General features: G+C 31.8%; 8 protein-coding genes, 7 long non-coding RNA genes and 1 pseudogene across 21 annotated transcripts; 8 read left to right on the plus strand and 8 right to left on the minus strand.

The window, feature by feature from the left end:
• Positions 1–1,766: 1,766 nt before the first annotated feature.
• On the minus strand, positions 1,767–8,588 carry LOC133034659 (uncharacterized). The gene is made up of 3 exons (XR_009686063.1): positions 3,910–8,588; positions 3,227–3,290; positions 1,767–2,860 (listed from the first exon to the last, which is right to left on the minus strand). It is a non-coding gene; the product is annotated as an uncharacterized LOC133034659 (long non-coding RNA).
• A 1,104-nt stretch (positions 8,589–9,692) lies between these two features.
• LOC115718872 (uncharacterized) lies at positions 9,693–13,626 on the minus strand. 3 transcript variants are annotated; one of them, XR_004012073.2, is made up of 7 exons: positions 13,244–13,625; positions 12,851–12,984; positions 12,621–12,698; positions 12,366–12,512; positions 12,145–12,213; positions 10,528–10,604; positions 9,693–10,089 (listed from the first exon to the last, which is right to left on the minus strand). It is a non-coding gene; the product is annotated as an uncharacterized LOC115718872 (long non-coding RNA). The 3 variants fall into 3 exon arrangements; XR_009686064.1 differs by lacking the exon at positions 9,693–10,089 and adding an exon at positions 10,150–10,386 and having other exon boundaries at positions 13,244–13,626; XR_004012075.2 differs by lacking the exon at positions 12,851–12,984 and having other exon boundaries at positions 13,244–13,624.
• Positions 13,627–18,644: 5,018 nt separating this feature from the next.
• LOC115718875 (uncharacterized) lies at positions 18,645–20,748 on the plus strand. Its single transcript, XR_009686065.1, has 2 exons — positions 18,645–18,983; positions 19,275–20,748. It is a non-coding gene; the product is annotated as an uncharacterized LOC115718875 (long non-coding RNA).
• A 1,112-nt stretch (positions 20,749–21,860) lies between these two features.
• LOC115718874 (uncharacterized) lies at positions 21,861–23,882 on the plus strand. Its single transcript, XR_004012077.2, has 2 exons — positions 21,861–22,234; positions 22,522–23,882. It is a non-coding gene; the product is annotated as an uncharacterized LOC115718874 (long non-coding RNA).
• A 14,577-nt stretch (positions 23,883–38,459) lies between these two features.
• LOC115719799 (uncharacterized) lies at positions 38,460–45,990 on the minus strand. Of its 3 annotated transcripts, none has more exons than XM_061109932.1 (12): positions 45,747–45,990; positions 41,662–41,913; positions 41,353–41,571; positions 41,185–41,277; positions 40,995–41,105; positions 40,804–40,916; positions 40,056–40,716; positions 39,656–39,975; positions 39,231–39,404; positions 39,053–39,154; positions 38,786–38,957; positions 38,460–38,700 (listed from the first exon to the last, which is right to left on the minus strand). In XM_061109932.1, the coding sequence occupies exons 2-12, from the start codon at positions 41,911–41,913 to the stop codon at positions 38,605–38,607; spliced, it is 2,313 nt and encodes a 770-aa protein (XP_060965915.1). In that variant the 5' UTR covers positions 45,747–45,990; the 3' UTR covers positions 38,460–38,604. The 3 variants fall into 3 exon arrangements, with proteins under 3 accessions (XP_060965915.1, XP_060965914.1, XP_060965916.1); XM_061109931.1 differs by lacking the exon at positions 45,747–45,990 and adding an exon at positions 42,029–42,149; XM_061109933.1 differs by lacking the exons at positions 38,460–38,700; positions 45,747–45,990 and having other exon boundaries at positions 38,817–38,957; positions 39,314–39,404.
• On the minus strand, positions 42,033–43,867 carry LOC133034660 (uncharacterized). Its single transcript, XM_061109934.1, has 2 exons — positions 42,908–43,867; positions 42,033–42,819 (listed from the first exon to the last, which is right to left on the minus strand). Exons 1-2 carry the CDS (start codon positions 43,777–43,779, stop codon positions 42,033–42,035), a joined length of 1,659 nt encoding a protein of 552 aa, XP_060965917.1. The 5' UTR covers positions 43,780–43,867.
• Positions 44,118–45,359, minus strand: LOC133034066 (uncharacterized). The gene has a single exon (XM_061109082.1). It carries the CDS (start codon positions 45,357–45,359, stop codon positions 44,118–44,120), a length of 1,242 nt encoding a protein of 413 aa, XP_060965065.1.
• A 1,179-nt stretch (positions 45,991–47,169) lies between the features above and the next one.
• On the minus strand, positions 47,170–47,683 carry LOC133034067 (pyruvate decarboxylase 1-like; annotated as a pseudogene).
• An 8,751-nt stretch (positions 47,684–56,434) lies between these two features.
• LOC133034662 (uncharacterized) lies at positions 56,435–57,137 on the minus strand. The gene is made up of 3 exons (XM_061109938.1): positions 57,043–57,137; positions 56,776–56,947; positions 56,435–56,690 (listed from the first exon to the last, which is right to left on the minus strand). Exons 1-3 carry the CDS (start codon positions 57,132–57,134, stop codon positions 56,595–56,597), a joined length of 360 nt encoding a protein of 119 aa, XP_060965921.1. The 5' UTR covers positions 57,135–57,137; the 3' UTR covers positions 56,435–56,594.
• A 34-nt stretch (positions 57,138–57,171) lies between these two features.
• LOC115717171 (uncharacterized) lies at positions 57,172–63,943 on the minus strand. 3 transcript variants are annotated; one of them, XM_061109937.1, is made up of 9 exons: positions 63,740–63,943; positions 59,653–59,904; positions 59,344–59,562; positions 59,176–59,268; positions 58,986–59,096; positions 58,795–58,907; positions 58,046–58,706; positions 57,646–57,965; positions 57,172–57,394 (listed from the first exon to the last, which is right to left on the minus strand). In XM_061109937.1, exons 2-9 carry the CDS (start codon positions 59,902–59,904, stop codon positions 57,217–57,219), a joined length of 1,947 nt encoding a protein of 648 aa, XP_060965920.1. In that variant the 5' UTR covers positions 63,740–63,943; the 3' UTR covers positions 57,172–57,216. The 3 variants fall into 3 exon arrangements, with proteins under 3 accessions (XP_060965920.1, XP_060965919.1, XP_060965918.1); XM_061109936.1 differs by lacking the exon at positions 63,740–63,943 and adding an exon at positions 60,020–60,140; XM_061109935.1 differs by lacking the exons at positions 57,172–57,394; positions 57,646–57,965; positions 58,046–58,706; ... (3 more) ...; positions 59,344–59,562; positions 63,740–63,943 and adding exons at positions 60,020–60,810; positions 60,899–63,611 and having other exon boundaries at positions 59,768–59,904.
• Positions 63,944–75,630: 11,687 nt separating this feature from the next.
• LOC133034663 (uncharacterized) lies at positions 75,631–76,208 on the plus strand. Its single transcript, XR_009686066.1, has 2 exons — positions 75,631–75,717; positions 75,810–76,208. It is a non-coding gene; the product is annotated as an uncharacterized LOC133034663 (long non-coding RNA).
• Positions 76,209–78,033: 1,825 nt separating this feature from the next.
• On the plus strand, positions 78,034–80,318 carry LOC133033905 (uncharacterized). Its single transcript, XR_009685930.1, has 3 exons — positions 78,034–79,039; positions 79,138–79,208; positions 80,098–80,318. It is a non-coding gene; the product is annotated as an uncharacterized LOC133033905 (long non-coding RNA).
• A 16,053-nt stretch (positions 80,319–96,371) lies between these two features.
• Positions 96,372–97,313, plus strand: LOC133033906 (uncharacterized). Its single transcript, XR_009685931.1, has 2 exons — positions 96,372–97,142; positions 97,221–97,313. It is a non-coding gene; the product is annotated as an uncharacterized LOC133033906 (long non-coding RNA).
• A 98-nt stretch (positions 97,314–97,411) lies between these two features.
• Positions 97,412–99,812, plus strand: LOC115718749 (uncharacterized). Its single transcript, XM_061109939.1, has 5 exons — positions 97,412–97,506; positions 97,597–97,709; positions 97,787–98,318; positions 98,585–98,892; positions 98,973–99,812. Exons 3-5 carry the CDS (start codon positions 98,196–98,198, stop codon positions 99,163–99,165), a joined length of 624 nt encoding a protein of 207 aa, XP_060965922.1. The 5' UTR covers positions 97,412–97,506; positions 97,597–97,709; positions 97,787–98,195; the 3' UTR covers positions 99,166–99,812.
• Positions 99,813–122,810: 22,998 nt separating this feature from the next.
• Positions 122,811–126,858, plus strand: LOC115718532 (coniferyl alcohol acyltransferase). Its single transcript, XM_030647333.2, has 2 exons — positions 122,811–123,492; positions 125,673–126,858. The coding sequence occupies exons 1-2, from the start codon at positions 123,025–123,027 to the stop codon at positions 126,675–126,677; spliced, it is 1,473 nt and encodes a 490-aa protein (XP_030503193.2). The 5' UTR covers positions 122,811–123,024; the 3' UTR covers positions 126,678–126,858.
• Positions 126,859–139,760: 12,902 nt separating this feature from the next.
• LOC115721427 (coniferyl alcohol acyltransferase) lies at positions 139,761–142,785 on the plus strand. The gene is made up of 2 exons (XM_030650721.2): positions 139,761–140,277; positions 141,652–142,785. Exons 1-2 carry the CDS (start codon positions 139,828–139,830, stop codon positions 142,702–142,704), a joined length of 1,503 nt encoding a protein of 500 aa, XP_030506581.2. The 5' UTR covers positions 139,761–139,827; the 3' UTR covers positions 142,705–142,785.
• Positions 142,786–144,179: the final 1,394 nt, after the last annotated feature.

A 144,179-nucleotide genomic window follows, 5' to 3' on the forward strand; every position in this document is an offset into this window, starting at 1 on the left:
AAAAAAAAAATATATTTCTATTATTGTTAATTTTTTTAAAACAATAAAATAGAAAATATGTTTCTTATTTTCATGAATGGTTCAGAATATTACAAAGATTTTCATCTTTTGACCCTTGGGGACGGGGTTACTTTGATGGTTTATACAAGTATTTTTGGTTTACTAATCACTACTATTACAGATACGTCATGGTACGGAATTATTTGGACTACAAGATCAAATTAGTGTTTATGTTTTTTAAAGAAGCACTATTATGGTGCAAGTACCTATTACATTTACCAAAAAAATATCATTTTATTTTTATTTTTTTTAAAAAAAACTAGAAAATGTGTATGATATTTCTAGAAAAATAAAAGGTTTATAAAATAAAAAAGTATTATGATTAAACTAAAATTATAGTTAACAATAAATTTTGAGAATTATTATATTTTCTTCTTATAAATAGCACTAATTAAATTAAATATTTTTCAATAAAAATGATGTTGTTTATTGTATAACATCCATAAAAAAATAATAATATTTAAACAACTAAAAATATATATAACCAAAATAAAAACTAAGAATATTATAACTAAGTATATGTATATTGTACATAATATTAACCTATAGAGGGGTAAAAATTTCAAATTGTTATGCCTTTTTCCTTAACAAAATGTTAACTATAATATTTCTAAAATATAATTAAATTGAGCTCTCTTTTTTTTTTTTAAAAAAAAATATTTTTTAAATAGTGGCAAAATAAAATTGAAAATTGTAATATTATTCTTTTATGAAAAAAAAATAAAAATTTTTTGTAATGAAATTTTTGTGCCACGGTAAGGATCTTAAACGAGAGCCTAACCTGCCTCTACCCTTAGGCCGACCCTTGGTATCATTTTTTGAAGTAATTGTACGAATGACTACTAGGTGTGTATGAATGTTGAGGAAGTAATTATAGATATTTATAAAATATATGATTAATTAATCTAAATTTTATGTTTAGCGAACAAGTTAGTAATTATAAGAAAAATAATACTGTTTAACAAAAAAATTATTTAAAATGGTAATATTTCTTAATATCATACACAAATCTCTGAGAAATTATCAAGAAAGTGTAACATTTTAAATATATGGTTACAGTGTAATTATTTGGTTAAACAAACAAGTCAAACACATTAGTTATTTTGAATTATGCTCAACCTAATTAATAACAAACTTAATTGAAACTCTTAAGGTTGTGTTGGAATAATTTATGAGGGAGGGACCAAGTGAAATGGGCCTAACTACGTAATTTGATGATTGACATGTATGTCTCCTACTTAGAGCCGGAATGTATAGGCTTTCTCAATTATCTTTATTTTTAGGAGATTTTACAAAAATATTAGATTTTTAGTAAATATTTACATTTATATTGCTACACGGCAAAAATTATTTTCTACTGCCTTCACCATATTTTTTTTTCTTTTATACTGTAAACTCCAAAAATAAAAAATGAGGCATCTATCTTCCACACCCACGGACAGAACCACCACAGCACAATGCCAGAAAACAACTATTAATTTCGGCGAGATGAAGCATAAACATTTACTACTACAAAATTGGGCTTTAGAGGCAGTTTTTAAGAGTTTTTAGCATCGGTTTTCACAAAATTCGCTACAGACGTTGTTCTAGGTGACACTGTAGGGTAAATAACAACCAACGGTATAAGGACCCTATGACATCGGTTGTTATGAAAAAATTGACTCCAAAGGGACTCTATGGCGTCGCCTGTTATGAAAAAACTGACGTCGTAGGGTCTTGGTTTTTTTTTTTCAGCTTTACAATTTTATAATTTTTATATATATATATTATTTTATTATTAATATAATTAAATTAAGTATAAATTATATATAATAAGCATAAATAAAAATTAAATTGAAAAGTTAAATAAATACACATTTACATTAATCTAAGTGTTTGTATATTAGCTATCTTTTTATTAATATTTTATATTTTACATTATGTGTTTGTATTTTTATACTATATTAGTATCATTTTTATAATTTTTAAGTTGTGTTTTGTATAATAATTAGTATATTAATGTAATACTTTAATTTTTATGTAATTTTATATTTTTATACATTTAAATTTTTCATGACCAATAAAATGAAACAATAATTTAAGGACCAGAATAAATGGAAAAAATTAGAGAAAGGGCTAAACTTTGCATGAAATTTTTTGAAAACTTTGAACATTAATAACTTTTGATTCGATTGTCTGTTTGGAGCGATGCCTTTCTTTTTGAACTTGGATATTTTTTCGCGTTCTACGCATCCCAAACGCCTGCGGCAGTTTGACCAACTATTTTGTCCAAAAAACGCTCTTTTGTATACTAAAATCATGTTATGCACCCCTTTCACCCAATTTTTTGTGTTTTATTTTGCTATTTTACTTAAAATAAACTAATAAAATTCTAATGTTAAGTATTAGAATCAATGTTTATGATGTATTTGTTAATTCTACTACAATGAAATGTGCAATACTAATTTCTTTTTATAACTCTTCTAATATTTAAATAAAATCATATATAGTAGCTAATTTATATAAAGATTGTGTTTTGGTATATTGGTAAAGACTTATCAATCTATCCTTTTGGTCACAAGTTCAAATCCCAATAGACCATTTTTTGTATTTCTTTTTTTTTTAGCCTACTATATCTATCCTTAGCACTCAACAATATCTATCATATGTATTACATCAATATTATTCTAAAATTACTCTAAGTATTTAAGGATTATCTAAATATATAAAAAAATATTTTTATAAAAGTAAGTTAAAGAAAGCATACCTTGTACCAAAAATTATGTACTTGACTTCCGACAAAGTCACTTCCGATAAAATCCTAACAACCAAGTTTAAGAGAAACTAAAATCATATATTATCCTAATTCTACCGAAATTTCAGCAGCATAGCGGCTATAATTGAACGTTTCCAAAAAATTCAAACCTTTTAATAACAACAAAACACAATTCAAAACAATAAAAATTTACCACCCATCCGACTGCAGTACATGTATTCACAGAACCTACTTCACTACGGATGAATAATTAAGATATTCAAACTCATCTAATATGCATATCTTCCACCCATTGATCTGACACAGTACAATATATTACAGAATCTACTTCATTACAGATGAATATTTAAGATATTCAAACTCTACTAAGCATTCATAATTAATTTATAATAAAAGTTAGTAAATGTATACCTCGAGCTACTTAAAAACCGATCAACACCAAATAAGTCAAATCCTTGCAAATTGACCTCACAATCTACAACATAAAGAAATATTACAAAATTACCAATTTCTTTATTTAGCTACTTACTACTTATATAATTTATGAGTAACTATAGTTACTAACTAGTTAGTAATAAAAATACATGAATATGAATTAAAATTAGTAACTTGCTAAGAAGTTGTAACTAACTATTTACTAGCTACTAAACAAATAAAAATACATGAATAAAATTGAAATAGAAAAAAAAATTGATACAAAATAGAGTTAATTTCTAAATTTTTGTTTCTATAAACTAATTTTTTAGAAATTAATTTTTAAACTTTTATTTTAATACTCTCCTATCTCATTCTCATTCACAATATTTAACAAAACTATTAGTTTAAAATACTCAATATATACATATACAATATATAAAATACTCTCCTATATCACATTTCTCATTCACAATATGTACACGTATTCAATACAACACAAAATACACATATATATTCTCTTATATCACATTATTTCTCATTCACAATATATATACACACAATACATATTCAATACAACACAATACATATTTAATAATATAGAAAAACCTTAAAAAAATTTATAAAATAAAAAATAAAGCAATGTACATTACTAAAATTAGTAGAAATTAGATTTATACCTTAATAGACGTTGAGATACAATATTTTCTCCACTAAAAACGGTGGCCGGAGGTATAACCACCACAACCACTACCTCTACCTTCGGTTTACCCTAAAAAATGAGGAAAAATATGATCTTTTCAGGTATATAGTTTTAGGTATGAAAAATAGAAGATTTAGAAACAAAAATGAGCTAAAATGGTGAAAAAAATGGTGAAATGGGGGTGATTTTTTATGGTGGTTGACGGAGAGGGTTTGGGGTTTCTCTGGTTTGGGGGTTTCTGGGTTGGCTGATGGAATGAGGAGGACGAAGGGCTGGGCTAGGGTTATAAACCCTTTCGGCGTCGGTTATTTGGAAATAACTGACGGCATAGGGGGCACACCCTATGGCGTGGCATAAAATTCTCTTCTACAAATTTTCAACCCTATGTCGTCGGTTATTTATTATTATGTTGAAAAAAGCGCCTCTAAAGGCTTGTTTTGTAGTAGTGATTAAAATCATTAATACTAGGTTGTCATGGTTTTTCTAATGTTGTTTTTGGGTTATTCCACTTTTGTCTCGTATGTTTAACAAATGTTGGTTTTAAATTACACAGGTTAAGCCAACCACTGAATATTTGTTTAAGCTAATTAGAATGAAATAATCTTGGACAATAGACCTCAAAGAGAGAACACACACGTGCAACCTGTTACTACACAAGCTCTGTTCAGATTACTACACCAAGAAAAATTGGCTAGCAACTTATTAAGGAACAGTGTACGGACACTAAAATGAGTAGGATGTAGCACAAAATGTGAAAGATGTAATAGTCTTACCTCCCCTTGAATGATTAAAATTTGGCCGAAGACCAAACAAAAAAAAAAGAGGATCAAAGCTGGCTGAAAAAAGAAACAACATAACAAATACAACAAATGTGGGAGCTGAGACACAATAAGAGAACATGCAAGAGAAGGCGTCAAAAATAAAAAGAATCAGAACAACTAAAAAATAACAGTGGAACAATGGAGGAAAACTGAACATATATTGGAGCATAGGATACTGAAGAAAATAGCTTGCATACAAATTTCATTATTTTTCTATTTCTATTAAAAATAGAGCACTACAATAATATTTAGAAAATGTGATAAATAAATGAAATAAAACAACCTTAAAACAATAACAAAACAAACCAGTAACATAAATATATATATTTAATCCTAAATAATTCAACAGAAACGACATGAAGAACTAAAGAACATGAATATAGGAAAACTACATATTGCCGAGAATGATGTGTGTGTGTGTGTGTGATAGAGAGAGAGAGAGAGAGAGAGAGAGAGAGAGAGAGAGAGAGAGAGAGAGAAGAAAAGGGGAAGGATGATGAGAGAGAGAAGAGAGAAAAGGGTATTGAGAGAGAAGAGTAGATAGAGCTGAAATTGTTGAATTTTAGAGAGTAAGTTGGAGGGAGAACAAAATTCTTATCTTTCCCAATTCTATTCTTCTTCTTCTTCTTCTTCCTCCTTCACATACTCATATTTTTATTTTTTCGATGCCTATTACAAAAGAAGAGGGGTATTGAGAGAGAAGAGAAACTTTTATTTGAAAAAAATGTGTAGGAGAAATTTTTTTAAGAATTTCATCATTAGTTTTAATAAAAAAAATTGTCACAAGTGACAAGACAATCCATCACTTTCATTTCATCATTAGTTTAATAAAAAAAAATTGTCACAAGAGACAAGACAACCTATCACTTTCATCATTAGTTTTTATAAAAAAAAAAATTATATCAGAAACGCTAGCATGTGACTATATTTTAAAGATGAAGAAGATAAATGGATTTGGCATGGGGTAACGTGAATTTAGCTTAGAAAAAAAAAAGACTCAATGTCACTGATGTGATTACTGAAGATAGTAAAAAATTAAAGTTTTCAAATAAATACAAGAAAAATAATATAAAACATATATAGTATAAAAGTTAATTGTACCGTGTAATAGTATAAAAAGAAATAAATTGATAATTACAATATAGGGTGTAAATTTCCCTTATTTTTATCTAATTTATCTTTATATATATATAATATAGGGTGACTACTCAATGGTTACATTTTTATTATAATGGTTATATTTTTTTTTACCTGTAATAGTAGGTTGTCAATAGGTAAAGATTATTTTTTAGAATTAAACTAATTACAATTAATTAACTATTTTCTTAAAACAACTAATTTTTAATTTAAATATTTAGCAAGACGTTTTTTTAGAAATTAATATTTATACATCTTGTGGGGGTTCATACTCAGTGAGTCAGCTCGTTCGATCCCGTTCAAGATTTGAGGTCGTGGTGCCAAGACATGCAGTTGTTCGGGCTGGTGTGTTTTAGACTAAACCCTAATCCGGATGATAATTCAGCTGGTTATATCGAGTTGTTGAACCGAAGGCTTCTACATTGGGTAAACTCGTCTGGAAAGATTTATGTGTCGCATACTATAGTGGGTGGGATATATGTGTTGAGATTTTCTGTGGGAATGGAACCACTCTTACGGAAGAGTGACATGTCATTACCGCCTGGGAGTTGATCAAGGAGGGACCCAATAAACTACTTAAAAACACAAAATTATACAGGCTTATTATATGAACAGAATTTTTATTAAACATTTTAAGCTACCCAATACTTTATTGATGTACCATGTTGTGAGTAGTTAGCAGTGTTGCTTCGTACCTTAGAGTGTCCCTTAATTAATTAGCATTTCTATAATGATGGATTATTAATTAACTTGTTTGTTTTATTGCCGAGTAAATGTGTCTTTTGTACACCTTAAATGTGGCCTTATTTGTTTTAGTGTTTATCAATATTGCTGATTTGGATGTACGATCAATATGTTATGAGTTTGTTGCCTTCCTAAAACTATGCATGCTTGATTGTTATTATATTCTACCCTCTTAAACATTAGACAAATATGTTAATTACATCTATTTTTTAGTATAATATTTACCTCTTCAAATAATAAAATTAAACCCCTTCTCCTATCTTTCCTCTCTCTCTCTACAGAGTCACACACACACACCCTTGCCAGATCGAATTTCGGAGCACTCTATGCTGAAGTCCATCAATTTTACTTGACAACCAAGTGTGTAAGAGCAACCCAAACTCTCTTACCAACATAATTTTTGAAAAAAATAATAGACATGTAATTTATTTGGTAATTATTATTAGATTTAGTTGTATTTATTTGTATTTAGGTTGATATGAATAGATCTACACATGTCATTTTTTTTATTTTAGTTGTTTTGTTGCTGAAATTTAAACTACTCGGTTTCTACATTTTTTAGTTTTTTTTTTCAAGTTTTTGCCATTTTCAGCGACGTCATTATCGATATATAGCGATATTAGTTGGTAGTGAAGGTTAGGAATGACTTTTAACGTCATGTAGTGACATGTTGCGATGAAACTTACAACACTAGGAAAGATTGTTACCCATTTACAATTTTTGCAATGTCTCGTGATATTGTTCATAATATGTGATGATAGTTTTAGAAATAGTGTTTGGTGAAGGAGAGAATGAAATTTTACAACTACTAGCGATTCGTAGCGATGCCTTTCGATACTAGAAAAATGGGTTTCAGTGATACACATTGAGTGACTCTAAAATTATTTAGTGACACTTCACCACGCGTCACTAATGTGAGTGACTGGAAAAGACAATTTTTAGTGACACTTCACGCGTGTCACTTAACCCTTTTACAGTCACTCACTGCGTGTCACTATAGGCATTTAAAGTCAAATTTTGTCAGACTGAAAAAGTAACAGCTACATACAAAAAGTGTCACTATATCTTTTTTTTTATTCTTTATTATTATTTTTAGAGGTATAGTGACAAACAAAAAGTGCCATATTAAATATCTTTCTAAAAAAAATAATATAATTTTCTCAAAATAACTTTTATAATTTTATTTTTAGAAAAAATACATACACAAAAATTAATAATTTATTTAGGTACCTCAAACCATTTTGTAAAATTATAATTAAAACAACAATAAAAAAAATATATAGATACATAATCAAAATAGAAAAACAAATACTTAAATTTCCATAGAATTTTTAGATCAGCTCAAGGCGCTTCTTCACAGAAGCAATCGGGCGTGCACACGCAGCTCTAGTGCACTTCTTTACGGAGGTGGAACAATGGTGGTGGCTTCGTGGCTCAAGGGTATTGGCCTTCAGAACTCGACGAGACCCACCCACAACTTCCATTTTTGCCTACAGTGACCGGAGTAGCACTGTCGTGCATTGCAGAGAGAGAACAGGAGAAAGAGTTGGTTAATTTCATCATTTATTGATATCTGTAATAGTGAGATTAAAATTTGCAGGTCAGTGTTACCAAGAGAAAGATGACTAGAAGGAGTTGTTGAGACTGTGAAAGAGAGAGAGAGAGGTCGAGAGATGGTTTGATGCGGCCGCTGTGAGGCTGAGAGAATGACTGTCGCTGGTCGTTGAAGATCCCGGTGATGCGATTGTTGTGAGGATGGGAGACGAAAGAGCCCAAAACTTGGGCAATAGGGTGGAGAGGGAGCAGCGAGGTTTCATGGGGTTCGTCGTCGGTCTGGTGAAAGGTTGGACAGTGAAGGGTTGTCGTCAGTCTGGAGGAGCGCAGAGATATTCTTTTTTTTTTTGAAAGGACGCAGAGAGATATGAGGGAAAAGGTTGAGTTTGGGGCTTTAGGGTTTCATAATGTCCATTTTATACCTCATTTTATTTATTTATTTTTTTGAAAAAAAAAACAGATTTGATATTTATTTACTTAAATAAAAAAAATTAATAAATTAAAAAGTATTTTTTTTATTAACATATAGTGACGCGTGAGGCATGACTGGATACACGTGTCCCAACTCGTTTAGCGCGTCACTATATCATAATATTAAATTTATTTAAAAATAATTAAATATAAGACTATGATATAGTGACGCGCTACGTAAGTCGGGACACACTTTTGCAGTCTTTTATGGCATGACTATAGGTCAATATTTTTTTTAAAAAAAAAAAATGATAAAGTAATGAGTATTACTCTTTAGTGACACTACATATTTTTAGTGACACACATTATAAGAGACTAACAACGAATATTGTTCAGAGTCTCATTATGCGTGTCACTAAAAATCACTCCTAGCTCTTTAGTGACTCGCACTTTTACGTGGGTCACTAAAGAGTGTCACTAAAACTAAATTGTAGTAGTGTTTATCGACATTGTTTACAACACGTATTGACTTCTTTTGCGATATGAGCAAGATGAACACAAGTGAATGTCGATAGCAAAGTATAAACCAATTTATAGAAATTAAGGAAAATTAACGATGATCACTACAAAAAAAACTCATTTTCGCCGACTAGTTTTTTGGTCATTAAAACTCATTAATTAGTCACCCAAAATTTTTTACGACTAATTATTTTTAGTCACCATTTAGTCGCTGAAAGTCAGTCGTAGAAGAGATTTAGTGACTAATATATTTAGTCACGAATAATGTTATTTTCAATGACTAAAATTTAGTTACAAAATATATTAAAATTAGTCACAATAAGATTGATATATTGGTCACATAAATACCAATATGCACTTTCAACAACTAAAAAAGTAAAATTTAACAACTAAAATTTAGTCATAAAAAGGGCTAATATTTTGTGACTAAATAGTTTAGTTGGTAATAATAAATAAAAAATTACATAAATTAATTATTCAATGACTAATATTTAGTCATAAAAACTAATTTATAATTTTTTTAATATAGAGTATATTCATTCAAATTATATAATAAAAATAGATTATTCAAAGCTATATTTAAATATTATTATACAGATTTATTCATTACATAAAAAATTACAATGTCAATCATAAAAATTTCAATTACAATATAATCCTTGAATTGTACTTTGCCCATAAACACTAAAACAGCAAACTCAATGAATCAGAGTTACCAACAAGAAAAATAAAATAAGCTACCCAGTACAAACTAAATTAAATGAACAACAAAGAAACTAGCAATACAATAACCAAACAAAAAAAATGTGAAGGCACCTGCCCTCAAACTGTTAAAACATTCTGTGAGGATCTGTAGGCATGATTTGTGATGCTAGTATTGCTTGAAGTGCTTATTGGGAGTCACATTGAAAGATGATGTCTAAGCACCACAAGTCCACAATCATATTGTATTTCTATTGTCAAAGTCAACACTGAAATTTTGAAAAAGTTAAATATATATATATATATATAAATCTGTTAGTAAATATCTATAATAGAAAATAATTATTTTTATAATCATTAAGATACTTACATTGCTTACTAAAAAAATATTACACATCCAAAAAATTTGTCAAGGGCGTACATACAAACATCTCTGTAAGCTTTATCCCCATAATTGAAATACTAGAAAAATACATGAGGGTGTTCTAATAAATTATTCTATAAACTTTTTCTTCAATATGGCTATTGTGCTTATTGGATGAGAATCAACACAATAAAGTTTTGATCTGTCAAAATGAATTAGTCTAGTAGGTTATATCACATACACTTTGCATTTATACAAGGGTAGAATGTGTTTTGATTTGCAATACACATATATCATAAATATAAATATTGATAAAGAAAAATAGTCAGTTTACTAATATTACCTTGTATTGAGCAGATTTAGAGGACTCGTTTCTGATTTGCCACTTCTTGTTCCTTTTAGATCAGATTCACTTTCCACCTTATGCACGATAGAAAAAAAATCAAATAAGTAATTAGTACAATGAAAAGTTTGTTTTTTGAAAATATATAGTTTAGGAAACAAGTTAATTATATATGTATATATTGCCTTCTCGTTTGATGCCATATCCTATTAAGTACTAAATTACAGCAAAAGGATAAAAAAAAAAAAAACAGAAACAAATAAGACAATTAATAATTAGAATCATTCAATTAATACCAAAACTTGTAAATAAGACAATAACATGAAATTTCCTTAACTCGATCAATATGTGTAAGTATGAAACAACATAGAGCAAGTAGAGTTGAGGAAAAATTTGATAAATTTTCTGAAATTTTATTGGCAATGTAACTCAATATGTGTGTATTGGACATTATTTGCTATTATTTTTTGTAAAATAATAGCAATTTTTTTTGTACAGTAGTAAAAGAAGCAAAGCAAACTACAAAAATCCAACATTATAAATATTATTATGTAAATTCCTTCATAACCAGTCTTGAAAATTTTTTCATTCTATATTTTTTAAATAAAAAATATGTTACTAAAGTGAAGAGTGAACTTAGGCTAGCAAAGTCAGATAAGCATAAAGAAAGTCCTTGATTCAAAATACTGAGTAGCTCAATCAACAAAACTCAAAGGCTTTCTCAACGAATTTTAAATTTCATTTGCATTGTGGAGAAAAAATTTGAAGAGAAAGGAACGACAACCCCAAAATTAAGAACAATAAATACACTATCTAGCATGAGCAGTCAAGGCAGTACACAGAAAAAGAGAAACCTGCAAATATGCACCATTTACGACCCTAATAACTCATTTATTAATTTTAGAATCTCCATATTGATACCTCAATTGCCTTAGGAAAGGATTCAAAAACTCACATCAAAATAATTGCATTTTAGCTCAATTGCCTATTATTATTATTATTATTATTATTATTATTATTATTATTATTATTATTATTATTATAAGTAGTATTTTTAGTGAGACTTGAGATAGAACTATCCAATTCTTAATCCCAGAAAAATAAACAACTAAAGTATATGATAAAATATTTGAATTCTAGCTTTTGGGAGACAAATCAGACCTTGTCACATAGAGAGCTAAATAAATGATTGAGCAAATACAAAACAAACACAAAGAAAGATTGATAAAAGTGTTGATAAACAATAAAGACTATAAGATTCTCGCCTAATTTATGTAAGTCTCAACACTTAATTAGACTATAAACAATCAACACCCTTGTCGGTAAAATAAAAAATAGAAGAACAAAAAATAAATCAAGTTCACAAGTTTTTTATTTTAATTTGGTCACATATACATATATAATCACTATAAACTAAACATGGATTTATAACTCAAACTTTATCCTCTCATTCTAATTTATTTAATAGTTATAAATCACTAGTTAATCTTATATTTAGTAAATTTGGAATCTTAATATATTTTCACAATAAATCTAAGCAAATATTGGTAACTCAAAATTCTTTCCTGTAAAACATACTATAGCAGCATACAATGTTAATAGAATACGGCTACATACATTTAAGCTGCTGATATCTTTTGTCACCAGGCTGTGGACTCTCTTTAACATGCTTAAATCTCTCTCTCTCTACAAAGAAGCAATGCACTTTAAATTCAAAATACATCTAAAATTTTACAAATTAAAGATAAATGGTAGTTGTAGTCATACCCAAATAAACTTTCTTGAAAAGAAAATTGCATATTTATTCAGAAAAAAATACTCTGAATTTCATATAGTACCTGCTGCACTTGTCCTCCCAATTTGATGCAAAGAGTTAGCAAGAGCTGATTTACCAACACTAAGAATCCCAACCAATAACAATATTGTCTAAAAGAATTATCTTTCTTCCTCAATTCTCTAACTCGAGCTTGTAAGAAGTTCAAAAACTATAAAAAATGAACACAAAAAAAATTAAAAAAAAAATAACAATTTTTGAATTTAACAGACCATTTTTCATAGACATGATTCGTCTTAAGAAGCTATGAATCACATACCTGCCTGAGGCTATCCTTATTATGAGCATTAACTCCATAACAAATACAGTTGTTCTGCTCAAAATACCTCAATCATTCCTAAAAATTAAACAAAGTACTCCTTTAAATGATAAGATATATAAGACAAGAAGATGAACTACAAAACCTCTTAAAATAAAATAAGAGGTTCACTAAATTAGTTCATGATTTGGTTAAGATGACAGAAAAAGAAAACCAAGAATTTGGGTTACCCTTGGTGCCCTGAAGGCGTCGCAGCCACCACCATCGGTTATGAAACTGAAGCACTTACTGAATCTTGAACCCAATAAAGCATCGAACAGGGGTCATTTACTACTGAGGTGATCTGGAGGAATTTAACCTCAATCTGACAGCATAACACAGATTGAGCACTCAACAAACCTGGCACTCTTGGCCCTATACTAAACTAGGTCTTAGTCTACCGATTTAATCTTTTGTAAAGTTTACCATAATTGTCCACAAACACATTGATCATTGCCCTTCTAATAAATAAACTGTTGGTATCTTACATTGTTATAATGACCCGTATATTAGTAACCACAACTGAGTTACAGATTTAATCAACCAAATGACTAAAACGCATACAGTATAAAAGAAAGAAGTACCTTCAAAACAAGAAACAATTATTGTACTCGCATCAGCAGGGCTAAGAGACGGCGCACACGGGCTGGGTGCAAAATTGATCTAAGAGGGCCAGAGATGGTGCGAAATGGCTGTGAGAAAATGAACCTCTTTGGTTCGTTTAGGATTTGAATGGGGTTGGAGTCACCGATAGAGGTAGGAGTTGGGGTTGGGCCACCGTCGCCGTTGGCTGTGAATCAGAGGTTAGGGTTGGGTTTAGTCTGTCAGGGTGAGGATAGGGAGAGTCGGTGAGCTGAGGTTGTGAGAGAAAGCTGATAGAGAGTTTGATTTGGGGAAGAAGACAGAGAGATATGTAATTATGCGATAGAAGGCTCAACTGAATATAGAGGGAAAATTTTGGATTTTACCGCAAAAGTAAAAATTTTAGAAAATAAATATTGTATACCAAGTTTAAGTTTATTTTTATGATATTTTGTTCGTAAAAATAATTTTTTTTAACTATATATTTGCTATTAATTCAATAACTATATATATTTTTTAAAAAAATAATTTATGTTAATCACATTTTTTTCAGGATTAAATTAATAGTTAATGTTAACTCAAAAAAAAAAATTAATAATTAATGTACATTCAATATAGTAATAATTAATCTTATGTTTTAAGGTAACTAAATAATTACTTGGTACATATAAATTATTAATAATTGTAAAAATAAATTATTTTAAAATTAATATTTTAGTTGTAAAAGATCATTAACTTTTACTGACTAACTATTTCGTCACAAATTTCTAATTTTTAGTGACTAAATAATTTTAGTCACCAAAAATAATTAGTCTCGACACTATTATAATTTGGCGTCACAGTTTTAGTGACTAAATATTATTTTAGTCACTAAATATAACAAATAATGACTAAAAAATTGGTCATTGATTTTTTTTGTTCTAAATAAAACATTGTCTCATGACTAAAAATATTTCCGACTAAAAATTAGTCGCAAAATCTAACTATTAGTGACTAAGTTGATTTAGTCACAAAAAATCTAGTCGCTGAAAACTTATTTTCTTGTAGTCGATGAATACAATGTTTTTATAGTGGTTCAACCTCTTTTAGCGGTAATAAACTAGCCCACTTAGAGTTTTATTGATCTTAATGTTTGAAACGAGTTTTCGCGAGAGTTATATTCTCCAGGAGTTCAGTGCTCAAGCAAGTTTTTGAAATAAGAGCGTAAGAGAGCCCCCTTACAATTGACTTCATAACATTATATAGGTTTACATTATATAAGCTAGAGTTTCTTAACTTGGTTATATCTTTTCTTAATCCAAGTTATTATAAGTTACATTTCAAATATAAAAATAATAATAAAATTATTATTCAAAAACTAGATATCTTTTCAACTTATAATTTTTTGACTATATCTTAAGATCGTAGATCCAATAGCACGTGCCCTTTACACGAGCAGACCTGATCAGACATGGGTACACGTGGGGTGGGGAGCTGATCGGGTCCCAGTGGTTTGTGCTCATTCTTTGGTGGCTTGGTAGCTAGGGAGCCCCTTGCATCTTTGTATTTGGTGGAGAAAGGAGTTCGGCATGCACATGACACTATAAAAAATCTTACTTTTAGTCAAAATAAAATTTATACCTAAAAATAAGAAAGTTGTGACTAATTATAAACTTTTCTTCCTACGTTGTACTTAAAAATCCGTGGCTAAAAATATTAGTCACAAAAATTACAATTTATTGTGACTAAATGTGATTTTAGTTATAATACTTGTTGTGATTAAAATTAAACTAGTGACAACTTGTAACTAAATATTTTGTTTAGTCACAAGTATCTTTTTTATTGTGACTAAAAGTCACATTTAGTCAAAAAAAAAAATTGTTGTGACTAAAAGTTTATCGCTAAAAAATAGTCTTTTTTTGTAGTGTGGGTTCTCTTGGTATGAGCCAGAGCATTGGGCTCCCTTAGCTCTTCAATATGTTGAACGAAAATCCATGCACACATTTATATTGATTTTTTTGAAGAATAATATATGGCAATAATTCATGACAAAAAAAATGAAAAATAACTTCTATATGCTATTAAAAAAAAAAAAGCACAGGGAAATTATTCATATATATTTTTTTTTCATGCATAATCATTCTACTCAAGAGCCTATAATCTTGAGGGGTTGGCCGTTCTATTATTTTGTAGAAAAAGTAATAGCCCACATATGCTACTATATTTATTTCTCGTACAAAATTTCTACTATGTATTTCAAACACAATGTCACCCTCGAAAAAAATAATATAATGTGTATATATATAATTAAATAGATGCTCTGAAATTTAAATTTTTATAATCAACATCACGTACTTATGGCTATTATATACTATTGAAGCTACGTACCTAGCTATAATAATGACGTTTGGCCAGCCAAATTCGAGATATTATCTGTAAAATAATAAATAATTTATTTTTATGTATATATATATATCCAGTTTTAATATATAATAAATACATTTTTGATGATTGATCAAGAAAGTCTGATTTTGGTGAATTATTTTCAGAATATATAAATATATAATTGAAGCATTAATTATGGTAGATGAAAATATAGTACCATATGTTCGTTATATATATGATAGTATTAACCAACCATGTATGTCTTCATAATTTAGTCTCTACAAAATAACTTCGACGTAGAAAAATTAGAGATCATCACTAAACAACAAAGAGAAAAATGGCTTTAGAAGATGAAAAAGCTAAACCATTCGAATTCATTAATTGTGTCAATAATGAACAAAGAGGTGGTGGTACCACTATATGCTCTTCGCCACTAAACCAAGAACGTTACTTTTCCCTACAAAATGTTTTAGGGGCGACATATGTCGCCTCTAAAGGTCTCCAGATTTTAAAAAAAATATATATAAAAAAAAAACCTCTTTCTTTAGGGGCGATCATGATTTGTCGCCTCTAATAGTCTTACTATTAGGCGATTTTTTGTCGCCTCAAAATTGTTGCCCCTAAAAATTAAATTTGTTGTAGCAATGTCCAACTTTTTGATCTTCTCATGATACCAGAAACCAACTACGTGAGTATCTTATGCTACAAAAATCCCACCATGCATGAAGGGCTCCCCACCGAGTTCTAGTAGTGCCGTGCGATTTTATTGGTAGTTTGAAGAAGAGCATGGCTCAAGTGTTGGTTCTGTTCTATCCATTAGCGGGTGAAGTGGTGTACAACACCGTCGGTGAGCCGGAGATTTTGTGCAACAACCGTGGTGTTGATTTTATTGAAGCCTGCGCAGATGCTGAACTTGAAAAGCTCAATTTGTACAACTTTGACGTGAGCTTTGTTGTAGGAAAGTTGGTGCCGGCCCGAGAAGAAATGTGGTATTTTGACTGTCCAATTATAGCTCTACAAAATTTAGTATCACTTGGACCCAAGATTGTTCCAGCTTCATTATGTGAAACTTAAGAAGCATGTAGATAAATGAATATTGTTTATTGATGAAGCAGAGGATGGTATTCAATGGCCAATTCTAAGTGGAAAAAGTCAATGTCCAGAACATTATTTCTTTCAAGGTCTGCTGCTAATTGCTATAGGTGATCGAGATAGTGACACGATCAAGTGACATGAATCTGTGCAATTAGTAATTGATGATAAATGTTACAAATAGATTTTTATTAGACTTATTAGACATTTATGAGCTTTTATCATGTTATTTTATACTTGGAACAAATTTTATTTTTGATACATGAATTGAATATTTTGATGATATAAGAAATATTTTTTTAGATTTTATCATGTTATTTCGTACTTGTGTTATTATTGAGAAATTATAGCAATATTAAAATGTAATATTTCTTAATATATAACATAATAATAATGTAATGAAAAATTATATGATTACATTTTTAAAATGTTATTAAATGAATATAACATAAGAGGAATGATAACATTAAAAAATAATTGTTATTAAGAAATTATAACAATATTAAAATATAATATTTCTTTATATATAACATAATAATAATGTAATTAAAACTTATATGATTACATTTTGAAAGTATTATTAATAAATGTAACATAATGAACCATAACACTAAATTAATGATAACTATTTATAATATATAACACTAAAATAATGTTATAATATACTATTTAATAACATGTAAAAATGTAATTAAATGTCAATTTTTGATTACATGGGCTGTCTTAACAGTTGTTAAATTGTTATAAAATACATTTAATACACTTTTTCAGTGTTATGATAAATGTTTTTTTTCTTGTAGTGCAAGTAAGTATTGTGTTTGTGTGTTATATTTATTTCGGCTATGGTTAGAAACAAAATTTCTCACTAGTTTTAGCTGTACATGTACAGTAAAATTTCTATTTAAGAATACACTTAGTAACTAAGTAAAGTATATTTTAATTGAGAGATTATAGCTAATAATATTAAATAGAAATATATTAGATTTTATGTTTTGCAAAAGTTACTGATTATTGGGCTTCTGTTTTGTAAAATAACACATTAGACTCTGTATTTATTTCTAAAATGATACAAAATAGAGTATCCAAAACTAATTTTTTGTCAAAATAAAATTTAATAATAATCCGATCGAAAGTTGTTATGACAAAACTAGGTATATATCTGCATTTGTTCGTAAGTTAATTATATTAAAAAATATAAAGTAATTTGCGGCATAAATACCTAAGTTTAACTCCCAGTTGCAAATAAATACCTAAGTTTAATTTTTGGCGGTAATAATACCTAAGCTGTATTTTTGGAACTCTATAGGTACCTAACCGTTAAATATTAAGTCATTATCCACTTTTTTTATTGGTATGATTAAATTAATTTTTTTTTAAAAAAAAATAAATTTGATGACTTGGACCCAATCAAGAATTATTACGTGACAATTTACTTAACACTTAACAGGTACAAAAGTTTCAGAATTATAACTTAGGTATTATTACCGCCAAAAATTAAACTTACATATTTATTTACAACTACTTAATTATTTATATCGCAAATTACTCAAAAATATATAGAAAAATGAGCTCATAGTATATATGGTTATACATATAAAGAGAGAAAGATCTCATTATTTATTATCCTTAATTACAGTTAACAAAGCTGAATTGTGGAAGTGTGGTGGTGGTGTGCCTATTTGATCATCTATTCATTGATATGGATACTCAGCAAACATGTTCTTAGTGTCAAGAAAGAATTTAAGAGAAAGTTTTTCTGGACAACTGGCTTCCACCCTATCAATCGCACTGCCTTCAAAAAAAATTCGTAATTTCTAAAGACCTTTATGCTTCTTGTCATTGACATATCCTATATTTTTTCTCTTTCTTCAACACTCTTACTGAGATTCTTTCCCACCAAGGCTATTGAGAGGCATCATCAGCAACTGGTAAATTTACCTATTCCTTTTGCACGATCGAGCTGTACATTTGAGAAATTGTGGTCTGCTCGAGAAAGACCAATCTACTATGGATGAGTTCAGGAAGTACGTAATCTGGGATTCGGTGCCCATTCCCCCGAGGAAGAGGAGCACGACTATGTTGCTCGAGCTATATATATTCGCAATACAATAACCTGGGAAGCCGCTAAAACCCCCGAAGGGACTCCCCAAGTTAAAGTCAATCATTTTTACGGATAGTCACCTACCGTCCTTAGTGCAGAACCAACTTGTCTCGTCAAGTTTAAGGATAACCAAAATAACTTTTATGTTTGGAATTGTGTTGATCTTATCGCTCATAGATTTGACAGTTAGTACCCCAAATTCCATGTCTAATTAATTAATAAGTAGTAGCTCATATTATTATGACATCGTTGACCAGTATAGCTCAAACATCCCTATGGCTGCAACTTGGGATCTACCTCCACTTAACACCTTAGATCTTTAGAAAATTAGTGGTTCTAGAGAGTTTTTTTATACTCAAGCCAATTCTTCCTCATATAAGTTTCCTAAGTGTAGTTTAGGCGGGAGTTTATCTTCATAATTATATCCTTGTTTTGCTTATCAAATTTTGTCTTACTTGGGCCTTTTTCCTTTGCAGATGTGGACCTCGAGATGGATTTTAAAGAAGCACTTAACATTTTCACTCTTCCAGTGAAAAAGGGAAGGAAGCAAGTTGCTGCAAATGCAGAATGTTCCTTGAAACAGCCCAAGGCTCTAAGAAAAATGAAAAGCAAGGATAAAGAAAAATCTCTGACTCTTCCAACTTCTTTTATTGTCAAGATATTTCGTGAATAAGATTCAAGGTACTAGAATGTATAAAGTCTGTTCTAAACTTTGCACAGTTACATTTGTTTTAAGGATTCTTAATAAGGAAAGTTTCGAGGATGTTGGAGTACAAGAGAAAAAGGCTTTAATTGCTTTGTATGAAGCTCAAGGGGCTGCTAACAAGAACCCCACAAACTTAGACTTAATTGATGCTGAAATTCAGACAAGAAGAAATTATTTGAGGGTGCACAAGACTTATCTATCATTCCTTAATCCTTAGACAAAAAAAAAAAAAAAAAAAACTAAGAATGATTGGATAAAGGATGGTGATTCTAATTCTAAGCTATTCCACATTAGCTTAAGAACTAGAAGAAACCAAAATGTAGTGCCATTATTACTAATGCATAAGGAATTTGGGTGGATAATCTAGTTGAGGTAAAGGATGCTTTTATTTCTTATTTTTACAACAACTCTGGGATCCAAAATGGAAAATAGAAGGCATGTGTTGAGAAAAATAGTTAAAAATGATCCTTGTATTACTGAAAAAATTCAGCATATACTAAAGAGGAGGTTAAAGAGGCATTATTTTCTATTTCTGAATCTAAAGCCCCAGGCCCTGATGGTTTCAAAAATTATTTATTTATGCATCCTTGGGACATTATTGGAGAGGATTTCACCAAATCTATCATTTTGGTGCTTAATTCAGGGAAGCTTCTTAAGAAAATTAATGCAACCACACTCACTCTCATTCCTAAGAGCAAGTGTCCAAGTCAAGTTAGTGACTACAGTTGATTGCGCGTAGCAATGTTGTGTATAAAACAATGACAATTGTGATTTGTGGGAGATTGAAGAATATCCTTACAACTATTATTGCTCAAAATCATAAGGGATTTGTGCATGGTAGATACTTCGCCCATAATATTATGGGTTGTCAAGATCGATTTTATAAATGAGTATCTACATAATTAAGATGTAGATCTTCCAGATCGATTTTATTGTACCGTCCAGATCGATTCTAAGTCGAATTGATGAAAGCCTGGTCCTTTAGTGACTATCGTCCGAATAGGTCCCCATAGCTCATGGCATGCCGAATAGACATGTAGGTCAAGCAGTGCCATTTGCCGACCAGAATTACACGCTAAGCGAAGATATTCTAAGATATTTTTTTAACTGCTTCCCCAATTATAACTCAACTAAATCCCTATTTTTGTTGGATTTGATTATGTAGTAGAGAAATGCATTGGATTTTATATTTGAATTCCCATGCCACTTTATTTCTTTTATATCGAGATTCACATTTATCGTTACCGATGATTTATCAAATAATGCATTTGTATTTTCCTATAAATAGTGAAGTCATCTCACTAAATTGGGCCTTCTTTTTGCATTGTAAAAGGGCAGACACTTTGCATAAATAATTGTATACTTTTTGAGAATTATTAAGAAACTCATCTGGTCGGACCTTATGATCTTGATAGTTCGTTATAATCAATACAACTAAAAGAGGAGTAAGCTATTACAGTTATAAGGGGATAAACCTCTATAAATATTGTGTGTTGTTTATAATTTTTTTTCATCATTAACTTCTTTACAATTACTATATTTTTATAGACTCAATGTCCTTGGCTAAAAGGGAAGTCAACACATATTTATTGGGCACCTATTCTCATTCTGCATCCAAAATATATTCTTTCAAAGATAGAAAGCATTTGACCTGCTTTTTCGTGGAAAGGCAAAGCAGAAACAATGAACTCGGGTAATATTGCTTGGGCTCCGGTTCCTCTATGTAAATCCAAGGCTTATGGAGGCCTTGGTTCTAGAAATATTCAGCAATATAATATAGCTGCTTTGGGAAGATATGTGTGAGATATTGCTCTGAAAAAAAAAAAAAAGATAATCTTAGTGTGGTGGATACATTTGGTGTATATTAAAGAAAAAAGATTGGCAGAGCTATGAGGCTCCACAAGAGGGAAGTTGGTATTGGATAGTGTTATGGTAAAAAACCTTAGTTAGGAACAAAAGTAGTCCATTTATCTTATATATGGTACTATTTTTTCACTAATTAATAATCACTACAAAAACTTGATGCTTTTAGTGGCACTCTTTTTGGTGTTATACCGTTATTGGTGTAATTAAGTATCGGGTCACATATAACTTAAAAAAGAAAATTGCTAATAGGCATCACTGTATCATACCGTTATTGGTGTAATTAAGTATCATGTCTCATATAACTTAATAAAATAACTTTTACAGAATACCGCTAACCAATCATGGAGCACTTATAGAAAGGTGTTGGGCACCACTGGTGCCGAATAGCAATGCTCGTTAAGAAAATAGCTTTTAGGGAATATTGCTGACCAATCATGAGACGCCACCTATAGAAGGTGTTGGGCCCAAAATCAATGCTCAAAACATAAATATCCATCAGCAACTGGTAAATTTACCCTATTCCTTTTGCACGATCGAGCTGTACACTCGAGAAATTGTGGTCTGCTCGAGAAAGACCAATCTACTATGGATGAGTTGAGGAAGTACGTAATCTGGGATTCGGTGCCCATTCCCCCGAGGAAGAGGAGCACGACTATGTTGCTCGAGCTATATATATTCACAATACAATAACCTGGGAAGCCGCTAAAACCACCGAAGGGACTCCCCAAGTTAAAGCCAATCATTTTTACGGATAGTCACCTACCGTCCTTAGTGCAATACCAACTTGTCTCGTCAAGTTTAAGGATAACCAAAATAACTTTTATGTTTGGAATTGTGTTGATCTTATCGCTCATAGATTTGACAGTTAGTACCCCAAATTCCACGTCTAATTAATTAATAAGTAGTAGCTCATATTATTATGACATCGTTGACCAGTATAGCTCAAACATCCCTACGGCTGCAACTTAGGATCTATCTCCACTTAACACCTTAGATCTTTAGAAAATTAGTGGTTCTAGGGAGTTTTTTTATACTCAAGCCAATTCTTCCTCATATAAGTTTCCTAAGTGTAGTTTAGGTGGGAGTTTATCTTCATAATTATATCCTTGTTTTTCTTGTCAAATTTTGTCTTACTTGGGCCTTTTTTGCAGATTTGGACCTCGAGATGGATTTTAAAGAAGCACTTAACATTTTCACTCTTCCAGTGAAAAAGGGAAGGAAGCAAGTTGCTGCAAATGCAGAATGTTCCTTGAAACAGCCCAAGGCTCTAAGAAAAATTAAAAGCAAGGATAAAGAAAAATCTCAGACTCTTCCAACTTCTTTTATTGTCAAGAAATTTCGTGAATAAGATTCAAGGTACTAGAATGTATAAAGTCTGTTCTAAACTTTGCACAGTTACATTTGTTTTAAGGATTCTTAATAAGGAAAGTTTCGAGGATGTTGGAGTACAAGAGAAAAAGGCTTTAATTGCTTTGTATGAAGCTCAAGGGGCTGCTAACAAGAACTCCACAAACTTAGACTTAATTGATGCTGAAATTCAGACAAGAAGAAATTATTTGAGGGTGCACAAGACTTATCTATCATTCCTTAGACAAAAAAAAAAACTAAGAATGATTGGATAAAGGATGTGATTCTAATTCTAAGCTATTCCACATTAGCTTAAGAACTAGAAGAAACCAAAATGTAGTGCCATTATTACTAATGCATAAGGAATTTGGGTGGATAATCTAGTTGAGGTAAATATTGCTTTTATTTCTTATTTTTACAACAACTGGGATCCAAAATGGAAAATAGAAGGCATGTGTTGAGAAAAATAGTTAAAAATGATCCTTGTATTACTGAAGAAATTCAGCATATACTAAAGAGGAGGTTAAAGAGGCATTATTTTCTATTTCTGAATCCAAAACCCCAGGCCCTGATGGTTTCAAAAATTATTTATTTATGCATCCTTGGGACATTATTGGAGAGGATTTCACCAAATCTATCATTTTGGTGCTTAATTCAGGGAAGCTTCTTAAGAAAATTATATGCAACCATGATTTGTGGGAGATTGAAGAATATTCTTACAACTATTATTGCTCAAAATCATGAGGGATTTATGCATGGTAGATACTTCGCCCATAATATTATGGGTTGTCAAGATCGATTTTATAAATGAGTATCTACATAATTAAGATGTAGATCTTCCAGATCGATTTTATTGTACCGTCCAGATCGATTCTAAGTCGAATTGATGAAAGCCTGGTCCTTTAGTGACTATCGTCCGAATGGGTCCCCATAGCTCATGGCATGCCGAATAGACATGTAGGTCAAGCAGTGCCATTTGCCGACCAGAATTACACGCTAAGCGAAGATATTCTAAGATATTTTTTTAACTGCTTCCTCAATTATAACTCAACTAAATCTCTATTTTTGTTGGATTTGATTATGTAGTAGAGAAATTCATGGGATTTTATATTTGAATTCCCATGCCACTTTATTTCTTTTATATCGAGATTCACATTTATTGTTACCGATGATTTAGCAAATAATGCATTTGTATTTTCCTATAAATAGTGAAGTCATCTCACTATTTAGGGGACCTTCTTTTCACATTCTAAAAGGGCAGACACTTTGCATAAATAATTGTACACTTTTTGAGAATTATTAATTAACTCACCTGGTCGGACCTTATGATCTTGATAGTTCGTCATAATCAATACAACTAAAAGAGGAGTAAGCTATTACAGTTATAAGGGGATAAACCTCTATAAATATTGTGTGTTGTTTATAATTTTTTTTCATCATTAACTTCTTTACAATTACTATATTTTTATAGACTCAATGTCCTTGGATGAAAGGGAAGTCAACACATATTTATTGGGCACCTATTCTCATTCTGCATCCAAAATATATTCTTTCAAAGGTAGAAAGCATTTGACCTGCTTTTTCGTGGAAAGGCAAAGCAGAAACAATGAACTCGGGTAATATTGCTTGGGCTCCGGTTCCTCTATGTAAATCCAAGGCTTATGGAGGCCTTGGTTCTAGAAATATTCAGCAATGGAATATAGCTGCTTTGGGAAGATATGTGTGAGATATTGCTCTGAAAAAAAAAAAAAAAAAAAAAAGATAATCTTAGTGTGGTGGGTACATTTGGTGTATACTAAAGAAAAAAGATTGGCAGAGCTATGAGGCTCCACAAGAGGGAAGTTGGTATTGGAAAAAAATAGTGTTATGGTAAAAAAACTTAGTTAGGAACAAAAGTAGTCCATTTATCTTATATATGGTACTATTTTTTCACTAATTAATAATCACTACAAAAACCTGATACTTTTAGTGGCACCCTTTTTAGTGTAATTAAGTATCGGGTCACATATAACTTAAAAAAGAAAATTGCTAATAGGCATCACTGCGTCATACCGTTATTGGTGTAATTAAGTATCATGTCTCATATAACTTAATAAAATAACTTTTGGAGAATACCGCTAACCAAACGTGGAGCACTTATAGAAAGGTGTTGGGCACCACTGGTATCCAATAGCAATGCTCGTTAAGAAAATAGCTTTTAGGGAATATTGCTGACCAATCATGAGACGCCACCTATAGGAGGTGTTGGGCCCAATAACAATGCTCAAAACATAGATATCCATTTGAATAAAAGACTAGCTAGATACCAAATCATAACTTACCCTTAATTTCAATACTATTAATGAAACATCAAATATAGTTAATGCCTCAAAAAAGTTTCATAACAAATTTAAATGGGATGACTAGTGCTGGTTCATTTTATTAACTAGTTATATACGCTTTTTTATGATCTAAAGCAGATAGATTGAATCGCACGAGGTTTGGGAAAAGGTCTTGTACCATTGAAATAGGGTCCATGTAGTAGTCTTATGCGTTGAACCGGGTCTCCTTTTGTCTGATTGCGACGATGAAATGGTAAAGAGATGTCGAAATGGTGAGAAAGCTCACAATCCATAAGTTTGCCCGTTTGGAGATGTTGAACTATCGTTAGTACAATTGCGTAGACTTTCGTCGCTTTGTTCCTGCCTGGCTCACTAGTCAGACCCCCAAAGGGATATGTGCGTCTTGTTCGGATGGGTAAGTTTGAGCTTTTATGAATTGAGTCTTGGTCTCTGGGCTCCGAGTACTTTGTGATATGGTATTTGCTAAACAATCTAGTTCTAGAACCTCCTTTCTGCTCCCATTGGCGGCTCAACTTCGCTTTTGTCCAATGATTCCTTCTAACATAACAGGGCATTCGTGAACAAGTCTTCAAACCTCACAGCGGATTCTGGGCATTCATCTGTAGCTGTTACTTTTACAACGGTTATTTTATTCACCGGATATTCACTAAAAGAAAGAGCTTTTTCTTGAACAAGATACACCCGGCTAACTATCCATTTTTCATATTAATAAGATAAGAGAAATGGGATCCTCGCGTAGAAAAGAGATCAAAGGAAGAGAGCGGGCATGAGCAATAGTAGTAAATAACTAGAGATGGTACTACTGACTTTACTGTTGATGACGAAAAAGAGGTTGTTTATGAAACGTGTCCGATTTGAATGTGTGTCTATGAAGGCTTTTTAAAATCCCGATAAAACGCTCAAATGGCACATTTCGATGTCTCGTAGGCGATCTATGCCAAACAAAATTACCGGGAAAATGAAAGTGTCGATTTCACTTCCCTCGAATGGCATGTAATAATAGCTTTTCGTCACTTATCTTATTATAATAGTGGATGTCAGAGAAGAAGTTCCTGGTTTGGTTGAATTCAATCAAAAGTACCACTTTCCATTGAATCAGGAATCTCTTTTTCTATCAGTTTCCTAAGAAAAGATAGATAGGATTGCAGGCTAGATTCGAGGTATGCCCAAACAAAGGTATGCCAGTTGATTGATTTCACTCTATTTTCAAGATTGGGTGGGTGTTCGGTGTACCCTACCGTATCGAAAAGCGCGGTATCTATTGGTACTTAATTACGAGAGAGCCATTCGGACTTGATGCAATGGTGGCGGGGATCAAGATCACTAAGCCAGTTCTTTGCCTTGCTCTACGCAAAGCCCCACCCAATCAGGCTGCCATGCTGAACAAGCCTGGTATGAAGCTAACTGCAGGCAAATTTGGCAATCTGCCACGTGACTTCACGTACGATGTCTCAAAGGCCGATGAGATCTATGATTGCTTGGAAAAAGTAGGGTCCCCAGAGCATCAAGTCCAGTTAGACACACTAAAGGGAGAGAACCCCGTATGCAAGTTTCATGCCAGTAATAGTCACGCCACAGCTGACTGCGTAGCCTTCTGCCACGCAATACAGGACAAGAGGAGGCTTGCTGAAGTTTCCCGAAAAGGGAAAACAGATGTTGATTGACAAGCAACCATTTCCCAAGACCGCTCAAGCGGCGCCGGTGTATATTCATTACCACTACGGCGTAAACCCCGAATCAGAAGGTGAACCTACGGTTACACCGTAGACTTCTAAGTTGCCCAAGAAGTATTTGATCGATTCGGGGAAATGGGTGTGCTGAGACCAGTCACACAAGAACCATCTTCCGCAGTCATTGAAGAGATTGTCGATCACCAGACCGACTATTAAAATGTAAACATGGTTACGATCCTGCGAAGGCCGGGCCAACCCCGGCTAAAAATTGATCTACAAGGGGGCCTTCTAGGATCTATAATCCCTGTCAGTAAGTGTGCCGTTGTAATCGGCCAAGAGGCTACTCAAATACTTCGCTGATGCTATATTACAAAGCTTCGAGCTGTCAAGCCTAAGGTCGACCCACCTAACCTAATAGGCGGATGGAAGCAAGAAAATGGCTGGCTAGCTCGTGCAATCAATATCTCGTCACCCCCATGCATATAATAGCTACGAGCTGCTGTAAGCGCTGTTGCACGATGTATCACAAGTACACTAACAAGAGAGGAACTACGAGCAGAAATCAGTAGTCACTCTACTACTTATACTTATAATTTCGTATAAATAAACGAGAGATAGTCAGTCTCTTGACTCTTGAGCGGCCGAGAATGTTATGTCAGAAGGACCAACGACGATCCTATCTTGAAGGAGTAGGAGGAGTAGGAGGAGTCAGCCAAAAACAAAGACCACCAAAAGTAACGACCACCAAGATACGCATAGTGATTCGATCTTTTGATCACCCATTTTTTGAAAACCATTTTGGGGGGCTTCCGCCTTACACACGGAAGATTGGATTGCCTGAATCACGAGTCTTATATACTGTGTTACGATCACCTCATATTGATAAAAAGTCCAGAGAACAATTTGAAATGGAAATCAAGAAACAATTTCTGGTCATAAAAACAGAAAGGCATGAATTGCGCAAGAAGTTCTTTCGGTTAAAACGCCGTGCGACTTGGAGGACATAAGACTTCTTGGTCAAAAAGATTGCCGACAGAATGCTCCTACCCCACCATGCCTGGCCCTTTACCTTACCTTAAGAAGAAATAGGGGGTATGAAGCGTGGGAAACAATGCAAGAAGTGTATGATACAACGGGTAACCTTAAGGAGTGGCGGAAAAGCTCTTGATTGATCAACGCGAGTGAACTGTGCTTAGACGCTTCGTAACACCGCACTGATCTACGAGATGAGCTGATGGATGAGTAGGCTTCCCCTTTCGATTCACGGAATGTGATCTGGGACACGATGGGAGTTTGCGTGCCTCAGAAGGAAAGAGATCACCGGAGTATAGCACAAGATCGCCTTTTCTTGCTGCCATGGGGTCGACCTGTAAACAAGGTAAACCCAATGAGAACCAAAAAACGGGAGGGTACCGCATTGGGCAGAAGACGATCCAAAAAGCGAAGGCTCACCCAGCTGAAGGAGGGTCGCGTTAGCGCCTGACCTTATTATTAGAGAAAGGGGCAACCTATCTTACTAATAATAAGAAAGGGGGTGAGATAGGCGATAGGTAGCTTGATTCCAAGCCGGCCCGGCCGCGAGGAATCAAGAGATCTTTGCCGGTCCTGACTTGGATCTCGGGTGACGGAATAAGGCGGCCAGAAGCGACGAGCATTCGTTGTCGAAGCTTGGCTCTAGCCTATCGGCTAGCAGTAAGCTTGGCTACAGCGAAGCGCTTACCAAGCGCGAAGGAAAGGGCCTTCGCCACTTGAGCCCGGGAGATAGTTTGACTTTTGGTCCTTGGAAACAACTATCTTCCAGAAAGCCAAGAGCCCTTCTTTACTTACCGAACTCGATCGATATAACTCACTGGCCTTGGCTACTTCGTCTTAGCCTCGGTGGATCCTGTTTCCAGAGCGGAGGCTCTGTCTTTTCTTTTTTTTTGCCATTTTTGGAAAAAGAGGAACTGTATCATCCAACTTTTAAAAGAAGTGCAGGTCTCTCGAGCCTTCTTTCTCAACTTGAAAGCTCTTTCTCCATCTGCTGTCTCGTAAGAATAGTCGCCCCCCGCCGGATACAGATGTTGATCCGTGCTATTCGTCAGACTTGGGGACAAAAATGAAACTCTCAGTCTCCTATCTTAGTGGGCTATTGATTATGGGACTATTCTATACTTATATAGGAGGGGTGGTACCTAAGAGATATGCATGTGTCCATTAATTATGTTAATTAATATATAGATTATGTTAAAGAAATTAATATACCTGACTGGTAAGGAGAATGGAAGTGGGTTTCGAAGAAAGGAAGGATGAGATAATCCAGGCAGATTGCAACTTATGCTAATGTACACAGGTTTGCTATGCTCTAATGCTGCAGCTATGGCCCCATCAATTTGCTCTTGTGCATTATCCAAGTTATTCACAACCACTTACAATATAATTATAATTAATTCAAAATACTAATTATTAATAATTCATTTCAATATATGATGTTAAGTTATTTTATTAAAAACCTGTTGACAAGTGATTTGTTGGAAGCATTTGAGCTCTTGACTAAAATCAGCTAACCCAATAGAATGGTGAAGAATACTGTTATTAGCTCCATAATCATTTGAGTTAGGGCCCCCAACTATACAAATGACCGGAAGATCCTCACTGTACGCACCGGCTATAGCGTTCATAACGCTAAGACCGCCGACAGTGAAGGTCACCACGCAGGCTCCAACACCGCGTGACCGAGCATAGCCATCGGCTGCATACCCAGCATTCAACTCGTTGCAACAACCAATTAGGTTGAGTTGCGGCGGCTACAAGATCGTCAAGAAGTACGAGGTTGAAGTTGCCGGGCACGGAAAACGTCGACACGCCAATCTGAACGAGCCGTTGGGCAAGGTGTCCACCAAGAGAGTTATAATTTTGGTGCATGGATGTTTTAGTGATGGCCAAATTTGTAGGTTGGTTTAGGTGAGACCTTGCAGTAGTTCTCATCTTTTGCTTAAATTTGAAGATTGGCAAGTAATTATTATGGTTGCATGTCTCTAGTACGTTTGATAATTTCATTATGGAATTGGAAAATATAATGCGAATATAAGAAATATACTAATGCCAATGAACTATAAATACATGTTATATATCAATATTAGATATGTATATAACCTATAGGTTAATTAATATTACAGCAACTATATATACTAATCAATTACTTCTTAGTATTTATTTTGGTTAGATATATTTTTAGTTATATACATATAATTAGTTTATATATATATATATACTAGATGAAAATTACGTGGCGAGCCACGTAAATATTAGTTTTATTTAAGTTCTAGTGGTTTTTTTAAGAATTCGGTAACTAATTGTAGATTATTTTATAAACAATATGCTTTATGAAAGTAAACTTGTTAAAAATGTCATCATTGTGTATATGAACCTATAATATATACATTGTTATTCAAATGTTATAATTGGGATTTCAACACATCCCGCTATACATCTCTCAAATGTTATTGTGTTTGTAAAGATGTCAGAGACAAAGTTCACTTACACTGAAAGAACAGGAATGTCTGATGTTCCCCATCGCATTCATAAAAGAAAAAAAAAAGTAAATAAACGTGTCAGTATCCATTTAGGCATTTTGCTAAAACAAACAGCATGATCATCATAAAGAGAAAAAGAATTTATACATAAGTATATAGATATACTGATACATGTTAAACTGTATAAGAGCTTCATGATCTTTTTTGGTATAATTTAACAAGAGTAATTAGATTTTGAATATAATTTTTACAATATTTGAATTTTATTGTCACAACAATTATGTTTCCAACAGACCAAATAATCATATGGATATTACTGATATTGAATGACTAATTTAAATTTTAGATGGCAAGCTTTCTTCAAATTTAGGTTCCTACCTACATCAACATATATTCTTGCGCAACCAATAAAAGAAAGTTGAGTTTGCATCAGCATTCCCCTATCTCTAACAGTCTAATTTGTTTAGAGAAGGCAATATTTTTAACACATACCCATAAAATTGAACAAGTGAAATGGTGACAACTCAAATTTGATTTTCGGTATTTGAACAAAAGCCCATGAAACAGCTCCTACGAATGGTTCAGTTGGTATCAATCGCAATTTGACCCAAAGCTCTCCATCAATGTCAAAGTCTCAAACACCAACCGGTACTTTAATTGGTAGAATCCCAAATTTTAATGAGAGCATCAGCAACATACGTGCACCGCCTGTATAACGGAGGCCTATTTGATACCTGGAGTAAGGAAAATATTAGCAGACGAAGATATCATTCAAAAGTTCAAACTAAGAATCTAGACTGTTTTACTTCTAACTGGAATCCCTACCTAACTAAATTATAGCAATTGCTATGTAGGTATGCAAGAGGGACTCAAAAATCAGAGGGACATGCTTAACCAAGAATCTAAAACCTTTCTCATGTCTCTTTACTTTTGAATTGTGAATCCAAATGGTTATAAACAATAAACATCGTACATTATAAACTGGTAACAATAAGTAACAATAAGTACGGTTACAAACCTTGCATTTTTTTTAAATAATATAAAATAACTGAAGACCATCCATCTCCTCTGATTTTGATAGAAAACAATCAGAGTAAAATAATTATATCTTAAAGAATAATCACAGAGATTTGAAGGAAGAAATTGCCCAAAAGCCATTTGAATATTATAATGACTATTTACCTTCAAATAGTATATTAAATCCTCATTATCATCTAATGAGAGTGTCAAGCTTTCTAGAATCATACTGATAAAGTACATTATTTTCTGCAGAATATATAAATAAAATATGATTGAGAAGATAAATCTTTAGTGCAAAATATAAATCATGCATCAATCAAATTTACAGTAATTACCTTAGGTCCAACAATATTTAGTTATTCGTATCTCCTTTCAATAGAGTTCTAATAGCCAAATCAAGAGCAATGAAAACAAATTAAATATAAATTCTAAAAGCCAAGCTGAGTTGAGCAAATCAAGAAGACCTAAAAATAAATTCTCAATTATCATCAAAAGTTAATTAAAAAAATAAATTAAATATATATATATTTATTGAGATTAGACCCTCAATATCTCTGTCTTCAAGAACTGAACAATAACATTGTAAATTCACTTGATAGATCCAATCGAAAAAAAAGGGGTCTAGGAACTTATATATATCATGGTACTGCATTTTCCATTAGAGCAATCATCATGCAATTAAATACAAAATACTAACCATCCAATCTAAACTGAGATGTTGAGTAAACAACACCTTCCATGGTATTTTGAAGTGTAATATGATCTCTTGCACTAACGTGATGATCAACATAGTTACTGCAAGAACGTCACTTGTCAGTAATTTAGGTTGTTTCGCATGAGTGTAATGAGCTAAACTGACACTTTATTATTAATTTCAGATAAGAAAGAACTAACCCCCCCTGAAATTCATTATCTGGGAGCTCAAAATCATCAAGATCAAAAGTCTCGGGCAAGATGATGTAATGATATGGTGCAGTGGATTCTTCTGGAGGCAAATCAACAACTGTGGAACAAAAAGCTTGCTTTACCTTAAACAAAGTCTCACTGCAATCATCGAAAAGGTAATTCACCTTTAAAATAGGGTAATATATACATTCTTTCATATGTATATTGATATTATATATATATAATACCTGGACTCTTCCACGAAAAAAGTATGCCCAAGTACTTGAAAGCATTGGCTCTTTCTAGGTAGATACTCACCACCATAGTCCCAAAATGAAGGCCAAGAACTGAGGAGCTGCCAAAGGCATTTCTACAATAAACATGACAAACTAAAACCAGTCTTCATACCACAATATGACTTTTAAAAGTATTAAAAAATGTAATTCCTTTCATTCAGATTTGAACATTGCAACACATGTTATGTCAACTTTCACAAACATGATCAAAACAATTGCAGCTATGTATGAATACAACCATAAATTGTAAACACATATAAACATATAAACAAAGAGTTTAACAGAGTAAATTCACCTCAAAGAGCTTCTTATAGATACGTTTAAGCTTGCTTTACCTTAAACAAAATCTCACTGCAATCATCGAAAAGGTAATTCACCTTTAAAATAGGGTAATATATACATTCTTTCATATGCATATTGATATTATATATATATATAATACCTGGACTCTTCCACGAAAAAAGTATGCCCAAGTACTTGAAAGCATTGGCTCTTTCTAGGTAGATACTCACCACCATAGTCCCAAAAAGAAGGCCAAGAACTGAGGAGCTGCCAAAGGCATTTCTGCAATAAACATGAGAAACTAATAAACCAGTCTTGATCATACCACAATATGACTTTTAAAAGTATTAAAAAATGTAATTCCTTTCATTCAGATTTGAACATTGCAACACATGTCATGTCAACTTTCACAAACATGATCAAAACAATTGCAGCTATGTATGAATACAACCATAAATTGTAAATACATATAAACAAAGAGTTTAACAGAGTAAATTCACCTCAAAGAGCTTCTTATAGATACGTTTGAGAGTTGACTCTTCCTTACAAAAGTACTACTGTGCAACAGTCCCATTAATCACAAACACATGAGCTTCAACCAATGCAGCCAAGGACCACAACATTGTTAGAATCGCTAAAGCATAGTAAGCAGGAACCCAACCATCTTGCTTCCACACACAAGTGTATTCCCCATTCAATTCCCTTGGTGTAATTTTCCCATTCAGCCTTGCAAGCACCAAGAAAACTACAATAAGAACATAGTAAATCACCAATCCTAATGTCATAGAAAACTATAGTTGTGTTCTGCATGTGCAAGGATACAATCCTATGATAAAGGTTCTAGAATGAATGACATGAAAAGAAGAAATATTTTACTAAAGAAATCAAGCTACATGAAAACAGATACTGAGTTGCAAAGTCAAACAAGTAAAATTAGAAGTGGAAGACTATTGTACCTGATAAGCTTGGACAATCCAATTGAGATAATGTCACTGTAAAAACAATTTCAACACTAAAATTAGAAATAAACTCAAAAGAAGAAAAAGGAGTTTATAAAAAAAGTTGCAAAGTTTATATCAAAGAAAATTTGAACTAAAAAGATATGCCATTTGCAACTGATGAGCTATAGTTCATACAAATTCAAAATAAAGTAGCAGCAACCGTCGAGGTGACTACTTGCTCCGTTACAGCCGAAGTCGAAGAAAGTACAGTCGCGATTGGCTCCGATTCACCTCGAACAATTTGGTTCCATGCCGAACCTCCAGCAGCACTCGGGGCGCGGCGCGATTGAGGACTACCGACACCTTCGCTGGCGTGACGTGGCGATTTCACCGCCGTCATCAGAGCAATCGCCGCTGCCGTAACTGAGGAATTGCTATTAGCAACAGTCGTATTAATCACAGCCATAGAAAGCACCAAACACAAACGAAAACAATTAGGGTTAGGGAATTAAAAAATGATCAAATATACTAATTAACAGTGTTAATTTTAAAAATGTATTTTGGTTCTTCTCCGTTAAAGTTAACAGAATATTCTTTTATTTTTAAAGTATATTCTGTTAAACCAAGAATTGCCGTTAGATAGGCACTTTTAATATATAAAGATATATTATTCAATAAATAACGTTATTTTTAATTTAAGTGATATTTACGAAGAAAAGTAAAATAATATTCAAAAAAATTATTAATTATAATTTTAATTTAATCGTAATACTTTAATTTTATAATACTCTTTATTTTTATAGAAATATTTTATTTATATATTTTTATTTAGGTAATAGTTATTACAACAATGATTTTTTAAGAAATATAAATATTTTTTCTATTTTATTGTTTAAAAAAAATAATAGTAGAAAGATATTTTTTTAATATATGTGGATTGGGTAAAAAAAATTAATAGAAATATATATTTTAGATATGTGCAATAAGTTTATATTTGAAATGCACTATTAAAAAAATACTTTATGTTATATATATAGTCACATTTAATATTTAATATAAGATAGATATGTGTAGTTTAAATTTGAATTGTAATGTTTTAAAAAGAAACAACAATCTTTGTTATATAGCCACATTTAATATAATACACAAAAATAATAAGGTAGTGAGATGTTGTCACAACATTAATTTTATTTGACTAAAATGTTGTTATATTTCATAGAAGATAAGTTTAGTTAACTTCTTTTCTATAGTGGTGATAAAGTTTATTTTGAAATTGAAACATTTTTTAGTAGTCACTAAAGAAGTAATGTATTTGTATTTAAATATTATTATTTAGTAGGGTCACTACAAAAAACTGTTACTTTTAGTGATAATTTTTTAGTTACAATATAATCTTTTTGTGACTAATTGTGACTTTTAGTCACAACAAAATGTTACTTGTAACTAAAACATAATATTTAGTTATAGGTTATCACTAATTTAGTTTTAGTGACTAAAAATATATTTAGTCGATCACAACAAATAGTAATTTTTGTGACTAATACTTTTAGTCACGGACCTTTTAGTCACAACATAGAAATCATAATTTATAATTAGTCACAATTCTGTTACATTCATTCGCAAATTTTGTTGTGACTAAAAGTAAAAAATTTTGTAGTGTGTGCACAAAATATAGGCCAAGTTATTCAACCTGGCGAACTCAACTTATTTTTTGCAGGTTATGTTAAGAATAGGTCATGATTAATTGGGTTGAAAAGTGATAGACCATATAATCATAGGCTGGGCACACTTTAACTCTATATAATCTAACCTAACTCATTTTTTAAGAGACGTTTTAAATTTAAGACAACTTTCATACATAAAATATATTTTTACATTCAAAAAGTATATACAAATATATATTTTATATTTTTCATAAATAAATTATATCATAATAACCTTAGAAAGTGAATTAACCAAAACACATAAGTAGTTCATAGTCACCCTACTAACAAGTATAATATATGAGAATCAATATTATTTGTATACATATATATATATAATACCGCTACCACCTTAGCCTTTTTTTTAAAACCCTATATTTACATGCACACATATATATATATATTTATATGTATAATTTTTTTTGTATGTACTAGGCTAAATAATTTTATTATGTTTGTAACATAAATATTAAAGCCTAAGATATTCATCTCAATCCAATGAACCCAACCTACCCACTCCCTATATTATTGTTAGGAGTGTACATCGGTCGGTTTGGTCGGGTTATAGTGTATTTTTACCAACCCAATATAAATGTCGGGTTGCAAATATTTAATTGTAACCCATCCAATGAAAAAATAAAAAAAGTGCAACCCGCCCAATGATTTTCGTCGGTTTGGTCGGGTTAACCCGTTTAAACTGATTTTTATTTTTTATTCTTTTCATTGTTGTTAGTATTTGGTGTTCAAATAATTGATTAGAAAAAATAAATGTTTACTATATGTCTTTCAAGATTAAAATAGTTATATTTTAAATTAATGTTGAAAAATAAATATGAATTGAGTAAACATTAAAGTATTAAACAACATTTTTCAAAAAAAAAACGAGAGAATAAATAAAATATACTCATATGTAAATTTTAAATTTCAACTTCAATACTCAAATACAATTAAAATTATCAACTATAAATTCTAAATTTTAAATTAAACACCATAAATACAAACTTTAACTATAAAATAGTTTAACTATTAAACGTAATTTATATATTATGTTGTAAATAATTTTAGTAAAAAATATGTAAATCGGTTTATTCGGGTTATTTGGGCGGGTTAAAATAATATTTAACCCGCCCAATATATTCATTGGGTGGTTTGAATTTTTCGTAAAGTTATTCGGGTTGTATTTTTTGTCAGTTTATTCGGTTTGGTTTGAGCGGTTTATTCGGGTTGGGAAGTTTGTTAATTTTTTTGAACAATTCTTATTATTGTACTAAGTAGGGTTAGGTTGTACATTCTGAATGATTTATAGCTTATCCAAATTGCAATCATTGGGTTGATCTATTAAAACACCTCTAACTTGACAAATTTAGCCCATGTGCACTCCTATTTTTTAGTGATGTGACAAAAATGAATATTTAATTAAAATAAAAATGTATTTTTTTACTTATACTACAAAAAATCTTACTTTTAGTCATAACAAAACATATGACTTATTATAAATCATTATTCCAATGTTGTGACTAAAAGTATTAGTCACAAAAATCACAAATTGTTGTGACTAAATGTGTTTTCAGTCACAATATTTATTGTGACTAAAACTAAATTAGTTACACTTGTATCTAAGAGAATTGATAAAAGGCACCAATAGTGTCAATCACCCTCCTTCTTGTCAAACCGATATTGGTGTAATTAAGTAGAGGGTCTCATACAACTTAAAAAGTTAATTTTAGGGAATGTCGCTAACTAATCGTAAGGTGACACTTATAAAAAGTGTTGGGCACCACTAGTGCCCAATAACAATGATCTGTATCTACATATTATGTTATAGTCACAACTAATTTTTTATTGTGACTAAAAGTCATATTTAGTCACAAAAATTTAATATTGTGAATAAAAAATTATCTTTAAAAATAACTTTTCTTTGTCTCTTAAACTGTAATTGTATTTGTTTTTACAAAGGATTCAACTTCTTTTATTTTTGTTGTTTCAATTTAATATTATCTCACATTTAGTTAGTTAGTTAGTTAAAAATCGAAGTGTTAAAGTTTCTTATCTTGACCTTGATCTCACACATTTATTTTAAAAAAAAAACAAGTTACATATTATTTTGACAACCATAAACGTACGGGCCCGTACTGTAGATCTTTTGGTTGGTTTGGTGAAATGAAATGAACCGCAGAGATTTGGTTGGTTTGGTAAACTCAACGGCAGATCGCTCATGCAAATGCCATAATAAAATCGATCACACCTACCTATGCTCATCATCACACCTTGCACTTTCACGTTTTCAACAATAAATATATATGGTCCCCTATACTACTACAATGTAAGCCTTTAGCTTCCATTTTTTCAACCCAATTTATAAAAAGAGAAGCTAAAGGGGGTGAAAATATCTGCATTGACATTTAGAGGCGTTTTTTGGTAAAAACCGTAGGTATAGAATGTATATATATCTATGCCGTCAGTTGGGGTTGGGGAAAATCAGGGTTTTTTTATATAACCCTATGGCGTCGGTTATTAGGTATTAACCGACGCCATAGGTGCCACCTTTATTCGACACGTGGCACCTATGGCGTCAGTTAATACCTAATAACCGACGCCACACTACTACAAGGAAAGGCCTTTTATCCCGGTTTTTAAGGCTTTTTATCCCGGTTTTCGCTAATATAAAAACCGAGATGTATGCCAGTGGGATAAAAAGTATTTAAAAAACCGGGATAAAAGGGGTACTTTTTATCCCGGTTTTTTATAAAAAACCGGGATAAAAAGTACCCCTTTTATCCCGGTTTTTAGAGAAAAGTGGGATAAAAGGGTACTTTTGATCCCACTTTTGATGAAAAAAGTGGGATAAAATGTACCCTTTTATCCCACTTTTTATGAAAAAACTAGGATAAAAAGGTGCATTTTATCCCACTTTTTTTTTTATATATAAAATTTAAAAGTGACCTTTAATTTGAAATGTATATATAGATTTTTTATTTTTATTCTTTTAATTTTATTACATTTCATTTCATTTATTTTTTTCAATAATAATAAATATAATTTTTATTTTTATAATTATATAGAGTATATATAAAAAAAAACTTAATTAAAAATAAATGATTAATATCATTTTTAATAACAACAATAATAATTTGTAAGTTCAATTCTAAATAACACTTTACATATTATGCATAAATCTCTAAATTAAATACTACACATTGTCTAAAAAAAATACAATAAAAGACTACTAGTTAATTTTTATATATCAAGGGAAGCAATTGACTTAACCACTGTTGTCGAAGCGGTAAGAGATGATCGTCCTCAGAATATTGGGATAGGCCGCCAAACTGTCAATTTTAAAAAAATAAAACTAATTAAGAAGATAATACTTTTATATGTTTGTATTTATAGTAAAGATGAGTATATACTTACTTTTGCTTTTATGGCTTCAATGGGATTTGAATGTTGAAGCATATCACGAATGTAAGTTAGTACATAGTAACCACATTCGTAATTGTATGGTTGCTTTGGACAAGCAAAGGTCCATATCTCCGGTCCATTTTTGCCAAATACAATAGCATTTGAACTAATATTTGCATATGCACTGTTAAAGACATTAAAAAAAATTATAATTTAAGCTTTTAGAATTTATTAATTGATGATTATATTAGAATGAATAACTTAAAGTTCTAAACTTACGCCTTTATCATCTGAGCAATGTCTGACGGGATTTTAGATTTAAGCGGGTTTAAGAATACAACTCTTCCCGATGTCATTGCTATAATCAACATCCAATGCTTGCTGAAAAAAGTAACAATGTTATATTAATATAAAAATAAATATCATAGGAAAAGTGAAAGAGATGTGTGATTCTTACCCTATGTTCCATGGTATAAAATAGTATTGTCCTACATGAGTCATAGTGTTTAACCAAATTGATAATTGATTGATGGCTATCACCTTGTCCTGCTCATTGTTATAACTAAGAAGCTCGACATCATAAAACTTGTATAACTCTTTTTGTCTTTGATTTAAATTTTCCCAAATGCATCTGTTTAAAAAAGAAAAAAAAAATCAAATAGAGTCCTAAAAAAATGGGCAGAGTTTCCCTTATTTCCATAACATTCCCGAAATTTTTTTAAGTGCATAGCAATACAACAAATGGGTAGAATTTTTCCTTATATCTCCACACAGTCAATCAAACCCAGAACCTACTTCCCTACGGATGAATATCTAAGATATTCAAACTCCACTAACATAATATATGACTATATGATATATTAATCAAAGTTAATGAAATACCTTAGTCCAAATAGCATAGCTGAACCCGTAAGTTCATCTTGGGTGGCCACTTGTATGACATCTTCGGAAGTTATGTAGATGTGAACTCGGTAGAATAAGGATGGGTTAACAGGAACCCTCACAAACTCATTTTTACCTTTTACTCTCATATATTCCAAGAACATGGCCTGAAGAGAAATATGAGTCTTGTCAAGTACCTCTGCAATGAATTTCTCATAAGATTTAGTGGAATCAAGATGTTCCACTATCTTCTCTTTTCCTTTACATTTCTCTTTCCCCTTCGAGTTGTTTGAACTATGAAGCTTCTTAATTAGAGAACCCTACATAATTACAAGTAAAATTGTAATACAATTCATATATAATTTAACATTAATGTAAATACAAGTAAATTATTCCATACCTCTTCAGTCAAAATCAATTCCCTAGGCCAAGGAACCAATTTGTTACATGCATCACAAACATAGCGTATTGCACCTCTTGGATATGGGATTTCAGCTTCCCCTTGAATAACTTGTGTGATTTGAACCCGTGCATAATCATTTGTAATTATGTCACCATGATATGAAAAGTAACCAACTGCCTCAATTATGACACCCTCAGCCACAACATTGTCAATGTTATCCGAACATAATTTTACACTTTGACTTACATCCTCATAGTCCATTGGTTCTTGGTGTTCATAGTTGCCACTCGGTTCTTGGTGTTCATAGTTGCCACTCGGTTCTTGGTGTTCATAGTTGCCACTCGGTTCTTGGTCTTCATTTTCCAAGGGTTGTTCTTGTTCTTCATAGATGTCGGTCGGTTCTTGGTCTTCATTTGCCAAGGGTTGTTCTTGTTCTTCATAGATGTCAGTCGGTTCTTGGTCTTCATGTCGCTGTTCATTTCTATATTCATTGTCTAAGGCTTGAAGCTCTTCTGTTTGTGCATTTTTTTCTGCTTTTAGCCTTTCAATTTCAGCTTTTAATCTTTTGATTTCAGCGACATGTTCACTATCGACATTGACCTCAACTCTTTTCTTTCTTTGAGTTCTACCAAACACGGTAGAAATCTTGGCAAATGACCTGCAACATAATGTACCAACTTAGTTAGACTCTCAAATATATATAAAAAAAAAGAAGTAATATGACTCAATTAAAGAAACATCATACCCAGCAGCTCTAACACGACCTGGGTGCTCAGGTGTGCCTAAAGCTTGCGTTAAGATATCATTCCGACCCTTAGCTTCGATTTCACCAGTACTAACTTTCTCTTTTAATTCATTCTATGAAACAAACCAATGACAAAGTTAGTAACAAAAATAAATGTTATTGTTTTTTCTTACCATAATTGACATACTTACTATTTTCTGCTCAATTTCCTTGTCATATTCTGCGATCAAAATATTGTTCTTTGTCCGTGCTCTCATCCAGAGTTGGTATCTCTCAACATTGTCAACACCGAGTTCTTTTTTCTATATATAAAAACTAGATTAAATTCTATTGGCGTGATTAAAATTTAACATTGTAAAAGAAGTGATACAAGCTACTTACCAAATCTTGTTCGACGTTGGGCATGCCTCTACGAGATGAACGATGATGAGATAGATTCATCCTGGCTCTGGCGACTTGCGCTTCACTCAAAGCCTACACAATATAATCAAAATTAGAAACAACTTCATAAAATAAACTATCAACAAAGATTACTAAGTGGAATTGTACCAGAAATTCAGGGGTAAGACGAGTTAGAACAAATTCATTCCAGTCTTTATTGTTAAGTTCTGGATACTTCTCTGGAGTAGCACGAAGTTCTTCTATCCTACCACTTTTAGCAATCGGGAGGATAATCGTCCGGGTCAGGAGCTTCTTGAAACTTTTCATCATTTTCCCCGCATCTGATAGTAGTTTAGGCTTATACGTTTCTGGAAGCTCGAAAGCATCCTAAAATCACAAAAAGAATTGATTAGTACCCATTAACAGTGTTGAATTAAATGTGTTGAAATATATATTGAAAAAAAATTTAAGTCTTACGTATGTGTCTTTCCATATTTTCTCCTTGAGTTTCGAATCTACATGTCTCCAATCATCATAAGTTAGAGGGACTGTAGATCTTGCTTTAACCCCAATCCATGATTGCATATCTGCATATGCTGTTCCTATAGGTTCTCCTTTCTCATTCCACTCTAGTTTTGTCTTGCGTCCTTGAGCTTTCAGATTGTTGATGTCATTCTTTTTTGTCCTGCCTCGTCCTTTTGGCTTATTTGCATCCTTTTGCTTTGTCATCTGCAAGAAATACACTAATTAAATCGTTTAGTAGGAAACATCATACTGAAAACATCATACCTACTCACTAAACATCATTTGTATTAACACATTATTAGTAAACTAAACATCATACCTACTCATTTAACACGTTTTCTTTTCTTTTTAGATGATGCACAATCAACCCATATCCCTTCACTAACATCGCTTCTAATGTATTCATCATCATCATCTTCATATGTATCATTGAGTTCATCGACTTGTTCGTGTATCCGTTGATGATCAACAAAACTATCATGACATAAATCAACATTTTCTTCTTCATTTTCGTTATCTAAATGTTGTCGCTCTGGTGTCCGTAAAACAACTGACCATTTAGAATCAATGGGATCAGTTATGTAAAATACTTGTTTCGCTTGGGTAGCCATGATAAAAGGATCGTTCTTGCTACCTCTTTTGCTTAAATCAACCAAAGTGAAACCAAGTTCGTCTGTTCTAACTCCGCCTTTATTCTCCACCCAAGAGCATTTAAGAAGTGGAATTCGAAGCAATCCATAATCAAGCTCCCAAATTTCATCAACAACCCCGTAATATGTCATAGTGGATTGCACCGGGTTTCTGTCCTTTGTTGATGCAAAATGCATTGCTTCTGCAACAATACTTACTCCACTATTTTGAACCGTTCGAGCATCATCTCTTTCCTTTGTATGAAATCTTTTCCCCCCCACAATGTAAGCATGATGCTTTACTACTTGAGTATCTGGTCCAAACGATATGTATTCTAACTCTTTCGACACACCATGATCAATAGCTAGAATGGTATTCTTTAACCATCCAATAAATGTTTTACGATGCTCCTCTAGTACCCATCTCTGTTTATTCTTGACCTTAGTTGGAATCATTGATTGTAATAATTCCAAGTGATCACTGAAACGATATAGTATAAGTCATATCAAATTTCATTTGAAGTAGAAGAATATAAAGTATAAAGTTGAATAGAAAATACATAACTTACGTTATATATGGTTGGACTTCAGGGTTATTCTCAAGCACAAGCAAATGAGCTTGATCCAATTCCGATCTAGATACAGTCACCATTGATCCTTTCCCTCGTAATCCTCTATCAACCCCGTTTGAATGATTTCGTGGCTTGCTAAGTCCGATTGCATCAACTCCTGCTATGTACTCCGTGCAAAATTCCACTGCCTCCTCTGATATATAACACTCAACCATACAAGCTTCAGGCCGATTGTGATTACGCACGTAACCTTTCAATACCTTCATATTTCGTTCAAATGGATACATCCATCTCGCCCAAACTGGCCCACACAACTTCGCTTCTCTTACTAGATGGACCATCAAATGTATCATGATGTCAAAGAATGATGGAGGGAAATATTTTTCAAGATTGCATAGAGTTTTAACTATGTCATCATGCAATGAATTCAATTTCTTCATTTCTAATTCTTTCCCACACAATTGATTAAAGAATATGCAAACCTTTGTCAAAGTTTGTCGAACTTTTTTAGGTAAGACTGATCGAATGGCAATTGGAAGTAATTGTTGCATTAACGTGTGACAATCATGCGATTTCATACCCATTAACTTTAATTCTTCCATACACACTAAGTTTCGAACGTTAGATGAATACCCATCAGGCACTTTCATCTTTGCAAATGAGTTGCATACGGCTTGTTTCTCTTCTTTAGACAATGTGAAAGCTGCAGGAGGTAAATATGTACGTTTGCCTTTATCCACAGGTGCCAAACTGTGTCTTATACCCAACTCAACAAGGTCTAAACGACTAGACAAACCATCTTTACTTTTACCAGGGATGTCAAGTAACGTACCGACAATGCTTTCACACACATTCTTTTCTATGTGCATGACATCCAAACAATGTCTAACAAGTAAATCTTTCCAGTATGGAAGACGGAAGAAAATCGATTTTCTTTGAAAACATCCATTGGGGTTTCTCTTTTCTTGCCCTTTCCATACTTGAAATCTATTTTCTCAACTTCTTCAAGAATTTGTCGCCCTGAAAGTGGCAAAGGTGCAACTTCTCGTTCTACAAAGACCGTCAAATGCTTGTTTTTTATTTCTGTCAGGGTGACTTAGGGGCAAATATCGTCTATGGCCCATGTAACACATTTTGCGTCCATTTGACAACCGACGAGCTCGTGTATTGGTACAACAAATAGGACAACCTTCATAACCTTTTGTGCTCAACCCTGATAGATTACTATACGCAGGGAAATCACTAACAGTCCACAACAAGATGCCTTCAACTTAAAAACTTCTTTCTTAAAACCATCGTATGCATCAACACCATCTTCGTACAACTCTTTCAAGTCATCAACTAATGGTGCCAAATAAACATCGATATCATGTCCCGGCTGTTTAGGCCCTGAAATCATTAGCGATAACATCGTAAATTTCCTTTTCATCACCAACCAAGGAGGAAGGTTGTACATAACAAGAAACACAGGCCATGAACTATGTCGGCTGCTAAGAGATCTATGTGGATTTACTCCATCGGCTGATAGACCAAGCCGTAGATGTCTTGGTTCAGCTGCGAAGTCTGGATTCAAATAATTTACTTTTTTCCAAGCCTGTGAATCAGCAGGATGTCGGAGTTTACCGTCTTTCACTCGCCTTTTCTCGTGCCATAATAAGTTTTCAGCAGTTTCTGCACTTCGATAGAACCGCTTCAGTCGCGGAATTAAAGGCATGTACCACAAGACTTTCTCTGGAATAAGTTTTCGGATCTCCTTACTCTTGTTCGGCTTGTACCGTGGCAAACCACATTCCGGACAAGTGTCCATGTGGGCATGCTCTTTACGATATAAAATGCAATCATTTGGACATGCATGAATCTTCTCATACTTCAACCCTATCGAACTTAAAGTTTTCTTCACCTCATATGTCGACTCTGGAAAGCAATTTTCCATCGGCAGGATCTCTTTAAAAGCAGATAGAAATTGACTAAAACACTTATCACTTACTCCATTCTCCGCCTTTATGTTATAAAATTTCACCATAGTTGATAGTCGGCGTTTTTCACAACCACTAAATAACGACTTATCTGCATCTCTAACCATGCTATCAAATTTTTCAGGATCATGAATAAACTCTTCTTGAGCATCATCAAGCAATTCTGTAGGATGATCATCACAATCATTACTTTCAAAATGATCATCGACCCCTCGCCTACCTAACGGATATGGGTCTCCCTTCATCGATTCCCCATGCCAATACCATTTAGTATAACTTTTATCGATTCCACGACAAAATACATGATTCTTTAACATGGTAATATTTCCTTTTGATATATTACCACAATCGACACAAGGACAACGAATTTTTTCAGGATCGCTACAATTCTTTAGGGCAAACTCTAAAAAGTTATTAAATCCTTCTACGAATTGTGGGGTTTCTCTCTTCTCTTCCATCCATGACTTATCCATTTTAAAAATAAAAATAAAATTCCTAACAAACAAGATTGAAATAAAAAACTTACAAGTTGCTAGAAAAATTTAAAGCACACTTAGTAATTAAATATTAAAACACATGTTCGTTTAAGAATCCTAAAAAAAATTGGCCATAGTTTCCCCTATTTCTACAACATTTCTCAAATTAATAACTATCTAACAATGCACGCAAGTAAATCAGATAACAAGAAAAATTAATCAAAATAGCATTTAACAATATAATAATTGTCACCCATCCGACCGCAGTACATTTATATCGCAGAATCTACTTCACTATGGATGAATATCTAACATATTCAAACTCCTCTAATAGCTTTAGAATTAGTAAAATAAGGAGTGTAAATATCAGCGAACAGAACCAACCTTGTCTTAGCTCCTTGAAAGCTTTTCAGAAACTTCACCTTTCTCTCATCATCTGTTGTAATTAAATTAAATTAGAATTTCAGTCAACTCAACTCATTCAATGACAGGGAGAACAAAACTCAGTACAGCAAAAGCAAAAGCATTTAAAGAAAACTCTGGAGTGAAAATACAAAATTGGTACATCGTGGGGTGCACATTAGAATTTCAATAAAAGAAAATATTGACTCTAAATTTTTCTTTGCATAGCTCTTCATAGTTCTTTTTCAACAATAGAAAGAAAAGATAAACAATATATGTAAAGGGGAGAGATCGTAAAAGACACAAGAAATGTTGGTCAAGGCCAGTAGATTCTGAAATGACTCGGAGAATCAAAGTTGCAAAGAAGAAAGATATAGAGTTCGGCCGCTTTTTTAAACAGACCCAGCTGAAGGAGGGTCGCGTTAGCGCCTGACCTTATTATTAGAGAAAGGGGCAACCTATCTTACTAATAATAAGAAAGGGGGTGAGATAGGCGATAGGTAGCTTGATTCCAAGCCGGCCCGGCCGCGAGGAATCAAGAGATCTTTGCCGGTCCTGACTTGGATCTCGGGTGACGGAATAAGGCGGCCAGAAGCGACGAGCATTCGTTGTCGAAGCTTGGCTCTAGCCTATCGGCTAGCAGTAAGCTTGGCTACAGCGAAGCGCTTACCAAGCGCGAAGGAAAGGGCCTTCGCCACTTGAGCCCGGGAGATAGTTTGACTTTTGGTCCTTGGAAACAACTATCTTCCAGAAAGCCAAGAGCCCTTCTTTACTTACCGAACTCGATCGATATAACTCACTGGCCTTGGCTACTTCGTCTTAGCCTCGGTGGATCCTGTTTCCAGAGCGGAGGCTCTGTCTTTTCTTTTTTTTGCCATTTTTGGAAAAAGAGGAACTGTATCATCCAACTTTTAAAAGAAGTGCAGGTCTCTCGAGCCTTCTTTCTCAACTTGAAAGCTCTTTCTCCATCTGCTGTCTCGTAAGAATAGTCGCCCCCCGCCGGATACAGATGTTGATCCGTGCTATTCGTCAGACTTGGGGACAAAAATGAAACTCTCAGTCTCCTATCTTAGTGGGCTATTGATTATGGGACTATTCTATACTTATATAGGAGGGGTGGTACCTAAGAGATATGCATGTGTCCATTAATTATGTTAATTAATATATAGATTATGTTAAAGAAATTAATATACCTGACTGGTAAGGAGAATGGAAGTGGGTTTCGAAGAAAGGAAGGATGAGATAATCCAGGCAGATTGCAACTTATGCTAATGTACACAGGTTTGCTATGCTCTAATGCTGCAGCTATGGCCCCATCAATTTGCTCTTGTGCATTATCCAAGTTATTCACAACCACTTACAATATAATTATAATTAATTCAAAATACTAATTATTAATAATTCATTTCAATATATGATGTTAAGTTATTTTATTAAAAACCTGTTGACAAGTGATTTGTTGGAAGCATTTGAGCTCTTGACTAAAATCAGCTAACCCAATAGAATGGTGAAGAATACTGTTATTAGCTCCATAATCATTTGAGTTAGGGCCCCCAACTATACAAATGACCGGAAGATCCTCACTGTACGCACCGGCTATAGCGTTCATAACGCTAAGACCGCCGACAGTGAAGGTCACCACGCAGGCTCCAACACCGCGTGACCGAGCATAGCCATCGGCTGCATACCCAGCATTCAACTCGTTGCAACAACCAATTAGGTTGAGTTGCGGCGGCTACAAGATCGTCAAGAAGGACGAGGTTGAAGTTGCCGGGCACAGAGAAAACGTCTGACACGCCAATCTGAACGAGCCGTTGGGCAAGGTGTCCACCAAGAGAGTTATAATTTTGGTGCATGGATGTTTTAGTGATGGCCAAATTTGTAGGTTGGTTTAGGTGAGACCTTGCAGTAGTTCTCATCTTTTGCTTAAATTTGAAGATTGGCAAGTAATTATTATGGTTGCATGTCTCTAGTACGTTTGATAATTTCATTATGGAATTGGAAAATATAATGCGAATATAAGAAATATACTAATGCCAATGAACTATAAATACATGTTATATATCAATATTAGATATGTATATAACCTATAGGTTAATTAATATTACAGCAACTATATATACTAATCAATTACTTCTTAGTATTTATTTTGGTTAGATATATTTTTAGTTATATACATATAATTAGTTTATATATATATATATATACTAGATGAAAATTACGTGGCGAGCCACGTAAATATTAGTTTTATTTAAGTTCTAGTGGTTTTTTTAAGAATTCGGTAACTAATTGTAGATTATTTTATAAACAATATGCTTTATGAAAGTAAACTTGTTAAAAATGTCATCATTGTGTATATGAACCTATAATATATACATTGTTATTCAAATGTTATAATTGGGATTTCAACACATCCCGCTATACATCTCTCAAATGTTATTGTGTTTGTAAAGATGTCAGAGACAAAGTTCACTTACACTGAAAGAACAGGAATGTCTGATGTTCCCCATCGCATTCATAAAAGAAAAAAAAAAGTAAATAAACGTGTCAGTATCCATTTAGGCATTTTGCTAAAACAAACAGCATGATCATCATAAAGAGAAAAAGAATTTATACATAAGTATATAGATATACTGATACATGTTAAACTGTATAAGAGCTTCATGATCTTTTTTGGTATAATTTAACAAGAGTAATTAGATTTTGAATATAATTTTTACAATATTTGAATTTTATTGTCACAACAATTATGTTTCCAACAGACCAAATAATCATATGGATATTACTGATATTGAATGACTAATTTAAATTTTAGATGGCAAGCTTTCTTCAAATTTAGGTTCCTACCTACATCAACATATATTCTTGCGCAACCAATAAAAGAAAGTTGAGTTTGCATCAGCATTCCCCTATCTCTAACAGTCTAATTTGTTTAGAGAAGGCAATATTTTTAACACATACCCATAAAATTGAACAAGTGAAATGGTGACAACTCAAATTTGATTTTCGGTATTTGAACAAAAGCCCATGAAACAGCTCCTACGAATGGTTCAGTTGGTATCAATCGCAATTTGACCCAAAGCTCTCCATCAATGTCAAAGTCTCAAACACCAACCGGTACTTTAATTGGTAGAATCCCAAATTTTAATGAGAGCATCAGCAACATACGTGCACCGCCTGTATAACGGAGGCCTATTTGATACCTGGAGTAAGGAAAATATTAGCAGACGAAGATATCATTCAAAAGTTCAAACTAAGAATCTAGACTGTTTTACTTCTAACTGGAATCCCTACCTAACTAAATTATAGCAATTGCTATGTAGGTATGCAAGAGGGACTCAAAAATCAGAGGGACATGCTTAACCAAGAATCTAAAACCTTTCTCATGTCTCTTTACTTTTGAATTGTGAATCCAAATGGTTATAAACAATAAACATCGTACATTATAAACTGGTAACAATAAGTAACAATAAGTACGGTTACAAACCTTGCATTTTTTTTAAATAATATAAAATAACTGAAGACCATCCATCTCCTCTGATTTTGATAGAAAACAATCAGAGTAAAATAATTATATCTTAAAGAATAATCACAGAGATTTGAAGGAAGAAATTGCCCAAAAGCCATTTGAATATTATAATGACTATTTACCTTCAAATAGTATATTAAATCCTCATTATCATCTAATGAGAGTGTCAAGCTTTCTAGAATCATACTGATAAAGTACATTATTTTCTGCAGAATATATAAATAAAATATGATTGAGAAGATAAATCTTTAGTGCAAAATATAAATCATGCATCAATCAAATTTACAGTAATTACCTTAGGTCCAACAATATTTAGTTATTCGTATCTCCTTTCAATAGAGTTCTAATAGCCAAATCAAGAGCAATGAAAACAAATTAAATATAAATTCTAAAAGCCAAGCTGAGTTGAGCAAATCAAGAAGACCTAAAAATAAATTCTCAATTATCATCAAAAGTTAATTAAAAAAATAAATTAAATATATATATATTTATTGAGATTAGACCCTCAATATCTCTGTCTTCAAGAACTGAACAATAACATTGTAAATTCACTTGATAGATCCAATCGAAAAAACAGGGGTCTAGGAACTTATATATATCATGGTACTGCATTTTCCATTAGAGCAATCATCATGCAATTAAATACAAAATACTAACCATCCAATCTAAACTGAGATGTTGAGTAAACAACACCTTCCATGGTATTTTGAAGTGTAATATGATCTCTTGCACTAACGTGATGATCAACATAGTTACTGCAAGAACGTCACTTGTCAGTAATTTAGGTTGTTTCGCATGAGTGTAATGAGCTAAACTGACACTTTATTATTAATTTCAGATAAGAAAGAACTAACCCCCCCTGAAATTCATTATCTGGGAGCTCAAAATCATCAAGATCAAAAGTCTCGGGCAAGATGATGTAATGATATGGTGCAGTGGATTCTTCTGGAGGCAAATCAACAACTGTGGAACAAAAAGCTTGCTTTACCTTAAACAAAGTCTCACTGCAATCATCGAAAAGGTAATTCACCTTTAAAATAGGGTAATATATACATTCTTTCATATGTATATTGATATTATATATATATAATACCTGGACTCTTCCACGAAAAAAGTATGCCCAAGTACTTGAAAGCATTGGCTCTTTCTAGGTAGATACTCACCACCATAGTCCCAAAATGAAGGCCAAGAACTGAGGAGCTGCCAAAGGCATTTCTACAATAAACATGACAAACTAAAACCAGTCTTCATACCACAATATGACTTTTAAAAGTATTAAAAAATGTAATTCCTTTCATTCAGATTTGAACATTGCAACACATGTTATGTCAACTTTCACAAACATGATCAAAACAATTGCAGCTATGTATGAATACAACCATAAATTGTAAACACATATAAACATATAAACAAAGAGTTTAACAGAGTAAATTCACCTCAAAGAGCTTCTTATAGATACGTTTAAGCTTGCTTTACCTTAAACAAAATCTCACTGCAATCATCGAAAAGGTAATTCACCTTTAAAATAGGGTAATATATACATTCTTTCATATGCATATTGATATTATATATATATATAATACCTGGACTCTTCCACGAAAAAAGTATGCCCAAGTACTTGAAAGCATTGGCTCTTTCTAGGTAGATACTCACCACCATAGTCCCAAAAAGAAGGCCAAGAACTGAGGAGCTGCCAAAGGCATTTCTGCAATAAACATGAGAAACTAATAAACCAGTCTTGATCATACCACAATATGACTTTTAAAAGTATTAAAAAATGTAATTCCTTTCATTCAGATTTGAACATTGCAACACATGTCATGTCAACTTTCACAAACATGATCAAAACAATTGCAGCTATGTATGAATACAACCATAAATTGTAAATACATATAAACAAAGAGTTTAACAGAGTAAATTCACCTCAAAGAGCTTCTTATAGATACGTTTGAGAGTTGACTCTTCCTTACAAAAGTACTACTGTGCAACAGTCCCATTAATCACAAACACATGAGCTTCAACCAATGCAGCCAAGGACCACAACATTGTTAGAATCGCTAAAGCATAGTAAGCAGGAACCCAACCATCTTGCTTCCACACACAAGTGTATTCCCCATTCAATTCCCTTGGTGTAATTTTCCCATTCAGCCTTGCAAGCACCAAGAAAACTACAATAAGAACATAGTAAATCACCAATCCTAATGTCATAGAAAACTATAGTTGTGTTCTGCATGTGCAAGGATACAATCCTATGATAAAGGTTCTAGAATGAATGACATGAAAAGAAGAAATATTTTACTAAAGAAATCAAGCTACATGAAAACAGATACTGAGTTGCAAAGTCAAACAAGTAAAATTAGAAGTGGAAGACTATTGTACCTGATAAGCTTGGACAATCCAATTGAGATAATGTCACTGTAAAAACAATTTCAACACTAAAATTAGAAATAAACTCAAAAGAAGAAAAAGGAGTTTATAAAAAAAGTTGCAAAGTTTATATCAAAGAAAATTTGAACTAAAAAGATATGCCATTTGCAACTGATGAGCTATAGTTCATACAAATTCAAAATAAAGTAGCAGCAACCGTCGAGGTGACTACTTGCTCCGTTACAGCCGAAGTCGAAGAAAGTACAGTCGCGATTGGCTCCGATTCACCTCGAACAATTTGGTTCCATGCCGAACCTCCAGCAGCACTCGGGGCGCGGCGCGATTGAGGACTACCGACACCTTCGCTGGCGTGACGTGGCGATTTCACCGCCGTCATCAGAGCAATCGCCGCTGCCGTAACTGAGGAATTGCTATTAGCAACAGTCGTATTAATCACAGCCATAGAAAGCACCAAACACAAACGAAAACAATTAGGGTTAGGGAATTAAAAAATGATCAAATATACTAATTAACAGTGTTAATTTTAAAAATGTATTTTGGTTCTTCTCCGTTAAAGTTAACAGAATATTCTTTTATTTTTAAAGTATATTCTGTTAAACCAAGAATTGCCGTTAGATAGGCACTTTTAATATATAAAGATATATTATTCAATAAATAACGTTATTTTTAATTTAAGTGATATTTACGAAGAAAAGTAAAATAATATTCAAAAAAATTATTAATTATAATTTTAATTTAATCGTAATACTTTAATTTTATAATACTCTTTATTTTTATAGAAATATTTTATTTATATATTTTTATTTAGGTAATAGTTATTACAACAATGATTTTTTAAGAAATATAAATATTTTTTCTATTTTATTGTTTAAAAAAAATAATAGTAGAAAGATATTTTTTTAATATATGTGGATTGGGTAAAAAAAATTAATAGAAATATATATTTTAGATATGTGCAATAAGTTTATATTTGAAATGCACTATTAAAAAAATACTTTATGTTATATATATAGTCACATTTAATATTTAATATAAGATAGATATGTGTAGTTTAAATTTGAATTGTAATGTTTTAAAAAGAAACAACAATCTTTGTTATATAGCCACATTTAATATAATACACAAAAATAATAAGGTAGTGAGATGTTGTCACAACATTAATTTTATTTGACTAAAATGTTGTTATATTTCATAGAAGATAAGTTTAGTTAACTTCTTTTCTATAGTGGTGATAAAGTTTATTTTGAAATTGAAACATTTTTTAGTAGTCACTAAAGAAGTAATGTATTTGTATTTAAATATTATTATTTAGTAGGGTCACTACAAAAAACTGTTACTTTTAGTGATAATTTTTTAGTTACAATATAATCTTTTTGTGACTAATTGTGACTTTTAGTCACAACAAAATGTTACTTGTAACTAAAACATAATATTTAGTTATAGGTTATCACTAATTTAGTTTTAGTGACTAAAAATATATTTAGTCGATCACAACAAATAGTAATTTTTGTGACTAATACTTTTAGTCACGGACCTTTTAGTCACAACATAGAAATCATAATTTATAATTAGTCACAATTCTATTACATTCATTCGCAAATTTTGTTGTGACTAAAAGTAAAAAATTTTGTAGTGTGTGCACAAAATATAGGCCAAGTTATTCAACCTGGCGAACTCAACTTATTTTTTGCAGGTTATGTTAAGAATAGGTCATGATTAATTGGGTTGAAAAGTGATAGACCATATAATCATAGGCTGGGCACACTTTAACTCTATATAATCTAACCTAACTCATTTTTTAAGAGACGTTTTAAATTTAAGACAACTTTCATACATAAAATATATTTTTACATTCAAAAAGTATATACAAATATATATTTTATATTTTTCATAAATAAATTATATCATAATAACCTTAGAAAGTGAATTAACCAAAACACATAAGTAGTTCATAGTCACCCTACTAACAAGTATAATATATGAGAATCAATATTATTTGTATACATATATATATATAATACCGCTACCACCTTAGCCTTTTTTTTAAAACCCTATATTTACATGCACACATATATATATATATTTATATGTATAATTTTTTTTTTGTATGTACTAGGCTAAATAATTTTATTATGTTTGTAACATAAATATTAAAGCCTAAGATATTCATCTCAATCCAATGAACCCAACCTACCCACTCCCTATATTATTGTTAGGAGTGTACATCGGTCGGTTTGGTCGGGTTATAGTGTATTTTTACCAACCCAATATAAATGTCGGGTTGCAAATATTTAATTGTAACCCATCCAATGAAAAAATAAAAAAAGTGCAACCCGCCCAATGATTTTCGTCGGTTTGGTCGGGTTAACCCGTTTAAACTGATTTTTATTTTTTATTCTTTTCATTGTTGTTAGTATTTGGTGTTCAAATAATTGATTAGAAAAAATAAATGTTTACTATATGTCTTTCAAGATTAAAATAGTTATATTTTAAATTAATGTTGAAAAATAAATATGAATTGAGTAAACATTAAAGTATTAAACAACATTTTTCAAAAAAAAAACAGTAGAATAAATAAAATATACTCATATGTAAATTTTAAATTTCAACTTCAATACTCAAATACAATTAAAATTATCAACTATAAATTCTAAATTTTAAATTAAACACCATAAATACAAACTTTAACTATAAAATAGTTTAACTATTAAACGTAATTTATATATTATGTTGTAAATAATTTTAGTAAAAAATATGTAAATCGGTTTATTCGGGTTATTTGGGCGGGTTAAAATAATATTTAACCCGCCCAATATATTCATTGGGTGGTTTGAATTTTTCGTAAAGTTATTCGGGTTGTATTTTTTGTCAGTTTATTCGGTTTGGTTTGAGCGGTTTATTCGGGTTGGGAAGTTTGTTAATTTTTTTGAACAATTCTTATTATTGTACTAAGTAGGGTTAGGTTGTACATTCTGAATGATTTATAGCTTATCCAAATTGCAATCATTGGGTTGATCTATTAAAACACCTCTAACCCAGCAAATTTAGCCCATGTGCACTCCTATTTTTTAGTGATGTGACAAAAATGAATATTTAATTAAAATAAAAATGTATTTTTTTACTTATACTACAAAAAATCTTACTTTTAGTCATAACAAAACATATGACTTATTATAAATCATTATTCCAATGTTGTGACTAAAAGTATTAGTCACAAAAATCACAAATTGTTGTGACTAAATGTGTTTTCAGTCACAATATTTATTGTGACTAAAACTAAATTAGTTACACTTGTATCTAAGAGAATTGATAAAAGGCACCAATAGTGTCAATCACCCTCCTTCTTGTCAAACCGATATTGGTGTAATTAAGTAGAGGGTCTCATACAACTTAAAAAGTTAATTTTAGGGAATGTCGCTAACTAATCGTAAGGTGACACTTATAAAAAGTGTTGGGCACCACTAGTGCCCAATAACAATGATCTGTATCTACATATTATGTTATAGTCACAACTAATTTTTTATTGTGACTAAAAGTCATATTTAGTCACAAAAATTTAATATTGTGAATAAAAAATTATCTTTAAAAATAACTTTTCTTTGTCTCTTAAACTGTAATTGTATTTGTTTTTACAAAGGATTCAACTTCTTTTATTTTTGTTGTTTCAATTTAATATTATCTCACATTTAGTTAGTTAGTTAGTTAAAAATCGAAGTGTTAAAGTTTCTTATCTTGACCTTGATCTCACACATTTATTTTAAAAAAAAAACAAGTTACATATTATTTTGACAACCATAAACGTACGGGCCCGTACTGTAGATCTTTTGGTTGGTTTGGTGAAATGAAATGAACCGCAGAGATTTGGTTGGTTTGGTAAACTCAACGGCAGATCGCTCATGCAAATGCCATAATAAAATCGATCACACCTACCTATGCTCATCATCACACCTTGCACTTTCACGTTTTCAACAATAAATATATATGGTCCCCTATACTACTACAATGTAAGCCTTTAGCTTCCATTTTTTCAACCCAATTTATAAAAAGAGAAGCTAAAGGGGGTGAAAATATCTGCATTGACATTTAGAGGCGTTTTTTGGTAAAAACCGTAGGTATAGAATGTATATATATCTATGCCGTCAGTTGGGGTTGGGGAAAATCAGGGTTTTTTTATATAACCCTATGGCGTCGGTTATTAGGTATTAACCGACGCCATAGGTGCCACCTTTATTCGACACGTGGCACCTATGGCGTCGGTAATACCTAATAACCGACGCCACACTACTACAAGGAAAGGCCTTTTATCCCGGTTTTTAAGGCTTTTTATCCGGTTTTCGCTAATATAAAAACCGAGATGTATGCCGGTTGGGATAAAAGTATTTAAAAAACCGGATAAAAGGGGTACTTTTTATCCCGGTTTTTGTTTTTTCTAAAAAACCGGGATAAAAAGTACCCCTTTTATCCCGGTTTTTAGAGAAAAGTGGGATAAAAGGGTACTTTTGATCCCACTTTTGATGAAAAAAGTGGGATAAAATGTACCCTTTTATCCCACTTTTTATGAAAAAACTAGGATAAAAAGGTGCATTTTATCCCACTTTTTTTTTTATATATAAAATTTAAAAGTGACCTTTAATTTGAAATGTATATATAGATTTTTTATTTTTTTTATTTTAATTTTATTACATTTCATTTCATTTATTTTTTTTCAATAATAATAAATATAATTTTTATTTTTATAATTATATAGCGTATGTATAAAAAAAACTTAATTTAAAATAAATGATTAATATCATTTTTAATAACAACAATAATAATTTGTAAGTTCAATTCTAAATAACACTTTACATATTATGCATAAATCTCTAAATTAAATACTACACATTGTCTAAAAAAATACAATAAAAGACTACTAGTTAATTTTTATATATCAAGGGAAGCAATTGACTTAACCACTGTTGTCGAAGCGGTAAGAGATGATCGTCCTCAGAATATTGGGATAGGCCGCCAAACTGTCAATTTTAAAAAAATAAAACTAATTAAGAAGATAATACTTTTATATGTTTGTATTTATAGTAAAGATGAGTATATACTTACTTTTGCTTTTATGGCTTCAATGGGATTTGAATGTTGAAGCATATCACGAATGTAAGTTAGTACATAGTAACCACATTCGTAATTGTATGGTTGCTTTGGACAAGCAAAGGTCCATATCTCCGGTCCATTTTTGCCAAATACAATAGCATTTGAACTAATATTTGCATATGCACTGTTAAAGACATTAAAAAAAATTATAATTTAAGCTTTTAGAATTTATTAATTGATGATTATATTAGAATGAATAACTTAAAGTTCTAAACTTACGCCTTTATCATCTGAGCAATGTCTGACGGGATTTTAGATTTAAGCGGGTTTAAGAATACAACTCTTCCCGATGTCATTGCTATAATCAACATCCAATGCTTCGTGAAAAAAGTAACAATGTTATATTAATATAAAAATAAATATCATAGGAAAAGTGAAAGAGATGTGTGATTCTTACCCTATGTTCCATGGTATAAAATAGTATTGTCCTACATGAGTCATAGTGTTTAACCAAATTGATAATTGATTGATGGCTATCACCTTGTCCTGCTCATTGTTATAACTAAGAAGCTCGACATCATAAAACTTGTATAACTCTTTTTGTCTTTGATTTAAATTTTCCCAAATGCATCTGTTTAAAAAAGAAAAAAAAAATCAAATAGAGTCCTAAAAAAATGGGCAGAGTTTCCCTTATTTCCATAACATTCCCGAAATTTTTTTAAGTGCATAGCAATACAACAAATGGGTAGAATTTTTCCTTATATCTCCACACAGTCAATCAAACCCAGAACCTACTTCCCTACGGATGAATATCTAAGATATTCAAACTCCACTAACATAATATATGACTATATGATATATTAATCAAAGTTAATGAAATACCTTAGTCCAAATAGCATAGCTGAACCCGTAAGTTCATCTTGGGTGGCCACTTGTATGACATCTTCGGAAGTTATGTAGATGTGAACTCGGTAGAATAAGGATGGGTTAACAGGAACCCTCACAAACTCATTTTTACCTTTTACTCTCATATATTCCAAGAACATGGCCTGAAGAGAAATATGAGTCTTGTCAAGTACCTCTGCAATGAATTTCTCATAAGATTTAGTGGAATCAAGATGTTCCACTATCTTCTCTTTTCCTTTACATTTCTCTTTCCCCTTCGAGTTGTTTGAACTATGAAGCTTCTTAATTAGAGAACCCTACATAATTACAAGTAAAATTGTAATACAATTCATATATAATTTAACATTAATGTAAATACAAGTAAATTATTCCATACCTCTTCAGTCAAAATCAATTCCCTAGGCCAAGGAACCAATTTGTTACATGCATCACAAACATAGCGTATTGCACCTCTTGGATATGGGATTTCAGCTTCCCCTTGAATAACTTGTGTGATTTGAACCCGTGCATAATCATTTGTAATTATGTCACCATGATATGAAAAGTAACCAACCGCCTCAATTATGACACCCTCAGCCACAACATTGTCAATGTTATCCGAACATAATTTTACACTTTGACTTACATCCTCATAGTCCATTGGTTCTTGGTGTTCATAGTTGCCACTCGGTTCTTGGTGTTCATAGTTGCCACTCGGTTCTTGGTGTTCATAGTTGCCACTCGGTTCTTGGTCTTCATTTTCCAAGGGTTGTTCTTGTTCTTCATAGATGTCGGTCGGTTCTTGGTCTTCATTTGCCAAGGGTTGTTCTTGTTCTTCATAGATGTCGGTCGGTTCTTGGTCTTCATGTCGCTGTTCATTTCTATATTCATTGTCTAAGGCTTGAAGCTCTTCTGTTTGTGCATTTTTTTGTGCTTTTAGCCTTTCAATTTCAGCTTTTAATCTTTTGATTTCAGCGACATGTTCACTATCGACATTGACCTCAACTCTTTTCTTTCTTTGAGTTCTACCAAACACGGTAGAAATCTTGGCAAATGACCTGCAACATAATGTACCAACTTAGTTAGACTCTAAAATATATATAAAAAAAAAAGAAGTAATATGACTCAATTAAAGAAACATCATACCCAGCAGCTCTAACACGACCTGGGTGCTCAGGTGTGCCTAAAGCTTGCGTTAAGATATCATTCCGACCCTTAGCTTCGATTTCACCAGTACTAACTTTCTCTTTTAATTCATTCTATGAAACAAACCAATGACAAAGTTAGTAACAAAAATAAATGTTATTGTTTTTTCTTACCATAATTGACATACTTACTATTTTCTGCTCAATTTCCTTGTCATATTCTGCGATCAAAATATTGTTCTTTGTCCGTGCTCTCATCCAGAGTTGGTATCTCTCAACATTGTCAACACCGAGTTCTTTTTTCTATATATAAAAACTAGATTAAATTCTATTGGCGTGATTAAAATTTAACATTGTAAAAGAAGTGATACAAGCTACTTACCAAATCTTGTTCGACGTTGGGCATGCCTCTACGAGATGAACGATGATGAGATAGATTCATCCTGGCTCTGGCGACTTGCGCTTCACTCAAAGCCTACACAATATAATCAAAATTAGAAACAACTTCATAAAATAAACTATCAACAAAGATTACTAAGTGGAATTGTACCAGAAATTCAGGGGTAAGACGAGTTAGAACAAATTCATTCCAGTCTTTATTGTTAAGTTCTGGATACTTCTCTGGAGTAGCACGAAGTTCTTCTATCCTACCACTTTTAGCAATCGGGAGGATAATCGTCCGGGTCAGGAGCTTCTTGAAACTTTTCATCATTTTCCCCGCATCTGATAGTAGTTTAGGCTTATACGTTTCTGGAAGCTCGAAAGCATCCTAAAATCACAAAAAGAATTGATTAGTACCCATTAACAGTGTTGAATTAAATGTGTTGAAATATATATTGAAAAAAAATTTAAGTCTTACGTATGTGTCTTTCCATATTTTCTCCTTGAGTTTCGAATCTACATGTCTCCAATCATCATAAGTTAGAGGGACTGTAGATCTTGCTTTAACCCCAATCCATGATTGCATATCTGCATATGCTGTTCCTATAGGTTCTCCTTTCTCATTCCACTCTAGTTTTGTCTTGCGTCCTTGAGCTTTCAGATTGTTGATGTCATTCTTTTTTGTCCTGCCTCGTCCTTTTGGCTTATTTGCATCCTTTTGCTTTGTCATCTGCAAGAAATACACTAATTAAATCGTTTAGTAGGAAACATCATACTGAAAACATCATACCTACTCACTAAACATCATTTGTATTAACACATTATTAGTAAACTAAACATCATACCTACTCATTTAACACGTTTTCTTTTCTTTTTAGATGATGCACAATCAACCCATATCCCTTCACTAACATCGCTTCTAATGTATTCATCATCATCATCTTCATATGTATCATTGAGTTCATCGACTTGTTCGTGTATCCGTTGATGATCAACAAAACTATCATGACATAAATCAACATTTTCTTCTTCATTTTCGTTATCTAAATGTTGTCGCTCTGGTGTCCGTAAAACAACTGACCATTTAGAATCAATGGGATCAGTTATGTAAAATACTTGTTTCGCTTGGGTAGCCATGATAAAAGGATCGTTCTTGCTACCTCTTTTGCTTAAATCAACCAAAGTGAAACCAAGTTCGTCTGTTCTAACTCCGCCTTTATTCTCCACCCAAGAGCATTTAAGAAGTGGAATTCGAAGCAATCCATAATCAAGCTCCCAAATTTCATCAACAACCCCGTAATATGTCATAGTGGATTGCACCGGGTTTCTGTCCTTTGTTGATGCAAAATGCATTGCTTCTGCAACAATACTTACTCCACTATTTTGAACCGTTCGAGCATCATCTCTTTCCTTTGTATGAAATCTTTTCCCCCCCACAATGTAAGCATGATGCTTTACTACTTGAGTATCTGGTCCAAACGATATGTATTCTAACTCTTTCGACACACCATGATCAATAGCTAGAATGGTATTCTTTAACCATCCAATAAATGTTTTACGATGCTCCTCTAGTACCCATCTCTGTTTATTCTTGACCTTAGTTGGAATCATTGATTGTAATAATTCCAAGTGATCACTGAAACGATATAGTATAAGTCATATCAAATTTCATTTGAAGTAGAAGAATATAAAGTATAAAGTTGAATAGAAAATACATAACTTACGTTATATATGGTTGGACTTCAGGGTTATTCTCAAGCACAAGCAAATGAGCTTGATCCAATTCCGATCTAGATACAGTCACCATTGATCCTTTCCCTCGTAATCCTCTATCAACCCCGTTTGAATGATTTCGTGGCTTGCTAAGTCCGATTGCATCAACTCCTGCTATGTACTCCGTGCAAAATTCCACTGCCTCCTCTGATATATAACACTCAACCATACAAGCTTCAGGCCGATTGTGATTACGCACGTAACCTTTCAATACCTTCATATTTCGTTCAAATGGATACATCCATCTCGCCCAAACTGGCCCACACAACTTCGCTTCTCTTACTAGATGGACCATCAAATGTATCATGATGTCAAAGAATGATGGAGGGAAATATTTTTCAAGATTGCATAGAGTTTTAACTATGTCATCATGCAATGAATTCAATTTCTTCATTTCTAATTCTTTCCCACACAATTGATTAAAGAATATGCAAACCTTTGTCAAAGTTTGTCGAACTTTTTTAGGTAAGACTGATCGAATGGCAATTGGAAGTAATTGTTGCATTAACGTGTGACAATCATGCGATTTCATACCCATTAACTTTAATTCTTCCATACACACTAAGTTTCGAACGTTAGATGAATACCCATCAGGCACTTTCATCTTTGCAAATGAGTTGCATACGGCTTGTTTCTCTTCTTTAGACAATGTGAAAGCTGCAGGAGGTAAATATGTACGTTTGCCTTTATCCACAGGTGCCAAACTGTGTCTTATACCCAACTCAACAAGGTCTAAACGACTAGACAAACCATCTTTACTTTTACCAGGGATGTCAAGTAACGTACCGACAATGCTTTCACACACATTCTTTTCTATGTGCATGACATCCAAACAATGTCTAACAAGTAAATCTTTCCAGTATGGAAGACGGAAGAAAATCGATTTTCTTTGAAAACATCCATTGGGGTTTCTCTTTTTCTTGCCCTTTCCATACTTGAAATCTATTTTCTCAACTTCTTCAAGAATTTGTCGCCCTGAAAGTGGCAAAGGTGCAACTTCTCGTTCTACAGTACCGTCAAATGCTTGTTTTTTATTTCTGTCAGGGTGACTTAGGGGCAAATATCGTCTATGGCCCATGTAACACATTTTGCGTCCATTTGACAACCGACGAGCTCGTGTATTGGTACAACAAATAGGACAACCTTCATAGCCTTTTGTGCTCAACCCTGATAGATTACTATACGCAGGGAAATCACTAACAGTCCACAACAGCACAGCCTTCAACTTAAAAACTTCTTTCTTAAAACCATCGTATGCATCAACACCATCTTCGTACAACTCTTTCAAGTCATCAACTAATGGTGCCAAATAAACATCGATATCATGTCCCGGCTGTTTAGGCCCTGAAATCATTAGCGATAACATCGTAAATTTCCTTTTCATCACCAACCAAGGAGGAAGGTTGTACATAACAAGAAACACAGGCCATGAACTATGTCGGCTGCTAAGAGATCTATGTGGATTTACTCCATCGGCTGATAGACCAAGCCGTAGATGTCTTGGTTCAGCTGCGAAGTCTGGATTCAAATAATTTACTTTTTTCCAAGCCTGTGAATCAGCAGGATGTCGGAGTTTACCGTCTTTCACTCGCCTTTTCTCGTGCCATAATAAGTTTTCAGCAGTTTCTGCACTTCGATAGAACCGCTTCAGTCGCGGAATTAAAGGCATGTACCACAAGACTTTCTCTGGAATAAGTTTTCGGATCTCCTTACTCTTGTTCGGCTTGTACCGTGGCAAACCACATTCCGGACAAGTGTCCATGTGGGCATGCTCTTTACGATATAAAATGCAATCATTTGGACATGCATGAATCTTCTCATACTTCAACCCTATCGAACTTAAAGTTTTCTTCACCTCATATGTCGACTCTGGAAAGCAATTTTCCATCGGCAGGATCTCTTTAAAAGCAGATAGAAATTGACTAAAACACTTATCACTTACTCCATTCTCCGCCTTTATGTTATAAAATTTCACCATAGTTGATAGTCGGCGTTTTTCACAACCACTAAATAACGACTTATCTGCATCTCTAACCATGCTATCAAATTTTTCAGGATCATGAATAAACTCTTCTTGAGCATCATCAAGCAATTCTGTAGGATGATCATCACAATCATTACTTTCAAAATGATCATCGACCCCTCGCCTACCTAACGGATATGGGTCTCCCTTCATCGATTCCCCATGCCAATACCATTTAGTATAACTTTTATCGATTCCACGACAAAATACATGATTCTTTAACATGGTAATATTTCCTTTTGATATATTACCACAATCGACACAAGGACAGCGAATTTTTTCAGGATCGCTACAATTCTTTAGGGCAAACTCTAAAAAGTTATTAAATCCTTCTACGAATTGTGGGGTTTCTCTCTTCTCTTCCATCCATGACTTATCCATTTTAAAAATAAAAATAAAATTCCTAACAAACAAGATTGAAATAAAAAACTTACAAGTTGCTAGAAAAATTTAAAGCACACTTAGTAATTAAATATTAAAACACATGTTCGTTTAAGAATCCTAAAAAAAATTGGCCATAGTTTCCCCTATTTCTACAACATTTCTCAAATTAATAACTATCTAACAATGCACGCAAGTAAATCAGATAACAAGAAAAATTAATCAAAATAGCATTTAACAATATAATAATTGTCACCCATCCGACCGCAAAGACATTTATATCGCAGAATCTACTTCACTATGGATGAATATCTAACATATTCAAACTCCTCTAATAGCTTTAGAATTAGTAAAATAAGGAGTGTAAATATCAGCGAACAGAACCAACCTTGTCTTAGCTCCTTGAAAGCTTTTCAGAAACTTCACCTTTCTCTCATCATCTGTTGTAATTAAATTAAATTAGAATTTCAGTCAACTCAACTCATTCAATGACAGGGAGAACAAAACTCAGTATAGCAAAAGCAAAAGCATTTAAAGAAAACTCTGGAGTGAAAATACAAAATTGGTACATCGTGGGGTGCACATTAGAATTTCAATAAAAGAAAATATTGACTCTAAATTTTTCTTTGCATAGCTCTTCATAGTTCTTTTTCAACAATAGAAAGAAAAGATAAACAATATATGTAAAGGGGAGAGATCGTAAAAGACACAAGAAATGTTGGTCAAGGCCAGTAGATTCTGAAATGACTCGGAGAATCAAAGTTGCAAAGAAGAAAGATATAGAGTTCTACTTCGCTTTTTTAAACATGCATCTAGGAGCGTCGCTTCGAGAAGGTAACTTGCTTGTTACTCTTCTTCTCCAATTTCTTGATGTCTATCTTTCGTCTTCCTTGAGAAGTTCTCTTATTATGAGGTTTGGTTTCTTCAATGGATGCCATTATTGAATATTGAAGAAGTTAAGAAGAAGAAAAGAAATTGAGAGAGCTAATTAAGGATTTATTATGTATGGAAATCTTGAATGTGGTTTCCTTTAATTTTCTTTATTTCTCTTTTCTTTTATATTGAATATACTTCGTAAATGGACCTTCATAAACAAAATCTTAAGCTAAAGATTATTGTTAAAAATCTAAAATTGTAGTAATAAAGACAGAATCAACACAAGTGTTTCTAAAATAGAAATAAACCACACTAACATCCATATTTTTAGCCAAAAAGTGCAAATTAACACAATATCCTTAATATATTTTAAAAATTCAATTATATATTTTCGATTTTATATATTTAATGTAGTTTATAATACATCTTATATATATATATATACATTAGCTTTTTTTTTTCTTTTTCTTATGAATTATGAAGTGTCTTTGGGTGATAATTTTAATGACAGATGATATACCCTTGACATTAAGTGTATTATTTGTAAATATATCATATATGTCCTTATCTTATGCCTTTGAAAGTGAAATTTTAATATTTAATAGTGTAATTTTACTATATCTAATTCTCTTTTGTCTAAAAAAAAAATAAAATTATAAAATTACATTATCATTTTGGTATAAAATTTGTTTTTGTCTTATAATTTATCCCCATTAATTGTCTCAATTCATTTAATCTTACACTAAAATCATGCAACTATTTTTATTAAAAAAAAAAAATTGCAAAAAATTATTTAACAAATATCTCACTACTAATATATATATTATTTTATATTATTTATGGACGCATATAAAGGAGGCAGAGGAGGAAGTTGATTTGTTGTGTCATATTTTTAGTTTTTGGGAATACCCTATTGATTTCAGGATTTTTGTGGGCGTGATTGAGGCGAAGAAAGAGAATGGGCAGTGCAGAAGCAATGGAAATGGATAATAAAGAAGAAAGATAAGATGATACCGAGAGAGTGAGAGGTATTTTACCATGAGCAGAGTCATATGTGTTTTTTATGATTATTGTTGTGATAGATTTTGGGATAGCAAGACAGAATAGCACAAGAAGATTTCACAAGGTCCTTGATTGAGGAAATATTGTTTAGGCTGGGTTTGTGATTTTTTTTTATATTTATTATTATTATTATTATTATTATTATTTCTTTTGTAACAGAGACAATGAAAGAATATAGAAGCCAATAACAAACTTCGATTAAGGAAACTAATAACTATAATTACTACTAATCTATTTTACTTAACAGTAACTATACTTACAAGCTGCCGTTGTCGTCTCCAACCTTGCCGAGAACCAAATCTGGGAATGAGTACCTGCTGCTGTTATATATTCAATGAAAATAGAGAATATATCTCTTTACAGTAGAAAAGAAACAATATTGAGTATGAACTCTTACAGTGGTAGAGAGCAAGAGCCCTCCAATGTCGATTGGAGTGGATGGAATTCTGGAGTTTGGGCTGGGGTTAATTTTTGGGTTTGGGCGAGGATTTAGACGAGAGGGTTTGGGCGAGAGGGTTTGCGTGAGGGTTTGGGCGAGGGTTTCTGGGTTTGGGCGAGAGGGTTTCTGGGTTGTACTATGTCAATCGACCGAGCAGAGATGGTTGAAGTTTTGGGATTTTAGGGATGACCTTTTATCCCGGTTATTAGTTAAAAACCGGGATAAAAGGGTTTCACACTAAACCCTTTTATCCCGGTTTTTAACTAATAACCGGGATAAAAGGTTTCCCTAAAAAATTTATCCCCTGTTTCGCAAACTCATAAAAATCGAATCTTGAAATTATTTTTTTGCCTTTAATATTTTTTTTTAACTTTCTACCAAACAGAGCCCTTGTCTAAAAAAATATTTGCTGCATATTTGAGGCGCCAAATCTAAAAGTGGGATAAAAAGTCTTTATATATCTTTTATCCCATTTTTTATTTTTGTTAACTAAAAAAGTGGGATAAAAGGTCCCCTTTCTTGTAGTGCCATAGGGTTATATATCAGACCCTTTCTGCTTCGTCTTCCTCACTTCCTCATTTCACACCTTGCTGAACACCAAGAACAGCCACCCATAGCAGCCCCAAACCCACGAAAAAACCCTCGCCAACCACCACTAAAACAACCTCATTCTCCCTCATTTCTTAACCATTTTACCCCATTTTTGTCTTAAAATCTTCTATTTTCTATACCTAAACCCATACTGTAAAAAAGTTTAGTTTTTTTCCCCTCTATATACCAAACCGAACCTATTATAAAGAAAGGTGGTGGGTATAACTCCGGCCACCGATTTTAGCGGAGAAAACGTTGAGTCTCAACATCCATTAAGGTATAAATATGCTTTCTATATATTTTATTTATGTACATTGGTATTATTTCGTTTTTGTAAATTTTTTTAGAATTTTTTTATTTTATTAATATTATATTGTGTGTGTTCTAGAGGTGGTCGAATTTTTGTAGCATTTTATCGCCGGATTGCGTTTATAAGGTAAATATTTATTAACTTGATATATAATATATATGTATATATTTTGTGTTTTATTATTGAATATGTGTTTATATATATCTTGTGTGTATATACTATTTGTGTATTTTGTGTATTTGTATTGTATATATATTTGTTGTAAATGAGAATGAGAGGTAGTAGAAATTTAATTAGTTTAGAGATAAAGTTTTTAAAATAATGGTAGTGTGTATAATTGATTATATATGTATATATATATTTATATGTTATTTTTAGAAAAATTAACTATGGAAATTAGCTAGTAACTAGCTAGTAACTTGCTACTTTAATTAATAATTAGTAAGTAATTTAATAATTAAAATTTTAAATTAGTTGTATATTGCATTATGTTATAGGTTGTGTGGTAATATTTGAGGGTCGACATATTTCGGTGTTGATCGGATTCGCAATAGGTATATCCATCCGCTAACCTTTTGTTAGTATAATTAATTATCAATGCATGCTTAGTTGAGTTTGAATATCTTAAATATTCATCCGTAGTGAAGTAGGTTCTGCGAATACATGTACTGCGGTCGGATGGGTGGATAAATTTTGTATTGTTTATGTTAGATTCTTTGTTCTGTATTGTTATATTTGTTTTGTTTGTTACTTTAGGCACTTTTAAAATTTTTGGGAACGTTCAATTACAGCCGTTATGCTGCCAAAATTTCGGTAGAATTTGGATCAAATTTTATTATAAAAAACATAAATGTTAAAGGAAAAGTACATAACATAAATAACTAGGTTATTACTCGCTAGTTGTAAGAAATTAGGTGACATAACTCATTCATATTTGACTCAAAACATGTTCGTGTTAGTAGGTCTTTATATTTGACTCAAAACATGTTCGTGAAATTAGGTGACATTTGTTTTGTTTGTTACTTTAGGCACTTGTCTTGTATAATCTAATTGATGTGTCTATACATTTATTATACTTAGTAGGTCTTTATATTTGACTCAAAACATGTTCGTGTTAGTAGCAAGATTATCAATGCCAAAGTTCATATTTGAAAGGTTCTCAAATTTTGTTTATTAATGGTGTTAGGAAAATGTTATTAATAGGTTTTAATTTTTTAGAAACGCTCAATTATAGTCGTTATGCTGCCGAAATTTTGGTAGAATTAGGATAATATTTGATTTTAGTTTCTCTTAAACTTGGTTGTTAGGATTTTATCGGAAGTGACTTTATCGGAAGTCAAGTACATAATTTTTTGTATAAGGTATGTTTTCCTTAACTTACTTTTATAAGAATATTTTTTATATATATTTAGATAATCCTTAAATACTTAGAGTAATTTTCGAATAATATTAATACATATGATAGATATTGTTCAGTGTTAAGGATAGATAATCTTTAAAATTATAAAAATAATAATAATATACTAGAAAAATACAAACCCATATTATAAAATTTAAATGTATAAAAATATTAAATTACATTAAAATTAAAATATTACACATTATTTTATTATTCAATATACTAATTATTATAGAAAACATAACTTAAAAAATTATAAAAATAATAATAATATACTAGAAAAATACAACCCATATTATAAAATTTAAATGTATAAAAATATTAAAGTAATAAAAAATAAAATATTACACATTATTTTATTATTCAATAAACTAATTATTATACAAAACATAGCTTAAAAAATTATAAAAATAATAATAATATACTAGAAAAATACAAACCCACATTATAAAATTTAAATGTATAAAAATATTAAATTACATTAAAATTAAAATATTACACATTATTTTATTATTCAATATACTCATTATTATAGAAAACATAACTTAAAAAATTATAAAAATAATAATAATATACTAGAAAAATACAAACCCATATTATAAAATTTAAATGTATAAAAATATTAAATTACATAAAAATTAAAATATTACACATTATTTTATTATTCAATAAACTAATTATTATACAAAACATAACTTAAAAAATTGTAAAAATAATAATAATATACTAGAAAAATACAAACCCATGTTATAAAATTTAAATGTAAAAAATATTAAATTACATTAAAATTAAAATATTACACATTATTTTATTATTCAATATACTAATTATTATATAAAACATAACTTAAAAAATTATAAAAATGATACTAAAATACTAGAATACAAACACATATTATAAAATATAAAATATTAATAAAAAAAAATACCTAATATACAAACACTTAGAGCAATGTAAATTTGTATTTATTTAACTTTTTAATTTAATTTTATTTATGCTTTAATTTAATTTAATTAATAATACAAAAATAAATTTAGATTTTTAATAAATGTAAAAAAAATATATATATATATTAATTAAAGCTGAAAAAAAATTTTAGGAAACTCCTATGGAGTCGGTTATTTTATTAAAACCGACGCCATAGGGGTCCTATGGCGTCGGTTATTTAATAATAACCGACGCTATAGGGGTCCTATGGCGTCGGTTATTTCATAATAACCGACACCATAGGGGTACATATGGCGTCGGTTCATATAAACCCTCTAGCGTCGCCCTGATCAGCGTCGGTAGCGAATTTTGCGAAAACCGACGCTGAAAGGGCTTAAAAACCGCCTCTAAAGGGGGTTTTTGTAGTAGTAAATGAAATCTTCTAGTAAAAAAAACCAATAAATATGGTTCCACAGAAGAAAATAGGAAAATCGATTTAATATGCATCATAATTTACAACTAATATCCTAAATTAAAGTTACCTAATATTGGTAGTATAAGCTAACTTTTGTGTTAACTCCAAATTACCCTCTTCATTTCAAAATATTTCTGCACTCTCTCTTTCCCTCTCGTTCCTTCTCTCTCGTGCTCTTGCCTCGCTCGAACTGAACCGAATTGCCCCAACCCAAAAAACCACCACGAACATCACTCCAACCCCAAAAAACCACCATCTCGGACTCTCGCCAACCCACAACTCCAAGTTAAGTCAGTTTTTATCTAATACTAGAGCTCCTCAACTTACTGCAACATATAGAATATTAAAATATCTTAAAGGTACTTCCAGTCAAGGACTACTTTTACATTCAACATCTTTTACTAACTTGTGTCACTACTACAAAATTGGCTTTTCCCAACGGTAACTGTCTTTTATACTATTTCTCAACAGTTTCTAAAACCGTTGGCTATATGGATGTTATAAAAATACGGAACTTTAAATGACGGTTTATAACTGTGGCAAAAATTTACTTTAAATGACGGTTAAGAAATATTAGAAAAAATCACTTTAAATGACAGTTTATAACCATTGGGAAAGACTTCCATCAGGTAGTAACTGATGGAAAACATCGTTTTAAATGACAATTTATGACCATTGAAAAAAGCTACTTTAAATGACAGTTTATAGCTGGTGGAAAAAACTTTAGTCAGACTATAACTAACAAAATACATTACTTAAATGAAACTTATAACTTTCAAATTTGACTATTGAAGCAAATTCGACAACTTCAACATCTTTCAGTATAATGTGCATAACTTTCACATACGAACTCCAAATGAGTTGATTCAAGATGCGCTGGAAAGAAGAAAAAGAAAAAGAAATCTAAAACTTCTATGTTTTGACATTTTCCAAAATCTGATCAGGACATAGTCAAATTTAAGCTTGAAGTTTCAGCTTTATTTTCTTGCAAAATTTTCTCTATTCTATAGATTGTTGTTTTCCGAAATTTGATCAATTTATACATTCCAAGTGTGAAACCTGAAACCAAAGAAAACAAGCGTAATTCTATTCCAAATATAATAATAAAGAAGGAAAACAACTATAAAAAGTGACCCAAAACGTAGGCTAAAAATAGCCTAACAATAGTAAGTATATATTAATCCTTAATTGAGTTCTACTAATGAGTTATATAATTCACGTACTAATGGCTTAGATATATGCGTGCATTAGGCTCAATTAGAGGAGCAGCTTACTCAGGGACAAATTCAATTCCAGGGCCAAAACGATATCCTGACGTAAGCACTCAGGACACCAGAGCATCCTGAACGTGTCAGGGCTACTGGGTATGCTAGTACTTGAAATATTGTTTCTTTAGTTATACAAAAAAAACGTAGCTAATTTGTATTTTATGATTTCCAAGTTCCTGACCAGGGCATCTAAACTGTTCGGCAGGAACAAAAGGGAAGTGTTTGATGTTGGGGCTCGGCAACAGAAGGAGATTGAAAAATTAAAAGTCGAACTCCAATCCCTTAAACAAAAGAAAAACACTGCCGAACAAGAGGAGAAAGGAGTGGTGGCTGGTGAGGCGTATGTTCCACAACCATACGCTCATGAAGATGAGGTCGTCCACCACAAACCTATGCTGAGGAGTTTGTTTCCCTCAACGAGCCAACAAACCTGTACAATTTTGATGACCATTCGGCCCTTGATCAGCAAGTATATCTCTGCTATGACAACATGACAACATTATGGCCCGAGCGTATCTGTATGAGCATGTTGGTAAAATCACTGTTCACTACACGGACTACGATGATTCACATGTTCGGGTTCTGATTTCGGAAATGCTGCAAGAGGCACTACTACAAAAAGGGCTATTCCAAACGGTTTAGAAGAGGGTCAATTATAGGAACCGTTGGAAAAAGTAAGTGGAAGTTTTTCCCATCAGTTTAGCACTGTAGCAAAAAAACTGTTGGGATAGTTATTGCCAACGGTGAATAAACGTTGGCAATACTAAATAGATTTTTTTTAAAAAAAAAATAGTTTATCCCAACGTTTTTTAACTGTTGGGAATAGTAAGGATACGCAACGGTTTATTACTGTGGAGAATAGTTAGTATACCCAACACTTACTAACTATTGGCAAAAGATGTATTTTATATCTAATTAATAATTTATTAAAAAAAATAAAATTCTGTACTGAAATTTTGGAGCCAAAAAGGCTGAAAAATTTCAGACCAATATACCCAAAATCAATATCCAACCATTTGTCTCTAACCCTCAATTTCAGACCACCGGCCTCTGTCCGACGAGCTCCTCACCACGACGTCAAGGACCAGCGGCCTCCGCGTCTCTTCCTCCACCAGCATCAACGACGGACGAATGGTATACCTCTCTCTCTCTCTCTCTCTCTCTCTCTCTCTCTCTCTCTCTCTCTCTCTCTCTCTCTCTCTCTCTCTCTCTCTCGGACATATTGCAAAGAGAGCATATTACATTTCAACAGTGGAGGTTGGTTCTCTAAAACTGAAGCAGTTAGTCAGATTACATTTCAAGAATCATTTCAATACTATTAAATGTTTGTAGAATATATTAGTTCATTTTCGCTTGATGTATTTCGAAGCATTCCAGAATTTTTCCGGTTTGGTTTCCCCTCTGCTGTTATGTCCTGGTACTAATCTCATTTTCTACATACAGTTCAGTCAATTGTGCTACGCTGTAAACAAAGTGTATTATCAAGACCATTATAATACACTTTCAATACTATACATATGGGTTTTGGGTTTTGTAATTTCTTTTCTATTGATTCCAACAACTCTAGTTGGTCGGACATGGGGTTTTATGATTTATTTGGTCTTAGTTAACTGCATTACACTCTCTTATTATGTTTACATCTTCAGAAAATTAATGGAATTTTGTGAATGGCTGACAATGGTTATGCGCAGAAGGTGTTAGACGAAATTACAATTACAAATTACGTAATTGTTTATCAATGTTTAGCCTTTCTTTTGGGTCTTACTCTTATTGTTTATATTACGTAATTGTTTTTTATTGGTATTGAGTCTTTTACTTTCTGTGTTTTTCATAGAAGTGGTAATGACAGCCCTTTATCTCTGATAATAGGAAGGTTAGCAATTTGCTTTGCTTTCTTATATTATGCTATTTAAAATGTGTATTTGTTTGAGTGTTTTAATCTGAAATGTAATGAATAAAACCAATATTAACCTCTATTTCATTTGCATACTCTATAAATAATAAAGGGGTAATTGAGTCAAATCATTTTCTTGGTTGAATATTCTTCTAGTTGAGAAGTCAACAACTGAGTCTACTGACTCTACCATATTATCGAATGAGCTTAGCTCCATGTCAAACCAATCCACTCAATTCAACTTGTGTGTGCCTTAACTAAGTTTACATGCATGTCCTAACGATTGCATCCTCTATCGAAATAGATTTGAAAATGAAACGTTGTGTCCGACGTGCGGTGAGTCTAGGTAGCAAAAGAAGAAGAATTCTGATGAGGTAAAGGCTGGTATACCTGCAAATGTATTATGGTACTTACCACCCATACCTCGTTTGTTTCGGTTCTTTCAAAATGTCGATCTTTCTAAAAACTTAACCTGGCATGCCAACGATAGGGTGAAAGATGGTATGATGAGACATCCAGCCGATTCACCTGCTTGGAAAGCAATTGATGCTAGATGGCCTGACTTTGGCAATGAACCTAGGAATATTCGTCTTGGTCTTTCTGCAGACGGTATTAATCCACATACTAATCTTAGCAGTAAGTACAGTTGCTGGCCAGTTTTGCTTGTAATGTATAATTTGCCGCCCTGGTTGGTAATGAAGAGGAAGTTCACTATGCTGACACTATTGATATCAGGCCCTTCACAGCCTGGTAACAATATTGATGTTTACTTAGCTCCTCTTGTGGAAGATCTAAGTCAACTGTGGTGTGATGGTGTTAGTGCTTATGATGCCCATAGGAATGAAAATTTCAATCTTAGAGCAATATTAATGTGGACAATTAATGATTTTCCTACCTTTGGCAATCTTTCTGGTTATAGTGTGAAAGGGTATAAGGCATGTCCTATATGCGAGAAGAAAACTTGTTCTCAATATTTAAAACACTCGAGAAAGATTAGCTATATGGGACATCGAAGATTTTTGCCTTCTAACCATGTATTTCGAACTTGGAAAAAAGCATTCGACGGGAACCAAGAATTTGAAGTGGCTCCGCCACCTTTACTTGGAGAACAATTAGTAGTAAAGTTGAGTAATGTCAAATACAAGCTTGGAAAGCGAAAAGTGACCCCTAAGAAAAGAAAGGGAAAACGTGACAATTGCGAGCAAGTCACAGCTCAACCTGATGGACCATGGAAAAAGAAATCAATATTTTTTGAGCTCGAGTACTGGAAGCATTTGGTTTTACGTCATAATTTAGATGTAATGCATATTGAGAAGAATGTGTCAGATAGCCTAATCAATACCTTGTTTAATGTTCCTGGTCGGTCCAAAGATGGAATTAAGTCTCGTCTAGATTTGAATGATTTAGGAATGCGAGCAAATTTACACCCACAAGTTGTTGGTAAAAAAACTTATTTGCCACCAGCATGTTATGCCTTCACTAAAGAAGAAAAATGCTGTGTGTGTAATTCTTTGTCTCAGGTGAAGGTACCTGAAGGATATTCTTCAAATATCTCAAGCTTGGTTAATATTGAGAAACTTATTTTGACCGGCCTGAAGTCTCACGATCATCATACACTGATTCAACATATTTTACCTGTGAGCATTCGAAATGTTTTGCCAAAAAAAGTTCGACATGTTATCACAAGGTTATGTTTATTCTTCAAGTGTCTTTGTTGTAAAGTGGTTGACGTGACCAAGCTATAGAAGCTCCAATTAGAAATCATTGAAGTATTGTGTTACTTGGAACAATATTTTCCACCTTCTTTTTTTGACATAATGGTTCACTTAACTGTTCATTTGGTGAGAGAGCTAAAGTTATGCGGGCCTGTGTACTTGAGATGGATGTACCCATTTGAACGATACATGAAAATTTTAAAGGGTTACGTAAGAAATAGAAACAGGCCTGAGGGTTCCATTGTTGAATCATATATCGTTGAAGAATCAATAGAATTTTGTGTAGATTATTTGGCAAATCTTGTCAGCATTGGATCGTGTCCTCCTCGATTTGATAATGAAATAAGTAAAGGGGGTGGGGGTCTTGTTATTTGTGAGGTGAGTCGAGGTGATAGAGACGAAGCACATCGACTCGTTTTACAAAATATCGATGAGGTTCATCCCTATATTGAGTAAGTTGAGATAATTAATTATTAACAAACTTATTTAAAAAAATAAAAAAATGTTAATTGAAAATTAAATTAATAACTTATCTAATTTTGAAGGGAACATTTTAATTGGATCAAAATCACTTATCCGAGTAAGTCGAGAAATCAAAAATGGGTACAAGATGAACATTATCGAACTTTTAGTACATGGTTTGAAAAAAAGATCCTATGATTTTGTTGTTTTTTTGTTTTGATTTATTCTTGCAAGTATATAGTTAATAAGTTTATTTTTGATCTAGGTATCCCAAGATCAAAGTGACCCTACAAAAACAGTGTCTGAATCACTGTTTTCTTTATCACGAGGCCCTTCCTGCAATGTTCTAAAGTATCAATCGTACTATATCAATAATACTCATTTTAACACGATTGATCGTGATAAATGTAGAAAAACACAAAGTAGCGGTGTTATGATTGTTGCCAAGGCTTTCCAAATAGCTAGTTCGAAAGATAAAAATCCTCTTGAATGTGATATGACCTTCTATGGTGTAATACAGGAAATTTGGGAATTAGATTATACTAGTTTTCGAATCCCAGTTTTACTTTGTGATTGGGTAAGAAGTGACAATGGAGTTAAAGATGATGAATTAGGATTCAAATTAGTGGACTTGAATCGAGTATGACACAAAAAATGATAGGTTTATAATGGCATCACAAGCCATTCAAGTGTTTTACATGAGTGATCCATTAGATGACCGCTGGTCTGTTGTCCTCACAACACAACCGAAAGACTATGAAAAAAAAGAGTCTAGTGGGGATGATCTCATGCTTAGTGACCAAACTTTTAAAATCAATCCACCGCCTGTTAATGTGACTGTTGGGGATGACATCATATCTCGTGAGGATGGAGAAGGATTATGGGTTGATATGGATTGATATCAATATTAACCCATAATCGATATTCGCATTGATACGCGATGTAATGGTACTTTGTATATTTTATGTATATCATTTTAATTTGCTGAATTGTCATACTTTTATATTGTTATTTAATATTTGTTTTGTTTTATTACGTAGGTACGTTCTTTATGGATGATCCAAATTTGAATTTGGACCTCTTCGGTCAATCTGTTGCTGATGACAGCGAAGATGATGTACAACAAGATCACCAAGAAGAAGAGGGGAATGAATCAGGCCCCGGTGTACGTGGTAAATATATTGGTAGAGAGATGATAAAGATGAGGAGCGACGGGAAGAAGAAGGAAGTCGAGTACAACTCATGGGGTCAAGCTATTAGTGATGGTGCAGACAAACTTCATAGTGAGATTGGTAAATATCGTCGCCACCACGTTACATTGCTTGTGGATGATTGGCGACTTATATCGAAAGAAGTGAAAGATAAGTTGTGGAATGAAATGCTGGTAATTTTTTATTCAACTATAGTAAATTAAATTAATTACATTTGTTAATCTTTAACCGGTGATGTGTTACATTAATTTCTACAGAGTATGTTTATAACTGGCACAAAGATGAAATCCTATGTGTTGTCAGTTGGTGGTGATAGGTGGAGGGAATTTAAATCCTACCTAACAAACTTCATCTACACACACAAAGATGACAATCCACAACTTTTAGACAAGCCCCCAAAGCTTTATGAAAATGTGATTGACCCTGAAGAGTGGAAAGCATTTGTTGACTATAGATTAAGTGAAGAATGGCTTGTAAAACGAAAGTCAGCACAAAGCAGCAGGAAACAAAACAAATACAACCACCGCACTGGACGAGGTGGTGTTAGGAAGGTCCGAGAGAAGATGGAGAAAGAATTGGGTCACCAGATAGATGACGTTGATCGAGCTGATTTGTGGATCAACATGTACAAGAACAAGAAGGGTGAGTTTGATGTCGAGACACAAAAAGTCGTGGATAAAACTGTAAGTTCTATCTATATTTGTTTCGAAATTTCAAATTTATAATGATTTTTCACAAAGTGTAACTAATTTAATCTTGACTTTTGTATGTAGAATGACCTTAAAAAGCAGGTCGAAGAGGGAACACTAGTGCTCGAAGGCTCTAAGGATATTCTGACCCTGGCGCTTGGCACCAATGAACACGGTGTACGTGTTAGAGGCATGGGGAGGAACGTCACCCAGACACAATATTTTAAGACCCCACGCCCTACCAAAAAGATATAGTCAACAATTGATGACAATCGAATGACTGAGGTGGAGAAGAGACTTCAAGAGATTGATGAAATGTATCGCCAAACTCAACAACAATTAAAGGAACTTCTCCAACAATTGAACACTCAACATAACAACGTGGTTGGGACTTCACATGCATCTGGTTCGAGTATAGGAGGAGCATCAAATGAACCAGTGAATGTTTCACTGCAGAGTGTCTCTGCTCAACCACGAGTGCCACCACCGAATGTCTTTGCCCGACTAGTAGCACCGCCACTTAGTGTATCTAATCTACCATCAGTGCCACCAGTAGCAAATGTCTCTGCTCCACCGACACCACCACCAGATACAACAATGTCTGAGAAGGTAAATCCATTTTCATATTTATTTTATTATATCGTTCTTATTCGTTTTAATAAATTGCACTAATTATAATTGTTTGTTGTTTGGTTTCAAAATATAGAAAGCAAAGTATTCGATGTACTTGGTTACCAAATAACCCAAAAATAGTACTAAGTGTGTTGCAAAGGGGTATTTGGTGATAGAAAATGTGACCACCCTGGAAGTACATAATGAAAAGTTTGACCCAAAGCGCTTTTGTCGAGTCTTCATTGAAGAAGTTTTTTACGAAAATGCAAGGCTCCCATGCCCTGTCACACAAGAAAGCCTCACCACGGTAGGCGAAGTGGTGAATTCCTATGTAGCCTGGCCAATTGCACTTGTCAAGATTGATGGTGTACACCAGACACAGGTAAATATGGTCATTTTTATTTTCTTATGTATTTGATTTGATTTCTAATTATTGACAAATATAATTTCTTTTTAACTTTGTAAAATATATTGTATAGGAGAAGGGCAAGAAAAGGGATTCTGATAGTAATATGGTTGGTCCACCGACTCAACCTTTGAAACACCCTCGAAGGCCGGATAAGCTTCCAATAGCTCGTTATACTCTGCCAGAGAAAAGTGTCACATTGAGTTTGCTAGACATGATGGTCGAGCAGTGGCCAAAGGAAAAGAATGTCCTTGTAATTTCATAGAATAAGTTAATTTTTTTCAATTTATTAAAAAGTGGTATTTCTTTAAAAAAAAAAAAATTACAAGCTTGGATAGTTTTAGAAATAAAAGTGTTATGAATGGTAGTAATCATTTAAATTAAATTACGGTATTATAATAGTTAGAAGTATAAGATTGGATGACATTGTTATATAATAAATCATAATAATAGTAGTAGTGGTAATATAGTACCACATATGATGAATTTAGTAGTAAGTTAGAAATTGTAGAAGCTATTAAAGTTTTGGACGTGTATGCATGGAATTAATTAGATTTAACTCAAATTTTTAAATTTTAAAAGGACCTAGAGTGGAGCACGTGGAGAGCAATGTGAGTTATCTTTCAAAATTTAAAGAGAAGTCTTATAGTGGAGGTTTGAACAAGATATGAGCTTGAATATTTAAAATAATCTAGTCTGGAATTTTCGGTTGCCATAGATGATTTAGTGGAGGAAGTTGAAATGTTTACATAAGTAAATTTAGTCTAGATACATGAAAACAAAATGAGAGAGTTCATAGCTTCGGAATCTTTCTTAACCGTAGTCATGATATCAAGGTGAAGGAGTGCCAAGTATTATTCTTCCATTCAGTTATTTAATTCAAATTTTAAAATTTGCCTTTAGTTAGAAGGGGTGTCATGGGTAGGTTAAGTAAATAAGGTATGATTAAATCAAGCCTATAAATAGAGCCTAAGGTATTTATTTCTGCACACACGCTCAAAAGGCCAAAGTATAGCTGTCAACCACACTATCTCTCTCAGTCTCTCACCCTTAATGCTCTAGCCAAAGTCACCATATCCATTTCTGTTATTCATATTCATTAAAGAACTGAGCCAACATTGACATTTCATTATTTTCTTCTTGTCATCTTTCACGCAACCATATATTACCTTACACCACCTTTAGTTTCCAAATCACTATCATATTCTTATAATATCTATAGCCACACGCCATCTTTTGTTATTTCGCCAAAACACATAAACCTCACCATTGCTACCATCTGTTCACCAAGTTATATAGAGTTACAAGCTTAAGGTTACGATTAGTTAGTGTGGTCATTTCTAAAGATTAAGGTATGATATGATATTTTTTGAGGATTCATTTATAGTTGAATCAGGTTAAGTTTACTGTTACGGTGGTATTATTTTCTAATCATAATATTTGAAACTAGGATTTACGAGTACCGAAAGAATTGGATCTACGCAAGTAAAAGGAAATCAAGCTATTTTCTCCACACTCGAGGTAAGGAAATTAAGTAGAAAAACATAAGTTTTCTGTATGTAATAACATTCATAGAAAGAGTGGGAATAGTAAAAGAGAAGTTAACTAAGGTCTTCTGCCTAACTCTTTATTGTCTGTTATTTAATGTACTGCATAATATATATTTAAATAATATGTTTATAAGATTCATGTTATTTATGTATGTTTACAGTATTAGAGCATGGCCATTGCTAAAGGTATATATTTAAATAATATATTTATAAGATTCATGTTATTTAAGTATGTATGTAAATAGTGTGTTTATAAGATTCACATTATTTAAACTAGTTATGTTGTTTGGATAATGGACGGTACAATGGATTCGCATCATTTAAACAATGATATGATTATGGTATGATTATGATATAGTTATGATATGATTATTATGTAGTTATGATATGGTTCTGATATGATTATGACTTAATTATGATAGGATTTATGATATGCTATTTAAATAATGTATAGTAGTTAAACATTATTTAAATTAGATTTATTGTAGATTATGTGACATGATTTGACTGAGAAGATAATGGTTAAATACTTGACTGTTGAGTCTATATGGTAGATAGGGGGCCATCTAGTAGTGGGTACGATTTTACTGAACCCAGCCCTCCGCCATTTAGTCTAATAGTTCGAGTTTATTTGCCAAAGTCGAACTCCGGCATAACCATTATTATGTGACTTAGCTTAGAAACTAGTGATTAGTTAAAAGTGATAAGATTAAGCTTATATGTATTGTTATTTGTCTAAATATGTGCATCAAAGTTTTAGTTATATGTTTTTTTTTTCTTCTTTTATTTTATGTGACTACGTGACAAGCATTTCCTTACTGAGTTTAGTAGCTTACCCTTATCAAACTTACCATGTGCAGATTAAGGTTCTAAAACTTAGAGAGTCGGTGGCAAGTGAGACCTTGGAGGCTTGTGTGCGTACTCGCTGAGGACCATATAACTGAGGGTGGTCTAGGGCACGCTCCATTTATTTTATTTAGAGTTATTAGATTAATGTCGCAGTTATTTTTATTTATTAATAATTATGTCTTTTAAGTCCAAACTGAGCTCAAATATGAAATATTTTATGTTTATAAATAAAAGCGACATTATAGATTTTTCCGCATTTTAACGCTTGTAACTAAATTAGTAATTTATGAAAAGTACGGGCGTTACAGTACCATGAGTAAGTACTTACTATGGCTTAAGTTGGTCCATGAGACTTTGCATATTTTTTAGTTTTTCTTTTAATATTGCTTTCACAAATAATGAGAAGGAGAAAAGTTATGTTTGGATATGGACTATGGACTATAGAGTGAGATAATGAGATTTAGGAAGATAATTTAAAATAAGCAAGTTGTTTGCCCCTGGTACATTGTTATTATTACATTGTTGTTGTTATGAAAAAAGTTTTATCCATACCTTACTCTATTACATAATGATTGGTATTAGTAATCTTATTATTTTGTTTGATTGTGTTTAGCGAACACTGGATGGTTATCTTAATCCAAATGGGATCGCAGAGTGTAGCATTTTTGGATTCCAGAAACAAAACCATTCGTCAAGATATTAAAAGATGTGTTCAAACGTATGTTCTAGTAGTTCAAAGCTCTAAACATATTGCTCTAATTTCCATTAATGTATGTATTAACTTTATATAATTTATGTGTAGTGCTCTTGAGAGGTACTACCTTGAGAAAAGAAACCGACGGTCAGTAGCAATAAGCTTCACTGAGTACAGATGTCCAGAGCAACCAGATGGCGACCAGTGTGGGTATTATAGCATGAGATTTATTAAATCATTCATGACTGAAAATAATCCTACACGAAAATTGGAAACAGAGGTAAAGACACTAATTATTTTCTCAAATATTAAAGTTTTTAAGTACTTTTATTATGACCTATTAAATTAATGATATGTTTCGTTTGTTGCAGTTTAAAAGGAACATATCATCTCTTACACTAACAAAGAAATCAATGAAACACGTGACGAATGGGAAAAGTATGTCATGCAAATGATAGCAGCAAGCAAATGACTAATAACATAGAGTATGATGACCAATGATCGCTCATGGACGATCCCCATGTGATCTAAGAAAATGATTGATAGGTTTGACATCGATCTTAGTTACTATTGTCTTGCTTTTTTAGTTTTTAGGAAGTGATCTCCAGCTATTTGATTAAAGTCCCAAGTGACTACCTGGAGACTTATTTTGTTCATAGTATACATATTTTTAAATGTTCAGAAGATATTCTACAAAAGATTAAAAAATGTAAAAACTTAATTGGATTTCCTTCTTTTGTATTGCATTACTAAACTTTGATGGCATATTAAAGTTTTCATGAAGCTTTAATTCTTTTGAAGAGTGTTAAATGTATGAATTTTCTTATAAAAATATTATTATTGTTATTATGTTTTTTCATCATTGTTGGAAATCTAAATAATAAAAATACAAGAGGAGAATTGAATTAATATTTCTATTTTATACTTTACTTGATATTGTCTGACAGTTTATAACCGTCATTCTAAGTAGTGTATTTTGTTAGTTATAGTCTGACTAAAGTCTTTTCCAACATTTCTTAACTGTCATTTAAAGTAACTTTTTGCCACAGTTATAAACCGTCATTTAAAGAGATGTTTTCCATCACGAAAGTCTTTCCCCACGGTTATAAACCGTCATTTAAAGTGACTTTTTCCAACATTTCTTAATCGTCATTTAAAGTGACTTTTTCCAACATTTCTTAATCGTCATTTAAAGTAACTTTTTGCCACAGTTATAAACTGTCATTTAAAATTCTGTATTTTTATGACACCCACATAGCCAACGGTTTTAGGAACCGTTGGGAAATCATATAAAAGACAGTTATAAACCGTTGGGAATAACCATTTTTGTAGTAGTGAGGATGCTGAAATTCCAATTATGGACGTACAAAACATGTTCCTTCCTTGGCCTAAACACTTAATTGTAACATCCGAGGTAACATTTCTTATAAATTAATTATTACTGATTGATGGAGTTTGAATATCTACAATATTATAGTGAAGTAGGTTTAATATGCGAATATATGTGCTGTGGTGGGATGGATGAATAAACTACTGTTATATTTGTGTTATTTGTCATTATACAAGCATGTTTAAAAAATTTGGGGGCATTCAATTACAGCCATTATGCTGCCAAAATTTTGATAGAATTTGGATCAAATTTGATATATTATGTTCTGTTTTATTTAGGGTCCACTCACTCAACCGCCTTCAAGATGTGATGCGTCCAAGAGGAAAGCTCTCATGCTTTCTCCACAAGGCGGTCGTGAACGGGAAGATGAATTATTCTCACAAAAGGTCATGGACAGGATCCCTAAATTGCTAAAATAGATGGTTGTTGAATTTTTGAACCTCAAAGGTAAACGTGATATAATCACAATTCCTGTACCCCGAGGATTCATAGCACCGCGTACCCAAATCACGTTATTTGGAGAGGATTTACAGCAGGTTGCATTGTGTGACTTCATCGGCAACCAGGGAATGTTGTTTGGAATGATGTATACTCTTCTTTAATCTAATTAACCTTATATATCAAATTCTAGTCAAATCATTATAAGTTACTAATAATTAACAATTTTTTTGGCAGTCACATTTGGGAGAGCATGAACGGTTTGAGAAAATTTTCAAGTTTTACGACCTAGAGCTTCTCGTAGTGAATGGTAGTAACCCTGAAGAGAAAATTCAGTCTTTTGACAATGCGGCAAGACGATTGGCTGCTTGATTATCATTGATAAATAACAATTACCAAATAATGTTCTTTATTCCTCTGAATATCGGGTGAACACTATTTAATTCTTTAGTGCTAATTGTTCATTTCTATATTATGACTTCAAATTATTTTTATACTATCTTACTTATATTCTAATATAATTTTCTAGTGCGCATTGGATGCTAGAGGTCGTTACGCCACAGAAAATTGTCCATTTAGACCCTATACGTGGCCACCAAGTTCCCGAACAAATTACTCAAATGTTGGGAAGGTAATAATTTACAGCAGGTTGCATTGTGTGACTTCATCGGCAACCAGGGAATGCTGTTTGGAATGATGTATACTCTTCTTTAATCTAATTAACCTTATATATCAAATTCTAGTCAAATTATTATAAGATACTAATAATTAAAATTTTTTTTAGCAGTCACATCTGGGAGAGCATGAACGGTTTGAGAAAATTTTCAAGTTTTACGACCTAGAGCTTCTCGTAGTGAATGGTAGTAACCCTAAAGAGAAGAGTCAGTCTTTTGCATGACAATGCGGCAAGACGATTGGCTGCTTGGTTATCATTGATGAATAACAACCACCAAATGTTCTTTATTCCTTGGAATATCGGGTGAATACTATTTAATTTTTTAGTGCTAATTGTTCATTTCTATATTATGACTTCAAATTATTTTTATACTATTTTACTCATATTCTATAATTTTCTAGTGCGCATTGGATGCTAGAGGTCGTTACGCCAAAGAAAATTGTCCATTTAGACCCTATACGTCGCCACCAAGTTCTCGAACAAATTACTCAAATGTTGGGAAGGTAATAATTTAATGACTATTATGTAACAAATTTTAATTAACTAATGAATTGAAATGCTAATATAATATTTCAAACAGTGCATTCAGATATATAGGGGAAACATGAGTATCTTGGCCCGTGGCAAGGAATTTCATTAGCAAATTTTTCAAGACAACCTAAAACCCAAGAATGTGGTTTTCATAATTTGAAATACATGACTGACATCGTCGCACGTGCAAACCCCAACAGTTACATACAAGATCAAAAAGCTGTAAGTTTCAATTATTGAATATATAGTATTTATTATAATAACAGATAATATACATACATATATATATATATAAACTGGTATAAATTTTTACTTTTTTTAACAGTTTGGGGATAAGTGGTAATACAATCCAAAAACTAAATTGTTACCAATACAGGGACAGCGGATAGAACGGTTGATGGCAGTGATTCACGATGACGATTGATGCTGAAAGGCCCAAGAATATATAAATGAAATGAAATGAAATTATGTATTTTGGCCAATTCTAAAATTAATTTAAATCATATTTAATTTACCTTTTTAAAAAAATAAATATGTAATTTAAATTTAAATAAAATAAAATAATATATAAATTAATAAATATATAATCTAAATAAATTAAGTAAAGTTAGAAAAACTTAAATTCGGGTATATATGGCGTTAGTTATTAGCTAGGAATCGACGCTAGATATATTCCTGTAGCGTCAGTTCCTAGCTAATAACCGTTACTGAAAGCCTTAAAAAACTGCCTCTAAAGAAGTGGCATGTCAATGGGAAATATAAGCTGCAATATATATACAAAAGGTTTGAACATAAGTTAACTCACGATCTCGGTCTGCTTCCTCAATCGTAATATTATTTAATAACTCAAAAGCCCCCTTGTATAAGAAGACAAAATCGTACAGAGGCACAAATATTCTTGAATGTTTCTCTATTTTAGTTTTCTAAAATTATTCACATAAATATTTTAACTTATGAATTGATAGCAGAAAGCAATATATATTGATGCAAAAGAGAATGTTTGGTACCATTTTCAAGCAACATTGCCGATAAGAACTCAAAAAGGAGCTGCCAAGAAAGGATCTTCGGCTTGGGCTCCCATAGGCTTCGACTTGGGAAATCTTCAGGCAGGGTATTGCCAGGAACTGAGAAGAAAGCTACTACCGTTGGGAGTTGAGAAGAAAGGAGAAGTCGTCGGCAGATAATCGTCGGCAAGAGTATCGTCACAGGGAATTGTCAAGAGCTGAGAGAGACGAGATTTAGGGTATTGATCTGAAATTTTCAGCCTCTTGGGGTCCAATATTCGAACGAGGGTTGTCCCAAATTTTTAAGCCAATAATATTTTTTTTAATTAATTCAGCCAATAATTAATTCAGCCAATAATTAATATTATTAATTAGGTATAAAATACATCTTTTCTCAACAGTTATTAACTGTTGGATATACTAAGTATTCTCCACATTTATAAGCCGTTAGGTATACTTAGTATTCCCAACAGATAATAACCGTTGGAATAAATTATTTTCTTTTAAAAAAAAATCTGTTTACTGTTGGCAATAGCTATCCTAACAGTTTTTTTGGTTTAGTGCTAAATCGATAGAAAAAACTTCCACTTACTTTTCCCAACAGTTTCCATAATTGACCCTTTTTTAAACCGTTGGGAATAGCTCGTTTTGTAGTAGTGTGTGCTTATGCTGAAACTAACATGTTCAATGTAGATTTTCATCTTCAAATCTTTTTCAGATGTCGATTGGACTTCATGTAGTGACACTACAAGGTTTGTTTCTAGTTATTGTGTCTTTCTTGATAGATCATTAATCTCTTGGAAATCCAAAAAGTAATCCACCGTCTCTCGTTCGTCAGCCGAAGCAGAATATCAGACTATGACTAATGCCACTTGTGAGATAATTACCTGACTGTTAGCACTAATTTGGGATTTCGACATCAATCACAAAGACCATGCCATACTTTTTTTTTTTGACAATACAGCTGCCATTCACATTTTCAAGAATCCCATATTCCATGAACGAACCAAGTATATTAAGATCGATTGCCATGTTGTCCGAGAAAAAGTCTAAGAAAGCACACATTAAAGCTCATTCATGTCACCACCAACAATAACATTGCTAATATATTTACAAAGCTTTTATTTCCTAAAATACACTTGTATCCAAGATGAACATGAAAAGCTTATACATTTTATCTTGAGAGAAAATATTAGGTTTACTATTTAGTTTAAATTCGCTCAACATTTCAGTCCACAACATTTTTGGGCCTCTTCCTTTTTGCCCTACATATATAATTGTGAGCTTTGTACATGTAATAAATAGTTTTGGCATTTTGTGCCGTTTTCAATCAAAATGAGAAAGGGATTTCTCTCTAACATTGAAAGAGGCCAAACCACAATATATATATATATATATATATATATGGTGTTATTTTACATTTGTTTATTTGTTCAAGTTCTTATCAATACTTATCAAATTTACAACTATTTGCTGTGGTTGCCGAGGCTCAATACCCTTTAATATTAATTATAATTAATATAAGACACCAGCTATATATTAATTACTAGCCAATCCAGAATAAAAACTAATACAATTAGAGTCATCATTAGAAAATACGCAATAATAATAATAAATTGACTAAACAACGTACGTGGAGTTCTAACTCAATAAATTGACACACTGAACTTTTGGCTGTCGGAACTTGGGTTGACGGCCTGAGGATAGTGGCCGCTGATCGGCGAGACCATGGGAGACTATCGAAGGTAACATCTGTAATATTTGAAATTGAAGAAGGCAATTTGAAATCTGATCATTTGGGTTCATAGTCCTCAATATGAGAATATATACAAAAATATATTACAAATATGTGGCAGAAATAAAATTACCAAAATGTAAACATTGTTTAATGTCCATAGCATAAATTACAAATGAATGGCATAAATTTGAAAACACTTAAAATTTTCCTATTGTATATGTAATTTCTAGTGTATTATAGTTAATATATTATAGCTAAAATTAAGGAACTTATTTTATGAATCTTCTAATTGTTGGAATAAGTATTTTTTTTTACTTATTTTTTTTTTGTTAGTCTTATCAATTTTTTTAATTAAATATATATATATATAAAAAAAAACATAAATGTTTAATTTTTTATTATTTTTTTTAATGGAAAATGTAAACTTCATCAAGCAACAAACTCTGTCACCAAACAAGGTAACAAATGAGTAGGAACAGACTCCATACTGAAGGTACAATCAGGATACAAATTAGAGACTCTAGCTAAGCTATGAGCCACTAAATTAGCAGATCGTTTAACAAAAATAACCTCAACGGTACACAAATCAGCAAGCAAATTTTTACAATTTTGAATGACCTGATCAAATAAAAAAATCATACAAATAGAACTACGTAATGATTGCACAGCCCCAAGGCAATCACTCTCCACAGTCACATATTTAAAAAAATTAAAAAATATTTAAAAGGCATTTTACATACATGTATACATTATTTTAATTAATTACTGTAAATATGTGCAAAAAATACTTATTACTATTTTTCATACATTTTTATGTACAATTAGAAACTTTTTTTTTTCATTTTTTATACTATATATGGTAATAATTAAACATAAATAAACTTACCATAGGGTGTGTTTGGAAGTAACTGTGTAATTACTAGGTAGGGTAATTACTAGGGTGGTAATTATACAGTTTAGTAATTACACTATATTTTAAAATGTAAAGCGTGTTTGGATATGAAGTGGTAATTACATATGAATTCCTAATATCTTGTTTGGCAAAATAGTTAGTAATTACATGGGAAAATAATATTTTTTAGTAGCTAATGTTTAATATGGAAAGTTTTTAGTAATTACACAGTGTAATTACATCCAATTCTCATGGGGGCCATGAGAATTGAAGAGTGTAATTGGAACCCCTCAATTACTTCCAATTACACAGTTACAGTGTAATTACACGGTCAGACAAACATGTCAAATTGTGTAATTACCTCCAATTACACACAAATCCAATTACATTGTGGCTTTCCAAACGCACCCATAGTTATAATAATAAAATTATTTATGAAGCTTATATACACATTATTATATATAATTTTTATTTCATATTTTATAATTATAATATTATAATAATTTATATATATTGAAACAGATAATAAATATTTATTTTTTGACACAAAATATTTTTAAATTTTAATTTAGCTTGTAAAATTATTTGTTTTGCATTTTTTAATGAATATGAGATATTATAAATAATGTATAAAAAAAATATAAAAATACATACTATAATTATAAACATTTATTAGAATAACATAATAAACATACATTTGAATTTTATTGGTTTTTTTATGCTTTTAAAACTATAAATAAACACACTTCTATAATTTAAATACATTAATGTTTATAGTTTTGATATTATATTTTTATAAAAAATTAATTAAATTATATTTATTCCAAATAAGATTAATAATAAATATTTTTTTCTTATTAAAAAATTATTTTGTTTATAAATGTTAGAACTGTTTAATATTTATTTATTTAATTTTACAAATTTGTCTATTTTGTGTTTTTAGAAACATTTTATTTATTAAAAATTTTAAAATTATTATTAGAATAAACATGAAGCATTATTATTATGATGTCACACATGAATTACAATAATATATAATACACATTTTTTTAAAAAAATTATATATAAATATACTTTTAAAATTTATATACGTTAAATATGGGCAATAATTTTATTACGAAAAATGAGTTTGATTATATATACGAAAAAAAAACTCAAATCATTTTATCTATATTGAAAATATATATTATTTTAAAAAAAAAAAAAAAACTCAATTGGCTAGTTCTAGAGAGATCCAGTTGTTTAGTCTTGATATTTAATTGATTCTCTTCAGTTTGATAGTTTTCTAATTAAAATTTTATTCTGTTTTTTGATGTTTTTTCAGGTGAAATTAACTTTAATATTTTAATGAGTTAAGAGCGTTATTTGAAGATGTTATAGCTTTATTGTCTAAATTTCTGGGGGCAATTTTGTCCCATGGGACACTCTCTAAGATTTTAGTGGCCCATGGTTGGCAAAGCATGCTCTCCGGTTAGACGATGAGTTATCCTGGTTCGAGGAGGTTCCAACGCCGGTGGCGGACGTGGACGTCGTAAATTCATGAGTGATTCTAATCACTTTGTCAAAAAAAAAAAATTGATATATGTTTATTTGATAATAATAAACATTATTGTTTAATCGTCACAAAAAAATTATAATTTGTTATTTATAAATATTTTTGTGTATTTACAAAGAGGTTTTTTTTAAACACTATTTTTTTTATTTATAAAACAATTTTCTTTATCGATAGAGTTTTTTTCTTAAACAATTTTTTTATTTATAAATATTTTATTTTTGACGCATTTTTTTTTTATTTATAAGCAGTCTTTTTATAAATAATTTTATTTATTATTATTAAATATTTAATTGGAAATCTTTAGTTGTTAAATAAACTTATTTGTTTATTTATGCTTTATACCATTATCCTCATTTGATACATTTATTAATTGAAATTAAAATAATATATATTTTCAATATAGATAAAATGATTTGAGTTTTTTTTTTTTCTTAAAAAAAAGTCTTGATTATTGCAATTCGTTTAATTTAATATTTTGTGTTTTAGTTGTGTAATTCTTTTAAATTTGTTGTATATGTTAATTAAATAGAGCCCTAAAGTTAAACCTAAAAACAAAAAGAATTAATTTCACATTTATCATCATTGCCTCCTTTTCTTCTACTTCGTAAGTTTCTTGCACAACAAGGTTAAATAATTAATAGCCTAAAAACATAATAATGAAAGAAAATTATTAATCCAAGATTAGCATGAAGCACACCTTTTGAAATAGCAAAAACTAGGTAGTTATATATTCAATGAAATCATTTATTTCTCGTACCAAACAATTTCATTTTTAAGAAAAAATAATAATATATATACAGGAGCCATTAAACAATGATAATTAATATAATTTATGTGCTATTGAAACTAGCTAGTTATAAATATGTTGGCCAAATTTTTGGACATTGTCGAGAAAATAATTTATTGTTGAATTTAGCTAACCACATTCGCACTTACTTCAGTTAATAAAATTTAGACTTCAAAAATATATATATACATGTAAAATTTATTGGGAAAAAAACAAAAAAATACAAAAAAGGAAAAAAAATTACAAAAATACTTTGGGCCGGCCCATTAAACATTTATACAGTCCACATACAAATATTTACAAAAATACCACATGCACTAAGCCTTCAGCTGTACAGAGCGAACCATGAAGATGAAAATACGCGCTCGTTTCAAAACCGCAAAACAACCAAAATGAAACCAAAACGAGAAAAATACAACTATTAATTCTGGCAAAATCAATTAGAAAAGAATACCTGCAATGATCTAAACTGAAAATGACGAAAAAAAAATCAGAAAAACTGTGAAGAAACTGAAATTACATATTTGTTTTCTATTTTATTCGATCAAAATAACTCCCCCTAATATCGAAATTTATATTCATGAAATGTAGATCTGTAACAAACAGATCTGGAGCTCCCACTAGATCCAAAACAATGTATGATGTGAAAAATTTTAAAAAAAACCTCATGAATAATACATCTACGTTATATACAGTTGCATTTTGATTTATTTTTTGTTTTGGTTGCCTTATAGTTGCATTATCGTTTTATGATAGTTTATATATTATGCAAGAATTTAATTTGATGGGGACTAAGAAATAGTAGTTATACATAGTAAGTTTTGTGCAAATAGTTGCATATTAATTTTATAGTGAAATAACATATGCAAGTAGCAAAACTATAACAAAACTACAAAACAACTGTATGCAAGTGCAAATAGTTGTCTTATAGTTGCATTATCGTTTTATGATAGTTTATATATTATGCAAGAATTTAATTTGATGGGGACTAAGAAATAGTAGTTATACATAGTAAGTTTTGTGCAAATAGTTGCATATTAATTTTATAGTGAAATAACATATGCCAGTAGCAAAACTATAATAAAACTACAAAACAACTGTATGCAAGTGCAAATAGTTGCCTTATAGTTGCATTATCGTTTTATGATAGTTTATATATTATGCAAGAATTTAATTTGATGGGGACTAAAAAATAGTAGTTATACATAGTAAGTTTTGTGCAAATAGTTGCATATTAATTTTATAGTGAAATAACATATGCAAGTAGCAAAACTATAATAAAACTACAAAACAACTGTATACAAACTAAAATACAGTAAAAACTCTTTGAACATCAACATCCATGATAAATCTCATTGTTACCCATTGATGATATAAAAATGGACAGGAAACAACTAGATAAAAAACATATTAAAAAAATACATATAGAAGGTGTAAAATTTCAAATATGGGAGAAAACCAAAAAGAAACCGAAAACAAACCTCGGTTCGAACATCAGCACCAACATTAGCTTTTTTCCCAGAAACGTTGACAATGAAATCTCTGCATTATTTGTTGAGTAAACATACATAAGAAGCACAATGATTTCTATACTCTTTCTGGCTTTATTCTCTACACAGTCGCTCCATATGTTATCAAGGTCCGTTTCTTCGTAAGAATATATAAGAAACTAGCTTTACAATTAAAAATTAAAAAAAAAAAAGAAAAGAAGAATTGTTATGTAAAAAAATTTAAAATTAAAAACTGAAATAAAATTAAAAATTAAAAATTAAAAACTGAAATAAAATTAAAAATAAAAAGAAAAGAAGAAAAAAAGAGAGTGAAATGATGGATTGATTGATAGAAGTCAATCCTAGACCTAAGCAACAATATATAAGAAACTAGCTTTACAATTAAAAATTAAAAATAAAAAAAAAAAGAATTGTTATAGAAAAAAAAATTAAAAATTAAAAACTGAAAATAAAATTAAAAATAAAAAATTAAAAACTGAAATAAAATTAAAAATAAAAAGAAAAGAAAAAAAAAAAGAGTGAAATGATGGATTGATTGATAGAAAATGAAAAAAGAGATGGAAGAGAGTAGGATTTGATTGATGATGGATGTAATGATGACTAAGTGGTAAATGTGTAATAAAAATAAGTTTGTAAGTAGAAATGTAGTAATAGGCGTGTGATGGTAATTATGTAATAAAGTGTGTAAAAAGGATTTTTCATGTAAAAATTTCAAATTTATTTATAAAAAATATATCTATCTAATTTTATTTTTCATTGAACAATAAAATAAAGGGAAATTACGCCAAATGTTATTTGTTTAATTTCTTTTTTAAATTTATGGTTGGGGTTTTTAAAGTAATTTTTCCGATAGTTTCTATGTGAGTTTCTATACAATTTTTAGTTGGGATTTAGGTTGCTCCGTTAGTGGTAATTGAGATTTTTATATAAAATTTCGTAAAAGTGTAAAAAAAAAAAACTATTTTTGAAGTGTAATAAAAAAATCGTTTAACTAACAATTTCAGTTAGATTGCCACATTTAATATAAGATATATATAAGTCATGCCCATATATGTGGTTGTGTATTGGAAGTTAAATTCGTTGACCTTGCTTTTAGCTAATAATACTGAGTCTTTAAAACGATGCAGTTATAAATTATAGTAATAATAATAATAAAATAATTTTAATGAGCAATAAGAACACGAAAAAATTTACAAAGATTCGACACTGAGATTATGGTAATAGCCTACTCCCCTTTATATTTGTATTACTCCTAAGATTATCAAGATCACAAGGAGTTGATAAAGTTAATTAGTTTCTCAACAATCATATGAAAGCTTACAAGTATCTCAATAACATAAGTGCTCTCTCGAAAATATGATGAACTTGAATGATCTTTTGATAATAAAATGACTCCATTATTTATAGGTAATATACAGTGAATATTACTTAAAAGAATAAAAAATAAATGGAAAATTAAATATTAAATCCTAGAAATCTCTCGATTGTGCAAAATAAATCTCATAAATGTAGGAATTTAATCATGTTGAAAATGATAAAATATTTAAGAAAAATATCTTAAAGAATCTAAATTCACCGCATCTTTCTAGACGGAGGATCTTGCTTGGCTAACTAGAGATGTTCTGCTCAGAAAATCATGCGCAGAACTAGCTTGAATGTGATAATTTAATGTGTTTTAATGTTATTTAATGTTGTTTAAGAGATTTTTACACATCTATATAAATGTGTAATGTTCTAACAACCATCAAATTTTGAATGTGAATATTATATAATAAAATACATGCGAGATTTATACATGAGATTTATACATGGATTCAAGACCTCCCAATTAGTTAAATACTAATGTATGTGATATATACATCTTCTTACAATACACATATATAATATTTAATAAGTTGACTAATATATATTAATATTTTTTTTAGTGCAACGATAAAATGGAGAAATTCACAAGTGAAGAAATTGATAAAACATGGGTCAATGCATTCATATAATTGATTTAATATTTTATTAAGTTTTTTATTTATTTTTATTGAACAAATGAATCATTTTATCTTCCTTAATTATTTAATTTATATATTATCATTTAGGCAATGATATAAGTTTATTTTGTGAGAAATTTATAACTCTACTTTTAAAATTTTTTATTTTTAAAATAATATTTAGTAATACTGTTTGTATTAGATGGCAACCTAATTATAATTAATATTAAAATTTGTAAAGACACATATGCAAAATGGTATATATTTACTCTTATTTATATACTAGTAAAAAGTTACGTGCGAGGCAGGTATACTAATTTTATGTTAGGTATTTTTTACTTTATTTAAAAAATATAATTAACAATTAAAGAAAAAATATTATTATTTATTAGGTGAGATTATTATTATGTATCTAAATAATGTAATTTATAATTTTGACAATTAAAAGTAAATACTGGATGTAATATATTATAGTGTTTAAGAAAACTTGATAATTTAAGTGTAATATGTTCTTAAGATAATCCAAAAATAAACTAAAAATTCATGTTCAAATACTAAAGAAAACACAACTTAAATGTGTGTGAAATAAAAAAGAAAATTAAAAATCAATCTTTAAATTATTGATAATTGAAGATAACATCTATCTAAAAATTGTAGATAAAAAATCTCTTTTTCACAAATTATAATGTGAAATGTTTTAGTTAAAATACTTTATATATATATGGAACACTTCTAAATGGGTAATAACCTTTTATGTCAAGTTTCTAATAATTATTTTTTTAAAAAAAATTATATTTATTTTTTATAAAATTGGAAATAATAATTATAACTGATACTTTGAAAAAATTATAAATTATTTGTAAAAATTAATTGAAAATACTACTTTATAATTTTATGAAATTGTGAGTTTATTAATAATTTATTATTGTAAAACTAAGAATCATTTACATGTATATTAATGTGTTTTTTTTAATAGGAAAATAAGAGTTTGATTGTGGAATCCAATTGTCTTAACATTATTCATGCTCTTAAAAATAAAACGCTACAATACTTCTTAGTTCTTACTTAGAGTATCATTGTTAGAGAAATATTATTATCATCTAATGATTTTTTTTTTTGACATTACCATGCATCATTTATTAGAATATTTCTAATTAAGGAAATAAAATAATATTATTGATTCTGATAAATGAATATTTTATATTCATTGAATCTGGACAGAATCAATTACGTAATATTCTATATATGGTCAGATTTCTATATTCATTACCTGATTTGATTTCCTGAATTAATTGTCAAAATATTCTGACAATTAATGTGGCACAAATACTGATGGAGTATCTCACCTATAAATATAGGGTCTCGGTCCCCGAGCTCCTCACTCATTCTGTTCATAACAGCAAAATCCATCTAAAGAGAGTTGAGAGAGCGAGGAAGCCCGATTACCCACATCAACCAGTTTTCTTTGCAGATCAAAGCTTATGTGGGTTTGAAGCTCAAGATTCAATGGCTGGAGGTATTTCGATCCTTATTCATAGTGTATATATGTTTGATTAATTCCGCACTTTATACTTAAACATATATATTTCAGTTTATACATATAAATGTCTAACAGTTGGTATTAGAGCGGATTATATATCTCTGCCTTGATTTATTTTGAGTTTCATATAGATATACATACTTTTACGGGTTTCTTTATTTAAAATATAAATTATATATATTTTATGTATACTTTTCACTACTAGAATATGGGCCTTTAGCTTCCCTTTTTTTAATCCATTTTATAAAAAGGGAAGCTAAAGGGTGTGAGAACACCCACCAGATTCGAAATTGACATTTAGAGGCGGTTTTTTGGTAAAAACCGTAGGTATATATACTAGTAAACCCTATCCCGTCGGTTGGAAATTGGGATTTTTTAAGGGTTGTGGGAGACCCTAAGCCGTCGGTTCCTAGCAAAGAACCGACGGCATAGGTGCACACTTTATTGACACGTGTGCACCTATGCCGTCGGTTCTTTGCTAGGAACCGACGGCATAGGTCTCCCGAGTATAACCTCTGCATCGTCTTCTTCTTCCTCACTTCTTCTTCTCCGGCATATACCCGGCCACTTCTACGGCGGAAAACCCACGAAAACCCTCGCCAACCACCTCTAAAAACCCACATATCTCTCTCATTTCTTCACCATTTCACCTCATTTTTGTCTTAAAAGTTTCTATTTTCAATATCTAATCCCATACACTAAAAAAGTTTTGTTTTTTCACCCATTTACACTGTACCCGAACCTATTTTAAAAAAAAGTGGTGGTTTAACTCCGACCACCGGTTTTAGCAGAGAAATCGTTCAATCTCAACGTTCATTAAGGTATAAATATGATTTCTGTTCATTTTATTAATGTACATTGGTATTATTTCGTTTTTGTAAATATTTTTTAGGATTTTTTCATTTTATTGATATTATATTGTGTGTGCTATAGGTGGCCGGATTTTTGGTCGCAATTTGTCGCCAGATTGCGTTTATAAGGTAAATATTTATTTACTTGATATATAATATATATGTATATATTTTGTATTTTATTATTGAATATGTGTTTATATATATGTTGTGTGTATATATATTGTGTATATACTATTTGTGTATTTTGTGTATTTGTATTGTATATATATTTGTTGTGAATGAGAATGAGAGGTAGTAGGAATTTAATTAGTTTAGAGTTAAAGTTTTTAAAATAATGGTAGTGTGATATTTAGTTGATTATATATGTATACATATGTATATGTTATTTTTTAAAAAAATTATGGAAATTAGTAACTAGTAACTTGCTACTTTGTTTAATAACTAGTAAGTAATTTAATAATTAAAATTTTAATTTGGTTGTATATTGCATTATGTTATAGGTTGTGTGCTAATATTTGAGAGTCGATCGACATATTTCGGTGTTGATCGGATTTGCAATAGGTATATCCATCCGCTAACCTTTTGTTAGTATAATTAATTATCAATGTATGCTTAGTTGAGTTTGTATATCTTAAATATTCAAACGTAGTGAAGTAGGTTCTGCGAATACATGTACGCGGTCGGATTGGTGGATAAATTTTGTATTGTTTATGTTAGTTTCTTTGTTCTGTATTGTTATATTTGTTCTGTTTGTTACTTTAGGCACTTTTAAAAATTTTGGGAACGTCCAATTACAGCCGTTATGCTGCCAAAATTTCGGTAGAATTTAGTGTTATTAGTAGCATGATATTCAATTTTGTTTGTTAATGGTGTAGATATGGCCAACTCGAGTTCGGGATCTGATTCAGACCCAGAGGCAGAGTGTCCAACCACAATACCTACACGAGGGCCGACGCAAATGAATGAAATATCCAAACTAATGGATCAGGGGAAAAGAGTGGCCCTCGAAGTTAATGATAAAGGTCAATACTGTGGAAAAAGCTATGCGAAGCTCGTATCCACTCTAGGAGTCAGATGTCGGCAGACAATAGGGTTGGCTTATAAAAACTGGAAAGAAGTCAACCCGACTCTGAAAAATAAAGTTTGGAAAGACATTCAGGTAAGCTATTATTTGTTAGAATTTTGATTTGTTTTTCTATTACTCCAAATGTTGACTCTAACCGTGTTTGTTTTCCTTCAAAATAGACGGGGTTCATTGTGTCGGACACCTTCAAACATGATTGTCTCATCCTAGCTGGGAAGTTAATGAAAGACTTCAAGAATAGGATGACAAAAGACATCATAATGCCCGCGTTGAAAGAGAATGATCTGGGACGACTGGCACAAGTCCCTGAAAAGCACCCCGAGATCGACGCTGCTGATTGGTGCAAATTTGTTGAAAGTCGACTAACTCCTGAATTTCTGGTACGCTAATTATATTAACACTAAGATAAACTCTTAAATACAAGTACATGTATCTAATGTATTTTTTTGGCATTGTAGGAATTGAGTAAGGTGCAACGTGAACGTTCCTCAAAAATTCAATCCAGACATCGAAGTGGTCGGAGTGGAATGGTGAACGTACGGGAAGTTGTGGTAAGAAATACTTAAAATTTAATGTGCTATAATGTGCTATACAATTTAATTGGTACTCATTTCATTGTTATAACATTATGTAGAAAAAAGACCTCGAAGTTGCAGATCCCTCCGCCACCGTGTTTGGATTAAATCTCGCACCAAGAGTAGAAAACTTGTCACTGATTACGACAAGGAAATTGCAGAGAAGATAGTAAGTATATATTAATCCTTAATTGAGTTCTACTCATGAGTTAGTGTATATAATTCATATACTAATTGCTTGAATATATGCGTGCATTAGGCTCAATTAGAAGAGAAGCTTAGTCAGGGACAAATTCAGGTCCAGGGCCAAAACGATATCCTGACGCAGGCGCTCGGGACACCAGAGCATCCTGGACGTGTCAGGGCTGCTGGGTATGCTATTACTTCAAATGTTATTTATTTAGTTACACAAATAAAATCGTTGCTAATTTGCTTTTTATGATTTGTAGGTTCCTGACCAGGGCATCTCAACTGTTCGGTAGGAAGAAAAGGGAAGTGTCTGATGTTGTGGCTCGGCAAGCGAAGGAGATTGAAAAATTAAAAGCCGAAGTCCAATCCCTTAAGCAGCAGAGGAACGCTGCCGAACAAGAGGAAGAAGGAGAGGTGGCTGGTGAGGCGTATGTTCCACAACCATACGCTCCTCAGGATGAGGTACAACCACAAATTTATGCTGAGGAGTTTATTTCCCTCAACGACCAAGGTATCCTATACAATTTTGATGACCATGCGGCCCTTAATCAGCAAGTACATCTCTGCTCTGACAACATCGACAATATTGTGGCCCGAGGGTATTTGTACGAGCATGTGGGTACGATCAAAGTTCACTGCCAGGATTACGATGATTCACATGCCCGGATCATGGTTTCGGAAATCCTGCAAGAGGACGCTGAAATCCCAGTCCCAATTGAAGAGTGCAGATATGTTAGGGACGTATGCCAGATGTTCCTTCCTTGGCCTAAACACTTAATTTTAACAACCGAGGTAACTTCTCAACTCAAATTAATTATTAATGATTAGTGGAGTTTGAATATCTTAAATATTCATCCGTAGTGAAGTAGGTTCTGCGAATATATGTGCTGCGGTGGGATGGATGAAAAAACTACTGTTATATATGTGTTATTTGTCATTATACAGCTATGTTCAAAATTTTTGGGGTCATTCAATTACAACCGTTATGCTGCCGAAATTTCGGTAGAATTTGGATTTAATTTGATATATATATATATATTATGTTCTGTTTTGTTTAGGGTCCACTCGCTCAACCGCCCTCAAGACGTAATGCGTCAAAGGGGAAAGCTCCGATGCTTTCTCCACAAGGCCGTGGTGCACGGGAAGATGACTTGTTCACGGAAGAGAAGATGGCGTTGATCCCTAATTCGCTAAAATGGATGATTCATGAATTCCTAAGGCTCAAAGATAAACGTGATATAATCACAATTCCTGTCCCCCGAGGATTCATTGCACCGCGTACCCAGATCACGTTATCTGGAGAGGATTTGCAGCAGGTTGCTACGTGTGACTACATCGGCAACCAGGGAATGCTGTTTGGAATGATGTATACTCTTCTTTAATCTAATTAACCTTATATCAAATTATAGTTAAATTATTATAAGACACTAACACTTTTTTTGGCAGGCACATATGGGAGAGCATCAACGGTCTGAGAAAAATTTTCAAGTTTTACGACCCAGAACTTCTCACAGTGCATGGGATCAACGATGAAGAACAGAGTCAGTCTTTTGACGATGCGGCAAGACGATTGGCTAATTGGTTATCATTAATGAACAACAACCACCAAATGTTCTTTATTCCTTGGAATATCGGGTAAACTTTATTAAATTCTTTAGTGCTAATTGTTCATTTCTATATTATGTCTTCAAATTATTTTTATACTATCTTACTTATATTCCAGTATAATTTTCTAGGATGCATTGGACGCTAGTGGTGGTTGCGCCAGGGAAAATTATCCATTTAAACCCTGTAAAAGGCCGCCCAATTCCCGAAGAAATAGAACAAATGATCGGAAGGTAATAATTTAATGACTTCTTATGTAACGAATTTAAATTAACTAACGAATTGAAATGCTAATATAATTTTCCCAAACAGGGCATTCATGTATATAGGGGACGCACATCAGTATCTTGGCCCGTGGCAAGGAATTTCACAAGCAAACTGTCCAAGACAACCTAAAAGCCAAGAATGCGGTTTTTATGTTTTGAAATATATCACTGACATCGTCGCACGTGCCAACCCCAGCCGTTACATACAAGATCAAAAAGCTGTAAGTTTTAATTATTGATTATAGTATATAAATTCTATAATAATAAATATATAATATACATATACATAAACTAATATAAATTTTTAATTTTTTTAACAGTTTGGGGGTAAGAAGCAATACGATCCAAAAACAGAATTGTTACCACTACAGCGAAAGTGGATCGAACAATTGATGGCGGTGATTCACGGTGACGATTAAGGTTGAAAGGTCGAAGAATTTTTCTTCATTATGTAATTTTTATAGATTAACTTGTAGTTAGATTTATTAACTTTAATATTTTTAACTAATTTTACATTAGTGTTTGTGTAATATTTAATTATTTTTATGAAATTAAATTATGTATTTTACCCAAATTTAAATAATATTTGATTCACATTTTAAAAAATAAATATGTAATTTATATTAAATAAAATAATATATAAAATTATTAAATATATAATTAAAATGAAATTAAAATTATATAATTAAATAAAAAAAAATTTGAAAAAACTGAAAATTGCTTGCTTTTGGCGTCGGTTGGTAAATCCCCTATGGCGTCGGTTATAAGCTATAACCGACGCCATAGGGGTACCTATGGCGTCGGTTATAGCTTATAACCGACGCCATAGGTACCCCTATGGCGTCGGTTATAAGCTAATAACCGACGCCATAGGGGTACCTATGGCGTCGGTTCATATTAAACCCTTTAGCGTCGCCCTGATCAGCGTCGGTAGCGAATTTCGCGAAAACCGACGCTGAAAGGGCTTAAAAACCGCCTCTAAAGGGGGTTTTTGTAGTAGTGTTTATATTATATAATCTCGATTATATATATATTCATACTCAATTTATTTTTATATATACATATATATATATTCATCTTCATATTTACGTTCATATATATATATATTGTATACATCCATTTATACCGTATAATATATATATTTCTGGGTATACTTTCATATTATTATTCATTTATTCATTGATTTCTTTCCATATAATTAATTATCATATTCTATTATATATTTGTATGATATTTATATGGTTTAATATGTATATGCAAGTATATATATGTATATATATGTATACAGTATTGATTTTTGTTTATATATATATTTTTTATATATATACATTTTCTTTTCATTTACGTATATATATATTCATATTTATATATATACACTTTTATATTCATATTTCATAATCTATATGTTCATATGTATACACACATTCATATTTATATTCATATACTGTGTATATACATATAATTTTTCATGTATATATGTTTATATATAATACTCAGTGCTTTCATATTTTTATTGCATAAAATTGTATGTAATATTATCTTCCATACATTAATGATGATTTTACATTGTATACGAGTATATATATACATGAAGGTTTTATTTTTCGGTCTGTAATTTTTTCGTTTTCATTTTTTGGTATTTATTTCGAATCCTCTACTTATTACTATATTCATATAATATTTTAGATCGATTTTATGAATGAAAAGGATTTGAAAACCATCTGAAAACTGAAAAATTCTCTTAAGAACACGATCGGACCCGAAAGAATATTTATGAAATTAAAGTCTACATTTTACGTATTTTTTGATGCTTGAAATCAATATGGATCTCTTAATTTATTCATTTAGATCATTTTTGAATTGATTTCATGAATTTTAGTCGTCGGTGTTGTTTTTCAGGGCAGTTTTTTCAAAAAAAAAAAAGGAAAATTAAGAAAAATTTAAGAAAATTCCAAATTTTTTATTATTTTGATTTATTTTTGGAATTTTATTTTATTTCCTTATTTTTGTTTATTTAGTCAATTAAATTACATTTATTTAAACTTTCCATTCTTATTTAACATATATCTTCATATATTATATGTTATTTAGTAATAAATTATTATGGAAAGTTTTTAATTTGGTAAATTAATTACATGCTTTATTTTTGACATGTAATTGCAATAATTGTGATATTTTAAGAATGTGAATATTTAATTATTCTACAATTAAGTGCGCAATTATTATATTTATTTACCAATTAAGTAATTTATTGATTAAATTAATTGATAATCTGCCATTAAGTATATTCTTTAATTTTGTATTTAATTTATTTCATATAATTAATTGTACTAATTTGTATATTTACCTTATTTATACAAACTAATTATTAGTACAAATATTTAAGATATTATATGGTTATAAATGCATAATTAATTACACATCATGGAATTAAGCATTTAATTTATTATCATACAATAATTGTTTTAATTTGTATTTATTTAGAAAATTTATTTTTAATACAATTAATTTTGATTTGTATGATTTAAATGCTATACATAAATTCATTTTATAGTGCTAGATATATTTAGAAATATTCAAACATTAAGATAGGTTGAATATTTTATATAGCACATTAAGTTTCATAAAACTTCATAAAATTATTCATAAAATATTCATAAAACTTCCTAAAATGAATAAAATATGAATAAAATGTAAGTAATTTTGTGGTTTGACATAAGAAAACATGAATTTGGGACAAATGCTCATATCTAGAACGGTTTTTAATGATCTTCGGACGACCACACTAGGAGCATTAATCTCAGTGATTGTCTACTATGTTAATAACGAAATTACTTTTAGGTAGAGCCCAATACCTAATGTCAAAGTGAAAATATAATTTTATATAATTAGGGAGTAGCCATAGCATCCTTATTTGTATAAAATTATACATTAATTAAAATTCACCTTAATGGACATAACTTGTAATTAATTATATAGGTATAATAATTTTACCCCACAGGGATTTTATTATATTTGTATAATTAATTAGGATAATATGTTAAATTAAATTCTCTTAATTTACCCCACAGGGAGTTATGGGGATTTAATTTAATAGTGTTATCACAAATTTAATTAAAGATAGATAATAAACCTTCATTTTCCAAAACTAATTGTTTAATTAAATCTATCATAAAGTTCATCTAATTTTATTAAATTTAAAATTTAGCCCATAGGCTATTTTGGATTTAGTAAAATTTTAATCTCTAGTTTATACTTTAGTGTCTAGTGAACCACATAATTTTAAATAATTAGGGAGTAGCCACAACATCCTTAATTATATAAAATTATATATATTAAGTGGATCAAGATCACATAATGGACATAAATTATGTGAACATAATAATCTTACCCTACAGGGATTTTATTATATTTACATAATTAATATGTTAAATTAAATTCTCTTAATTTATCCCACAGGAAATTATGTAGATTTAATTTAATAATTTTATCATAAAGTATAAAATTTTGAAACATTTATAAATAATTAAGTGTTTCATACCTTTCATTGAGAAAGAAATATTAAACTTTAAGTTTTTCATAAATTGTGTAAATCTATCATAATCTACATCTAAATCTAATCTTATTAAATCAAAAATTTAGCCCACAGGCAATTTTTGTTATAAAGATTTCATATGTAAGCATGTTTATTCATTGGTAAAAACATGATTCATTTAAACCTCAAAATTATATATGTAATTTTATTACATCACTATTCATAAATTTTTTCCATACTAGTAGAAATTTCAAAAATTTATTCTGATAACTTCATCCAAAATGTACAGTTTTTACTGTATAATTAAGAAAACTAAATCACACTTTATTATCACCAATAAATTTTCAATTTATTGTGTATGAATTCATTCTAATATAGTTAATGTGATTATTAACACATAGTGGATTATTTTAGATTGTTATTCCACATTCATAATTTCTTGCAAGGTTTACAAATAAACCTAAGAAAGTCAATAACTGTGAGCAAATCTTATCCACAGACAAGATAAATTCTCACATTTAGAAGTTTAAGGAACAAGCAATATAGTAGTGGCTTTGTTTTAAAATTGGCAAAGATCTTTATGTTCTAAGATTCTATTGAAATTTGATTTAGACACATTTAGAGGTCTTTACTACAAATGATGTCACTCATAAAGATATGCAAGTTCAATCTGACAATAAGAAATGTGTTATTAATAAGAATTCTTCTACATTATAGCACCAAAAATTATGGAACATATCTCCATAAATAGAATAAATGTTAGTAAATGGTGGGGATCTTCATTACACTTGATTTTACTAACTTTATTTAGAGCTTGTGTGAATTTCATTAAGAATATGTATTCCAACAAGTCAAAATCGGTGCATACTAGAATTCTATCATATTAGAAATCATACAAGTCAATTAATTTTGAAGACATGGACTCAAATTTTGCATCTCCTTTTTAACGATTACTCACATAAATAATTTTTCTACAAAAGTATAGATTTATATGTTTCAAAGACATTTAAATCTTAAGTAGAGAAATGGTGCATTTTGCATATTAAGATAGTGAGATCAAATATAAAATGGAGAATACTACATTAAAATTCGTGAGTATGGATAAACTCCCAGTCTATTTGCAAAGTTTCTTTAAAAGCATGGGTTCATTGCCCGATACATATGCTTGGTACACCTAAATTATAGTGTGTAACAGATTTAAGAAACTAAGCATTTTTTGGACATGGGGTGGAGCCTACATAGCAAACTCCAATCTTTCCTAAATCTTTGTCTATTGATACTCAACAATGGGGTGTACATATCGAATCGTATTCTAACTAAAGTTGTTTCTCAAACATATTTTGAGTTGTGATAAGGTTGAAAACCGACTTGATGACATGTACACATTTTATAAATACCCATATATAGTTAGAGTACAATTGTCAAAGAAAAGATCTGGGCCCTAAACCATAAATGAGCATATTTCATTTGAAAAGCTATAAGGTTTAAGGGTTACATATTTTATTATCCATCTCACAACACTAGAATTGTGGAATTAAGAATTGACTTGATTAGTGGGAGTGATCAATCTAGGAACCTAGTTTCCGAGAAAGATCATTCATATTTTCTCAAACTTCCACCTCAAGTGTTAGATTAATTATGATTCACAACAACCCTTAAGATTAATGGTTATTGAGAATTCATAACTAATCATTAATAATATACAAGTCATTGGTAAAATTCTAATAAGTTATGTTATTTAGTAATTGCTTACAATTTCTAAAATAACATGTTATTGAACCATTTGCTCTTTTAAGAGTTTGTTGGTCCATCCTTAAGATGACTTATTAGAACAGTAAGATCAATGTATTCTAGTGATCACATTTTGTACAATAAGAGTTCAACTACAATATTAATTTGAGACACAAATTAAATTATAGAATGATAAATAATTGAAGTTGTAATACAATATGCCATGAATGAAGAAATGAATATCTTAAATAGCAATAAAGTTTATCTTTAGTAAAGTTGCCTAATGGGGTGGAGAACATTAATTAAGCATAGGTTTTTTCACCAATAATATTCATTAGGCAACATTGAGAAACATAAAGATATAAAAGAATATTCATTGCTAAGAAATTCATTTTGAACTAAGAATCAATAACAAATGAGATTTACATTCTCAATTGTTTTTATAAAAGATTCTATTATAGACATTGGCATTTGTTGCTTGTTTTAATTCATTAATCAATTCCAAATAGTGAACTAGAGGAGAAGGTATATAGACTGCCATAAAGATTTTCCTCTAATAGTGGTGAACATATGCAAGCTTAAAGTGTCTACCTATAGATTAAAACAAACATCTCACAAATTGGTATTATATCATCTTTTCCATTAGGTTTGAAAAGAGAATTATGGAAATAATTATATACCAGAAAGTTAGTGGGAGTAATATTTGTTTTATACGTCGACAATATGTTACTTGCAAATGATGATAAAAGTTTTCTATATAAGTTGAAATCATTCATATCTTAAAATTATTATTTTGAGATAAGGAATATAAATAATATATATAATTTTAATTAATTAGAGAGTAGCCACAACATCTCTGATTAAATAAAATTATGTATTATTCATCAGATATAACTTTTATCTTTAAGTGTGATAAATTCAACTCGAACCAACATCTGAAAAATGATCTGAAGTGAGAATAAATTAAGAACATTCATTTGCTTCTATTTTAGAAGCCTAATGTATGCCTAAGAGTCTGAATAAGACTTTGCATTACATTTGTTTCAGGATCGTTAAGTAGTATCAGAATAACTAAAGTTAAGACCACTTTATTTTTCATAAAAAGTGATGAGGTATCTTTAAGATACTAAAAATTATATTCATACATATTTTAAGATGAATTGACCATCTGGAAATATAGTTAACCAATTAGATTCTAACGTACTTCACTGGTTGTATTTATTCACGTAAATCAATATTTTATTACGTCCTTAAGATTACCAGTAAGTTATATTGTAGAGAACCTTGATTGTTATTTCCACTATAGAAGTCAGACTCATTTATTGTTTTGAGGATACATCTCGTATGATGTATTATAGAGTTTCATAGTAGGCCTAGAGTTCAGAATTACAGTTTCATTAGGCCATTAAGAAAATTTTGCGATAAATTCAGCTACAATATTTATGGCTAATAACTCTAAGAGTACTGGTCGAAGCTATCATATCGACATTAAGTATTTAGCCATAAAAAGGCGTGATAAGTGGTCATTAATCACGCAAACTGAATTGGGTGATCGCATAGATCCTTGACTAAAGGCATGCCGCAACACAAATTCAAGGATCATAAAGTAAATATGGGATTCAGTTAACCCATATGCAGTTTTTTTTATTTGTACAACCAAAAATTATTTTATGAAACTCTAATTTCGATATTTTCTCATATTTATGTGCACCTTAATTTCATCTGAGAAAATTATCGTAAGAGGACCTGAATAAACATAAGGGTTAGGATTTATTCACTTAAGTACATTGCCACATAAAGTACATTGTTATATAATAAATATATCGTAATACATGGAAGATAATACTCGACTTATAATGAGGACATGTCGCTATGATTCGTATGTTTATTATATAATGAGGAACGTTTATGTTTGAATGTTTTAGTTTAAATGCTGACCAAATGGGAGAATATTAGAATATTTCTAATTAAGGAAATAAAATAATATTATTGATTCTGATAAATGAATATTTTATATTCATTGAATCTGGACAGAATCAATTACGTAATATTCTATATATGGTCAGATTTCTATATTCATTACCTGATTTGATTTCCTGAATTAATTGTCAAAATATTCTGACAATTAATGTGGCACAGATACTGATGGAGTATCTCACCTATAAATATAGGGTCTCAGTCCCCGAGCTCCTCACTCATTCTGTTCATAACAGCAAAATCCATCTAAAGAGAGTTGAGAGAGCGAGGAAGCCCGATTACCAACATCAACTAGTTTTCTTTGCAGATCAAAGCTTATGTGGGTTTGAAGCTCAAGATTCAATGGCTGGAGGTATTTCGATCCTTATTCATAGTGTATATATGTTTGATTAATTCCGCACTTTATACTTAAACATATATATTTCAGTTTATACATATAAATGTCTAACATCATTCTCCTAGAATAACTAATGAGGTGTTGTTCATTATTTGTATTATTAGGATTGGAAGATGATAATCTTGTCTAGGGATCATGTATAATTTTTTGTGCTGAAATTCTTGTGTTGGCAATTGCCATTATTCAATAATGTTTATGATACTTTTTTTCTTCGTTCATTTTTTTTGTTAAAATTTTCTTTATTGGTTTCGTTCTTATAGATTTGGTAAGCTCAAGTATTTTTTTAAAATATAAAAACAGATAAATGATTAGCATCAAAATATCAATTCAAATATTAATGAGATTTGTTTTATTTTTATTTTATTATTTTATTATATATAAATAATATTTTATTATTTTATTAAATATAAATAAAAAGTCACTCACCCATGATTTTCTCATAAACTAAGAATTCAGTTATATAGGCACACTTTATATAGAATAGATGTTCAACTTAGATTTATTTTTTTATTTTATTCACCAAATTAATAATTTAGGTAATAAATACAATAAATGATAAGAAAAAAACATAAAACAACTTCACTAAAATTAATAACAAAATTATATCAATAAGTTAAGTTTATTGGAGAAACATTAAAAATAATATTTATGTTTAAGTAAAAAAAAAGTCAATTATTTACTACATTTTTTAATATTCAGTATAAATATATTAAAAATAATAATTATAATTTTACCACAATAAATTAGTACATAACAAATATTATTTTTTATTAAATATAAAATAATTAAAAAATTCTAAATAATATTTTTATACGAGAGAAAATAATAGTTGAGCATTGATTGTGAGAAGATATATTTTTCTACTAAACATAATGTAGTAAAATGCGTATATCTAACAATTCATATTTTGTTATGAAAAAAATAGTTGTAAAAATTAGTATCTAAAGATATTATTTTGCTATTAAATACAATTGATAGTAAATTTGGTAGCTAAAAATACAAAGATCTTTTGCTACTAAGAAAAATAGTATTTAAATTAGTTGCTAAACATAAATATTTTGCTACCAAAAATCATTGGTAGCTAAAAGTAAATTTGCCTACTAAATAATTTGGCAGTAGAAATATTTAATCTTATTTGTTTCGTATTGGCTACTAAGAACTTTCGCTACAAAAATTTGGTAGCAACAAGTTCTTTTTTGCTACCAATAAAATTTGGTAGCTAAAAGATATCTTTCTTGTAGTGAATTCTTTTCATTCTTGGTATGGAATTTTTATCCCATATCTTGAATAAAGTGGGAAAGAAAAAAGATTTAAAGTTTCATGATAGATGCCAGAATCTCAAGCTTAAACACTTGTGCTTCGCTGATCATGACATATTACACTACTACAAAAATAGTTTTTCCTGACATTTTTAAATAGTCGTTTAAAGTATTTTTGTCTTTTTCTATAACCATCGCCTATACGATTGTCGCAAAATGGGCAAAATAGGCGACGGTTATGGTTAAAAACCGTCGCCAATGTGGACTTCCCGACGGTTTAAACCGTCGCCTATAACAGGGTATAGGCGACGATTTTAAATCGTGCCCTATACTATAGTATATTCTAGACTGTCTATGTTAAATCATATACTTTATTTCTCGTTCTCCATCTTCAAAACAGAATGAAAATATATATTAATATATAAATACTTATACCTTTGGTTATTTCGCTAATAACCAAAACCATAGGTTCGTATAATCGCATATACGACCACCTATGGCTTATTAGCCAAATAATCGAAGCCATAGGGGTCTTTGCCTTTGGTTTTTTGGGCCCCTTTAGTACATATGCAACACTTACAGTTACAAGTTTCTCAAAAACTAAAGCTAAATAGCCGAAAAAACCATAGCTAAAGGCCATTTTTGTAGTAGTGTGTTGTCACTAAATGATAGTTGGTTTTTTGGTAAATGTCCTAATCTTATGAGCAGCAATTACACAAAGTTATTTATACCAAGATTCAATTTTGGCTAATTAGTAATTTTTTCTTCCGAACTTTGACATGTACCAAATCATGCCCCCTGAACTTTTTTGGCCGTTAAAAATTCCCTCGGAACTATTGAGATTGTTAGATTTAAGGACTTTTATCTAATAATCAACCATTATTTAATAATAATGTATTCATATAGTTGTTTTGATCTAGCAATCTCTACAAAATAATTAGATATTATTACTAAAAACCAAAGAGAGAAAAATGGCTTTAGAAGATGAAAAGTATAAACCATTCATTGTGTCAATATATAATGAAGAAATATGTAGTGGCACCACTATGTTCTTGGCCACTAAATCAAGAACGTTGTTTGCCAATGTCCAACTTCGATTTTCTACTGCTACCAGAAATAAACTACGTGAGTATCTTATGCTACAAGAATCCCGCCATGCCGCGGGGCTCTCCACCAAGTTCTAGTATTGGCAATTTTATTGGTAATTTGAAGAAGAGCATGGCTCAAGTGTTGGCTCCATTCTATCCATTAGCGGGTGAAGTGGTCTACAACACCGTCGGTGAGCCTGAGATTTTGTGCAACAACCGCGGTGTTGATTTTATTGAAGCCTACGTAGATGTTGAACTCAAAAATCTCAATTTGCACAACTTTGACATGAGCTTTGTTGTTGGCAAATTGGTGCCGAAGAAGAAACGTGGTCTTTTGCCTCTCCAAGTAAGTATATATTATGTTAATATATATATAGAATTATGTATATATACTCCCATATTGGTTATAAGGCTAAATATCATTACTACAAAAACGCTCTTTAGAGACGGGTTTTAAGTTCTTTTAGCGTCGGTTTTGACAAAGTTTGCTACCGACGCTAATCCAGGTGATGTTCTAGGGTCTAAAATAACCAACGCCATAGGGGTACATATGACGCCGGTTATTTGCTAGGAACCGACGCCATAAGGGGTATATGGCGTTGGTTCCTATCCAATAACCAACACCATATGTACCCCTAGGAACCGATGCCAAAAGCTCTAAGAATTTTTGTTTTCAGTTTATTTAATTTAATTTATTTAAATTATATATTTATTAATTTATATATTATTTTATTTAATTTAAATTAAATTAGATATTTATTTTTTTAAAAGGTAAATTAAATATTATTTAAATTAATTTTAAGATTGGCCAAAATACCTAATTTCATTCATAGAAGTAATTAAATAAAATACAATTAAATACTACACAAATATTGTAAAATTAGTCCAAGTATTAACAAGTTAATAAATCTAACTACAAGTTGACCTAAAAAAATAAGCTAGGGAAGAAAAATTCTTAGGCCTTTCAGCATCATTCGTCCAAGCCTTCGTGAATCACCGCCATCAACTGTTCTATCCATACTGTCGTTGTATTGGTAACAATTCAGTTTTTGGATTATATTGCTGCTTATCTCCAAACTGTTAAAAAAAGTAAAAATTTATATTAGTTTATATATATTATTTGTTATTATAATAAATACTATAATCAATAATTAAAGCTTATAACTTTTTGATCTTGTATGTAACGGTTAGGGTTTGCAAGTGCGACGATGTCAGTCATGTATTTCAAAACATAAAAACCACATTCTTAGTTTTTAGGTTGTCTTGGACAATTTGCTAGTGAAAGTCTTAGCCACGGGCCAAGATACGCATTTGATGCCCCTATATATTCGTATGCTTTATTTGAAAAATTATATTAGCATTTCAGTTCATTAGTTAATTAAATATATAATTTATTACATAAATAGTCATTAAATTATTACCTTCCCAACATTTGAGTAATTTGTTCGGGAACCTGGTGGTCACGATTAGGGTCTAAATGAATTATTTTCCTTTGCACAACGAACTCTAACATCCAATGCGCACTAGATAATTATATTGGGATATAAGTTATAAAAATAATTTCAAGTTATAATATAGAAATGAACAATTAGCACTAAAAAATTAAATAGTGTTTACCCGATATTCCAAGGAATAAAGAACATTTGGTGGCCATTGTTACTCATCGATGATAACCAAGCAGCCAATCGTCTTGCCGCATTGTCAAAAGACTGACTCTTCTCTTCATCGTTTTTACCATTCATTGCGAGAAGCTATGGGTCGTAAAACTTGAAAACTTTTCTCAAATCGCTAATGGTCTCCCAAACGTGCCTGCATTAAATTGTTAAGTAGTATTTGTGTCTTGTAATAATTTCACTAGAATTTGATGTGTAAGGTTAATTAGATTATGGAAGAGTATACATATATCATTCCAAACAACATTTCCTTACCACATCTTCCCTTACGTTCACCATTCGACAATGCAACCTGCTGCAAATCCTCTCCAGATTACTTACCACATCTTCCCTTACGTTCACCATTCCACTCCGACCACTTTGATGTCTGGATTAGATTTTTGTCGAACGTTCCCTTTGCACCTTACTCAATTCTTACAATGCCAAAAAAATATAATTAGATACATGTACTTGTATTTAAGAGTTTATCTTAGTACAAATTTAATTAGTGAACCTGAAATTCTGGACTTACTCGACTTTTAACAAATTTCAACCAATCAGTAAGGTCGATTTCCGGGTACTTTTCAGGAACTTGTGCCAGTCGTTGCACATCCTTCTCTTCTAATGCGGACATTATAATGTCTTTTGTCATTCTATTCTAGTCTTTCATCAACTTCCCAGAAAGGATCAGACAATCATGTTTGAACTCATCCAACACTATAAAACCCGTCTAGTTTGAAGGAAAACAAACACGATTAGAGTTAACATCTGAATTAATAAAAACAAATCAAAATTCTCACAAATAACCGCTTACCTGTATATGTTTCCACACTTTAATTTTTAGTGTAGGATTGACTTCTTTCTAATTTTTATAAGATAATCCTATCGTCTGACGACATCTAACTCCTAAAGTCGATACTAGCTTGGAGTAGTTTTTGCCACAGTACTGTCCTTTGTCATTCACCTCGAACGCCACTCTCTTTCCTTGGTCCATCAAATTGGATATTTCATTTATTTGAGTAGCTCCTCGTGTAGGTATCGGCCTAGGGCACTCTGCTTCTGGGTCTGAATCTGATCCTGAACCTGAGTTGGTCATATCTACACCCTTAACAAACACAATTTAAAGTTAGCCACCTATATAACAAGTAACAAACAAAACAATACATGAGAACAACTGTAACAGATGTTTTTTTAGTAAAATTTATTCTAATTCTACCGAAATTTCGACAGCATAACAGCTGTAATTAGACGTTCCCAAAAATTTTAAAAGTGCCTAAAGTAACAAGCAAAACAAATATAACAATACAAAACAAATAAAATAACATAAACAATACAAAATTTATCCACACATCTGATCGCAGTACATGTATTCGCAGAACCTACTTCACTACGGATGAATATTTAAGATATTCAAACTCCACTAAGCATGCATTGATAATTAATTATAATAACAAAAAGGCTTTTTTTTTTTTTTTGAAAAGAACCTCCGTTCAAACTAGATTAACAACTGAGAAAATGGGATCCACAGGGGGAAATCCCTCCCCTTTACAGCAAGGAGTATCGCTTTCAGAACAGCGAGCACTTTTAGCCAAAGAGTCTACAAAAGCTAAGAAAGTTCGATTGACAAAATGCTTAGAAACATTAGAAAAGTTATTCTTAAGTTTGACAGCAGTAGAGAACCACGGGATACACTGGCAGTTGGGAGGCCTTTCTAGAGAGAAAGCCTTGAGGACTATAATAACAAAAAATTAGTGAATGTATATACCTATATCACGTTAAAATCTAATTAATACTGAAATATGTCGAATCTTAAAATTTAGCTCACAACCTACAATATAATTCAATGTACAACTAAATTTAAATTTTAATTATTTAATTACTTACTAGTTATTAAAAAATGTAACAAGTTACTAGTTACTAAATTCTATAGTTAATTTTTTTTTTAAAAAAATAACATATACATATACATGTATAATCAATTATATATCACACTAACATAATTTTAAAAACTTTATTTCTAAACTAATTAAATCCATACTACCTCATTCTCATTCACAACAAATATATATACAATACAATTACACAAAATACATAAATAGTATATACAGAATATATATACACACAATATCTATATAAACACATATTCAATAATAAAATACAAAATATATATTTTTATTTTCAATATTTTTAAAATTTTGATTCTCAATATTTAAAAAGTGAAAAACAATTTTATAGAATATGATTTTGAAATATATTTTCACTTTTCTAATTTGAAAAACAAAAATAAACTAATCAAAAAAGAATTATCATCAAAATTATCCTTAGTTCTTAGATACATTAATTTCGGGTATATAGTTTACTCAAATAATTGATAAAATTTATAAATCAAATTTGAGTATATAGGTACCTAACATATTATGTACCATAATTCAAAATACTAACTAAAAAGGATCATTATTGAACTACATGGTATATACATAAATAGTCTCATCACCTTATTATTTATTATTCTTAATTACAGTTAACAGTGCTGAGTTGTGGGAGTGTGGTGGTGGTGTGCCTATTTGATCATCGATTCATTGATGGATACTCACCAAACATGTTCTTAGTGTCATGGGCTGCATTCACTCTCTCAAAAGTACCTCTCACCTATAATTCCCCTTTATTCCAACGATCAATTGTAAAACCTCGCTACCTTGGATACACTAACACTAGTTTCATTAATGAAACTATGTATGTTGATCTAGTCGAAAATGATTGTGATAATAATATCATAATAAGTAGTCGAATGCTCTATGTTAAAGGTGAACATATTAACCACCTCCAAACCCTAGCTAGCTCAAATAACCACAAGGCAACCAAGGTTGAAGCTTTTAGTGCATTCTTATGGAAGGCGATTTCAAGAGTTTTTTTTTAATTCACTAATTCTGATGGGGAAAAGCTAGTTAGAAACTTAGAATTATGACAGTTGTTGCTGAGGGTCGAAAACGGTTAGGGTTAGACGACAGAAGTAGTGGCGACCGAGAAGATCAAGATAAGAATATGATCGATGAGGATGTACTTTGGAAATGTGGTTCCCCTTGCCATTTTGGAGAAGAAAGCAAGGGATCTACAAGTAGAGCCACTAAATGAGGTGGCCAGAGAATAATTGCACAAATGGTTGGAAAGGGTTACAACAAAGGAACATAATTTCTTGGGGATTTTAGATTGGGTGGAGGCAGTCCGTACAAAGTCAAGATTACCTAGAATACCAAGCTAGGTCTTTTTGTTTCGTCTTGGACAAAGTTTGCATTTGGAGAGGTGGATTTTGGGTGGGGTAAACCAATTTTAGGAACAGTACTTCACTTTCCAATGGGAATGCAAACCATAACAAAAGATGTCTTCTTGTCGCCAATGTTGAGTCCAGTTGGGAATATGGTGATTGGTTGGTATACATGCATGCACTTATCTGCATCGCAAATGGAGTAGACAAGCAGGCCCGGCCCTAGGCATAGGCGGGCTAGGCCCGTGCCTAGGGCCCACTCTTTCTAGGGGCCCATTTAAAATTTTAAGACCTCAATATTTTACTACTATATTTAACTAAAATTAACATTCATTGTCATCAAATTAAGCCCAGCATAGTGGCAGTTGGATGATAGGTTTTAAGTTGTTTGGAACCTAAGTTCGATCCCATCACATATCACTTCTTATCATTAATTTTTTTTAAAAAAAATTATTTAAGAAACAACTACAAATACATACACTTGATAACTAAAGCTAAAAAAAATTTAAATATATAAATATTATTTAAATTTTCTTTCTAAATTTAACACTTTATAAGCTTATCTATTTTTTTTTTTATTTCTTTATTGTCTTTTTTCCTACTTTTCTTATTATGTTATTATTTTCCTATTTATTTTGCTTTAATTAAAATTACATTTTTAACATTATGAAAACAAAATCATTAATCAAGATATAATATTTAATTTCAATAATAATAATAATAATAAATAATAATTTTTTTTCTTGAATATTATTTGAAGTGATTTTAATTTATATCTTTTTAAATATCTTATTATAATTATTGATTATAATCTAATGTAGTTGTTAGAAATTATTTTAGCTATAGGTAAATATAGAGTTCATAGTTTTTTCTTTTATTTTTCTTTTTATGAATTTGATTTATTGTATGGTTAAAATTTTGACAAGATAAAAATATTATTATGGATGATAAAACAAATTTAAAATACAAATCTGTTATTTCACATTTTTAATATTTTTTTTACTTTTATGTCATGGAATGTAGCATTTAATTTTTTTTAGGTTAATTTATTATTTATTAAGGGGCCCAAAATTTTATTTCGTCTTAGGCCTATATTTTTTCAGGGCCGGCCCTGTAGACAAGTCTCTGATATTCTTATGCCCTTGATTTTTGAATACCTATATACTCATGCATTCATGAGTGGAGACTACAGTACTTCTGGAAATTAAACAAGTCCATATTACAGCTACCTTAATTACCACAAATATATATTAATTGAAATACGTAATAGTAAAAGGTGTACCTAAATACTGTACACATAGTTATGTGCTACACAATGTATGTTAAGAGTACTAATAACTACACAAAAAATATGTACTCTTAAAACGTGAATATATTATTATTATTGTTATTATTATTATTATTATAAAAAAAAAATTATGTTTTTATTAGATCAATTCAACCAAAACATGCATAAAAACCATGCATTACTCGCCACGATCAGCACTCATATATATATGCTCGAGCCAAATCATGAGACACACAGACCGCTTTACAAAATTTAAACAAACATGTCAAGCGCCTCCGATAATCATTACAAAAATCTTATTTTTAGTCGTAACAAAATTCGTGACTAAAAGTTAAAAAGTTGTGGCTAATTATAAATTATTATTCTTATGTTGTGACTAAAAGATCCATAACTAAAAGTATATATTAGTCACAAAAATTACAATTTATTATGACTAAATGTGTTTTTAGTCACAATACTTGTTGTGACTAAAACTAAATTAGTGACAACTTGTGTCTAAATAGTTAATTTTAGTCACAAATAATTTTTTGTCGTGACTAAAAGTCACATTTAGTCATCACAAAATATTTATATTGTGACAAAAAAATTATCACTAAAAGTAGCAGTTGTTTGTAATGAATTAATTTGCAGAATCAAATCAAATTACAATAAGATAAATCGATAAACAATAGTAATGACAAGATAACAAAATCGCAACTCAAGAACTGAAGAAATATCATAGTAGAACAGAATAATTAAAACCAGAAGCAAATAAAGCACGAAAATAATAAGATCAACACCAAGATATATACTGCTTCAAGTCCACTACAAAAAAAGGGTATTGACACGACTAAATTAGTGCCAACAAACTCATTTTTAGTGCCCATTGAATAAAAGGCACAACATGTCGTGCTCTTTTGATCGTGCCAATAGGTTCGTGCCAAAACGTGACAATCGACACCACAAATAACATCGTGCCAATTGTCTGAACAAATGGCACGACAGGTGTAGTGCCCACTTGAAATCCTTAAAATTGTTTGCCATAGCAGTAGGCACCACAAGGGTCGCACCCATTATTTATTATTTTTTAAAAAATTGTAATTTAAATTAATTTATATTTATATTTAAAATATATATTAAAAACTAATAAAAATTACAATATAAAAATATTTTCTACTATGTAAATTAGGAATCAAAATAATAATAAAAGCATTCAAATAATTAAATACAACTACTAAAATAAGTGCTCACATATAAAAATACTTACATTGTCACATTCAAACAACTAAAATAAGTGTTCAAATATAAAATACTTGTATTGTCATATTCATACAACACCTAAAATAAATTTTTAAATAAATAATACTTATATTGTCACAAATAACAATACTATAATCTCAATTATATGGACTCCTCCTCCTCCTTCTCCTCCTCCTCCTCATCATCATAATCTCAATTATGTGGAATATGCGACATTTGTGGATAGTAAGGTTGCTGCAACAATTCTGGTATTTGCAGGTACGTAGTACGGTTGCTATATGAGTGGCATTTTGTGCATTGATGTCATCGGTGATGACTGCTGCATCTGAGGCATAGGTGGCATATGTTGCAATATCAATGGCATCCAAGGCATCTGCTACATATACGGTGTTTGCTGCATAGAAGGCATCTGGTACAAATGTGACACATTTTGAATATGTGCAATCTGCTGTATCGAATGCATCTGGTGCATCTGTGGAGTCTGTTGCTGCATCTGTGGCGTCTGTTGCATGGAAGGTTATTGCTGCATTTGTATATGTAATGTCTGTTGCATCTACATCTGGTCCATCGATCAAAGGTTGTTGCTGCATCTGTATCTGGTCCATCAAAGGTTGTTGCTGCATCTGCGATGATTGTTGTTGCATCTGTTGAGTCTGCTGCATTTGCGGTGTCTGTTGTATATAATTTACTTGTAGTTGTGACATCGGCGAGGACAACTAAGTAAAAGAGGACATCTTCTATGTGATGACGAATGATACGTAAAGGGAATAGGACTCTGCTGCGCTTAGTGATATTGGGAAGTCCCGGGCTATGAAGATGAAGCAGACCCACCTCCAGACATTTGAGGTTGGAACGTCTGTGTTAGAGGCATTGGCATTCCAAACAACTCCTCTTCAGGAGGTAGACAAACATCAGGTCCCAACTTTTGAGACATCCACAACATTGTTCTTGTTAATTTATCAAGTTGACGCTCAACTCTGGGATCTATAGGCATATCTTGAATGGGACTAGGTTGTGTGCGTCGCAACGAAGATTGTCCTTTTAATTTTCTCCCTACTCCTCGATTATGACCATAGTAGGCGAAAAATAGCCTAACATTTGTATCAATTGCTAATTATATAAATGTAGTGAATATACATAGTATCAATTGTTGTTGATTCTTTCACATATCATCCTCGGCATCTGATCCTGCTTTTGAAACAATGGTGCATGCCCCTACTTCTGATGTTCCTACAAATCAAACATGGAATCCGTCCTCCAATTCGCTTACTTCCTCTCTTACTCTCAAACTTGATCATTTAAATTTTCTGTCCTAAAAATCTCAAGTGGTTCCAACTGTGATTGGCCACGATCTCGATAATATTTTGTTCAACGGTGTTCCTCTACCTCAGAATTTTATCACAGGGGTACCAAATCCTGAGTATGCACAATGGCAGAGAAAGGATCAACTCTTAATTTTTTGGCTACGATCATTGATGACGGAGAATCTTCTTTCCTCTGTCGCGAACTACAACACCTCATATGCTATCTGGCATGCTTTGGAACAAAAATTTTCTAGCCAAACAAAGGCCCAATGTCTTTAGCTCAAGGGTCATTTCTCCAATGTTCAAAAGGGCAAACTCTCTATTTTGGAGTATTTTGACAAGGTCCAATCCATTTTTGATTCCCTGATTTTTGTTGGTTCCTTTGTAAATGATCAAGATTTGATTCTTGGTCATCAATGGTCTTGGACAAGAATTTGACTCTGTTGTGTCAGGTATTACATCAAGAAGTGATGCCTTGACCATCAAAGAAGTACAGGGCATGTTTCTCTTCCATGTAAGTAGATTCGAACATCATCAATCCATGACTGATGTTGCTGTTAAAATGATCGCCAATCTTGCATTTGGAAATGGCAGATCTAGTGGTTTTCGACCATTTTCCAACTCTAAGAATCCTTAATTTGAATTTCCTCAATCTTCCTCTAGCCATGGTAGGGGTTATTCACGATACAATCAATAAAGGGTTATATGCTAAGTGTGCTTAAGAACAAGACACATAGCTTCGGTCTGCCATTATTGCTTTGACAAGAATTAGGTTGTTCCAAGATCCAATCAACCTCCAGGACAGGCTCATCCCACAAAATTGGAATTCGAGTATGATCCTCAGGCATACTCCACAATCTTCGTCCAAGATTTCGGTGATGATTGGTGTAGGAATCGGTCTTTTAGAGACTGCTGTCAACAAAATCAGTAAAATAAATCAGCGAGCTCAAAGCCATAAAAATAAAAATAACTCAAAACCAAGTTCTTGATACAATAGGAATTGGTGTTTATAGGAGAAAGACCAGTTGTCTAGAAAAAATTCTCCTTAAACTCGGTTTTATTTGGCAACCTCACGATGATCCTATGGTCGTTTGTGTGAGTGCCGAGATAATAGAAGCCCCCTGCACATCTGCGCAGGGACTGCTTTAACAGAATAGAAATAAACTAATTCTAGAGGAGTGGGGCACTCCCATGCTAAAATATAATACAGAACTTTTAAACTCGCAATGATTTTGTAAGAAATTGGAACCAACTGGAAAGGGGAAATTCCAAGATAATTAATGAACTCTTTGAAGTAATCTCTCAAGGGGAAAACTGCTCCAGCCTGAATGTTCTCAAGGCTCCAAGCGCAAATCCAAACGAGCCGCTAGTAGTAGCACCACTGCATTCCTCGTGAATGACTCTTTCTGGGGGGAAGCAACTAAACTCCCCTAGAGCAATAGATCTGATACGACTGCTTCGCCTTTGCTCTATGCTGTAGGACTTTAAAACACTGCCCACATACTCTCCAATAATTCTGACCTTGGATTCAATGAGTTCAACCTCGGTAACACTGGGGTCTTGGTAGACATGATTTCAAATCAAGGTAAGCTGGTGAAAAAGCAATAGTGACTTTCGGTAAAAACATTGGTCTTGCTAATGGAACAGAAGATAAAGTTGAAGGTTCAGGCCGGGCTACATCTCGCAAATAATGACGTTTACCCTCGGTTATCTCTTGTAGAAAATGCATATAGCAACTAGCAGTTTCATCCAAACTAATTTTTATTAAATGGTCCCTAATTTTTGCATCATTGATCTCAAGTTTGGATTAAGGATACTGGATTCTGGGTTTAAATGGAAGAGCTAAATCCTTAGGGCGTTCTATTTCTAAGAATTCTAGAGTTGAAATTTCAAAAACAAAATTAGGACATTTCTATAAATCCTAATCTCTAGAAGAAATTTGTTTAAACTAGAAACTTACGATTGCGATAAACCTAAGTTTTTCCTCTAATTAAAACCCTAAAAATTACCCAAAAAGTTAAATCGAAATCACTAATACTAAACAAAATGAAAAAAGATGCAATTAATTACATAAGAAGGATCATAACTCAAGAAAAAGAAAAGACCAAAAAGAAAGGAATAAATCATGTACTGTTTAGAAATGAGTTTTCACGTGACAAATAGCTCTGTGACAGGAGTTGAAATGAATGGTGTGATGTATACTGAGAATTTCTGAGATTGAAGATTAAGTTTGAAGAGATTCCCAAGAAATACAAAGAGGGCATGCAAGATTTTGAGGAATCAGAAAAAGAGTTTTTTGTAGAAAAGCTCGAAGGTTTTTTGAAAGCAAAAATGGTGAAATAATGGTCTTTTTCAGTTTTATACCTTGAGATCGGTCACCATTAGATTAAGAGGGCAGAGATCTAACAGACAAGAACAAGGGAGAATTAGAAGAGATGACTAATTAATATGCTAATGATGTGCCTTAAAATCATGAACCACCAAAATTCAAAAGCATGCATTTCTAAAATTTGGGTTAAGACAAATATACCCTTTGTAATCATTTAAAAAGTACTTTTTATTACAAAAAAACTTTTTAAGGGGCAATTGTTATACCCAAAATTTAGCTACACTTTAGAGGGTGACACATGCCAATTAAGTGGAATATGAACAACTTAATATAATAACGTTGTATCATTTAATGTAAAAAGGAATAACTCATTAAATATGGAATTAATAGAGTATATTCATAACTCGTTGACTATGTAGTCTTAGGCGAGACAAGGATATATAACTATTGATGCCTATATTGATGAGACACCATCCTAACTCTGGATACGCAGATCTAGGGACAAGATTCACTTATCTTAAAGAATAAGTGAAGTTACTCGAAATATCCACGGATTGTATATAGCGAGACATGGCATCATTCTAAAAGTTCTAAATCCTGCAAGACTGTAGACCAGGTGATACCCCTGTTGTTAAAGGAGATAAATTTTGTCTTAAACAATGCCCTAAAGGAAGCCTTGAAATTCAGGAAATGCAAAAGATTCCCTACGTTTCGGTTGTTGGGAGTCTAATGTATGCTCAAGTTTGTACGCGTCCGGATATAGCGTACATTGTTGGAGTGTTAGGTAGATACTTAAGCAATCCAGGAATTGATCACTGGAAAGCAGCCAAAAAGGTTATGAGATATTTGAAGAGAACAAGAGAATACATGCTCACATATAGGAGGTCAGATCACTTTGAGATCATTGGATATTCTGATTCCGACTTTGCGGGATGCCAAGATAGTAGGAGATCTACTTCGGGCTACATATATCTGTTAGGTGGTGGAGCTATATCATGGAGGAGTGCAAAACAAACACTCATAGCTTCATCCACCATGGCAGCAGAATTTGTTGCATGTTATGAGGCATCCAACCATGGTATATGGCTGAGGAACTTTGTCACTGGGCTGCGCATTGTGTATGGAATTGAAAGACCACTTAAGTTATATTGTGACAATAAGTCAGCTGTATTGTATTCCAACAACAACAGGAGCTCGACAAAGTCAAAACACATTGACATCAAGTTCCTTGTTGTAAAAGAAAGGGTATAAAGTGGACAGATTTGTATAGAACACTTAGGTACAAACTCCATGATCGCAGACCCCTTTACTAAGGGTTTTCCACCCAAGGTCTTTCATGAGCACACTGCTCGTATGGGTGTTTTAGATTATGAGGATATCTAGATTCAGTGGGAGTTTGTCTTCAGTGTGTTTTATTTGTTTCATGAAACATGTGTATTTGAATATTTTTCTGATAAAAAATTATGTTATTCAGTTTATTTCACTTTGTACATTTAAGCTAAAGTTTTGATCTCTATAAAGTAAAGTAGGACCAATTGAAAATTGACATGAATAGATCACCATGCATGTAATTTTCATACCACATTATCTTGATTGATCTATGTCATTTGGCTATGTTGATATTTGTGACCCTTGATGGGTTTAGTTGTGATTGATACAATGAAAATCGCTTTGATCCTATATTGATATAGTTAATGGACGAGATTGCACATGTCTATGGTTATGATGACAAAGTTATGAGCTCAATAAGGTTAACACATTTATATGTATACATATGTGACACAGTGGGAGATTGTTAGAAATTATTGGGGTCACAATTGTATATATAAAATATGTGTTGGATCATCATATAAATAAGTCAAAATTATGTGGTCTATTTTGGAATAAAGTTTGTGACTTAAGGGCATGATTGTCATAATTTTAATATGTGGATACCATAAGGACAATTTCTATTTTAATGAGGGGACAAATAAAAATAGTCAATAAATATTACCAACAGTTTTGTCTGTTGGTAATATAACAGGTAATGGTCCCCATTTGCATCGTATCTTTTCACTCTTGTATCCCCATCACCAAGAGAAAAACTACAGAGAAAGATTTTTTTATGCAAATTGGAAGATCATACCAATTAAATATCATTACAAAATCGATTTTATGGACTCCGGTACGCTTCCGCTATTCTTTAATCTTATTATTTGATTCTCATGAATTAATAAGAGCTATATTCAGAATTTACAGTGTTTCTTAACAATATATTGGAGCTATTAAACATATAATTAATCAACATATTGATTTATGTACAAATATAAAAGTAATATAATGATGTGGGCAAGAGCTTCACGTGGTTGTAAAAGTTCCCGTACAAATAATGTAGGTTAGGGTTTGGTAGCCAATAAAATATTATTGAAGTTTTAATTGTATGTACTTTCTTAAAATTTATCGAACGATTTCATGTTAGTTGTTCATTATTTAATGTATTCATAGTTGTTTTGATCTAGCAGTACTCTATACAAAATATCTTCGACGTAGAAAAATTAGAGATCATCACTAAACAACAAAGAGAAAAATGGCTTTAGAAGATGAAAAAGCTAAACCATTCGAATTCATTGTGTCAATAATGAACAAAGAGGTGGTGGTACCACTATGTTCTTTGCCACTAAACCAAGAACGTTGTGTGCCAATGTCCAATTTCGATCTTCTTATGCTACTAGAAACCAACTACGTGAGTATCTTATGCTACAAGAATCCGGCCGCCATGCAGGGCTCCCCACCAAGTTCTAGTATTGCCGATTTTATTGGTAGTTTGAAGAAGAGTATGGCTCAAGTGTTGGTTTCATTCTATCCATTAGCGGGTGAAGTGGTCTACAATACCGTCGGTGAGCCTGAGATTTTGTGCAACAACCGCGGTGTTGATTTTATTGAAGCCTACGCAGATGTTGAACTTGAAAATCTCAATTTGCATAACTTTGACTTGAGCTTTGTTGTGGGCAAGTTGGTGCCCGAGAAGAAGTCATGTAGTATTTTTACTGTCCAAGTAAGTACTATTTTAGCATATTATATACTAATCTACTCCTAAGTGTGTAAAGGTTAAATTAATATGTACATATATGGTAGGAAATTCTAATAAAAACATCCATATAAATAAGTTCTAAGCTGATATTTTAGAGATTTTTTCATTTTTATTACACTTATAAGCATGTTTTGTTGTATTTTTACGAAAATTCACAGAACTTCACATAGCAACTAACGGAACAATTTAAATCGCAACCAAAATTTAAATAAAAATCCTCATAAAAACTACCAAAACAACTCAAATTGTAAATTTAGAAAATAAAAAATAACATATAGAGTAATTCCCTTATATTTTAATTATTTTTATAAGAAAAGTCTATTTGTAGTTATGGGTAGGGACTCGCACAAAATTTTGCGAAATTTTTTAAAATATTAGTCTGCAAAGGATTTATACTAATTTAATGTGTGGAATAAGGTATTTAAATTTTAATTTTGGCTTCTTAAATCATTTATATTTTTTGGAATACTATAAAGATTTATTTTGAAAGAAATTACACTCTATACTCTATTATATTGTCCTTTTTTATTTTTACTCTCTTTTTTAATAAAGTTTGTCATTTTTATTTCTTTTTATAAACATTATACCAATTTTGCCCTTGTCACTTTAAGATACTCTTCATGTGACTCTCTTAAGTCAGGGTATTTTGGTACAATACATATAAAAAGAGGTATGTTTCAATTAAATATAAAATTAGAGGTAAATTTAATTAATTAATTAATAAAAGCGGTATTTTTCAACTTACCTCTTTATTTTGTACTTCAAATTGAAAATCGAACATATCTTAATTACATAGTTTGTACTTTAATAATATGATTTGAGGGTGTGTTTTATTTTATTGTATTATAATGTAGCAAACATCTTACATATTTACTACCATGACAAATATGATTAATAAAATTTTATTAATATAATCAAACTGATTTTAATTATATGAGTTTTAAATTTAATTTTAATTTTTTAATTACATATAAATGAGAGTAGTTTAGTAATATTTATAAATTAAAATTGAGGATCACCTACCAAATATGTACCGTATGCTAGGTTAAGGGTTAAGCTCTCGCCATGACCTTTATTAATTGTGAGGGATTATACTTGGCCCTTAAATGCTGATCTGCTGTGGCAGGTCATCATTCAGTATGAAAACCCTCATGAGATGTAATACCGATGACTCAATTAAGATTCGAAGAATATATGGCTCTTAGCTAACACATGATTCTTGAAATATTCAAAGCACCAAATTTAAGAAAGGATCTGATCATTTATTGAAAATACAAAGTAAACATTTATTTTTAAAATTTATATATATGGAACACTTCTCAATAGTATTATCTATTGATGGTTAGTAAATAAATTTAACTATAAATATTAATATTAAAAATATTTAATTATTATATTTTGTTCCAATAACGAATAATAAAATAAAAATTTAAATTTCTATCATTAATTTAGCTACTTAATTTAAAAAAAATATCAAAAAATATATTTTTTTACACTATATCAAAAATATGTTTATATACAAAATACCAAAGTCAAATTCAATATTTTTAATCTTTTTTTTGCCGAAAAAAACTTTTTTTTTCAGTCGATTGAACAACCCCAATCCATATAATATATAAAAAAAAGTTCTTCTTTAATTTGATAGAAAAATTAAACATAAAAACTTAAAATTTCTTAACCATTCATGAGTATATATATAATACCCATCAAAAGTACATAAAATTAGCATATATATTTCCCATAGAAAAAATAGGGTTACAAATAAAAAAAAATTAATAAATATAAAAGCACAAAAAGTTTTGATATCTGTTGTTTAATCTAAACATAGAGTTCGTTTGGTACGCCGTATTACACTGTATTGTATTGTATAGTATTATTTTAAATTGTATTTTATGCAATATTTTTATGTAAAATATATGTGGTATATTAACTTTTATGGACACCTAAATATATAATATTTTAATATAAATTAAAGTTTAATATAGTATTATATAAAAATATGATATATAATCTAATTCAATATAATACAATACAATACGACATAATACGATGTTCCAAACGAGCCCTATATTCTTAAATAGTAAAATAACTGGGAAAATATATATACATATAAGTGACATCTAATTACCTGGCCTTAATTACAGTTAACAGTGCTGAGTTGTGGGAGTGTTGTGGTGGTGTGCCTATTTGATCATCGATTCATTGATGGATACTCAGCAAACATGTTCTTAGTGTCATGGGCTGAATTCACTCTCTCAAAACCTCTTACCTATAGTTCCCCATTATTCCAACGATCTTTGGTAAAACCCCGCAACCTTGGATGCATTGACACTACTTTCATCAGTGAGACATCTTATGTCAATCTACTCGAAAATGGTGATGATGATGATGATGACCCTATCATAATAAGTAGTCGCATGTACTATATTAAAGGTGAGCATATTAACAACCTCCAAACCCTAGCTAGCTCAAGTGACTACAAGGCAACCAAGGTGGAGGCTTTTAGTGCATTTTTATGGAAGATGATTTCAACAACATTGTTCACTACTTTTGAAGGAGAAGAGTTGTGTAGATTGGGAATCCTTGTCGACGGTCGAAGAGAACTGATGGACGGCGGAGATGATCGGGATAAGATGATGAGGCTCTACTTTGGAAATGTGTTGTCCATTCCCATTTTGGAGAAGAAAGCAAGTGATCTTAAAGTGAAGCCACTAAATGAAGTGGCTAGAGAAGTGCATAAATGCATGGAAAAGGTTTTAAGAATGGAACATTTCTTGGGGATTCTAGATTGGGTTGAGACAGTCCGTACAAAGTCAAGATTGTCTAGAATATCAAGTTTCACTCATAAGAACGATGCACCGGGTATTGTAGTTTCATCTGGGACAAAGTTTCCAATTGGAGGGGTGGATTTTGGGTGGGGTAAACCCATTTTAGGATCATTTCACTTTCCAATGGGAATGAGGAAATTAACAAAATGTGGGTATGTGTTGCCGATGTTGAGTCCAGTTGGGAATGGGGATTGGTTGTTGTACATGCAACTAAATGAGCCGCAGTTGGAGTTATTAGAGACACAAGTTTCTCATATTTTGAAGCCCTTAACTTTTGATTACCTATATTCACGCGTACGTGACACAAGGTCAAAAATGTAAGTGTAGTGATATGTGCACCACCCAAAATATGTAAGAATAATGATATGTAACACCCAAACATATGTAACAATGATAATATGTACACCAAATATGTAAGAATAATGATATGCATACTTAATTAAATACTATATTATCTAAAATAAAATATATATCATGTTTAAATAAATGTGATTGCTCAAAACTATTATCACGTGTGAGTAATATTTCTTTTACTTGAAGACCATTTATAGTATTTGGATAATATAAATATTTATATATATATATTTATGGGAAAGTTATTGATCCAAAAGTAAAAAATAATCTTAATCAAAGTAAATAAATTTAACCAAAGGATGGTTTCATATAGTTATCCAACATATGTTATATATGCTTTTGTTTAATAAAGATATAATACTTCTGAAGATATTTTACAATTATGTTTTAATGATTTATCTATATATATATACATAGTTACGTGCAATGTACGTATACTTAGTTATATTTTTGTTGGATGTCTTTGTTTAATGCTAGAGAAGGAAGCAAAGACAAGAATTTCATCAATGTGCGGTATACTCTCTGTAAAAACAATATATATATACATATAAATGACCGAGTTTAAATAATTGACAATTTAAGAGTCCAATATAAGAAAGGGAAACTAACCATTTCTGCATTAGTGAATTAAAAAAATTTGTAGAATATAAGTTTGAACTCAGAGTGCACAAATAGCAGAAATTCAAAGATGCTTGAAATAAAAAGACTTGCTTTCTATTGTTTATTCAATAAGAGAAAATTTAAGCAACTACTACTTCATTGAGACATGCTGATAGGATAAAAAAATACTTCGGTAAAATTGTGCTCTCTTGCTAATTTTAGTAGCTAGAGGATCTTTCACATCATCACAAAATGCAACTTCCTTTAATTTTTCATTTGATACAAAGTCAAACCTTGCACCTAAATAACAAGAAACAACACGAATTGGTATGAAAAAGTGAACAATTAAACATACCAATACAAAATAAAAGAGAGTGGATATTGAAAAAATGATTATACCAAATCGGATAGCTTCAAGAACATGTAAAGGATTATCCATATAAGTAGCTTTGTTGGCAAAGGAGTCACAATTCTTCCACATTTCAAATCCTCGATGCCTGAATGGAATCAATAATTTTCAATGGAAAACACATTGTAAGCACAAACAGGTTATCATTTTACTCAGACCAAAGAACCTATTGATGGTTAGATCTCTTCTGTAAGCATCTTCTTCTACTATGTCATATCTTTGCTACGACAAAAATATAAACTTTAATGATTAAATGACTGAAAATTAATAGATTAACAGGCTAAGAAAAAATCAAAAAGCTATTCTTAAACTTATAAAAAATGATACACATTATAATAAAAAGAATTGTAAAAGATTAATTAATTTAGCTAGGCGTCAATGGATCCGATAACTAAAAATTGAAAAAGTCATTATTTCGTAAAATCAAAATTACAAAGAAGGATCTTCATAATTAATATTTATGAAATAAAATATCAATACTGAAAAGTGTATGTTGGTTTCATTTATAGACTCTGAGAAAGAAAAAAAAGAAGAAGAAAACATTATGGGGCTTGTTAAGGCAGTCTGTTAGTGTGTCTGTTAGAGATATGGTTGTTAGTTATTTTCGTTTATGTTGGTTGTATATAAGTTGTACTCTGATCTTTCATATTGAATTGAGATACTCTTTCTTCTCCATCTTTTTCCTCTATTTTCTTTCTCTTTCTTTCCCTTTCTTCTCTTTCTTTGGTTCTCGGTTTCTTTGTTAATGGCTAGACGGTTCAATATGGTATCAGAGCTCTTTCCTCCGCTTAGTGCTAACATGGCTACTCTTGGAAATAACACAACAACAAGCTCAGGCCCAGCTCATGATCGTTCTTAAGCCAATCACACCAGAAGTTTACAGATGCAAGAACTGGTGTACTTCAATCACAACATCTCAATCTGTTTGAATGACCATAATTTCCTTTTATGGAAGCAGCAAGTCCTACCTGCAATTAAAGGTAATCGGCTGCTCAAGTTCATCAAAGAACCTCCTCCAACCAAGTTCTTGACAGATGAAGATCGGAACCAGAACAGAGTGAATCAGACTTTCATCGACTGGGAGATTCAGGATCAGCTTCTTGTTTCATGGTTGCTATCCTCTATGACAGAAAGCCTCCTCACAAGAATGGTTGGCTGTAACACTTCTCGACAGATCTGGACTACATTGGAAAAGCACTTTACACTACAGTTTCATCAAAGATTCTCGAGTTTCGCACGAAGTTGCAGAATCAGAAGAAAGGGACCTTGAATCTCAATGATTATCTACTGAAGGTGAAGCAGACCGTGGATCTCCTCGCATCTGTAGGAGAAAAGATCAGTGACCGTGATCATGTTGCTGCAAAAGGCTGGCAAGTGAATATGACACGTTTGTCATATCATCGAACACTCGGATAGAAAATTACACAGTAGGGGAGACTGAAGCTTTACTGCTAGCTTCAGAATCAAGAATTGAAAAATCCAGCAAAGAAGTGGAACCAAGTGCAAACCTGGTTACAAATGATCAAGATTTAACGATGGAAGCTAATCTGGCCTTTAAGAGGTTTAAGCAACAACAGGTTGGTCGAGGGAACTTTCAGTTCAGGAATCCTACAGGTCAGTTTGGTAATAGAAACTTTAATCGCAGCATTGATTATGGATCTGCTGGTTCTGGCCAAAACTTTGGAAACAGAGGTAATGCTTTTGTCAATCGAGGTGGTAAATCTGAAGTTAACATGAATCAAAATGTTAACAACAAGGTTCAATGCCAATTATGCCTGCGATTTGTTCACACTGCCTATGATTTTTTCTATAGGTTTGATAAATTCTTCTTAGGACCACAGTCGGCAACTGGAACCAGCAGTGGATCAACTCAGCAAACCCAGCAGTGGCGCCAGCAAGCTCAGACTAATCTTGCCACCACCAACAACTCAATTGACACCAATTGGTATCAGGAGCCACAAATCATTGTACTCCCCAAGCTCAGAATCTTCCTAATTGTTTTGACTAAGGAGGCCAAGATCAAATGGATGTTGGTGATGGTTCAGGTTTGTTAATAAAGCATATTGGTCAATCTTATTTCTTTCCCCGGCATTCTTCTCATTCTCTTGTTCTTAATAACTTACTTCATGTTCCTGAAATAATTAAAAACCTTATCAGTGTTGTTCAATTTGCTAGAGATAATAATGTTTATTTTGAGTTTCATGCTGATTTGTGTTATGTTAAGGAGGAAGTGAGTCATTCTACTTTGCTGATGGGGATACACAAGAATGGCCTATATACTTTTGATTCCTCACAAATTGGTCCTGTCTACTCAAGTCCTGATCCCACACCAAGCCAAAATCTGCCCTCAACCAGTAGCAGCCCTTGTTCTCAACCTGGACAAAAGAGCACTTTCGTTGCTACTCTTAATAACACTACTGTTACTGTATCAGATTGCATGAAATGTATTTCTAATGTACAAAACAGTTTCACTTTATGGCACAATAGGCTAGGCCATCCATCTGAAAGAGTTGTAAACACTGTGTTTCAAACCTGTAATATGCCTATGGTCAATAAAAACTCTCACTTTTCGGTTTGTTCAGCTTGTTGTCTTGGGAAATACATAAATTTCCCTTTCCAAAAGCATCCAATACAGTCATTTCTGAACCATTACAACTTGTTGTGTCTGATTTGTGGGGACCATCTCACACACAATCCTTTAATGGATATAAATACTATATACACTTTGTGGATGTCTATTCTAGGTTCACTTGGCTGTACCTTTTAAAGAATAAATCTGATGCTTTTAAAACCTTCCTACATTTCAAGGCTGAAATTGAACTTCAACTTGGTAAATCTCTAAAAACTCTCCAAACCGATTGGGGTGGTGAGTTTAGATCATTTACCAAGTATCTCACTGAAAATGGGATCCATCATAGACATCCTTGTCCCCACTACTCACCAACAAAATGGCCTAGCTGAAAGAAAGCATAGGCATATTGTTGAGAATGGCTTAACTCTCCTTGCTCAAGCCTCTTTACCTCTTAAGTTTTGGGATGAGGCATTTAGGACAGCAGTTTACATCCACAATAGGCTTCCTACTCCCTTACGCCAAAATAAATCACCTATGGAAGTCCTTTTCAACACAAAACCCGATTATGCTGCTTTAAAGACCTTTGAATGTAAGTGCTATCCTAATATCAAGCCCTATAACAAACACAAGTTGGAGTTTAAGTCTGCACCATGCACCTTTATGGGTTATAGCCTTAACCATAAAGGTTACAAATGTCTAGATCCTAATGGAAGGTTGTACATTTCTCGAGATGTAATATTTGATGAGTTTTCTTTCCCATATGAGAAACTTGTTAGCCAAAATGTTTCAGAGTCTAAGTCTAGCATACCTACTGTTTGTTCCCATTTCAAAGAACATTACACTATGGCTGACTTGATACAAACCTCTATTTCATCACATCACTCATCTGCATCTCACAATGTCCATGACCAAAATGTTTTATCTGACAACAATATGCATGTTCATACACCTTATGATCCACATACTAACAACTGGTGTCCAAGCCAACCTACTGTTTCTGTTGCAGGTGAAACACCAGGTGCTGTAGCAGATGTCATTACACCAGCGGACACTCCTGTATTTTCTCACCTTTTTCTTCATCATCACAAGGAGTTGGTACACCACTTGACCCTATTTCTCTCCCTAGATGCTCTTCCCCTGCTCCTATACCACTTGTTGCTGGTTGTCTTAATACACCAGGGAAATACAACAAACATTTAATGATAACCAGATCCAAATCTGGTGTGTTCAAGCCAAAGATCTACTTAGCAATGAGGGAACCAGCAACTCTTAAGGAAGCCCTTCAACAAGAACATTGGAACAATGCAATGGGTGATGAAATAATTCTGGCTCTTGCCCGAAACAAAACATGGGTTCTTGTGAAGCTTCCTGAAGGGAGACAAGCCATAGGATGCAAATGGGTTTATAAAATCAAGGAGAATGCAGATGGAAGTTTATTAAAGCACAAGGCAAGGCTTGTAGCTAAAGGGTTTCACCAACAAGCAGGATTTGATTTCACAGAGACCTTTAGTCCAGTTGTGAAACCAGTTACAATAAGGGTGGTTCTCACCTTAGCTTTAATGCAAGGGTGGAGTGTCAGGCAACTTGATGTGAATAATGTTTTTTTAAATGGAGAGTTGCAAGAGGAGGTATACATGACTCAACCACCCGGTTTTGAAGTTCTTGGTCAAGAACACTTGGTGTGTAAGTTGAACAAAGCTTTATGTGGCCTTAAGCAAGCTCCTAGGGCATGGTTTGACAAGCTTCAACAGTGCTTACTGTCCTTTGGGTTTGTTTCCTAAAAGTCTGATCATTCCTTGTTTATTAATCACTCTAGTCACTCTACTACACTTGTGCTTGTGTATGTAGATGATATTCTAATAACAGGGAGTGATCCTACTGCTGTGACAACATTGATTTCAAACCTCAATAAGTAATTTTCTCTTAAGGATTTAGGGGTTCTCTCCTATTTTCTTGGCATTGAGGTACACTAGTACTGGAATGCATCTTTGTCAAGCAAAGTATGCAAGGGATCTACTTATAAGGGCTCAGATGTTTGGTTGCAAACCTTCTCCTTCTCCAATGGTTAGTAGTATTCGCTTATCAGCTCACCAGGGGGAACCCTTTGCGGATGTTCAAATGTATCGTTCTATTGTTGGTGCTTTACAGTACCTAACTATCACTCGGCCTGAGTTATCATTTAGTGTCAACAAGGTTTGTTAGTTCATGCAAAACCCTTTAACTACTCATTAGCAAGTTGTTAAGAGAATACTGAGGTACATTAGTGGTACAATGAACTATGGCCTTCATCTCACAACACCAGTTTCTTGTGACTTGGTTGCCTTCTGTGATGTCGATTGGGCATCAAATCCAGATGATAGAAAGTCGACTTCTGGCTTTGCAATCTTCCTTGGATCAAACCTCATTGCCTGGAAAAGCAAAAAATAGCAGATAATATCTCGGTCAAGCACAGAAGCCGAGTATCGCAGTGTTGTAAATGTCACAACAGAGTTAACTTGGCTGCATTATTTGTTCTTTGAACTTCATATTGAACTTTCTCAAGCTCCTACAATATGGTGTGATAATCTGAGTACAATAATGCTCACACAGAACCCGGTTTTGCATGCCCGAACAAAACACATAGAACTTGATTTGTACTTTGTTCGTGAAAAGGTTCTAAAGAAAATGGTGCAAATCAAGCATGTTGCAGCTTATGACCAACTTGCAGATGGGCTAACCAAAGCTATATCAAGCCAAAGATTCACTGATTTCAACTCAAAATTGAATCATCCAATTATGAGTATGAGGGGAGGTGTTAAGGCAGTATGTTAGTGTGTCTGTTAGAAATATGGTTGTTAGTTATTAACTACCTTAGTTTGTTAGCTGGTTGTTACCAATCTTAGCTGTCATGTTAGTTGTTATTTTCGTTTATGTTGGTTGTATATAAGTTGTACTCTTCTCTTTCATATTGCATTGAGATACTTTTTCTTCTCCATCTCTTTCCTCTGTTTTCTTTCTCTTTCTTTCCCTTTCTTTGGTTCTCAGTTTCTTTGTTAATGGCTAGACGGTTCAATAGGGTTGTTTGGTATACTGTCTTCTTTACTTAGGAATGGGGATTTAAAGTCTAACCTGTGATTTGGTATTGCATTTTTAATTTTTTTAGTTAGAGAGTTCATTTTACTAGGGGTTCTCTTTGACTTTATACGGAGGTAATGTCCACCTCTTCAAACATTAGAGTTTCATTTTCCTGGAAAACTCAACCCTTCAATAATATAAAAGTCAAATGACGTGAAAAAAGTTGAATTGTTAATTCAACTTTTTTGGGTCCCGCTTTAATCGTGTTGCATATTCCAAATCTAGGCACTTTTCCTTCTCTGAATTCTACATTTTCTCAAGAATCAAACAAACTACATTCATCACCACATAGTGTTTTGTTTTGTTTTAATACGTTTGGATCTATAAATAAAAAAGAAAAAAAGTATTGAATTTTTCGTATTTTTTTTTAAAACAAAAAATCAGTTATTGTTGTAAAAAAAAAAAAGCAATCACATTCCATTCCAACCAAGCAAAGTAATCTTCTTATTCCTAGGCATCATCATAATATTTCTGTGTACAACCAAACATTGTAATATTACTTTCCTATATTTATGATTCCCTTCATCACTCTCCAAGTAATGTGAAGGCTATTCCCATGTAATGAAACCTGCGTACCAAACGACTCCTATATGTATTTACTTAGAGCTGCTACTCCCAAACATGTGATATGGCATCAACTATTCAAAGTTACCAATAACAGAACAAATAGAAAATAAATAAATGAAAAATAATAAGAACTCTGATAATAAAAAGGAACAGAAAAGGAGGTGGAAGCTTTGGCTCCTTAGAGAGGTGCACTTGGATCATGAAGAAGCTTTTCAGTATCATCAAAGAAGAGAGACCCCACTTCAACAACAAAATCAGGGTTGCTCTCATCTATTAGTTGCAGAAGCTGTAAAATTGGGATCTATCTCCACTTAACACCTTATATTCTTAGAAAATTAATGGTTCTGGGGAGTTTTTTTATACTCAAGCCAATTCTTCCTCATATAATTTTCCTAAGTGTAGTTTAGGTGGGAGTTTATCTTCATAATTGTATCCTTGCTTTTCTTGTCAATTTGTCTTACTTGCGCCTTTTTCCTTTGCAGATATGGACCATGAGATGGATTTCAAAGAAGCACTTAACATTTTCACTCTTCCAGTGAAAAAGGGAAGGAAACAAGTTGCTGCAAATGCAGAAGTGTCCTTGAAACAACCCAAGGCGCCAAGAAAAATGAAAAACAAGGATAAAGAAAAATCTCCGACTCTTCCAACTTCTTTTACTGTCAAGAAATTTCGTGAATAAGATTCAAGGTACTAGAATGTATAAAATCTATTCTAAACTTTGCAGAGTTACATTTGCTTTAAGGATTCTTAATAAGGAAAGTTTCGAGGATGTTGGAGTACAAGAGAAAAAGGCTTTAATTGCTTTATATGAAGCTCAAGGCACTATAAGAAATGTCACTTTTGCCAGCACATTTTTGTGCTGGCAAAAGTTGGTATTGCGCTGGTAAAATAGAATTTACCCATGATGTGTTGCGAAAGGGGGTTGGCAAATCAATGTTGGTATTAGAACTTTTTCCAGCATAAAATGAAAAGCGCTGGCAAAAAAGACTTTTCTCAGCGCGTAAATGTGCTGGTAAAAGTTAGATTTTAGCCACTGCAAATGTATGCTGGTAAAACTTTGATCTCTTTGCCAGTGCAGTTTGCGAAATGCGCTGGTAAAAGTTACTTTTACCAGCGCAGTAGCGAACTGTGCTGGTAAAAGTGACATTTCTTGTAGTGAGGGGCTGCTAACAAGAACCCCGCAAACTTAGACTTAATTGATGCTGAAAGTCAGACAAGAAGAAATTATTTGAGGGTGCACAAAACTTATCTATCATTCCTTAGACAAAAAAACTAAGAATGATTGGATAAAGGATGGTGATTCTAATTCTAAGCTATTCCACATTAGCTTAAGAACTAGAAGAAACCAAAATGTAGTGCCATTATTATTACTAATGCATAAGGAATTTGGGTGGATAATCCAGTTGAGGTAAAGGATGCTTTTATTTATTTTTACAACAACCTCTTGGGATCCAAAACGGAAAACAGAAGGCATGTGTTGAGGGAAATAGTCAAAAATGATCCTTGTATTACTGAAGAACAAACCAAAGTGTTCAATTCAGCATATACTAAAGAGGAAGTTAAAGAGGCATTATTGTCTATTCCTGAATCCAAAGCCCCATACCCTAATGGTTTCAAAAATTATTTCTTTGTGCATCCTTACGACATTATTGGAGAGGATTTCACCAAAGCTATCATTTTGGTGCTTATTCAGGGAAGCTTCTTAAGAAAATTAATGCAACCACACTCACTCTCATTCCTAAGAGCAAGTGTCCAAGTCAAGTTAGTGACTACAGTTGATTGCGCGTAGCAATGTTGTGTATAAAACAGTAACAAATGTGATTTATGGGAGATTGAAGAATATCCTTCCAACTATTATTGCTCAAAATCATGGGGGATTTGTGCATGGTAGATACTTCGCCCATAATATTATGGGCTGTCAAGACATGGTCAAGAACTATGGTCGCAAGAATACCATTCCATCTTGCAAAATTAAGATGGAATTAAGGAAGGCTTACAATATTCTAGAATGGGATTTTATAAATGAGTTGTTGCATGCCTATGCTTTTCTGGAAAAGTTCATTAAGTTGATTATGAAATGTGTGACAACACCAAAATTCTCCATTATGATAAATGGAGTTGCGAATGATTTCTTCAATTCCAAAATAAGTTGAGACAAGGAAACCCAATGTCTCCCCTCCCTTTAGTTCTCAGAATGGAATATTTATCTAGATTATTGAAGGAATTAAGTTGCTACAAGACCTACTTTCAAATTTCATCCTCAGTGCAAAGAATTGAAATTAATACTTCTTTGCTTTGTCGGTGATGTGTTCTTATTCAGTAGAGGTGATCTTTTTTCTGTTAAGCTCCTGCTCTGAACCTTCAAGCTCTTTTCTAATACTTAAGGTTTAGAGGCCAATCAAAGCAAGACTATTATTTATTGTGCAAGTATGTCTAATTCTGAAGTCCAAGCTATTCTTATTGTTCTGGTTTTGCTTTAAGTTCCATGCCTTTTAAATATCTTGGCATTACCTTATGCTCCAAAAAGATATCAAAAGTAGAATGTGATATCATAATTGAAAAAATGGTGGCTAGAATGTGAATATGGAGCACAAATAACTTATCTTATGTAGGTCGATGTGTTCTTATTAATTCTGTGTTAATGGCTGTACATATTCTTATCCTAAATTTAGCACAGGTGGCGTGGCACTTAGCAAAATAACACATGTCACACATATTTGGACCTAGGCGGAGCATATCTTTATTGTATCATCCAGATCGATTCTAAGTCGAATTGATTAAAGCCTGATCCTTTAGCGACTATTATCCGAATAGGCCCCAAAGCTCATGGCATGCCGAATAGACATGTAGGTCAAGCAGTGCCGGCATTTGCCGACCAGAAGTACACGCTAAGTGAAGATATATATTCTAAGATATTTTTTTAATTGCTTCCCCAATTATAGTGAAATGTCCCCGCTTTAAGCCTCCATTGGGTCCTTACACCCACGGAATGAATGGCTCTTATACACGAGTACGTCACTCTAGCTGCTTCATGGACTAATGACTGACCCTACAGACCAACACGAGTATTTCCAGCATGCTTTGTCCTCACTCGGACGCTTTCTGGGAAAACTTCCCAGGAGGTCACCCATCCTAAAATTGCTCCAGGTCAAGCACGCTTAACTGTGGAGTTCTTTCGTGATGGGCTACCGAAAAACAAGATGCACCTTATTGATATAGTTAGTACCAATCAATCCATTTAAGCTCTCTTCAACTGTGCAGTCCCATACCTACACAGTCTCAAAATCATCACATATGACCTTCCCCAGGCGGTGTGGGATTGCACAGCTTACCCGGTGTTTCCCCTTACGGATCACGGGACTACTGACTGTCACAATCACCCCCCCTTATGGGGTTCGACGCCCTCGTCAACCACACTTCTGCCTGGGTCAAGGCTCTGATTCCATTGGGTCCTTACACCCACGGAATGAATGGCTCTTATACACGAGTACGTAATTTTGGCTGCTTCATGGACTGATGACTGACCCTACAGACCAACACGAGTATTTCCAACATGTTTTGTCCTCACTTGGACGCTTCCTGGGAAAACTTCTCAGGAGGTCACCCATCCTGAAATTACTCCAGGTCAAGAACGCTTAACTGTGGAGTTCTTTCGTGATGGGCTACCAAAAAGCAAGATGCACCTTGTTGATATAGGTAGTACCAATCAAACTATTTAAGCTCTCTTCAACTGTGCAGTCACATACCTACACAGTCTCAGAATCATCACATATGACCTTCCGCAGGCGGTGTGAGACTGCACAGCTTACCCGGTGTTTCCCCTTACGGATCACGGGACTACTGACTGTCACATATAGCTCAACTAAATCCCTATTTTGTGGGATTTGATTATGTAGTAGAGAAATTTATGGAATTTTATATTTGAATTCCCATGCCACTTTATTTCTTTTATATATATCGAGATTCACATTATTGTTACTGATGATTTAGCAAACAATGCATTCGTATTTTTCTCTAAATAGTGAAGTCATTTCACTATTTAGGGGGCCTTCTTTTCGCATTCTAAAAGGGCAGACACTTTACAAAAATAATTGTACGCTTTTTGAGAATTATTAAGAAACTCACCTGGTCGGACCTTGTGATCTTGATAGTTCGTCATAATCAATACAACTAAAAGGGGAGTAAGCTATTACAATTATAAGGGGATAAATCTCTATAATTATTGTGTGTTGTTTATAATTTTTGTTTCATCATTAACTTCTTTACAATTACTATATTTTTAAAGACACAGTGTCGTTGGCTAAAAGGGAAGTCAACACATATTTATTGGCACTACAAGAAATGTCACTTTTACCAATGTATTTTGCAAATTGCGCTGGTAAAAATATCAAAGTTTTACCAGCGCATATTTGGAGTGGCTAAAATCTAACTTTTACCAGAGCATTTACACGCTGGGAAAAGTAATTTTTGCCAGCGCTTTTCATTTTGTGCTGGCAAATGTTCTAATACCAATGTTGATTTGCCAACCCCTTTTGCCAACACATCAAAAGTAAATTTTATTTTACCAACGCAATACCAAACTTTTGTCCGCACAAAAATGTGCTTGCAAAAATGACATTTCTTGTAGTGTGGACACCTATTCTCATTCTGCATGCCAAAATATATTCTTTCAAAGATAGAAAGCATTTGACCTACTTTTTCGTGGAAAGGCAGAGCAGAAACAATGAACCCGGGTAATATTGCTTGGGCTCCGGATCCTCTATGTAAATCCAAGGCTTATGGAGGCCTTGGTTCTAGAAATATTCAGCAATGGAATATAGCTGCTTTGGGAAGATGTGTCTGAGATATTGCTCTGAAAAAAAGATAATCTTAGTGTGGTGGATACATTCGGTGTATATTAAAGAAAAAAGATTGGCAAAGCTATGAGGCTCCAAAAGAGGGAAGTTGGTATTGGAAAAAATAGTTATGGTAAAAAACTTAGTTTGGAACAAAAGTAGTCCATTTATCTTATATATGGTATTATTTTTGGAATAATTACATAAGGCACCATTTTTTGTAAAATATTTACATTTTTACGTTCAAAGAATGTTTTTTTACATTTTTACGGTTTTCCAAAAAATAACACGAAAACAACATAAAATCAACAAGAAAACTACATAAAAGTAAGATGAAAATAACATCAAAATAACAACAAAAAATAACATACATGTAACAAAAAATCAACAACAAATGAACAAAACTACAACATAAAAAGACCGTATTTTCTGTATATAAAATCAAAAAAATCGTAAAAATATTTAAAATTCTGTGAAACCGTGTTTTTGTAATTTTTTTGATGTTTTTATGTTTTCGTGAAATAATCCCTTATTTTTTCACTCATTAATAATATATATAAGGCCTTTTTTCATTTTTGCACTTCTAAACACTTTTTTTTTGTATTTTTACAGAATTCTATATAGAAACCTCTATTACAACAAGTACTGCAACTTACATCGCAACAAAAAATCATATAAAAATTTATATTGCAACGTTAACTAGCGCTGCAACTAGTTTAGAAACCCAAACCGTAAATTTAAAAAAAAAAAAAAAAGTATATAGAATAATTCTCCTAATATATATGAGACTAAATAAAGTTAGGCAGCTACCATAGCCTATTGTGGTAAGTTAATAAGAAATATTAAAAAGAAAAAAAGTTAGGTACGGTATTGATTGGAAGTGACTATTAACCAATGCTGGTTATATAATATATTTATATATATATATAAATTAGGTACATATAATACACCTTGAAAATTAATTAGTAAGCAATTAATCTGACTAATATTTTATAGATCAATATAGTTGATAAAAAAAAAATGGCCGGTGTAAGAGATGATGAAAAAGCTAAACCATTCCTAGTGAAGATAAGGAAGGAAGAGGTTGTGGCACCAATAGCTTCTACGCCAGAGCAATGGTTACCATTGTCCAACCTCGACCTTCTATTCTTATCAAAAACCGATGTAGCAACTTTCTTCGTCTTTAAGAAGCCTGTTGTAACAAACACGCCAAACCTCGATGCTCGTTCTTTGATTACGAATATGAAGAAGGGCTTGGCTCAAGTGTTAGTGCCATTCTTTCCAGTAGCTGGTGAACTAGTCCACAACTCGGTTGGTGAGATTGAGATTTGGTGCAACAACCGCGGTGTTGATTTTGTTGAAGCTTATGCTGATGTTGAACTTGAAAAACTCAACTTGTATAACCTTGATGAAAGCTTTGCCCTAGGCAAGTTGGTGCCTGAGAAGATTCGTGGCATTCTTGCTGTTCAAGTATGTATTAATTGTGGTTTTGTGGTGATTATTATTTTTTTAGTTCAATCTAAAGTAAATTTATGTGCATATTTATTACCATAAATTAATTTTAAAAAATAAAATAACTTTATAAAATAGAGAATTGATAGGCAGTTTTTTTAATGGGGCTTTTTCATTTTTACACTTCAAACAGTTTTTTTTGCATTTTTACAAAATTCTACATAAAAATCCGTATTGCAACTAGCGCTGCGCAACTTAAATTGCAACAAAAAATCGTATAGAAACTCCTATTGCAACTAGCGCTGCAACTACTTTAGAAACTATCAAACCGTAAATTTAAAAAAAAAAAAAAAAAAAAAAAAGTTAAGAAAATAGTATATGGGGTAATTCCCCTTTTTTTTTTATAGTTTTTATATAATCATTTGAATAACAAGCGAAGTTACTTTTTCAATTAAATATATGTATATAATACTTTTTAATGAGTATTACCTATAAATGGTTACTAAACAAATTTAAATATTAATATTAATTTTAAAAAGATTAAACCAGCAAATTTTGATCTAATAATGAATAATAAAAGAGAAATTTAAATTTATATAGGCTTAGTTTAACTATCTAATTAAAAAAAATATATAAAAAAAATATCTCTTTTTACATTATATAAAAAACATGTTCATATAAAAATATTTAAGTCAAACTCAATTTTTACTTATCTTTTTTTTTTTTTTTGCTAATTTTTTTTTTTAATCAATGGAACAATCTCAGCCTATATGATGTAAAGGTGAATTTTTTTTCTAATTAGGTAGAAAAACTAAGCATAAAAACTCAATTTTTTCTAATTTTATCTATTCATGAGTAATATCCATTAAAAGTACACTCAAAAAGTCCCCTTACGGGTGCTTTTGGAATAAACATTTAGGGTTGAGTGAGATAATAAAAATGGTTCTTTATCCTTTTAGTCATTTCAATTAAAATTTGACTAAAAAACTAAAGAGCTCACAGATGCTTTTGGAATAAACATTATTTAGGGTGCGTTTGTAAAAATTTTCCTTCTAAATTTTCTAAACTAAAAAATAACAAATACAATTTTGTTTTGATTTGTTATTTTAAAAAAATAAAAATGCATTCAGTCAATATTTTTGTTTTTTAATTTTAAAACGAACAATAAAAATAAATGTGTTTTGTAACTAATACTTCTATTTTTTAGTTTTTTATTCAAATGATGAGAGAGAAAAAAAAATGAAGTGAATATTGATGAGAAAGATTACAAAAAAGATTATAATTACCATTTTTCCAATTATATTTTCTCGAAAAAAATTTTACTTTTCTAATTAAAAAAATAAATATTAATGGTTCACCCTTCATTTTCTTATATGTTGTTAATTATTATAGGCAACGGAGCTCAAATGTGGCAGTGTAGTGGTCGTAACCCTATATGACCATCGCTATGCTGATGGCTACTCAGGCAGCATGTTCATAGTATCATGGGCTGAATTCACACGATCTAAACCTCTTATGATCTATAATCGCCCCTCATTTCGCCGATCTTTGCTCATTCCTCGCCGCCTTGGTTGCATTGACACCTCTGTCCAAGATATGTATGTAGACACAACTATCACTAGTAGTACTCCTAATAACAAAAACCCTACTTCACCAACTACACTACTCAACAATGATCATAACCCTAACATAAGTACTATAAGTAGTCGCTTGTACCATATTAAAGCTGAACATATCAAACAACTACAAATCCAAGCTTCCTTAAACAACACCAACATAACTAAGATTGAGTCTTTTGGTGCTTTCTTATGGAAGATGATTGCGAAATATTCTCTAGCGAATAATAATAAGTATGTCAACGACAACAAGTTATGTAGAATGGGGTTTTTTATTGAGGGACGAAGATTGTTAGCTCAAGATGATGCATTGCAGTTTTACTTTGGAAATGTTTTATCAATTCCGTGTTGGGCCAAGAAAACTTATGATCTTAACGACGAGCCACTTAATCAAGTGGCTCAAGAAATCCACGAGAGTCTGAGAGGAATTTCGAGGAAGGAACATTTCTTGGGCATTCTAGATTGGGTCGAGGCACTTCGACGTCTAAAGTCAAGAGGAACATTTAGAATATCAACTTTTGAAATGGAGGATGGACCAAATTTTATATTGTCATCTGGCCTAAGACTTGAGTTTGAAAAGGTTGATTTTGGGTGGGGTAAACCTATTTTGTCTTCAAATCATATGCCAAGTGGATTTCAAGAGATATCAAAAGGTGGCTATGTGATGCCCTTGTTGATCCCAAATGGAAGTGGTGATTGGGTGGTGTACATGCACTTACATACATCGCTGCTTGATTTTATAGAGACTGAAGCTTCTAATTTTCTTACACCCTTAACTTTTGAACATCTAGGAAAAATAAATAATACAAATCTAAAAAGTAAAATATAAAAAGAAAAGTTATTTGAATAATTAAAATATATATATCATACAAATAATAAAAATAAATATCTTATAAGACATATATTTGTACACCCTTGGTGTTTTGCACTTTAATAATAATAATAATAATAATAATAATAATAATAATAATAATAATAATAATAATATCTTATATATATTTGTGGCTATATATAGCACATTAGTGTTTTTTTTTTTTTGTTCTATATATTTTACTAAAATTTTACACATGTTGTAATAGTACTCAACTTTTTTATATTGACCTTAAGAATTTTATTACAGCAAACTCTGAGTGGTTTACTACCTCTAAAAGTTAATTATTTTGAGTATATATTTTAAGAATGATCATTCGTTAGGTTTACTAATATTTTACTAATGGTAAATGTTTGAAAGTCTTATATTAATAATATATAAAAAATAAATGTTATATATAAATTGGAAGGGCTACTCCTCTTATAATCATTTGGTTGTGAGATAGAATCTCATATTTCTAACATGGTATCAAATTAAAACTCTAACGAGTTATAACCTTGTGATTTAAGGATAGTAACCCAAAAAGAGCCAATGTAACCGAAAAGAGTCACAATTTGATCGAGTCGTGCAAGATTGGTGAGTAAAAAAATAGCCACCATCTTGAGAGGAGGTTAGAAAGTCCCACATTAATTGATAATATATGAAAACTAAATGTCATATATAAAATGCATGAACTACTCTTCTCGTAACTAATTAATTTTGTTGAGTGGTTTAATGCTCAAAAAGTTATTGTCACAGATGCAAGCTTAACTAGGACGACGACATTACCAGTGGAGCAATGGACTGCTCCCGGTTTTCCTTTTGTCAAAGTTAATGTGGATGGTGCACTTTTTTCTGCCCAAGGGAAGTATAGATTGGGCTAGATTGCAAGGTCTGCTGCGGGGTTGGTCTTGGGGGCCAAAAGTTTATCTACAGGGGCTCTTTGCAACCTCATATTGTCGAAGCCATTGGTATCAAGGAAGCTCTCTCTTGGAGTAAAGCGAATGGATGGTCAAAGATTGTTGTTGAGTCGGATTGTTTAAGGGTCATTAATGATTTACAAAAGTTCAAACATATGGCTTCTCTTTATGGCCATATTCTTTATGATTGTATGACTTTGGTTGCTGATTTTGATCTCGTTTCTTTTAATTTTGCTAAGCGGTCTGCTAATAAGGTTGCGCATGCCTTGGCGCAAGCTTCTCTTTTTGAGGCTGACCGTACTTTTAGTAGGGACTCCTTACCTTTTATTTTTGCATCCTTAATTTTGGATGATTTAGTTTAATAAAAATTAATCATTATTAAAAAAAATTTGAGATAAATTAAAATCTCATGTTTCTAACAGTAAACAAATAACTTTAATAAAAATGAAATAGTGTTTAATGTAAAAGTTGGAAATAACATACTTTATTTTCATTTTTTTAGGGAAGAAATTCATCTAACAAAGAAAAATTGCC

The sequence above is a fragment of the Cannabis sativa genome, chromosome 2 (assembly GCF_029168945.1).
Source record: "Cannabis sativa cultivar Pink pepper isolate KNU-18-1 chromosome 2, ASM2916894v1, whole genome shotgun sequence".
Lineage (NCBI taxonomy): Eukaryota > Viridiplantae > Streptophyta > Magnoliopsida > Rosales > Cannabaceae > Cannabis > Cannabis sativa.

What these genes read in the sequence shown, in the direction of transcription:
- LOC115719799 (XM_061109932.1), bottom strand. Translation starts at nt 41,913, where the DNA reads ATGACAAAGCAAAAGGATGCAAATAAGCCAAAAGGACGAGGCAGGACA. An exon ending in AATTGATTTTGACTGAAGAG is followed by an intron (nt 39,976 to 40,055) that starts GTATGGAATAAT and finishes GTAATTATGTAG; the next exon opens with GGTTCTCTAATTAAGAAGCT. An exon ending in TTGAAGCCATAAAAGCAAAA is followed by an intron (nt 38,701 to 38,785) that starts GTAAGTATATAC and finishes TAAAATTGACAG; the next exon opens with TTTGGCGGCCTATCCCAATA.
- LOC133034066 (XM_061109082.1), bottom strand. Translation starts at nt 45,359, where the DNA reads ATGGATAAGTCATGGATGGAAGAGAAGAGAGAAACCCCACAATTCGTA.
- LOC115718749 (XM_061109939.1), top strand. Translation starts at nt 98,196, where the DNA reads ATGGTTTCGGAAATCCTGCAAGAGGACGCTGAAATCCCAGTCCCAATT. An exon ending in ACTTAATTTTAACAACCGAG is followed by an intron (nt 98,319 to 98,584) that starts GTAACTTCTCAA and finishes TGTTTTGTTTAG; the next exon opens with GGTCCACTCGCTCAACCGCC. An exon ending in GGAATGCTGTTTGGAATGAT is followed by an intron (nt 98,893 to 98,972) that starts GTATACTCTTCT and finishes TTTTTTTGGCAG; the next exon opens with GCACATATGGGAGAGCATCA.
- LOC133034662 (XM_061109938.1), bottom strand. Translation starts at nt 57,134, where the DNA reads ATGTTGATTATAGCAATGACATCGGGAAGAGTTGTATTCTTAAACCCG. An exon ending in ATTGCTCAGATGATAAAGGC is followed by an intron (nt 56,948 to 57,042) that starts GTAAGTTTAGAA and finishes TGTCTTTAACAG; the next exon opens with TGCATATGCAAATATTAGTT. An exon ending in TTGAAGCCATAAAAGCAAAA is followed by an intron (nt 56,691 to 56,775) that starts GTAAGTATATAC and finishes TAAAATTGACAG; the next exon opens with TTTGGCGGCCTATCCCAATA.
- LOC133034660 (XM_061109934.1), bottom strand. Translation starts at nt 43,779, where the DNA reads ATGCACATAGAAAAGAATGTGTGTGAAAGCATTGTCGGTACGTTACTT. An exon ending in GAAGTCCAACCATATATAAC is followed by an intron (nt 42,820 to 42,907) that starts GTAAGTTATGTA and finishes ATATCGTTTCAG; the next exon opens with TGATCACTTGGAATTATTAC.
- LOC115717171 (XM_061109935.1), bottom strand. Translation starts at nt 63,351, where the DNA reads ATGGATAAGTCATGGATGGAAGAGAAGAGAGAAACCCCACAATTCGTA. An exon ending in GAAGTCCAACCATATATAAC is followed by an intron (nt 60,811 to 60,898) that starts GTAAGTTATGTA and finishes ATATCGTTTCAG; the next exon opens with TGATCACTTGGAATTATTAC.
- LOC115718532 (XM_030647333.2), top strand. Translation starts at nt 123,025, where the DNA reads ATGGCTTTAGAAGATGAAAAAGCTAAACCATTCGAATTCATTGTGTCA. An exon ending in GTAGTATTTTTACTGTCCAA is followed by an intron (nt 123,493 to 125,672) that starts GTAAGTACTATT and finishes CCTTAATTACAG; the next exon opens with TTAACAGTGCTGAGTTGTGG.
- LOC115721427 (XM_030650721.2), top strand. Translation starts at nt 139,828, where the DNA reads ATGGCCGGTGTAAGAGATGATGAAAAAGCTAAACCATTCCTAGTGAAG. An exon ending in GTGGCATTCTTGCTGTTCAA is followed by an intron (nt 140,278 to 141,651) that starts GTATGTATTAAT and finishes TAATTATTATAG; the next exon opens with GCAACGGAGCTCAAATGTGG.